General features: G+C 42.9%; 4 protein-coding genes across 10 annotated transcripts in view; 1 reads left to right on the top strand and 3 right to left on the bottom strand.

Annotated features, from left to right (window-relative positions):
• DCAF8 (DDB1 and CUL4 associated factor 8) overlaps nucleotides 1-18323 on the top strand; it is a 49204-nt gene extending 30881 nt beyond the window's left edge. For 6 of the 7 annotated variants that reach the window (XM_020979586.2, XM_020979588.2, XM_020979585.2 and 3 more), the window contains 7 exons: nucleotides 4802-4874; nucleotides 5323-5380; nucleotides 5815-5922; nucleotides 7643-7773; nucleotides 14982-15101; nucleotides 15508-15624; nucleotides 16169-17214. In XM_020979586.2, the coding sequence (XP_020835245.1) occupies nucleotides 4802-4874; nucleotides 5323-5380; nucleotides 5815-5922; nucleotides 7643-7773; nucleotides 14982-15101; nucleotides 15508-15624; nucleotides 16169-16285 (724 nt within the window). In that variant the 3' untranslated portion in view covers nucleotides 16286-17214. Of the gene's footprint in view, nucleotides 1-4801; nucleotides 4875-5322; nucleotides 5381-5814; nucleotides 5923-7642; nucleotides 7774-14981; nucleotides 15102-15507; nucleotides 15625-16168; nucleotides 17215-17396 lie in introns of those variants that run through there. The other variant, XM_078156193.1, reaches the window with a different exon arrangement.
• Nucleotides 18324-18661: 338 nt separating this feature from the next.
• On the bottom strand, nucleotides 18662-30348 carry PEA15 (proliferation and apoptosis adaptor protein 15). Its single transcript, XM_020979594.2, has 4 exons — nucleotides 30265-30348; nucleotides 22115-22305; nucleotides 21101-21256; nucleotides 18662-20782 (listed from the first exon to the last, which is right to left on the bottom strand). The coding sequence occupies exons 2-4, from the start codon at nucleotides 22284-22286 to the stop codon at nucleotides 20718-20720; spliced, it is 393 nt and encodes a 130-aa protein (XP_020835253.1). The 5' UTR covers nucleotides 22287-22305; nucleotides 30265-30348; the 3' UTR covers nucleotides 18662-20717.
• A 6688-nt stretch (nucleotides 30349-37036) lies between these two features.
• CASQ1 (calsequestrin 1) lies at nucleotides 37037-50239 on the bottom strand. Its single transcript, XM_020979584.2, has 12 exons — nucleotides 50064-50239; nucleotides 49494-49772; nucleotides 45213-45297; nucleotides 44110-44210; nucleotides 43823-43934; nucleotides 43203-43276; nucleotides 42872-43002; nucleotides 41529-41574; nucleotides 41015-41069; nucleotides 40564-40664; nucleotides 38126-38200; nucleotides 37037-37659 (listed from the first exon to the last, which is right to left on the bottom strand). Exons 1-12 carry the CDS (start codon nucleotides 50136-50138, stop codon nucleotides 37516-37518), a joined length of 1278 nt encoding a protein of 425 aa, XP_020835243.1. The 5' UTR covers nucleotides 50139-50239; the 3' UTR covers nucleotides 37037-37515.
• A 21697-nt stretch (nucleotides 50240-71936) lies between these two features.
• Nucleotides 71937-140053, bottom strand: LOC110203115 (sodium/potassium-transporting ATPase subunit alpha-2-like). The gene is made up of 23 exons (XM_020979580.2): nucleotides 139898-140053; nucleotides 138688-138763; nucleotides 138440-138499; nucleotides 137724-137927; nucleotides 136992-137105; nucleotides 123048-123182; nucleotides 122121-122238; nucleotides 119823-120091; nucleotides 105027-105225; nucleotides 104697-104806; nucleotides 104353-104487; nucleotides 99265-99454; nucleotides 98890-99062; nucleotides 89239-89375; nucleotides 88557-88707; nucleotides 87803-87971; nucleotides 87060-87214; nucleotides 86796-86919; nucleotides 85129-85274; nucleotides 83889-84019; nucleotides 83572-83673; nucleotides 72416-72507; nucleotides 71937-72094 (listed from the first exon to the last, which is right to left on the bottom strand). Exons 1-23 carry the CDS (start codon nucleotides 139951-139953, stop codon nucleotides 72066-72068), a joined length of 3075 nt encoding a protein of 1024 aa, XP_020835239.1. The 5' UTR covers nucleotides 139954-140053; the 3' UTR covers nucleotides 71937-72065.
• Nucleotides 140054-143194: the final 3141 nt, after the last annotated feature.

The following is a 143194-nucleotide window of genomic DNA, read 5'->3' as shown; positions in this document are numbered from 1 at the left end:
TGCCCATCTATACAAGGAATAACTTCATCAGTTTGAATTCTGTACTACATATCTTCAATAACAGTGGTAAACACCTTTAGTGAGAATAAGACATCTGTCATAATTTGCTTGTTTTTTTTTTACTTTTTAAAATACATTTTTATTTATAGCTTGTTTATGTTGCCCACATTCCCTCCACCTTTATTTCTCCCTTCCCTCCCAAAAGCCATCCCTTATAATAAAGATATTTTTATAAGAAAAAGAGGAAGAGAAAAATTAGCAAAACCAATTTATTGGGGAAAAAATCTGATTTGCTAATACTATCAAAAAAAATTCTCTTAGATCTTTTAAGAAATCTTTTATGATTTTTGACCTATCCTTGAGAAGGACCTTGTTGGAGGGGAGCTTTATGGCAGCATTTTGCTCTTTAGAATAAAATGCTTTTTTATAAACGGTAATAAACAATAAGCTCTGTAAGATATTTTGTTATTTGCATCTTTGAGTTAACATCATATAAATTTGATGTAGTTTGGAGGCTTTTACCAAATTCTTTGTCAGATTCTCTATCTCATCCCTTTGAACAGATACTGGTGGGTAAGTCACAACTGTTTTCATGGTGTTTTGTTTTGTTCTGCAAAAAATTTAAAGCACTATATAAATGCTGACTCTCCTCTTCCTCATTTTTTTTAATTGTCTCTGAACATGTGACAAAACTAACTCCTTTATTTGCTTCTCCTAGGAGAAGTCTATATGCCATCTTTCCATTAAGCTTCAACTTCCTTTTTTCCCTCTGGAAGGATATACTTTATTCAAAATAAACAAGATACCTAAAAGGCAAGTTAGGGGTGGAAGGTAGCATTGTATTTTAAAAAATAAATTCTTTTAAATTAGCAAAAATCTGCTTTCTCTCCTACCTCACCTCAATTGACAAAAACAAAATACCTGTTACAAAATCTCTATTCCCCCTCCCCAAATGTTTCATTTTATATTCTGAGTCCTTTACCTCTCTATCAGAAAGTAAGTAGCATGTTTCATCATGAGACATGTGGAATCATGGTCAGTCGTTACAAAGATCAGTTTCTAATTCAAAGTTGTTTACTTTACAATATTATTGTCACATAAATTATTCTTTTTGGTTCTACTACTTCACTCTGTGCTAGTTCCTATAAGTCTTTCCAGATTTCTCTAACACTACTCCTTTCATCATTTCTTATAACACAATAGTGTTCTATCATGTTTATATGATACAAGTTGTTCAGCCATTAATCAATTGTTGAACAGCTTCTTAATTTCTAATTTTTTGCTAACATAAAAAGAACTATAAATGTTTTTGTACATCCTGAGTTAGAATTTATTTTGCTTAGAACTAATCCCTCTATTAATCTGCCCTTCCTTTTTCCCTGTTGATTGGAATATATTTCTCTGTCCAGCTGTGTATGTATTCTCTCCTTTGGCCAGTTTAATTGAGAATGAGGTTCAAGGGTCAGTAACTTTCTCCTACCTCTTCTTGATTGTATAGATATCCACTTGAGTACTCCATTTATATGAAAGAATTTCCCCTAGCCCTTCCCCTTCCCCAGCATTGTATTCCTTTTTTCTTCCCTTTACAGAGGCAATTAAGTAGTTCAGTGGATTCACGCCTCAGATACTTTGTAGCTGTATGAACCTGAGCAAGTCACTTAACCTCTGTCTTACTCAGTTTCTCATTTGTAAAATGGGGATAATAATAAGCACCTTACCTCCTAGGGTTGTTGTGAAGATCAAATGAAATAATTGTAAATGAAATTTCTAAAGTACTTAGCATAGCACCTGGAACATAGTAGGCACTTAATAAATCCTTCTCTCCCTTTCTCCTAAGATTATCAAGAAATAAAAGAACCACTCCAGGCCTTCTAATTAGACTCCTTCAATGACCCCTGATGATGATAGGCTTTAGAGGGAATATGTCATCACCCCATATTAGAATATAAGCAGTTTATCCTTGCTTAGTCCCTTATGATTATTCATATTTGCCTTTTTATGTTTTTCTTGATTCCCATGTTTATACTTCAGAGCTCCTAAACAAGTTTGCTCTTTTCATTAGCAATGCTTGGAAGTCCTCTATTTTATTAAAGGTCTGTTTTTTTCCTCTATAGGATTGTACTTAGTTTTGCTGAGTAAGTTATTTATTCTTGGTTGTAAGTATATAGCCTTTGTCTTCTGGAATATTGCATTCCAAACTCTTTGTTCCTAATATAGTTGGTGTGGTTGCTACATCTTGTGTGATTTTGACCATGACTCCTTAATACTTGAATTCTTTCTTTCTGGCTGCTTGCAGTATTTTTTTCTTCTACCTGAAAGCTCTGGATTTTGACAATAATGTACCTGGGAGTTTTCATTTTGGAAGTTCTTTCAAGAGGTAACTGGTAGATTTGTTTCTATTTCTTCTGGTACGGGACAGTTTTCTTGGCAAAAAGCTAGGCAATTTTCTTTTTCTTTTTTACGATTTCTTGAAGTAAGATATGTAGGCTCTTTTTTGGTCATGGTTTTTAAGTAGTCTGGTGATTCTTAAATTACCTCTCAACCTGTTTTCCAGGCTAGTTGCTTTTGCTATGAGGTACCTTCCTTTTTTTCTATTTTTTTCAGTCTTTTGATCTTGTTTTAATATTTTTGTTGTCTCATGGGGTCAGTTAGCTTCTATCTATTTGGTCCATTCTCATTTTCAGGGATTTTATTGCTTGAGCAAGTGTGCCAGCCTATTAATTACCTTTCCAGTTCTTCAATACCTCTCATTTTTTTTCTTTTTTTCTTCTAGTACTCTCATTTATAAAAAAAATTTTTGAAACGTTTTTTAAACTCATACTTATCTCTTCTGGGAATTCTAGTTGAATTTGTGCCCAGCTGTGTTTTACATTGCAACTTTGCTTGTCAGTATTTTGGAGTCACTCTTTTCTTCTGGGTTTGTACTTTGAATGTCCCTATCTCCATAATAGTTTCTGCAACCTTCCTTTCGCTTTCTGGTTTCATTTAAAACAAAAATGTCAAGATAAATATGAATCATTTCTGCCAGTAGAATACCTACTTGATCACTAGATAAGTATCTCATATTTAGAGTACCAGTGGCTAAATTAATAATTGTAGTCTAAGAACGGAGTAATTCTTAGCATTTTCTGCCACTTTGCTACCATCTCTGGTGAAACTGAAGTTCTTTTACTTTTTAAAAATACATTTTTATTCATATCTCTTATATATATATATATATTGCCCATATTCCTTCCACCTTTAAGACTGAGAGTTATTGCTTTGTTTCATGAATTTCCATGACTGAAGAATTCATCACCTACTGGCCAGCCTACTGGTAATAAACCTGTATGAATCTAGGTAAGCAGGTACTGTGTCAGTGAGAACATACTTAAAGCCTTCCCAGCACAGGAGAACTTACACTTGCACTCCACTGGTATAACCTTCATTAACCCAGGATCACATCTAGCCCAAAATGAGGTATTGGAGTAGGACTTTGTGGAGGCTGTGACAAGTAAAGGTGAAAAAACAATTCTTAGGCAAGTGGAGGAGGTAGCAATCAATAAGTCTTTGTGTTACTATATTTCTTAGGCTGGTTTAGGAATTATTTGAAATTTTTGGAGAAAGAATAAGGATATTTCTGAGTGGCAAACTGCAGAGAGAGCTGTGTAATAAATGTGAATCTAGCTACAGCTTTGAAAAAGTGTCACAAATATTTATTGAGCATCTGCTATGTGCAGTATATCACAGTACTAAGCATAATAGTGGGATTAAAAGGTGAACAAGACATAAATTCTGCCCTCAAGGACTTTTATTCTAGTTACGGAAAGAATGACAATGGTAGGTAATATACATCAAATGAGTAGCATAGATTAGAAGTACTCTAGGAATTCAGAGAAAAGTAAAGTAACTGTGTATTGGCATAGTTGAGAATGACTTCTTGGAAAAGGTGGAACTAGCTGGGCCTTTGAGGATAACTAGGATCTGGATAGACAGAGAAAAGGAAGAGGCTGTGTGGAAGGACTGCATACACCACAAAGCATAGTAACGATGTATGGGAATATTCTATCTCTGCTTGGGAAAAAAAAAGGTTTTATCGTTGCTCCTTTTTACACACACACACACACACAGTTGCTTCACATTGCCTCCTTTACATCTCCTGTAGATCTCTCACTTGTAACAGTAAGTTTATTCCAACAAAATGACACGTTGGTCAGGTCTGAAAATGTATGCCTCATTCAGGAACATAAGCATTTTCCTTTCAAAAAGCAGTAGACATACTTCACCATTGGTCTGCTGAAGTCATGATTAGTCACTGCATTGATCAGAGGGCTGAAGTCTCTCAGTGTTGTATTCCTTGTTATATTGTTGTGGTCATCATTTAAATTATTCTTCTGGTTCTGCTTGCTTCACTGTATCAATTCTTATAAGTCCCTAAAGTTTCTCTGAATTCTTTCTATTCTTCATGTCTTGTGGTACAGTAATGTTCCATTACATAATTTGTTCAGCTTTTTTCCCCCCCAGTTCTTTGCTAATATAAAAGGTGCAGCTATAAATATTTTTCTTTCTTTGAGACTTTTCCTGTACCTTTGACCTTGCCACCCAAGTAATGGTATCGCTGAATCAAAAGATGTGTACAGTTTAGTGACTTCTTTTCTGACTTAGTTTTTGGTAAGTAATGGCTCAGGTAGGGACCATTCCTTCTGCCTCTTTCGGTGCCTGTTACTCTTCTAATTTACTATTACCATTCCCATTTCCAGGAAATATACAATGCTGTGGCAGCCATGTGTACAAATTGATTTCTCATGTTTTCCTCCCACAGGATTTATGACCAGCGTAAAATTGATGAGAATGAGAATAATGGTGTGCTGAAGAAATTTTGTCCTCATCACCTGGTAAAGTCCATGATGGATTATTGGCTTTAGGCTCACCTGACTCACTTTGACTGTCTAAAGGGGGAATGAGCTGCCTTAGGAGGTGATGGATTCCCTTCCCTGGAGTTCTTCAAACAAAGAATGAATGACTACTTGTTGGGTATAATGTAGAGGAGATTCTTGAAGTTCAGGTTGTACTACCGAGAGTCTATGTCTTTTTGAAGTTTTGCCATGAACAGTCACCTAGATTCTTAGATTAGATTTCATTGTTCTTCTGATTCAGCAGTTCCTTTATTGTGAGCCCTGGAACCCCTTTCAATAAGAGATAGCAGACCACATTTCAGTGGTGCTGCAGTTCTTCTTTGAGGGGTAAATATTTTAGGATAAATTGAAGAGGAAACTTATTTTCCTGAAAAGGTGAAGGAAGTTTGACAAATGGTTGGATGTCAGTGTCTGCTCTTTGTTGCAGGTAAACAGTGAGTCCAAAGCAAACATCACCTGTCTTGTGTACAGCCATGATGGCACAGGTATGTGGGCAGTGACCAGCTCCTAGGCTAGCACGACCCTTCCAGGGAACAGTTGATAATGAGAAGCATGTTCTTTTCAGAGCGTACCACTTTGTCACCACTCTGGGTGGAGCTGATGGGGATTCTAACAATTAACACATCTCGGGAAGATAAAAGGGGAACAATGTCCCCTTGCTCTGAGATGTAAGGGAATCCTGTACCTAGCCAAGCTCAAGGCTTAACTGCCTTCACCTATCACGTTCTTAATGTACATAACTTATCCCTAAGTTATGAGCTGTTATTTTTCTGAGACCCCTGCCTTCTGTGGATAGTATGCCCAAGACACATGGTCAGGTCACTATCTTCAGCGTGGTGCATATAATAGGAAACTGTCTTCCAGTTCATGATTCTGATTTCTTCCTATGCCTTCATCACTATACCCTTGTTTCCGGCAGAGCTCCTTGCCAGTTACAATGATGAAGACATTTATCTCTTCAACTCTTCTCACAGCGATGGTGCCCAGTACATCAAGAGATATAAGGGGCACCGAAATAATGCTACAGGTAAAGACTCTTGACACGTGTTATGCTACTGTTTCTGTGGAGAGTTGGACATCTACAGGACCAGGAGTAGATAGCCACTAGAATTCTCTTCCTGTCAGTGTGGGTAGTGAAGGGCTTTTCCACATGGAGATCTCTTTGGGTCATGGTATTCAGGATAAATGAGGCTCAAGGGGTTTGTTAAGAGAGAGGCTTATACAGTTGTGGAGGAACCTGGGAGAATCTTTTTAACTATTGATACAGAAAAGTCATAGAACAAAATTTGTAACTTGTCCAAATTTTTGTGCCAGGGTTTTGACTCCTTTCATTTTGGCACATGGGAATTATAAGAAACCAACGTGTATGTACTAGTCAGTGATGCATAAAGTAGAAGGAAGTGGGGTGCAATGTTGAACCCCTACTGATTCATGTGAAAGGGGAGAACAGGTGGCTTGTGGTGGGGATAGGGTTATGATCATAGTTGGCATTTATGTAATGCTTTACATAAGTTATCTTATTTGAACCTCCCAACAACCATCTGTGAGATACTACAGATCATATCTTCATTTCACAGATGAGAAAATGGATGTTGAAGATAGTAAGTTGTCCTTGGCCATGCAGCTAATAAAATGCTAGATGTAGGATTTGAATTCAGGTGTTCCTGACTCCTCTAAGTCCAGCACTCTTTCCATCATGGATGTTAGCAGTACCCTGAGTGCCACTGAAAATTAACATTTATTCTGTTGGTTACTATTACACCTGACCTAGAAGTTACATCTGTCCTGAATGTTGTAGGGTTGAGTGTGATATTCTTAGGTCATTCAGCTGTGTTATTTTTCATAGCACCAGCAGAACTTAGCACAGATCTGAGCCTGCCAGAGAGAGGACAGCAAGGACTACCTAAAATATTGGCAGCTGTGGAACTTGATTATAACAGGTCGGATTCCTGACCTCTCCTATTAAATGCAGAGAATACAGTTCTTTTTTTCTGATTTTCAGGATCAGTTGAGATTAAATGTTCCTGGTGTCTGTGAAACAAATGTTCATCAGGCTGGGGAAGCTCATGATAATGAAAATATTGATAAAGCGTTTTTTTGTGATGAGGTTTTTTTGTTTTTCAGTAGGTGAGTTCCTAGGGTGTAGAATAGTAGTACCCATGTAGTTGTCAATAAACCTGGGTAGGCCCATGAGTGGATAGCCAAATAGGCTAATGATGGCTATCCTGCATAAATCATCAAACTGGACAGATTAAGGTTGGTACTGAGGAATTGTAGTGTAGTGGAACACGTAACGTACTTGGACTCAGGAAACTGGAATTCATATTCTAGCTCTGTCACTTAGAAGCTGTGTGACCTTGGGCAAGCCATACTCCCTTTCTAATTTCCGCATTGTTAAGATGAGGGATTTGAATAGTTTGTACAGTTCTTGCCAACTGTAACATTTTTTTATTATGGATTACCAAGTACCTGCCCTAAGAGTAACTATTTGGAAGAATACAAATAAGCTCTGGGGTCTGTGGTAGTTCCCTCTCTTGTGGCCATTTGTGATATGCATGTGCTTGCTTGAGTTCTCTATAAATGAAAAAGATCCATTGGCTCAGAGCTGAGCTAGAACTAGTTAGTGCTAGTGCTGAATGGGGAACATGAGCTGGAATATCTGGGCTTTTTGCTCTGAGCAAAGCAGATGGATACAGGCCTGGTGCCAACCCTCATATGGGAATCTTTCCCCTCACTTCCTATTTCAGTGAAAGGCGTCAATTTCTATGGCCCTAAGAGCGAATTTGTGGTGAGCGGCAGCGACTGTGGGCACATCTTCCTTTGGGAGAAATCATCCTGCCAGATCATCCAGTTCATGGAAGGGGACAAGGGAGGCGTGGTGAGTGTGGTGTGGTGGGTCTGGCTGGCTCCCCAGCCCCCCAACCACTAAGGTGGGTATAGGCAGTACCTAACATCCTTTTTGTGGCAGGGTTGCCTCCCAGGGGTCCATTCAGCTGAAACGGAAGACAGTAAGTAGCCCAAGAGGTGCCGAGATATTGAGGAATATGTGCCAACCTTGCTCTGTTTCTGTGGGGTTTTTTTCTTTTTCTTCTTCCCTCCTACAATTTTCTCTTAGATTTCTGCTCCCTTTAAGGCAAGATCGCTTAGAAGAAAACAGGAACCATGTATAACAAATATCCTCTTACCTTTGTGCAGTAACTCTTCTTAGCACTAGCTTTTCCCAAGAAAAAAGTAATTTGGAGGTGTATACAGTCTTCTTACCACAGCCTACAGCAAAGCCCTTCTGTTTTCAAATAAGGGAGCTATTTTCAAGGAACCTGCTATAATATCCTTGTCCTCTAGTATAGTGTTATTGGATCTATTCTCTGCTACCTCTTTCTTTTTTTACATGAATTCATTTAAATATAATAAAGTTTATGTAGAGTTGGGGCAGAAAAAGTGTGATTCTAGAAACACTGATGGAAGAAATAGTTACCTTGTTGGTTATATCCCTTTCCATACCTTCCTTTGTGTGTGTGTGACCTCAGAAGGAAAAGGGAAAGTACACCATTGTATTTAGTGTTAGAGTACCTGAAGTTGAATCCCAGCCTTACTCACAACTCTGAGTCTGAGTTTCCTATCAATAAAATGAGGGTTTTGGACCAAATGAACTCTTAAGGCCACTTTCAGTTTTAGATTATATTATCTGACTATGAGGGATTTGTAGTATTGGAAAGAAAGTCCACTACTAAGCTCACCCTTAACTACCCAGTACTTTTTAAAAGCTAAAGAGACCCAACTCTAGCTGTAAGGAGTGATGGCAGTCTCGGTATTTTGAAACTTGGGTGGCTGGGGAGAACTGAACTGTATCTTATTTGACTCCTTTGGCCCTTCAGCATGTTTTATCGTTGCTTCTGTCTTGACAGACTCTAAATATCTCCAGGCTTATTTGGAACAATACCTAGAAGTCAGGACCCAATTTTGTGTTCTGGGATTTGTTCTTGTTTATGATAGTGGCTCTACAAGTTTTACTCCAATGCTGCTGCCTCCTTTGGAGGTGATCCTGGGTTCTTGAAGGCAGTGCCAGCAGAACACAAGCTCTGGCAGGTTCTAGAAAGGCTTCTGCATGGGCCCAGTAACAAGCTTTTTTTGTGAACCAGCCTAGTTAAGTGCAGAGCAGCATGGCACCAGTACACTGGCCACTAGGTGGTGTATTCTTTGGCCATGGAAACCTAGGAAACCTCAAAAAAAAATGTCCCTCAGGCCTGTGCAGTACCCTTCAGATTCATTATTGATGGTAACAGAGTTGCAGGAAGGGAAGAAGAACATGCTAAGAATCACAGTTTTTAGACCATCAATAAACATTTATTTGTTGACTAGAGGATTTGGACCTTATCAATATTGACATTTTCACTATAAATAAAACCAAAAGATATAAAGTAGTAATCTCTAAGTGGAAGGCTCACAGGCATTCTTTAAAGGTACAAATAAAGGAGCTGATGGAGTTGGTTTTGTCAGAGGCAACAAGAAATATTTCATGGGATATTTTTTCATCTCTGTATTATCCCATGCTTTTTTTTTTTCATGTTTATGATGAGCATAAGCAAAAAAAGAAAATAATTTATGCAGACATCTGTTGCAGAGGATTAGGAGTTAGTGAAATTCTATGAAAACTTTTATAAACCACATATATTTTTAGTATACTTGGAGCCTGTAATGAAAAGGTGAGTCTGGAGGGGGGAGGGTGTGTGTGACCAAAAAAAAAAATATGTTGGAAATATGGCTCAGGAGCAAAATAACAAAAGAAGAATCAGAAGTTTTTAGATTGCTCTGGTAACCTTATTCTAGCATATCAGAAATATTTTTTTCAAGAAGATGGACAAGAGTCACTGGACATTGGTGAGCACTGAACAACCTTACCAAATTGAAATTAGCTGCTTTAACAGCTAAAGAATGATTGGTTGCTGATTGTTTTCAAAACTGCTTTCTGTGTGGTCAAACCACTGAACTGTTGAAGTAAAGATTATAGTTATTATACCAAATTAGGAGAAAGAACAAATATGAAATGAATTGACATATTATTAAAGAATGATTAATTATTAAAGGATATTATTAAACCTGACTTATTTTAAAAAGCTATTGAGATGAAAAAATGGGAAATGGATAAAAGAACAGGCATTAATGCAGAAGATTACTATTTTCTCTGGAAGCTTAACCTATATAGCAGTAACCACTGCAAGAAGGCTGAAAGAGTCTAGGAACCACCTTAACCAACAAACGCTTGGTCTCTTTGCCAGTCAGAGAAGCATAGCATTCAGATGCAGCATGAGATTAGAATATAAATTTATTTATGAAATCTTACTCCAAAGGACAGTGAAGGGTTATGAGCACTTTCAACTCATGAAAGAACAGGGAATGGTGGAGGGGAAAATGAGTTAAGCTGATGAGACTCAGTTAAGCAAGATCATCACAAGCACGTTTAGAAATGAAACTTGAAGGACAGCAAACAGATTAATGGAAAAGATCTGTTAAGGTTTCTACAACGTCATTTTTTCATCCATGACAATAGGGCCATCAATTTTGGAGTCAGTATCACAGTTCTTGATATGCTTACATGAGGAAGTAGAAACAACACAGAAGAAAACAAAAATAGGAGTTGTCACTAAACTAGACCCATGGAGGAAGTCTGTGAGGGAATCAACACAGTTTTGAGAGTGCTGAGGGATTGATTTTCAAGATATCTGAAATTAGAGGAAGGTACCAAAAAATTAAGGAAAAAAAGTTAGTATTGCCAAAAATGATTAAGAAGTTAACAACTGTGACCTAATCTCATCTCTACCTCATCTCTAAAATATTTAAGAACCACTTAAGCATGTACTAAGGGTATCTTTGATTAAAAAAAAGAGATAGGCACAGATAGTCATTCTCAGAAAATATTTTATGATAGACTATAGCTTTAGTCACACTGTTGATTGAAAGGCACAGTGAATATAAGAACCTACAATTGGTTATTGTTTATTGGTTTAATTTAAAAAGGCACTTGATTTGGTAGAGCAAAATGTATGCTTGAAAGCTCTCTGTTGGTGTATTCCATCCATATGGGAAGATCATAAAATATACCTTGATGTGTGCAACAACATAGGTTATTTCATTCAGTGATCTGATTATTACTTTCATTTGAGGTATAAAATGGAAGACATGCTCCCCACAGATGTTTGCCACGTTATGGAAAATGGCCAGCTCGGAGTACAGATTGACAAAGGCATTCCCTCTAGATGCTTTTGTTTGTAGATAACCTGCCAATTGAATCATGCAATGGACCATTGCAGAGTTTCCAAGTTCAGCCTAACTATTTAGACATGAAAAACTGTGATCAAGAATGCCTGTTGTCCAGATTGTTTGATAGTTGGCGAGACAGCTCATAGAGCTGGTCCATCAGTACACATATTTTGGATAAATGCAGGTGGATAGTGAAACTATGCCCATAATTAAATAGAAGAGAGTGACTGGATTGCATTTGGGATATTGTGCTGCTCTCTCAGTGACCCAAAGCTCCCAAATAGAAAAGCTTGTTTTAAAAACCCATCTTCTTCCAGTGATGCTTTCTGGTGATGAATCATGCTGTACCAGTCTTGAAGGAATCAAAATGTTAGATTAGGGCAATGATGAATGTAACTAGGCTGCAGTTTGCTAGAGACAAATGTTATCATTGAAGAAATATATGAATGGAAGAGGAGATGGGACAGTCATATGAGAATAAGTGATAACTACCAGATAGCCTTTTTTGCTACTTTGGTGCCCACAGTTACACAAGATTTAGAGGAAGACACCTCCATCTCTCTAGGCCATGAATGGACCCCTTGTGGAAGACTTATGGGAAAGCATGGACAAATCACATAGGATGAGAAAGAGTGGATGAATTTGTACTTGTATTGTTGGAAGGAATATGTTAATGAAAACACAAATTCATTGAAGCATTATAGTAATAGCACAGATTTACACAGCTTTATATAAAGTGCTTTTCTCTCACAGCTCTCTGAAACAGGTTAATATAAGTATACTTCATTTCATAGATCAGAGAAGGAAAGTTAGTTCTATGACAGAGCCCGTATTCCTACATGGGTCTTCTGGTTCTAGATCTAATATTCTTTACTTGACACAATGATTCCTTTTTTTTTTGTTTGTTTTGGTTTTTTGTTTTGGCTAGGCATTGGGGTTAAGTGACTTGCCCAGGGTCACACAGCTAATAAGTGTTATGTGTCTGAGGCCGGATTTGAACTCAGGTCCTCCTGAATCCAGGGCTGCTGCTCTATCCACTGCGCCTCCTAGCTGCCCCCGCAGTGATTACTTTGATAAGAGATTGCATAGAATTTTTATTCTTGGCTCTGCTGAACCACTGGGACTACTTTGGGACCCAGTTCCCCTAAGGCCTGAGTACAACCAGAGATGCCGAAGCTGGGAGCTTATTTCATCTGTCTAGTTTTTCCCTTCCCTTAACTTCCTGCAAGAGATAGAGGTGGGGAGCTCAGTATTTGTCCTGCTAGAATGAGCTCTGGTCTGAGGTAAAATTGGTTGCCATCTACAGTAAGTAAAAGCAAATCACTAGCAAAAACAAATCTCAAAGAAGGATGTGTAGTTGGAAGGCAGCAGAAAGACTTGACACTTTTATTTGGAGTGAGGTGGGAAAATTGTTATTCTCCCTTAACCCCAAACTTTCTCCTTGGGATCATTTCCAGAGAAATGAAGTGAGCTGACATTTTCCAGGCTTAGAGCTTTCCTCATCTCTGTTAGCATTCCAAAATGACAAGGCTGAATGACTAGTGATAACAGCTTTAACACAGATAGGCCACTTTCTGATCAGCCAGTATGGAAAGAAACAAATGATCCAAACATCAATTTTGGAGGCACTTTCTTAGGAAAGAGACTCCCCACTATTCCTTAATAGTCCTGGTTTAGTGATTTCAATTCTTAGTGCAGGAGGCAGAGGATCTAAATTAAGGTCTCCAGCTCTGCCCTTAATCCCTCTAAAAGTTAAATGATTCATTTCAGCTTATTTGCCGCCTTTCAGGTGGGTCCCATAATGCCATTAAACATGGGGCTTAATTCTGTATCTGAAATATTAGACCATAGTAGTCTTATCTTAAAATGAAACATAACTGGAAAAGAGAGTTCAGAGGTTATCTAGTCCAGACCTCATTTTACAGTTGAGGGAAACTGAAGCCCAGAGAAGTCCAAAGTCTTAGAATTATTCAGTGCCAAAGCCAGGTCTGATTAGGCCACATGTCTGACCCCAGTCTTTAAATACAATTTTTTGCTACCATTCAGCTCCAAAAAGGCAAGGAGGAATCCATGGATTCTTGGGACCATTTTTTAAACTCACTTTCCACTCAGCCCAGTAACCAAGGCCATAGCTCTTTTCACTTGTACAGAGAATGCTAGTTGGATAAACTGCAGTTTAAGCCATTTGGTAAAGTGATTCTAGATACCCATCACTTCAAAGGAAAGGCAAAAGTGTAGATCACAACAAGTGTGTTCTAGTGACCCTAGATCTAATCCTTCCTCACTTCAAACTTCTTGCTGTCATATGGTCTGTTCTCAGTAGCTTTGGGATCTTTGCTCCCAAGCTTAAGAAAAATCCTGTTGCTATTGTCTCTTTTTAAGCAGAGTTCAGTGTTGTGGTTGTGAAGAGCTTGTCTGAAGGGAAGGGGGCATTTGAACATGACACCAAACCAGCTCCATCTTCTTTTGGTCATATTTCCAGAGAAAATGGAGTGTCCCCTCCCCTCCGTGGGTGTAGGCCTCTTTTTAACCAAAGGAGATATCAGGCATTATCCTAATGCAGCGGTTAGCATTAGTAGGATGGGTTTCTGCTTCATTGCTTAGCCCTGTGTTGCCTGACTCTTCTCTAAGCCTCTATTTTTTTGTAAAATATAGGTTGAAGAGTGAAGACTTAAAAGGAAACTAGTAGGCAGGCCTGTGATTTCCTTGGTTGTCCCTTTGCTTCTTGAGACTTCTGTGGGCAACAGTATGTGTGGTGGGGTTGTTTGTCTGTGGCTGCACCTCAGACTGCTACAACAGCTACAAGTATGGTGGGAGAGGTTGGGGGGGGGGGGTCCACAAAGTGATTTTAGGGCCATACTTTTCCTTCCAAGTTCTTTTCCTGTCCCACACCTCACTCTAAGTTGGAAATGCCTATATCCAAGAGACCAACTCTTTTGGGGAAGGGTGGTGTCTTTTCTCTCCTGCCCAATCATAGGCAAAAGAATAACCCTGGTTACCAGGGCCTGGTATTTTAGTTTTAGACAGCAGAGGGCAGAGGAATCTTCATCCAGAAAGAAATGTGAATGAAACAATTTTTCTTGCTTTGTGCATGTGTGTCCTACTTTGTAGCTGTACTCAAAGAAGTGACCATAACTGGGTTTGTAGGAAGGAACTTCATGGATTTGTTTTGTGTCAGAGTAAGGTCAAGGAGATTAAGTTCTATTGAGGTTAGCAGAGAGGAAGGCCTTTGGGTCTATATATGTAGATCATAGAAGAGGACAATTTGGGATGCCAAAAGGATAATTCTTTGCCAGCCCAATCTCTCCTCTTTGTATCTTCCTTTTCAAGTAAACCACTCTAAATGAATGCTCTCATATCCATTTCCTTTATCTTTTTGTGGGGATGTGGGGACCATTTGGTGAAAACTGCCAAAACAGTTCTAGTTTCTGATGGATTGGAATTCTGAGACTGGATTAGGTCATCTGGACCATGCTTTTGTGGTAGTAATACCAGTAGGGAGAGTAGGTCAGGCAGCTAACCACAGGCTGTATTAGGGTAGAGTCAAATCCCTCAAACATGTTAGGGGAAAACTAGCTAACTTTAGTCTTCAACCTTCGTACCTCAGAGCAGCTTTTGGTGTCCTATTTCACCTTCATGGAGGGGGCAGTTAGCTTAGGCTAGTGGGATAGGGATGGCCTTGCCTCTTTCAGTCCAATTCCTTGACACTGTAAAGCCTTCCAGCTAACGTCATGAGAAAGAGGAGCCCTTGGAGAGCAAGCAGTGGTGTTGAAACCTAGTTTTCTGTTCCTTCACACTCTGAACCAGTGCTTTTTTCCTTCTTCCCAGGTGAACTGTCTAGAGCCCCACCCTCACCTGCCTGTGCTGGCCACTAGTGGTCTAGATCATGATGTCAAGATCTGGGCACCTACTGCTGAGGCTTCCACGGAGCTAACTGGGTTAAAGGATGTGAGTGACCGACAGCAAAAGTGGAGCACTTTTCCCATCCTCTTGTGCCCCCTTCACTGACTCTTCTTTGCAAGAGGGTGTCCTAACGGTTTTCTGCCTTTCTCCTTCCACACATTATTGCCATTGTCTTCCCTAGACCTATGCCCATCCCAGTTTTAAAGGTCTCTCCATAATTGGTAATAGGAGGAAGAATCTTTTGGAAGAAACATTCACTACCAAATCCCTTGCCTGTTTAGTTCTGAACCCAGTGGCTCTTTCCCTAGCCCTGGCCACCCTCTATACAAGTAGCCAGGGGTTTTTCCTCCAGTGGGGATCCCAGTTTTGGGGGATGATACCTCCAGGCTACCAGGTCAGGCCATGGGGCTCTAGGTACTTCCTACTTAGGATTTATTTTCTTGGATTCCAGGTGATTAAGAAGAACAAACGGGAGCGGGATGAGGACAGCCTGCACCACACTGACCTGTTTGACAGCCACATGCTCTGGTTCCTCATGCATCATCTGAGGCAGAGACGACATCACCGGGTAAGTTGGAGTGGGGTAGGGAAGATCTGTTCTATCCCATTGTTCCCCAAGAACATTTTTCTTAATGAACTGGATTCCCCTCATTAGGAGGGTTAGAAAAAGCTACTGACCATTTCCTTCCCAACCCTTACTTCTGTTCTGAAGAAGAAAATGGAAGGTCTGGGTTGGGTTTCTCTTGCCTACCCCAGCACCCTCCTACCTGGCCCCACCCCAAGACAGCCATATGACTGCATTTTTCTTCGAAAGCCCTAATGTATTCAAACAAGAGCCACCACCAAATAGAGCTGGCACCTACGTCCTCTCTCTCCTCTGAGACATGGTAGTATTGTCTCTCTGTGTATAGGTAGGGTGATAGGTTTCAGTAACCTATTCAAATCTGAGGAGCTCCTAGCTTCCTCTCATAGGAATGTTGTTGGGAAGGGGGAAGGTGTTTGGAATCCTTGGATCCTTGTCATGACTCCTGTGGGCCCCAGTGTCCCGTTTTCTGGTTTGAAGGGCCTGCCCTGGGGGTAGTCACTAACACAAGCCCTCACCCCACCAACAGCGCTGGCGGGAGCCTGGGGTCGGGGCCGCAGATGGAGACTCAGATGAGTCCCCCAGCTCCTCAGACACATCGGACGAGGAGGAGGGCCCAGACCGGGTGCAGTGCATGCCATCCTGAGAGCCCTGAACTCCCTCGGGAGGGATGAGGGGTAGGGAAGGGAAGGCAGCTGAGGCCAGCCTGCCAACCTGCTCTGCTTCTCAGGGGGCATGAGGCTGCCCCTCTCCTGACGTACCTGAGGCCCTCACATTCAGCAGCATTGCACTTTGGACTTTTTGCTTTAGAAAAAGAAAGACATCCAAGGGGGAAGGACAGACTGGAGGAGGGAGACAAAACATTAAGATGCACAAGGGTCGGGTTGGGGGTTGAGGCCAAGAATGTGGTTCGGTGGAGAGGTGCACGGGACTCTGTAAAAATGGCCTCTCCCCAAATCTTTTCTTTCTTTTGTTTTTGAGCCTGTTGTGTTAGTGTGGTTTTTTTTGGGGGGGTGGGGGTGGCAGTGTTACTTTTCTTCTCTTCTTCCTTGTTTCTTTAGGGGAGAAGGCCAAAGAATCTTTGGCTGCTCAGCACCATGAAGCCAGAGTGGGAATGGAGGGGCCACTCCCTCTTTGGTTTAGGTTTTTTGATTTTTTTTCTTTTTTTTTTAAAGCCTGGGAAAGTTGCATTTTCTCCTCCTTCTCCCCACCTCCTCCCCCCCCAGTCCCTGCTTGTTCAGGGTAGTTTCACTCCCTGGTAGGACTCCCACCTCTGAGCCCCACCTGTCCCATTCACCTCTTCCCCTCTTTGTCCTCCTTCACATATCACAGTGTTTTGCACTTGATTTTGCCCCTTCCTTCTCCTTTCATCTTCCACCTCACCACCTAAAACAGGGTGGTAAAGAGGTGGGGGAGAGGGATGAGGATGGGGGGAGGGGATGGGATAGGAAGGATGTCAACTTTTCTGTTACTTTTAAGGAAATGTATGTTTGGCGGCGGTGACGTCCCTTTCCCTATCACTGTTAGAGGCCTAATTTTATATCTATAAATATATTAAAAAGCAAATCAAACTTGGATGTCATCAAGTTAAAATTATTGTCAAAGTTTAAATATATGTTCTCTATGAATGCAATAAAGGGAATGGGTGGGAGGGTTTTAAGGAAGGGAGTGGGATTAGTGATGGGGATGACAAGTGGAGTTAGCTTCCCCTTTTTGTCCCCAACACACCTATTTGGGGTTTTCTTTTTGGATCCTAGGAGTCTGGAGGAGGGGAATCCAACTTTAGAGCACAGCTGCCATGAGAAATAGGCAGGGCTTCTCATTACAACTTGGATGGTATCCTTCCCTTAGCCCCTGAAACCTTGCCTCTACTTAGTTTTGGTGGGTTTTTTTGTTTTTTGTTTTTGTTTTTTTTGGTGGGGTGGTTCAGGGAATCTGTTCTCTTTGGCCCAAACGCCAGACACCCATTAGAAGCACGACTTGACTGGGCCCTAGAAAGGTTGTCACTCTTTAAAATCTTGTTTCTTGTTCCCTTAAAAAGACGCACATACCCACCCCCCCCATATAGCCCATACTTCATCCAGCCCTTCCCTCCTTTCACCCCTTCCAGTAGGAGCCAGTGCTCCAAGAGAAAGGTGAGACTTTGAGACTTCATAGATTCCCCTTCCCCCAACCCCCAGTTTGGGGACACCAAGCAGGAAGGCTCAGCCCTATGGAAGAATTGGCCAGTAGCAGAGTAAAATGGCTCAGGGATAGGTCCCCTTGCCTAGGCATTTGGTCAGGATAATAGAGAGTAATCAAAATGGAATTATGCCCTGAAGCCCCTGGCCTTGAGTGTTCTAGTTGCTCTTGCTGTGCTTCCTTCAGTCCCAGCCCTCCACCAAGCCCAGTCAGGGAACATGCTTCCTTGGCCTGGAACTGTAAAACTCCCTCTAGGCCTGCCCAATTGAGGAAGAAGATGAGTTGGATAAAGATGTCCTTGCACTCTTCTCTCTCTAACACTTTACCCAGCAGCTCTCAGGCCAGATGTTAACTAATCTACCCACCTCCATGAAGGATGTGAGGGAAAACTGAGTGGTCTGAGTCCCTTCTGAGTGCTTTTCTAGGGTAAAGTGGGTTGGTTGGGGAATAAAGCACTCTGGAGTTTGTTGTATTTTCTCTCAGTAAAAGCTTTTTTTTTCTGACTTTCTTTGCTGCTGTGTGTGGTATGTGGGATCTTCACTGAGGGCCGTTGCTCTTTCCTGAATTAAGTGCCTGGCTCTCTTTGACCCCTTTTTCTACCCTCAGGAATTTTCACAAGTGGCCTCAGAAGAGGGTTTTTAGACTCACAAAGCCCAAACCTAAGCCTGGCACTTTGTAAGCTTAATGAAGTTTATGGAGGGGACCTGCTCCAACTTTCCCTACAGTTACCCAGACCTCTGTCGTTAATAAAACCACAATTACAAAAGAGGCAGCATTTGATGCAGTGGGGCTTTCATGAGTTTCCGAATTCTGACTTCTCATAGATACTCCAGAACCATGGTTGTATTCAGTACAATCACCTTTATTCCAGGGTTAGAACAAGGCCGTGCACACCACAGACAGAGGGGCACAGGGAAAGGGGGTGACTCTCAACTGCAGTGCAGGATAGTGGGAGGGTAAGTTAGTATTTTTTTTTAAATCTGTCTTAAGAGAAACCAAGGGACAGGGAATTTTGAAACTAAGGTGACCCTGCCTTCGTTCCCTCCCAGCTAAGGGCGGGGGTGGCACCCCTCTTACCCCAACAATTATGTACCCCCTAACATAGGAAGTAAGAGCTCATTTCTCTTCCCAGTCCCACCAATCTCCTGTTTGCTTTGGGGAAAAGGAGCCAGTGTCCCCTTAACTCCTAGGGAAAAGCCAGACAGGACTAAGGGGTCTTAGGAAGGTCCTTAAGGCAAAACCGCGGAGTGTGTAGAGGTGTTTGTTAAGGCAGGTGTCTGCAGCAGTGGCAGGATGGGGGCAGTGGGTATAGAGGTTGGGGTATTTGGGGTAATGGGTAACCTCTAGCCCTCTGGCTTCTTCCCTCTTCCAAATAGCTGGCTTATTCCTCTCACTTACTTTCTACTCTTACTTCCTCCCTAGAAGCAACAGACACAAAAACTTACTCTAAATCAACTCTAGGCTTGAATATGATTTTCTTTTTTTTTTTTTAGAATTTGCCTTTTCTTCTGTTTTGTCTATGTGCAACCCCATCCCCCACCCCACTCCCTTTCCCCAAGCTCTCTGGTCTGATCTAAACAATAAGTTAACACTAGAAACCACAAAAGGGCAAACATGGCAGTGCGGGTTTAATATACATATATGTAGAATATATATGTACACACAGTTAGCACGGTCAGGGTAGAGAGGGGCATCTTGGGGTCCATAGGCTGGGGTCAATACTCCTTAATGGTTTGGCTAGGAAATGGCCATAAACCCAAGGGGCCAGGAAATGGGGCCAAGTGGAGGAGTGATATCAGTGCTCTCCCTCCCAGACTGAGCCAGGTCTCTTGCCTAGGGGTGCAGAATTAGTGCAAAAGAAAATACTGTAGTTTCCCCCTCCCCTTCTCTATTGTCTGGGGGCATTCCAAGTTTGAAGAAATAGGGGCAATTCCCCATTAGCCAATGGTGGGGTTGGATTGGAATTGGGACCCGTAGGTCCAGTCCCTCAGGCTCAGGGCTGGAGTGTTTCTCTTGGGGGACGACTGATTGAGGATAGCCCTCCAGTCTTCCTCAGGCTCAGGGTATTACTGTGAAACAGTCAACAAAGAGGAATGGAGGAGCAAGGGAGGGACCCCTGCCCCCTGCCATCCTCCCTCAGCTTTGGCCTCCCACTTCCTCTGCCTTTCTAGAATGGAAAGCAAACAGGGGCTTCAACTTTAGAGAGCTTCTTATACCCATCTCAAATGGGTTAGAGAAAAGTGAAAAGGGGTTTGTTTATTCATGCCCTTCCATTCTGTTAGAGAATGGAGAGAGGGCATAGAGGGGATCTGCCCTATAGCTCAACTGCAGTGCATGAATCTCGACCTCACTGAGCCTCCCCCAAGTGGGGAGCTCAGGTCCACTCCTGGGCCACATTGGCCTAGAACTACTACTTTACTCTTTCCTTATGTCTTCTCTCTTCTCACCCCTGAATGGGCCCTTCTCAACCCCTCAACATTCTTAGTTTTCCTCATCCCCATCTTTCCTCATTTCATTGGGAAAAATCAACCCCTCTCTGCTCCTAGACTTTTTGTGGGGGGCATAAGGAGGTAAGGGAGTGGAAGTGGGAGATGCAGGGGGAATGTGCTGATTTCTATTTGCATAGAAATAGCCCCCACCTCCCCCTAGAGTGGGGGGACTAAGACCCCATACCCTGCCCCCCCATCCACCCAGGGGGGACTAGGCGAGCTAGACGGACAGACAGACAGCCAGAGCGTGCGCACACACACGCACACACACAATTGGGAGTGGTTAAGACCAGGTTAGTGAATAGGTAGGGTAGGGGGTGGTGGTGTAGTGCTTGCCCCTGCCCCCTCCCCAGGAGGATGGGGGTGGTCCATTGAAGGTCCAACCTTCCTCCTCTTCCTCCTCCTCCTTCAAGCCTTCTTTGGCGGGGGGGCCAGCTTGATGATTTCTTCCTCTGAGGGCTGCCGGATGATGTCTGGGAGAAAGAAGGGGATAAAACCAGGGACAGCTGTGGCTACAGGGCATGGGAAATGAGTTCTTTATGAAGGGAAACAAGACCCTGTTTGGCTGTTTTAGCCTTTTATTCCTCAAAGCCAGGGACCATAACCCAAGCATCTGTAGGCCTAGCCTCCAGTACCCAAGGAATCCTGTGGTGGGAGGGAGTTAAGGATAGAGGAAAGGGCAGAGGATGACTTTGTGCCAGTGAGCAGGAAGGCAAAGGGATGCAAGAGTAAAGGAAGAAGACAGCCAAAGGTTGGCTACTTGTGGGGCTACCTCAGGCAGTGTCTCCTACCTTTGTACTTCTTGGCACTAGGAATGCGGGTCAGTTTGGTGTCCAGCTCATCCTCCTCAGAGATCTTTAGCACACGGGTCCTGTAGTCAACCACCATGGTGAGCAGGTCTGGTCGCCTTGAAATCTCAAAGATGTGCTCTATGTAGGACAGGTTATCTAGAAAGATGAGGGTAAGCAAGTCAGAGCTGGCAGAGCACCTCCCAGAGCCCTCTGGGTGTTAGAGCCAAGGCTGAGCATAGACAGGGAAAGGTGGAAGAGTCTGGAGGTAGCTGTGAGGACAGATGAATCTTAAGAGTGCTTCTAAGGCTGAGGGGAGCCTCTAAAACTCACTGTAATTATGTCATAATAAGAATGGTAGTTCATATAGCAACTAAAGGTCATTACAAAGCCCTTTCCTCACAAACAACCCTGTGAGGTTGAGTGTGACTGTCTTTCCCATCACACAGATAAGGAAGCTGAGGCTCCAAGTGGTTAAGTGACTTGTCCATGGTCACGCAGCTAGCAAAGGCTGGAGCCGCCATTCTAATAAAGTACTGCACCACATTGCTGTAAGGGGGAACAGAGCATCCTTGCCAAAGTGTCTGCAGCATTGTGGATTTAAGGTAGATATTGGGTCAGGGCTTTAGGCCGGTGCTCCCCATACGTACATACAGTCTGATGGTGGACCCACAATACTGCACCAGCAGGTATTCTGCACAGAAATTCCAGTGTGAAACTACTGTATAATATTTGAAGAAAATTTCTCATGTAGGACTGGTCAAAGGACTGGGAGGTTTAGGCAGAAGGGTAAGTAGACAAGCCCACCCCTGAATGAACACTTCTTGGGCAAGTCTGGCAAGCATGAGGAGGCTTTCTCATTCAATCCTTCGAGCCTCTTCCTTTTGTTCCTGCCCCCCCAACCCCAGCAGGCAGCTGGTCAGAAATTGAGCTAAGTGTGGAGGTCTTAAGGATATCCTGAAGTTCCTGGTCTCCATCAAGGAACGTGCACGTGCACGTGGAGAGACACATACATACCTTTGTCCAGCTTATTGTGGGTCTCGAGGAAGTGAAACCAGGCACTCCCAGTAGTGATCTCCTCACTCTTCTCACTTGGGATATCTTCTTTGCAGGCAGACTTAAGCTGTTCCAGGTCCTCATGGGTGATGTTGTCAGTCAGGTCCTGTAGGAGGGTCCCGTACTCTGCCATGGTTGAAGGTTCTAGGGAACTGAACCAGGAAAAAGGAGTGTAGGCCATGATGATCCCATTGCCCTCACTGGTCACTCAAGCTGAGTGAAGCCATAGCTCTTGGTTGCCTTTTGGGAATCAAGGGAAGATGGCCTTTAGCTCCTTCCTTGAGGCCTTTCCCACAACCAAGTTTTCCAGGTACACAAGGGTAGAGAGAGGGGAGGAGAATCAGCAAATGCTTAGGGGAAAAGCAGGCCCAAGTCTTGGCTGTTTGAAGAAAGATGTTTCTGCCCTGGAGGAGGAGCTGTAGGAAGGTAGGAGGCAAGGAGATGAGTTGGGGGAAGGGACCACAAAGACAGACACACCCCTTTCCCTATCCCTCATTCTTCCTTCTTCCCCCCCCATCAGTAACCCTGGCAACAACTCCCCTGACGGAGGAGGCGGTTACCATGACAACCTAGCTTCTGACTTTCTCACCCACTGTCTACTCTCCCCCCCTTCTCCCCCCCACCCCAATCAACTAACTACTGAGGGTGGCTAAAAGGAAGGCTTATGAGGGGGATATTCAGCACAGAAACCCAAGAATCCCAGTTCCTGTCCTCTTCCAAAGGAGCTTGGGCCCTTTCCCCTGCCAGAGTAAGAAAGCCCCTCTTTCCCACTGAGATCTGGCCTATGAGCTCCAGCTGTACCCCCCTCTACATTGAGTCACTTTTGGATGAACGCCTGCCCCCCTGTTATGGCCCCTCTGGGTTCAGTAGTGCATTCAGTCCCATGGGGGAAGGCAGGGAGCCGTGGTCCCTTCATCTCCTCCCTCATCCCCTGCAGGGTCCTTTCTCTCCTCAGACTGGCCCATAGCTCCCACTCACCCTTTTCTCTCCCAGGCTTTGTGGTCCTTTGTACATCCCCCCGCGGCCAGGAATACCAAGCGGCTAGTGCTGGCCCCCTGCCCAGTTCCCAGGCCGGCTGGGTGGTATTGGAGGTGGGGTGGGGAGAGAAACGGTTTCTAGGGTGTTATCAGAATAGAGGTGGAGATAGACTAGGCTTACACCATCCTTTCTGGGTCAGCCTCCCTTCCATCTAGTTTGTCTTGCTGTCTCCCCCTATGTATCAACTCCCTCTACACCTCTGATCTCTTCCTCCAAGCCTCTGTCCAGCCCTGGTCCTGTCATGATTTACAGGATTTGGGATTAGAGGACCTGGGTTTGAATGTCAGCTCTGTTACTTGCTACCTGTGTGACTATGGGTAAGTTACTTCTTTAGCCTTAGTTTCTTCTATAAGTTGAGGGAATTTAATTCAGTGACTTCTCTGGTTCCTTCCAAATCTGTGATCCTGTAATCTGTTGCTTGGATCTTCATATGTGGACCCCACTGTTGTCCTTATCTCCAGTCTTTATCCACTGAAACTCTTTTCCACTTGCCCTTGTCCCACTCTCCTGGGACTGCAAAGTCTCAGGAAGTGGAGAGATGCAAGGACCAGATCTAGTTTAAACTCCCTCTAGATTCCCCATGCTTATTAAGGGAGGAAGAAAGCATCCTTTTTAACACTGACCCTGAGAGGGACTGGGCCTCTAGTAGGATGGAATAAAGTTAAAAGATTAGGGTGAGAACTACTTCCCAACTCCTGCAGGTGTGAATCCCTCTTGAGATTGGCCTAGGATAAGCACTGACTGGTGGGAGGGTGATATACCAGAATCTAGGATATCCAGTGGAGATAATCCCCCTACCAGCCTTCCCTAAATTGGGGCTGTCCACAAAACTATATCATCTTAACATGCCTCAGCACCCTCTCCTACCTCACCAAACCTTCCCCTCTATCCTATCTTATCATACATGAACACACACACACACACACACACACACACACACACACACACACACACTTCCTGGTTCACAGGGAAATTGAGGCAGACACCAGACATCTGTAGCCAGGATGCTGGAGTTCCCATTCCCAGTTGCCTGCTCAGACTAGGAAAAACCAGGTTCCCTCTAGGGCAGGCACTGTAGCATCCATATACAAAGAAGCAGAATTAAGTGCGTCCCACAATAAGCCTGAGCCACACAGGCATACAAACTCGAGCTCTCACACCTAGGTGCAGTCAGACAGAAGGGCCCAGCAGTGGCTACAGGCCCTGGCTGGGCTGAGAACAATGCTCTCTTGCCTGTCAGCACCAGGAACTGTCTCCACCCAGAAATCTAGGTCACAGCCAGCTAGCTCCTGTGCTGCCCAACCCCCTTCCCCTGGGACAGACAGAATGGGTGGGATGGAAGATGATGGGCAGGGCAGTAAGACTTGGGGAGTTGGGGGGCAGGTTTGGGGTGTGGGAACTGAAAGGGATGGGAAAAATCAGAGAAAGGAAAAGGTAGGAAGGTACAGGTCACCAACATGCTGAAAGTATCCTTTGCTCTGTCCCCAGCTCAGCAGGCAAGAGAACCTGTGAAGGAAGGGTATATATGGGCCAGGGGGGAGCCTGTGAGAGAGGGAAGATGGGTGTGTGCTGCGTATATCTGGGTAACCAAGCTAATTTTCATGAGTATGTCCTTGACTGTCTTACTTGACAGTCATACTCTATGTGTGGGTATGTGTCTGTCTGAAGAGAAGTTATGGATTCACGGGTGCAAGTATGAGATGGATCTACAAGGGATTAGTATAATGTGTGACCTAAACCCACAGAGGCACTAGAGGAGGAGAGTACCTGCAGTGTCAAAGGGATGGGCCAGAGAGAGAGAGAGAGAGAGAGAGAGAGAGAGAGAGAGAGAGAGAGTGTGTGTGTGTGTGTGTGCGCACGCGCGCGTGCGCGTGCGCGCATGCCCACGCATTGCAGAACATTCACATCTGTCTGTATGTGTGAGAAAAGGATTGGGCATCAGCTTTGAGACCGAGGTCAGGGAGAGGAAAAGGCTACTGGGATTAAGGCTGAGGTGGATAAGAGATCCTGAAAGGATCAAGGGATCACAGGGAGGAGGGGAGAGTACCTATAGAAGCAGAGAAGAACTCCAGTCTCACTATGGCAACTATAGCTGGGCAGACTGTCCCCCTCCCCCCACTACATTTTACACACAATGACCATAGTCTGCCTGGAGTTGCCCTTTTTGCCTGGGCAAGGGAGAACTGCAGCACAAGGATGGAGGTTAGACTTCTGGAGGACCCAGGAAACAACTGCCAAGGTGTGTCCCTCCCTGGAGGGAGGCTGGGGAGCAGAGAGCATAGAAACAGAATCCTAGCATTGGAAAGAAGGAATAACTTCAGAGGTAACGTGAGTCCAGCCTCCTAATCTGGGGCTCCCAGATGTCCTTGATCCCTGTGGGGGCAGGGTTCCTGTCCGTTTTCTCTTACCATGCTCCCCACCCCCTCACTGTTGGAGGAGCTCCAAACTTCTGGGCAGGGTTGCTCTGTGTTAAAGCTAAATTCTAGGACTTTAGAACATCCAGACCCAGGGAATGGAACTCAGGATGTAATCTGGGTCCTGGGCCTTAAAAGTTCTCTACTCTGCATGATCCTGGCTGTTTGTTACCCACTCCCTCTCAGTTCATGTTACCTCTCCCACCCCCAAGCCAGGACCTTATGAGGTTTTTGGGCAATTCTGCTTCTCTCTACTTTGGGAAGTCATTCTTCCAGAGGGTTGGCTAGTATAGTGCTCCAGCAGCGCCACACTGGGCCCATCTGGTTCTGGGTGGAGGACAGGATACCAAGGCAGGAACCCGGAACTAGAGCAGGAAGTCCCCTTCCCTCTGTGCTCATTCTCCCAATTCCTTACTGTTTCCTTGATCCTTCCTTAGTTCCTTCCTCTTCCCCTCTTCTTTCTCTCTTCTGCTTCCAGGGCTCCCCTAGGGTACATCCCAAACACAAGCTGCCCTTAGTCTGGGCCAGCCCAAGCTGGGGGTTGTGAGAGAGGGAGGGGGATAAATATTGCTTTAGGAAATGCTCATCAGTCACTGATAAATTGGGATGGGAATTGCCCGGCCACTAGGGTGGGAGGGGTAGGTTTATAACTGGGAGCAGAGGTTGAGGCAGGGGCTTCCTAAGGGATAGAGGGAGAAAAAGAGGACTTAGGGATGAATGGGGGTGGGGCACTTTGAGAGGAAGGCACTGAATATTCTTGGGAAGAATAAAAAGATTGAGATGGGGGTGAGAACTAATAGTGATCACTAAAAGCCTATCTTCACATTTTGACATTAAATCAAACTTGGGCAAGTCATTACCTCTCCAAGCCTCAGTTTCTTCCTTTTAAGATTGGGCTATGTGATCGTTAGTGACTTCTAGCTTTAATTCTGTGAGCCTATGACTTTCCCCAAACTGGGGGTGCTTGAATCTGCTTTTTGTCTGCTTCCTGTTTGTGGATTAGGGATGATGATCACATTCAATACTGGAAAGGGAAACAAGTGTCTGTTTTAGAGTGTTGGGAGTAATGGAGAAAACTGAGAAAAGATTCCTGCCCAAATTATTCCTAATTCTTTTTCCTCACCCCAAGCACTGCGGCAGACGCACGTTTAAGGTGCCTTGGAAAAAGGGCCGTGATCCCTAAATATCCCTAGGTCTTCATCTTTGAAAGCTCCTACACTAGGTGACTCCACATCCCCAAACTCTGCTATACACTCCCCTTCTTTCTCCCTCACTGCCTCTTCCTCCCTACTAGCACCTGCCTTCCCCCCAAATTGAGTATCTGGTGCCAAATTCCTCAGTAAGCTCAGGATAATGCAGTGGGAGTCAGAGGATTAGGAGGCCCAACCCCTGCCCTCACATCTGCTTTAGCTGCCCCAGCACCAGGCACTGGTGCCCAGGGAGGGGCTCTTCTGCACATAGGCACAGGCAGGGAAAAAAATGGAACTATGGTTGGGGGAATGGCATATTCAGACTCCCAAGGAATTTAAATCTTCTGGTGCTGGTACTCTGACCTGTCCAGAGAGGGACAGGGGCGATTGGGAAATGGCTACTCAGAATCAAGGGAACAAACTATACTATAAGAAATGGTGAAATATAAGGAATTCAGAGAAGCACAGGAAGACACGAGCCATGTAATAAGCAAAGCCAGGAAAACAAGATAAACAATCATGTAACGCAACAATGTAAAATGGAAAGAACCTGTCAGAGCAATGGAAACTGGAAGCTGTAAAATTATGACCTAAAGTTTGGCCCGAAAGAAAAGAAATGAGAATGTGCCTCCCTCCTCTTTGTGTGGGAAAGCGGCATATGATGCGGCACTTGGTTAGTTTTACTCAACTGATTTTTTCCCTTTTTGTTTGTTGTTTTTAGGGATGGTTTTTAGGATGGTTCCCTGGGAGGGGGAAGGAAAGAGTGGTATTTTGGGAAATGCAGGTGATATAAAAATAAAAGATATTAATAAAACAATTTTTAGGTGTGAGGCGAAGGAGAGGCTGGTGGGGTAGGGTAAACAAGAAAGCCATTTCTTTGTCATGATCTGAAGTAAAAAGTCTTAATGCACAGAGTGCTTTACATCAATATTGAACTATTAGTAGAATGTAAGCTCCTTGAGGGCAGATATTGTTTCTTTCCTCAGTGCCTAGTATAGGGGCTGGCACATAGCAGGCACTTAATAAATCCTTGTTGAATTAAATTGATTATCATTATTTGAACTTCGGGGCCTGGAGATCTACCTTTTCATTGCTTCTGCCTGCTCCCCTAAGATGGAAGAACTCAGTCCTGGAAAGGGACCAGGCTACAGAGTTCCCAGGAGCCTTCATGTCCACTTGTTCCCCTAACTGCCCCATCTCTGCTTCATTTCAGCCTCTCAGTATCTCTCTATTACTCTTTCCCTTCATCTCCATCCTCCATCCATGTCTCTCTCTCCCTGTCTCATCTCCTTCTCTCCCTTTCCCTTGTATTAATCTCTCTCTTTCTCTTCTTGGCTGCCATATTCCTTCCTCCTCCCCACTCAGTTTTTCTTCCTCCTTAGTTTCTCTCCCAGGCACACAGACAGGTTGAGATTGGGGCAACTCCCGTCCCTCTTTTCCATGACTCTATCCTTCCTGGTAGAAGCAACAGGTACTCAGGACTCCTAGAATTTCCTCTTCTTTATCCCTCCCCTGCTTGCTCCATGACTCTGTGCCCACTGTGCTCCAGTGAGAAGGCCTGGGGTACACCTAGTCCCCTTGCCCAAGTTAAGAGGTGGGGTAACTAACTACCCTATCCATGATACAGTGTGTGTGTGTGTGTGTGTGTGTGTGTGTGTGTGTGTGTGTGATCTTGTCCAAGTCAATGGGGATAGTGCTTCTTAAGGTTACCTGTGTGTATGTATGACAGTCTGTTTGAAAACCTGCCTTTATGAGTTTATAGGTGAATGTGTGAGGTTGACTAGCACAGTCCTTTACGCATTTGAGGGTGCTGTGTTTTATAAATGTCTGTGTATCTAAAGTGTCCAATATCTCCCCAATACAAGGTTGGGGTGAAAAGGTTTCCTGTACTGGCCTTCTTCACCATGCTGGGTCCAGGCACAGGCACTAGGAGGGACCAGAGGAGCATGCAGTGGAGGGTACAGCTGGCAATTTCCCCAAGTGTGTTTAACCACAAAGGGAACTAGCAATTAAAGTGATTATGGCTCTGACAGCCCCGGGGGCTTGAGGCACACGAACTGCACAGACACAGAGCCCTTCTTCCTTCAGACATCTGGAGGGAGAAAGAGGCATAAGGTGATGTCAGAATCTTCCTACCTTTATCACTCTTCCATTTGATCTCTCATTCTCTCTCTCTCTCTCAATGTTTTCTCTCTTCCTCTCACATTCCCCTCATTCTTTCTGACTCCCTCTCCATCCCTCACTGACTCATACTCATTCTCTTCCTTCCCCCCCCTTCCTACTCTGACTGCTGAGCTCACTGTAGGGTACATCTACCACTCTGTCAGTTCCTCAGCTCCAGACTGGGACAGACAGGAGACCACCAGGGTATCCACACCTTTGCTTCATAACCAACTGAGATCTCCAACCAACTTACCCTTAGAATTTTGCCCCACCCAGTCCCCGGATGGGTAGGAACCAAGATTTTTCTCCCATCCCCTGCTTAAAGCTTTAAACAAGGAGAACAGAGGCACAGGGTTGGATGAAGCTGTTCAGCAAGTCAGGCAAGGGCTAGGACCAGTGGCCCTTCCACACCCCAGGCAGCTGTCCTGTTAGAATCCAGCCTCCTCTAAACCTCCAATCCAGTAGTTCTACTCGTGGGGGTGGGAGTGAGGAAGAAAAAACGCAGAGCCAGGTTCCTGTGTGTGATTGTGTTTGTGTGTGAGAATCACATCAGCATGTCACCATTACACTGTGTTAACTGACTCCCAAACAGCCCCCTCCCCGATTATACAGGGTGTCTCCCAGTCAGCCAGGCACAGATTGCAGGAAGTTGAAGGTACGACCAGATATACCTCTGCTCCTTCCTTAAACAGAACCCCTTCCCCAGCTCCATCTCACCCCACCCCCAATCACAGACCTTCCCGAGCAAAGGATTCAGGAGCCCTCCAAGCAAGATATCTAGTTTGATCTCTCTCCAATAACAAGGGGCTGGGGTCTACTATCCCTGAACCTCAAAGGAGAGAGAGCCAGCACTTGGAAAAAGAGCCTGGAATGGGATGGGATGATCTGGAGGGGAGGGGGAAAGAGATGGGGGGAGGGGTGCGGCCGAGGCCGTGTCCAGAGTGGAGAGGAAGGAGGGGCGGGGAGTCGGAGCTGGCCTGGGCCGAGGGCTGGGCGGGAAGCGAGCTCCATCCTAATCCCGGCCCCGCTCTGACTCCAGATGCCGAGTCCGGGGGGAAAACGTGCCGCCGAAACCGCCCCTCCCTCCCGATCCAGGACGCGCGCCGGCTCCGGCCGGGGCGCCCCAGGAGCCGCGGCCCCCGCCGGACCTCATCCCGCCTCGTGGCCCCCGAGTCCCCGGCCTCGCCCCCGCCCCCCCACGGCGCGGCCCCAGTCTGGCCGCTGCGCCCCCCAAGCCTGGACAGTCCGCAGACGTGCGCACGCCCCTGCCCCCGGGGACTGGCGTCTCTGCCCGGAGCCCTGGTACCTCTTCGGAGCTGAGCGCGCAGGGGCCGGGCCGGGCCGGGCACTCTGGACTGCCCTGATTCCTGACCAGCCTCGGGAGCCGCCGCCGCCGCCGCCGCCGCCGCCGCCGCCGCCGTCTCTTCCGCTGCTGCCGGAGCCCGAGCCCCAAGCCCAGCGCCGCCTCGCCCCACCCGGCCGGCCCGTGATGTCAGAGCCGGGGAGGGGCGGGGGGCGGGAGCGGCCGCCGCGGGGGCGGGGGCCGGGGCTCTGGCCGGCCGCGAGGAGCTGGGGGAGGGGGGCGTCCGGCGTAGGGGAGGGGACGCCAGCCCCCCTCCCCGAGATCTGGGATCCGAGCCCTTTTCAGCCGCCCCGCCCCCTTCCTCTACTCGGCACTCAGTGCTCTTAGCCCGCTGGTGAGAATGGAAGGAGGGGGTGATGTAAACCGTTCTTCTCGCACCCCTATCTCCAGTCTCCGGAAGCCACAGCGGGAGACTCAGGGTTTTTCTCTCTTGACGGAGATCCTAGAACCTTGGGCTCTCCTCCACTCCCAATCCCTCCAATCCTCCCGTGACAATCGGGAAAATATCTTCCTCCCCGGCGGCCTTAGTTTCCCCGAAGTGCGAGAGGGAAAGGGGTAAGGGGATGGGGCTGGGGCGCCGGGGTAGCTGCTTTCGGACATGACCTATATTGCTTTGTCTCGTGGATTGGGGGAAAGGGAGGGACCCAGTGAGGACCGTTCCTTAATCTTCCAATTTGTCTCCCTCTGTGTCCTGATCCCAGGAGCACGTTTCTGTCCCTTCATTCCTCCTAGAGATCTTTTCGTTTTCCTAAAATGAGGGGTTTGGACTGCAAGAAATGATGGAGGGGATGATTTCAGAAAGATCTGGAAAGACTTAAATAAATGCAAAATGAAGACAACAGAACCAGGACAATAATTTACCCAGTGACAGCAATATTGTAAAGATAATCAACTGTGAAACACTTTGTAACTCTCATCAACATAATGACCCACCACAGTTCCGAAGGACTCATGATGAGAAATGCTATCCACCTCCAGATAGAGAACTGGTGAACTCAGAGTGGCAGATTGAAGCATATTTTTTGTTCTCTTTCTTTTTTTTTCTTCTCTTTTTCCTTCACATGGCTAATGCGGAAATTTGTTTTGCATGACTTCATATTTGTAAGGGGTTTTGTATTTCTTACCTTTTCAATGGGGGGGAGGGGTTGAGAAGAGAGCACTGAAAAGAAAACTGAATGGAAAAAAAAAAGAAGGGTCTGGGGTCTGGGCCAGCAGTATGTAAATATAGGCCAATAGCATGCAAAACAACAGTTAGTTTAGGAGTCACTATTCTGTTGCAGAAAGTATAAAGAACTGGGGGTGGTTCAGGCCCTGCTAGTGTCCAGGGTTAGTGACTCTCACTTCCCCCCAAAACCCTCTGGGGCTTTCCTGGCTACCCCAGACCAGCTAGAGTGAAATGAAAGAGGAATAAGGAAGCAACTGTCCTCCCTTTGACTTTGACAGCCCCTCTTGTTTGGATTTCTTCACCTCACCCCCTACAATATTATGTTTACCTCAAGGGAGAGGGAGGCACTTAGTTGGATGCCATCCGACTCTCCACTGTCCCAGCCTTGTCTCCAATAATCTGGCTCCAGGTAAGAGGCCTGTTAACACTGCCCAAGTAGGAATTCTTTAAGGGGTTCAGACTGAGAGCCAAAGCTGACCTTAAGCGTGGGCAATAAGACCCCTGCGAGAGTACAACACAGCACCACTTTTTTCTGATTTTTAAAAAAATGAATGCACAGGTAATTTAGGCAGCTAGGTGGCGCAGTGGAAAGGGCATTGGGCTTGGAGTCAGGAAGACGTCCTGATTTCAAATGTGACCTCAGACACTTAACTAGCTGTGTGACCCTGGGCAACTCATTTAACCCTGTTTGCCTCAGTTTCCTCATATGCAAAATGAGCTGGAGAAGGAAATGGCAAACCACTCAAGTATCTTTGCCAAGAAAACCCCAAATGGGGTCACGAGGAATCGAATATGACTGAAAACAACTCAATGACTGCAGGGGACAATAACAAAAGCGATTTGCCTGTACTTAGCTGGGACCCCAAACCAGACCCCAGAAAGATGTGTCCATCTTATGCCCCTCCGCAGTCTAGACTTAGGTTTTTGTTCTTCATGTCTTCCTTTGCCAACTTGACTTCCTCATTTGTCACTTCTGTCAGTGCCCCCTTCACTGGGTCATCTTTCGGTCACTGGATCATACTGGACAGCCTGGTTCATTGGATTTGGAGCCAGAGGACTTGAGTTTGAATCCTGACTCTGCTACTTACCTCTGTGACCTTGGCAGTCACTCTATCATTCTGGGACTTGGTTTTCCTCACTTATAAAATAAGGGGGTTAAATTCTAAGGTCCCTTCCACTTCTGCTTATAATCCTTTCTTCTTTCCTTGAATCATAAAACTTTAGCACTAGAAAGGATGTTAGAAATCACCTTCTTTTACATAGAAAGGGGGAAAATGAAGCCCATGAAAGTGACTTGGCCAAGGCAAGTCGGTAGCAGAAAAGGAATGTGAAGTCATGGACTGATTCCTTGTGCAGTGTTCTTGACTCCTAGAAAAGTCCCCTTCAAGTGTGAGTGAGACTCATGACCTCTGAAGCCCCTTTCAGATCTGGGATTCTGTGACATGACTGATGGTTGAATTATGAACCCTTGAAACCTCACTTTTTCTAGAAAGCCCTTCCAGACTGTTTAATAGAGAGCAGAAGACTCCTCACGGGTCTTTGACCCTGCTGCTGATGATAGGAAACCCTTTTATTCTTGTCCTTCCCACACAGTCGCCGCTCTAGTCATGGCCCACGAAGGAGGTAACTGAGGGGTCATTAAATAGGAATGTCGCTAGATTTCTTCACCCTCTCTTTTCTTCTCGTGTTTGCCCCTCTCACTGCCCCCCCCCCCCCGTCTTGGTGGATCTGACTCAGACTCTGCCCACTTTCACTTCCCTTTCCCACTTGTTACAGAATCCAACAGAATCTGTTTTCCACTCCGAACCAACCTAGTCCAGACCTCCCTTGTTTCCCTTCAGTAGAATGTAAGCTTCCTGAGGGCTCAGCCAGTTTCATGTGTATCCTTGCAATCCCAGCACCTAGCTCAGTGCCAGGCCCAGAGTAGCTACTTTGGACAGTAGGTGCTTTGGAATGAATGAATGCATACATGAATGAATAAATGAACTTGACACGATCGAAGTAGTGATTTAGCAGCTGTGTAAAGAATAGGGAGTCTAAAAGCATGCTTCTGCTTGCCTTGGAGAGTCAGTGTGGTGTCGAGTAAATCATATCAACCAGAGCATTGGGAAGTGTGGGTTCCTGTGTCAGTTCTACTAAGCACAGGCGAGGTGATGTTGGGTAAGTGACTTCCTGTCTCTGGGCCTCAGTTCCCTCATCTGGACAATTAGGAGCTTAGAATAAATGGACTCTAAGGTCCCTCCCAGGGCAGCTAGGTGGTACAGTAGATAGAATACTGGGCCTGGAGTCAGAAAGATCTGAGTTCGAATTTGGCCTCTCAGACATTTATTAGCTGTGTGACCCTGGGCAAGTCACTTAACCCTGTTTGCCTCAGTTTCCTCATCTGTAAAATGAGCAGGAGATGGAAATGGCAAACCACTCCAGTATCTCTGCCAAGAAAACCCCAGATGGGGTCACAAAAAGTCAACATGACCGAACGACAACAAAAGTCCTTTCCAGGTCTAACATTTTATTTATTATCCTATGATTATTGCAACAACCTCCTGGTTGATCTTCCTGCTTCCAGACTCTCTTTCTGACGCCAGCTTGACCTCCCCTAAAACATCACTTTTATCCCATCAATTCATTCATTTATTCAGCAAGTAACTAGTAAGTAGCTATGAGGTGCCTGGCAATGTCCTAGACTGGTACCGCACAAAAAACCAAACCAAACCAAAAAAAGAACCAGTTTCAGTCCCTCAAGAACCTTACATTCTACTAGAAGGGAACCTGAGAGTGGATGTGGCATAGTGGAAAGAGCACTGGATTTGGAGTTTGGGTCATTTCCCATTCTTGGGACCTTATTTTCCTCATGTGTGAAATGATGGAATTGTACTGTTGTTGTTATTCAGTCATGTCTGATTCTAGGTTTTCTGGGCAAAGATACTGGAGGAATTTGCCATTTCCTTCTCCAGTGTCCCCATTTTACAGATGGGGAACTGAGGCAAATAAGGGTTAAGTGACTTGTCCAGAGTCACACAGCTCATAAATATCCAAAGCTGGATTTGAACTCAGGTCTTCCTGACTCCAGTGGGTAAAGCACCTAGCTACCCCAGCTCCCTATATAGAGTTGGACCAGATGATCTCCAAGATCCTTTCCAGCTACAAATCCATGATCCTATGTATGCAGAAGAACCATGGCTTGGTACAAGTACAGAAGCATCCAACAGGGGCATACATAAGGATCCCTGTGGGCCACATCTTGACTTAATTTTAAAATGTGATATTATCTATCTTGTATTTTCCTTTATTTTATTAAATATTTCCTCATTATATTTTAATCTGATTTAATCAGGAATGATGTGGGCTGCATGCAGCTCTGAAGGCAGTGTGTTTGACACCTCTGGTATAATGGACAGGTAGCTGTTCAAGTCTCACCTCTGACTCATAGTGGTGGTGTGACCTCTGGGAAGTCACGTGAACTTCTCACTACCAAAGGCAACTAACCCCATAAACTACACAGAAGTTACCAAACCGCACTGGTAAAAATTCCTTTCTTGGAGGTCTATGCACCAAAGAAATCTCAGGTGATGGATTCAGATGTCAGTACAAAACAATCTGGGGGCTGGTAGAGAGCCCTAACACTTTGGGTGTGGGAAGACCTCAAAAGCAGTCTTTGAGAAAGCTAAAGAGTTTAAGATGAAGAAAAAAGAGTTCATCCCTGTGCACAGGGGACAGCCTGGACAAAGGCAGGAAATTATTTACTTTGTATAGACAACATGTAGGCCAGTTTGCCTGCAACATAGAATGCATGAGGGAAAGTAATAGTGTAACTTCCTTCTGGAAAGATAGGTTGGAGCTAGATAATAGAGGGTTTTAAACGCCAAACAGAGTTTTTGTTTTGTCCTAAAAGCAATAGCGAGCCACTGAGGGGAAAGGAATTAATATTTATTAAGGCATCTACGTGCTAGAGGTTGGATGACTAAGGTGGTCATGCACGTGGAAGAAAGAAAGGAAGTGCCTACTTTGTGCCAAGCACTTTACCACTGTGAAGCAGGTGCTATTATTATCCCCATTTCACAACTGAGGAAAATGAGGCAGGTAGTAGGTAAGTGATTTGCTCAGGGTCACACAGCTGGTAAGTATCTGAGGTCATATTTGAATTCAGGTCTTCCCAAGTCAGGGAATATTCCTCCATCCTCTGCGCCATCTTGAACAGAGCAGCAACATGGTCAGACCTATGATTTAGTAATGTCAATTTCATAGCCATGTGGAATGGATTGGAGAGGGGAGAGATTGGATGCAGGGAGACCTATTAGGAGTGGTGCTATAGTCTAGGTGAGAGCTGATGAGGGCCTGGTGAGGAGAAGGGGACTTTTCTGCTTACAAGTTCAAGTCCAGACTCTTTAGGCTAATACTCTAGGCCATCCACAATCTGGAACCCAATCTGCCTTTCCAGCTTGATCTTGAAGGATTCTACTACTAGAATCCTCTGCTCTAATAATCCTGTTCTTCTCTGTCCTCAACTGACATCTGTCCATTTCTACCTTCTGCCTAATTTCATGTTGTTCTTAGCCCCTACGTAGAATGTCTTCCCCCATCAAGTTCCAATACCATTTCTTCCATGAAACCTTCTGGGACTATTTCATGTTCTTTTCCTTCTTACAGATCAAACTATTTAGAGCTAGAAGGACTTTAAGGATCATCCTTTTCATTTTGAGGACACTGAGGCACACAGAAGTGAGATAACTTGCCTAGGGACAAACAGAAAGGAGAACTTGGGCTTTGAACTCAGGACTACTGATAGTCAAGTTGGCTCTCTTTCCAATAAACCACAATGTCTTACTGGCCCTTACCTAGATTAAACCAACTGAGCTAACAGACCACATTTGGCACTCAATTAATTATAAATAGAGAATCTTGCAGTTGGAAGGATTCCTAGGCCATCTAGCTCAACCCACACCTGAATAGTAATTCTCTCTTTCCACCCCTAACATCCCTAGTAAATGATCTTCTAGCTTTTGCTTGAAGAGCTCCAGTGATGGGAAATCCCCACAGGCACTTTGGGATGCCTTTAATTGTTAATATTTTCTTTACGTCAAATTTAAATTTGACTCTTTGCAAATTTCATTCCTAGCTCCTACTTCTGTCCTCTGGGGCCAGGAAGAACAATCCTAATCCTTCTCCTCATGACAGTTTTTCAAATACTTTCTTCTCTAGGATGAACACTCCCAGTACTTTCAAACCACCTTCCTGTTTCATGGATTCAACCTATTGGCTTGTGTTGATTTTCCCCTTTGTGACATGTTGGTACTATGTCTCTTGTATCCCTCTTCCTCATCCCGTCCCTCATCCCTGACCCCAATTTCCTGCCTCCCCAATCCTGTACCTAATACAGTGTTAAGTCCTTACTAATTATTTAAATGGACAGGTAATCAATCAAGGCATAATGATGATTAGGGATCTCAAGGCCAATGTTATCTCTCTAATCATATTTCTTCCCAGTCTCTGGGACAGAATACCTGCCCCATGCCCCTGCCTCTAGCTGTACCACTGGATGAGACATTGACAGACACTGCCCCAGATCCCTTTATTGAGACTTCTCATTTGACCCAAATAAATTAACAGGAAGCGGCTGAGATGTGGCCCCAAACCTAGCACCGCACTCCCCCTCCCGGGGCAGGGAACAGGGCATAGTCAGGGGAAAACAGGATGGTGGGTGAACAAGGAGAGAATTTGAGAGAGTTGGGGGGACACAGGGAGGGGGATCAAAGAGAAGAATGCAAGGAAAGAGCATAGAGAGAAAGACTTTGAAAGATTGAAGCAGGAAGGGGAGAGATGGGGAAGAGGTAGAGGTCAGAAGGGAAGGAAAATGGGAAGGCAGGCAGCCCCTTTCCTCAGTGTAATCCCTGAGGGGAATTAAAGCCTACACACCAAGAGGCCATCCCAGAAGAGCCCCATGGCTAGGGTCCTGCTTGGCACCCCCAGGTGGAGGAGCTCAGTAGGGGAGACCAGAGCAGGAAGGGGCTGAGAAGTGGTCACCGTGACACCTAATCATCATCGTCATCATCGTCATCATCATCGTCATCTTCAGTGTTGATCTCACCCTCCAACACATCTTCCAGCCAGTCCTCCAGCTCATCAGCTGAGGGCAGGTCCTCCTCATCATCCATCTCCATCCAAACGCTATCGGCCTGCCCCAGTGGGATGGTGCAGGGTGATGGAGAGAAGAGAGCAGCGGAAAACTAAGCTCCGTCTCAACTCACCTGTCCTGTCCCTCCACCTTTCTGTCCTGTTCATCTACCATTGGTCCACCCAGCCCTCTCTCCTCCCCATCCACCTGCCAGCCAGTCTGGGCATGTCAATTCTAGTCAATTCGATAAATATTTATTGTTAGGCAGTGGGAATCTAGAAATGAAAAAAAAAAGTGGTACTACCATTGCATGACGTGAGCAGGGCTAACACTAGATGTACACAAATAATTATCATACCAGGAAGAATGTGATGGGGCACTGGGAAATTAGGTATAGGGCTAGGAGAAATTTAGGGAGGGTAAGATGCCTACCTCTGTCCTGGGTTGTGTTAAACCCCCGGAGAGGGGAGGAGCTGGGGAACAGGGGTTTGGGGTAATAGAAGGGGGAGGGAAGGGAGGATACTTACATCTGTCACATTGACAACTCCTATCTGAGGGGCTGACAGGTCGATGTCAAATGTCTTCTCCCAGTATGGGACAAGCTGCAGGGAGAAAATAGGACAGGTAGGACAATCTGACAGAGGGCCAGGAATAGGGAACAGATCATATAGAAGCTAGGTGGTGTACTGAATAGAGCATTCTGGGCCTGGAGTCAGGAAGACTTATCTTTCTGAGTTCAAATCTGGCCTCAGATGCTAACTTGTGACCCTGGGCAAGTCACTTAACCCTGTTTGCCTCAGTTTCCTCATCTGTAAAATGAGCTGGAGAAGGAAATGGCAAACCACTCTAGTATCTTTGCCAAGAAAACCCCAAATGGGGTCACAAAGAGTCAGACATGACTGAGCAACAATATAGAGAAGCAATGTGATTTGGTGGACAGAGCCAGATCTGCTTTCTAGTGCTATGTCTACCCTGAGCTTTGGCCTCAGCTACTTCACCTGGAAAATGAATGGGTTGGCCTAGATGATCCAACTCTGACATCTACAGTCTTATAATTTTGAAACCAGGTGTGAGTGGTAAGGCATAATACAAGTAAAATTTCCAGTACCTCAGTGAAGATGGAAGTGGGGAGAGGGAAATCAGCATCAGAGTGCAGTGATGGCCCTGGGCCCAATAAAAGATGTGAACACACAAAAGATGGACTTGGGGTCAGCCGGGTACCTTGAGACCTGCCAGTCTAGACCCGTTCTCTCATAGTATGCTACTACAAACATGTGTTAGTGTGTCTGCAGGGAAGGAAGGGTAACTGCTTAGGTAGAGTCTCGGGAGCGCAGCCTACTGTGTAAAGCAGGTCACTTCTGCTCCCTTCCTAGCTCCTTCTGCAGGAGGAAATGTTTTGGTGGGGATGGAACTGCCCCCTTATGCAGAGACCCATTTGACTGTCTTGCGGGTGGCACAGGTTCAACTCTGTGTGTGTATGTGTTTGTGTAAAAGAGAGAATGTGTGTATGTTTGTATAAAAGAGAAAGTGTGTGTGACAGAGAGTGTAGATGTGTATGTGTGTTTGTGTAAAAGAGAGTATGTGCGTGTGTTTGTGTAAAAGAAAGTGTGTGTATGTGTGTGAGAGTGAGAGAGTGTATGTGTGTATATTTTGTGAGAGAGAGTGTGTGTGTTTGTGTGTGTGTGTTTGTGTGTGTGTGTGTTTGTGTGTGAAAGAGAGAGGGAGGGAGGCAGACAGAGAGAGACAGAGAGACAGAGAGAGAGAGAGAGAGAGAGACAGAGACAGAGAGAGAGATAGAGAGAGAGAGAGAGAGAGAGAGAGAGAGAGAGAGAGAGAGAGAGAGAGAGAGAGAGAGAGAGATAGTGTCTGTGGGGACTCTTCTCATGAAGAAGGCCTGAGAGCCAGGATGCTGGGAGTTTTCTCTTCAGAAGAGCCTTTTCTTCAGAGAATTTAACCTAGGTACTACCAGCCCAGGGATACTGCTCTCCATCCCCTTTGGCAGTCTCCTCACCCCTTTCATGACCTTTCTTTAAGTACTCTGAAGGCACAGCTCCCAAATTTGGGACTAATATTAATAATGTTAATAATTAATAAATAATAACAATAAATAATTAACAGCAATAGTATTACTAATTATACTTATCTGCTTATTATTACATCTCTATAGTTTTTTTTAAGAGGTAGCTAGGAGGTATAGTGGGTAGAGCGCTGGGCCTGGAGTCAAAAAGATCTGAGTTCCAATCCGGCCTCAGAAACTTACTAGCTGTGTGGGCAAGTCACTTAACCCCTATTTGCCTCAGTTCTCATCTGTAAAATGGGGACACACTGGAGAAGGAAATGGCAAACCTCCAGCATCTTTGCTAAGAAAACCCCATGGACAAAGTCCATGGGGTTATGTAGAGTCAGACACAACTGAACAACAATAATTCTTTCAGGCTTACAAATCAATTTCTGCACATCACCATTGTGAGGCAGGTTAGTACAAATACTATTATTTAACATTTTACAGATGAGCGAATTGAGGGTCAGAGAAGTACGTGATTTTCTCATAGTCCTACTACTAAAAAAAATAAGGGGAGGGAGCAGGGAGGGAAGAGATGCTTCCCCCTTCCTCTTCCTCCCTCTCTTCTGCCCCAAGACTCACATCCAACCTGGACAGAGGAGAGCCCTAGCCTGAGCTGTCCAGAAAGAAGTGCTTGCTTCTGTCGTATTTATATAAGTCCACCCTGTTGTAGTTTCAATTGTTTCCCTTGTCCTGCTCTTCTGAGAGGAGATAGCCACCTTCTCACTCCTCTTCCTTGGGGGAGGGGCCTTTTTCTGTAAAGGGTGAGAGTAGGAGGGAATTTGCTTAAGCTACCCTTCCCCTGCCTGCTTAGCCTTTCTAAGCTACATCAGTCCAGTTCCCCACACTCAGAGGTGCTGGTGTGACTGCACCAGGAGGGGTTGGGGTGGGTTACCCTCTTACCAAGGGGAAGTCATCAGGGTCGATCCAGATAATGCTGAGATCAGGATTTTCTGTGTTGTCCTGGGCCACAGCTTTGAGGGTCTCTAAGAACTCATAGCCATCTAGGGACAAATGGGGAAACCAGGTTGGGGAGGGGTAAGAAATAAATAAGGTAGAAGGGAGGAATAAACATTTTTTTCCCATTCCAGGATACCAGCCCCCTTCTAGATTTCCCATCTGGTTAGGGTTAAAGCACCAGCCCTTAAGTCAGAAGGACCCGAGTTCAAACAGCCTCAGACACATACTAGCTGTGTGATCCTGGAAAAGTCACTTAACCAATTGCCTCCAAAGCAACAAGATTCCCTATCTGCTTCTCACTTGCTATTTCCAAAAGAGGCCTATCTGCTACTTTCTCTCCCAACCTCCAATCACTGCCTACTCACGACCTCTTTACCCTAGCTCCTCTCCTTACCAGGGTCAGCCTCCTCTGCAAAGGCTACGATGTGGATACCATCTAGGTCATCTTCCTGTAGAGTGAGAAAAGCCAGTGAGGAGTTAGGGCAGACTAGGGTTCTAGCTATTTCTCCTGAAGTTGGGATGCCCAGAAGAACCTTTAGGGTTCCCCTGGGATTCTATGCAATTTCTGGAGGATACAGACTCCTGGACTTGGGGGTGGGTCTCTCAACAATTTTCCTGGGCTCCCAAAGCCCCCACCTCTATTCCCTTAGCTCCAAGATAATATCAGCAGGATCCAGAGGTTCCTGGGGTAGAAATGAATAAACTCTGGGTCCCCAGTCTCTCTCTGCCTCTCAGTCACTTCAGCAAGAAGGTTTTTCTGATTTGTAACATAAATCCCTCTTCCTCTGTCCTTGGGGCCATAGAGAACAGCTGGGCAGGATGTTTCTAAGGTCTGAATCTAGTTTCGTCTCCCTCCCACCCATCCACAGCCTGATTTAGGGGCCTGGCCTTGGCTGCAAGGGACTCACCCAAGTCTCGTACATACTTTCAGGTTTCAGCTTCCTTAGGGTTGACCTGGGAACAACGTAGGAAGATTCAGTGAGAAGAGCTGTCCCTGTCTCAGGGGCCACTCTCCAGTGTCTGGGGTCGGCCCCAGGGCACAGACAGTTCATGGCTTAGATCAAGCTCCATCCATCTCGGTAGGAGGCCCAGAACACTGTACAGCCGTGGGGGAGGGAAGCTGGCAGGTTACAGGCAGCTTTACAGGCAAAAGGCCTGAGTTTAAGTACTGGTCCTGCAACTTTGTTCAAGGTCACAGATAGCTCTGAGACTTTGGAACATCCAATCAAACTTTTATTAAGCTCTGACTCTATGCAATCAGTCAGTCAATAAGCACTGATTAAATACCTATTATGTGCCAGGCACTGTGCTAAGCACTGAGGCTATGAAGAAAGGCAAAAGACAATCCCTGATCTCAAGTAGCTCAGTCTAGGTATGTTGTCTTTACAAAGGCAAGCCAAGACAAAAGAAAAACCCCAGCTCCTGGTCTCAGGGTGCTCCAATTCTACTGGTGGCATATAATATGTAAATAGGTAAGTATATATGTATTCATATACATGACAGCTTGAGAATACTAAAAAATATAGGGCTCTGGAAAGACTGTTCCTTGGTAGTAGCAGGTAAGGTCAGCCTTGTAGGAATTGGGAGTTTTTAAGAGGTGAAGGTGAAGGTGAAGATAAAGGGAGAACACGTTCAAACCATGGGGGGAGGGGACACGGAATAGGAGCAATGGGAGATGGAATGTCCCGTGAAGAACAGAACAGTGTGACTGGACTGAAGAGTGTGGGAGAATGACAGGATTGATGATCTCTGAATTCCTTTCCAAGCCCCAACAACTTGGGGTGGGAGGCAAGAGTGAAGTTTGGGAATCTAGACATTATGTGACCAGCATGAAAATCCTCACCATCCTTGTCAACAAGCATTTACTGAATGTCCACTCTGTGTGGAACCCCATGGCCAGTGTTGAAATGCAGGACCTTATGCGAACTGAGTCAATGGCTTAGAAGACAATGGCCGTGGGGAACTAGAGGGCTGTCTTTATGTTTGTCTCCATCCCTGGGTCACCCTGCAGCATTGAGATGAGGGTATGAGGGGCAGTGACCCTCCCCCTCCTCCCCTTCCTCTCTCCCCCCTCCTCCTCCTCCTCTTCTTCCCCTCTCTTCTCTTTCCTCCCCCTTCCCCTCCTCTTTACCCCTCTTCTTCTCCCCTTTCCTTCCCCCCTTTCCTCCCCTTCTCTTTGTCCTTCACCAGCTAGAGACTCCACAAGTCACCTCTCAGGTGAGGACAAGAGCAGCCCCCATAGCAGTCCCACCTCTTGTGCTCTTCTACAAAGCTGACAATCTCCTCCTCGCTGTTAGGCTTGTCTGGGATGGTCACTGGCTCATCCGTGAAGGCCTCATAGAAATCAATCTCATTCAGCTTCAGGGTCAGCTTCTTAGCCACCTTTGGGGAAGGAGGAGGATGAGGGTGGGGACACAGAACAGTGAGGCTCTGAGGAGCCATGAGAACCTCAGCAGATCTGAGGGGAGTGGTTTATTTGGGAAGGTTTCAGTGTGTGACACTGGGGGGAAGATCAGGCTCTAAGAGCAGCAAAGGGCTTAATGAAGGTCAGAGAGAGGTTTGGAGGAAGAAGAAAAGCATACCTTGCTGTCAAAGGTGGCAAAGAAGGGGATGTAGGGATGAAACTCTTCAGCTGCATCCTCATAGGCCTTGTAATCTGGGGTAGGGGAGGCACAGTCAGTTCTATATCTTCATAGAAGGCTGAGTGCCACTCTTCTCCACATCTCACCCCCCCACATCCCCAAATCTTTCTTAACTAAGACAAACTTGGGGAGGTGAAAAATCCAGAGAGATTTATCCTTAGCCTCCCCCCCCCCACTGTGTTCCCCCAACCATTTTATCCTTTAGAGTAAACCTGTCACAGGCTTTTATTTTTTGGGGGGGGGTGGTTAGAGAACTTTGAGGAGCCTTAGTAGAGGGGGAAGGGAGCCCGAGACTTAAAAGAGGGACACTCCTGAACAAACGGATGGATGGCCTGGATAAAACCTCAGACTGAGAAGCAGTCAGAGTAACAACTAGAGAGCTTTCTGTGGTGATAGTTGAAGAATAAAGTGGGTAGGGGGGAGAGGAAGACTCAGGGAACTGGGGCGCATTAAGAAGGGTTGGGAACAGTGAATTTAACTGGAGAGACTATAAGTGATGAGAGAGAGGGATGGGAGCTCTAGGAACAGTAGGGGACTGGGGGGAAGTGGAGGCTACCCACGTTCTGAGTCCTCATTCTTGAAGTAGCCGATAAGTTTGATCTCATCCTCAATGTTCTCAAATGCCTGCAGCTCCCGCTCACCCTCGATTAGCTCTACAGGGTCCTCCAAGACCTGGTGGAGGAGAGGAGAGCTATGTCTGGGGCCAGAAGGGATGGAGAAAGGCAGGGGAAAGGGTGGAGACAAACGTATACTAAGGGTAGTGAGTGGCAGTGGGAGGGTTTGGGGGGAAGGGGGTGACTGAGGAAAGTAAAGAGTGAGACTAGGAGGGGACCGGGGTCTTTCTCACATCAAGCAGAAACTCGACCAGGGTGTCTGCAGATAATTCACCATCGTATTCGATGACCTCGTCCCCCTTAAAGATGTATATACTGTCCTCCTCGGTCAGGCCTGGGAAATAAGGTAGAAGTGAGTGTTGACCTTGAGACCCTCTATCTCAGGTCCTGCCTTCCCACCCCTTAGCTACAACCCCCACCCCACCCCATCATCACAAACATGGCACACCACTCTCCTAACCCAAATCCCAGTTTTGTGGGGTAGGGGCTTGTTAGGACAGAGAATGGTTTCATGGGAAGGTGCAATATCTCTCCTTTCCCCCTCTTCCAGAACAAGAGGCACCTCCCACTCCAACCCTTCTTCTCTTTATCCCTACCTTCCCTACTCCAGACTCAGGTGCCTGGCTCCCAAATGCAGCCACTTCCACTCCGCCCAGTCAGGCCACTATTACAGCTGTCCTGCCACACCTCCCACTGTGTGGCCTAGAGTTTAAAGCTTGCAATGCCCCCTGGTGGCCAAGGCCTAGAAGGTCTTCTGGCTGCATGTCTCCACTAGGAGGTTGGGGCAGGGTGGGGGAGGAGCTGGGACTCTCTTGCTTCCCTTCCCTTTCTCTCATTTTCCACTCCTCTAAGTTCCAGGGACCCTGGACTCAGATCGCTGCTACATAATAACAACCTCAATGGCAACTGATACTGCTGTGGTATGTTACCATTTATAAAAGCAGAAGGAATGCTGCTGCATCCCCCACCCCCATCCCTACACATTTGGGGGTCTGGGCTGAAGGTTACAACTAGGATCTTCAGGCCTTGTAAGACACTGTCCTTGATCACTGCTAATGATCAGAGCCACCGCCTCCACCACCACCTTCAGACCCTTCCAGGAGAACATTTGATGATCTCACTTGTCTCTGACCCCTTAACAATTCCCACCTCCACCAAGAAGCAATTAATTACTTTATAGCCCCACTCCAAACCTTTATGCCACTACCCCCCATTCCTCCCCTACACACACAGTGATTCATCTTTTTTCTCTCCATGGCCCTTACCTCTCCCCCTCTCCATAGGTCTCTCATTTCCCCCTTACCACCTTGCCCCCAGGTCTCTCTTTCCCCCTTACCCAGTTTCTTGGCCACAGCCGCATCTTTCTCTGAGTCCACGAGCCCGAAGCCAACTCCCTTATCTTCCAGGACTTGGGCTGCTAACTGGGGAAGGTATTTGAGTTACAGCCCAGGGTCTCTAGGCTGTGTCCCCCAACCCCCAAGTTTCAAGGAACACTTGGGCTTAGAAATCCAAATGGTGGAAATGGTTCTTAAAATCCACTTTGTAATAGGATCATAGCCCTACAATAGCAAAGGACCTCAGAGGACATTTAGTTCAGTCTCCTTATTTTATAGATGAGGAAGCTGAAGCCCTGGAGTTTAAGTGATTTGCCCAAGGGCACAAAGGTAATAATGGCTGGAGGTGGGATATGAACCCTGGTCCTCTGACTGGAGAGTGCCATTGATGCTTTCTAATGCTTCCTTTTTATAAAGAAGAGCTCTGAGGTCCATAGAGGTGAGGCATTCAGAATGATAGAATTTCAAAGTTGAAAGGGACCTCAGAGAATATCTATTCTGTTTCAAACCTGAACAAAAATCTAATCTACAGATTCCCAACAGATTATCTAGTCTTCTTTTAGGGACTTTTAGTGTAAGTGGTGCAGTGAGGGTAAAGTGCTAGATAGACCTGGAGTCAGGAAGACCTGAGTTCAAGTGTGGCCTTAGATATTTCCATGACTGTGGGCAAGTCACTTAACCTCTGTTTGCTTCAATTTCCTCAATTGTAAAATGAGGATAAGCATAGCACACACCTCGATGGGTTGCAGGGAGGATCAAGTGAGATATTTGTGAAACCCTTTGCAAATCTTAAAGTACCATGTAAATAATAGCTTCTTGTTCTTCTTTACCTCCTAAGTCATCCCATTTCACTCTTTGGACAGTGCTAATAGTTAGCTTCTACTCATTTGTAGCTAAGTAGCACAAGCCTACCCCTCTTCCCCCACCAAAGCCTTTCAAATAACTTCAAAAACTGGCATTAATGTAAAGCTTTCCAAGTATTCTCCTTTGTTGGTTGTGAACAAACCATTCAGGTAAATGCTATTATCCCCCCTTTTGCAGGTTGGAAAACTAAGGCTCAGAGAGGTGGAGACGTGTCCATGGTCCTAATCCATAAACGTAGGAAGGGAGAGTTGAACCCGGGCATGCTCTGATGGTGGCACCCTTTCAGTTATTCCTCATTGTCTCACAACAGCCCTGAGAGGTAAGCACTAGAGGTATTATTATTCCTATTTTACAGATTAGGCTCAGAAAGGTTAAATGATTGCCCAAAGGCACATGGCTAGCAGATGTCAGAGGAGGGATTCAAAGCCAGATCTTCATGTCTAACACTTAGGAAACTTCTCTGAAGACAGCTATTATGTCAACCTTAAGTTAGGGATTTTCCGTGCTAAAACCTCTTCAGTCTCTTCACCATCATGGTTGCCTCCGTCTGGATTGTACTTTAGTTCAAAATGTCCTTTCTAAAACTTGCTTCTCTAGATAGAGCACAATTCTCAAAGACTGCAGGGCTAGTTAATTGGTGGAGAAGCCAGGATCCATAGATTCTTCGAGTAGAAAGAACCTGAGAGGTTACCTAGTCCAACCATTACCCAGGTGTGAACTCCCAGGTCTTAAGTCTCCTGAGGTTCCGGCCGCCCCCACCCCAGTCAGGGATGGGAGACCTTTGCTTTCTCTGCTTCTCTGTTAAATAGGGGTATCACATCCCACAGTTAACTTCTTGGCCTCCTTCCATTGAGCAGTAGTAGTCTGAGGGGTCTGAGAGCAGGGCAGTGAGGGGCTGCCCTCCTTCCTGTAGGGGCTTAACTGTGTCCTTAGGCTGTCAGAAAAGGAGGCTCTCAAGAAAGTCCCCTCCTTCCACCCCGGGGGATTCATCACTGTGAGCTTAGCCTGCTGGAGTGCTACTTTCCTATTGGCTGTTGGGAGGTGGGGATGAGGATAGCGAGGTGGAGCAATGGAATCTTGCAGAATTAGGACAGAGAGAGAGACACCCCCACCAAGGGCTTCTTCACCCCCAGGAGTGAGGGAATAATGTGTCTCCTGACAGCTTCACAGAGTCTCTTTCTGTTTCCTTACATGCTAGAGGCCCTCCCTCCACCCCCACTCCCACCCCCTACATCTGCCATGGCCAAGAATGTTAAATGCTTAGGGCCTGAAAGATTTGAAACTGTGGACTAAGGAGAAATCAGGTTTCAGGGCCAGGCAGAATAGGACTAATGGATTAAATTGCATTTCTAACCCTGGCCCTATCCATTTTACAACCCTGTGAGAGGTAGGGTATCACCCTCGTTTTGCAGTTGATGTCACTGAGGCAGAGAAGTAAGTGATTTGACTATAGTCACAGTAAATGGAGCAGCCATAGCCTAAACTTAGATCTTTTCACTTTAAATCCAGGGATCTCTCCCCTATGCCACATTGTCTCTGGGGAATACAGGGGATTTCAAGAATGCTGAGCCTCTCGGCGCCAGGGACAGCCTTGGCTGTATAACCCAGTGGCTTTCCTTTTCTGGGATTCCTCCTTTCTCTTATTCCCAGCCTCTCCTCACACCCCATGGGTGGGTGAGGGCTAGACAGGAATGAACAGAGATGGAGAAGACAGGGCCTGCAACAGGGAAGGGGGAAGAGAGGGGAGGAGGAGGGTGTTCTGGACTAGGCAGCTCTGGATAAGAGTATTGACTAAGGCTCTCTCAACCCATGTCTTCTTTTCCTCCAACCCAGAGAGAGATACAGTGCCAGAGCCAGGGGCCACCCCTCATGGCCATGGGCTTCCTCCTCTTTACTCTCAACCTCAACTCTCTCACTGAACAAGTGAATACCCTCTCCTCTCAATCTAAACACCAGGATAAGCTTCCCAGTCTGTGAGAGCAGCTACCAACTCCCCTAGCCCTAAATCAGATCGTTCCTAGCCCGATTTCCTTTGCCCTGCTCAGACAGTTCTCCCTGCCCCTCCTCCCCTCCTCAACTCTCTCCTCCAGGCTTACTACCAGACTCATAAGGGACAGGGGATGAGGGACTTGGCAGGTGGGTGGCCCTGGTATTCCGGGCACTTGGGATAAAAATACCAGCCTGTTAATCAGGCAGCAGAGCCCAACCCCTTGCTGGGGAGGAGGGGAGGCAAGAAGAAACTGTGGGGAAGGAAAAGGGGGTCCCTGTTCTTTCTGTCCCTTCCCTTGACTCCCGTTGGGGAGTTTGAAGTGTTAAAGAACTAGGGAGAAGAAATACAATTATCCCGGCTCCCAAGCAAATCATTGACCCTTACAATTCTACCTGACCGTACCTTACCCTTTCCCAATATGGGCTCTTTCTCTTCCTTTTAGAGATTTTCCCCTCAACCTCAGAAGTTTCCCTTCTGACTCCACCCCACTCCCACCACCTCTGTCAGTTTCATCAGGTGTGACCTAAGTCTGAGACACTAATAGGTTGATGAGAAGTGTGTAACCCACTAGGAAGAATGTGAAAATCTAGGCAAAAATCTAGAAACCGGGAAGTCCAGCATGACCCTACAGGGGCTGGTGGGGAGGACCCTGGAGAAAAAGAAGAGAGCATGAAATAAATGACATCAACTGAGATGCCAGGTAGCAGGCAAATATCTTGCACAATTTTGTCTTTCACTGGGCAGCTTAACTCCTGGCTCAGCTGGAGAGTTTAGGAGGGAGAGAGAATGGTTCTGAGGGGTCAATGGGCTTCTGATGGCAGGGTGAATGGTAGGGCAATCCAGACCCCAGAGAGGGTAAGGCTGCTGCTGACCCCACCCTCTTCTCTTAGCTCCACCCCTTCAATAACCCCAGGGCTCTCCAAACTCCAATCACACCTATCACTTCCAACCTGATAAAATTGAGGAATGTTAGAATTAGAGGGAATTTTAGAGATTATCTAGTCCATCCCCTTCATTTTACAAATCAGAAAACTTTCAAGACCTAGAAAGTTGAACTGTTAGGTTCAGATTCACACAGTTAGCAAGTGGAGGAGTTGGGACTTGACCTCATTTCTTCTCTGGTACTCCCAGCCAGAGTTCATAGCAAAGAGGCTCTCCCACTCCCCAAAGTACCTGCTCTGTCCATCCCTTATTTGTAGAGGTGAAATCCCTGCCTCTTGCCTCTATTTCAGCAGACATGGATCCAAAAGCTACCATCCTTGCTTATTGACCATTTTATGCCCAGAGATGCAGAAGAGGGTCCTGGGTGCCAGGGTAGTGACTTTTGGAGAGGAGGATCTCTAAGGGACCCTCAATTTCCCCCTCCCTCCTTCCTTCTCCCCCTCCCTCCTTCCTTTCTCCATCGCTCCTCCCGGCCACCCTCCCTCACCTCCAGGATTAGCTCCTCCATCTCAAATTGTCTCTGGGAAGCCTTGTCATCTTCAGGGGGCTCATGGTAGAGCAGGGCAAGCACCTCATACTTCTTAAGCATATTCTTGTAGTTCTTGGAATTGACGTTGACCACTCGATCCACACCATCATACTCGGGAAAGTCCAGTCCCTCTTCACCCTGTGCCCCAGGCATGGGTGCTCCCAGCAGCAGCACCAGCAGTGGCAACCAAAGACATGGCACAGTCCTCATCCTGCTGCTTCTGAACCCGGCTCCTGTCTGGGGAGAAACTGCAAATGGCTTCTTGGTCCAGATGGGAAATGGATGGGAATGGAGTGGAGAGCCCTGGGCCCTGAGTCAGGGAGCACTACGGGGAGGGGGAGGCCCAGAGCTGTGGGCAGGGGGCACAGTCTGGTCCTGGGGACACTGCTGACAGTGCCTAGAGGAAAATGGGCAGGAGGAGCAGTAGCAAGCTGGGGGCGGGGAAGGAACTGGAGCTGCCCCTGAAATTTGCACCCCCCCCTTCCCCCTCCTCCAGACCCTATCCTGTCTCTGGTCCCCTCCACCAACCTTGTCCGGTCTAAATATGTCTCTGTGGCTGACGGGAGGGGCAGAGCCCTCTCTGTGAGGCCAAGAAGACTCCATGGGGGGCCTGTAACCTCCTGCCCAGACTTCCAGTGCCTCCCCCCACCAATGTCCAGGGCTCCTCAAGCCTGTGATCCCAAGTTGGCCTGAGAGCTCATCGCCATATTAAGAAAGGAAAGGGGAGATATGCCCGGGCTAAAAATAAGACCAGATGAGTCGGAGGTAAATGAAACTGGGAGGGGGGAGGGAGGGACAGGGCAGGGGTAATTAGAGAGGGGAGAATAAGAGTAATTAGAGAGATGGAGCTTGGGAGAGAAGGGCAAAAAGAGCCAACCATTAAGAGAGTAAGGTTAGATTGGCAATATAAGGTAAAAGAGGAATAAGATGAGGTATCGAAGATATAGCATTGGGGGTATAACAGAAACTACACTGAATTTGGAGTCAGAAAAGCTGGCTTGAGATGTCTGGAGTTCAAATTACACAGTCACTTATGAACTGTGTGACTTTGGGCAAATCATTTAATCCACCTGGACCTCAGTTTCCTCATCTGTAAAATGAGGGGATTATAGTAATAGATGATCTCTATGATCACATATAATCTGGGCTTGTCTGGGTTGAGAAATAGACCTAGGGATGGAGTAAAATCTAACACACCTGGCCTTGAGGCAGTGGGGGCCAGAACAACTGTGTTACACCCTTAAATTCTCTAATTAACTCCCTTCTAGGAACATAAGGAGTACCCTTGGTTCTTATGAGGCAATATAGTGTGTTCAAGGAAAAGAAAAACTGATCTGGGGGAAAGAGATCCCCTGAGTCCTACTTTAAAAGCTCTAGGGACATAAATGAGACCAGGAATTGGTCATGAGCTAGGCTTGCGACCATCTAGCTTTGTTTCCTTCTGTCTACACTCAGTACTCCAGTTCATTGACCGAGTTCTCATAGTCTTTTTTTTCTTCTCTAGACAATGGGGTTAAGTGACTTGCCCAGGGTCACACAGCTAGTAAGTGTTATGTGTCTGAGGCCAGATTCGAACACTCAGGTCCTCCTGACTCCAGGGCTGGTGCTCTATTTACTGTGCCACCTAGCTGCCCCTTAGGTCTCATATTCTTTAATGGAATCATCAAATCTCAGCATTAAAGGGACTTTAGAGGTTATCTAGTACACATCGTAGCCCAAAGCATGAAGTGTATCCTTTTTACTACAGCAACATAGAAACGAGAGAATGATTACTTCCTCCAGGGCTGTGAGACCAGAGAGATGTAGAGATGTTTTCCTCCTTCCCCTGCAGTAGTTCCCTTGCCTTCTCTTTTCCCTTTTCCTTCTCTCATGCCTCTGTGTCCCTGTGTTCTCCCCTGAACTTGCAGTTCTGTCTATAAGTACTTGAAAGAACTCCATATGAAAGAGGGATTAGATTGCTCTATTTGCCCTAGAGGGGAGAAAGGAAACCTGGGCAGAAATTGCAGAGGAAAATTTAGGCTTAATATAAGCAAAAACTTTCTTACGATTAGAGCTGTCCCACAGTGGGATGTGTTGCCTTGCTAGGGAGTTAGTTCCTCCTCCTTGGGGTTCTTCAAGCAAAGGCTGGATAACCCCGTCAGGGGTATTGCAGCAGGGGTGTGCTGGAGCCAGCTTGAACCAGCTTGCAAGAACTGATTGTTTAGTTTTCAGTGTAGGCATTTACTCCTCAGAAATCCACTACAAACCAGCTTTATCGTATTGTTGATTGTCTAGACTTAAGCACGTGTTAATAATGCAGATTCAACTGAAAAGTGTGCGTGCATACTGGGTTTGGTTGTGTTTTGTTTTTGTTGTTTTTTTTTTGAGAGCTTTGATGTTAAACATTTTACTAGCTCACCTCTCTCTACAGATATTGCTTGAGCTCAGAAAAAGTGCAATAGAAAGCTTAGGGAATGAAGTCATCACTAGACTGGAGGCTAATAATTATAATTCTAATACCAACAATTGGCATTTATATAGCTTTAAGATTTTAAAGTGCTTTACAAGGTACCATTATCTTATTTGAGCCTCACAACACCCCTGATTATGGAAGAGATCCTTTATTGGTATGGGTCAGACTAGATGATTGATGAGGTCCCTTTCAACCTTAAAATTCTGCCATTCTATGGTGGGAGGAAGGAGTTGAGCAAAGAGGTAAGCAATCCCTTTTTTTTGTTCTGAAGATAGGATCTAGATATATAGGGGGAGGGTGGAGTACCAGGAAGGGACCATTAAACCAAAATTTAGCCCTGTGGAAGCTTAAAGTTTGAAGTTTCTAGGTCTCAAGGTGAGAAGAGTAAGGGAAGCTGGACCAGAGAGAGTAATCAGAGAGCTGGACCTTCTTTGCCTCTTGTTTCACCTCGATCCTGCAGGCCTTCATTTCCAATGGACTCCAGTGGTTACCTGGCCCTGGCAGCCAAAAGACAGGGGGACTTTCCTCCTAGGGTCTCTTGCCAAGTAATACCAAGGGAGGGATAGAGACTGTTTATTTTCCACCCTTTGATCAAAGAAAGGGGCCCTACTTGAGGAAGACACAGGGACAGTGCTAAAAAGTGATGTCTATTAATAATTATAGCTGACATTTATATAGCCCCTACTACGTGCCAGGCATCGTGCTAAGTGCTTTACAAATATTATCCCACTGGATCCTCACAAGTGAAATAGGTGTTATTATTATGCCCATTTTACAAATGTGGAAACCAAAGCAAACAAAGGTTAAGCAACTTGCCCAGGGTCACCCAGCTAGTAAGTGTCTGAGGCCAGATTTGAACTCAGGTCTTCCTGACTCCAGGCTCAGCACACTCTATCCACTGTGACACCTAGCTGTCCCTCTCTACAGACTCTGGTTGGGTTGGGGATGAGCGTACAAGAGCAAAACTGACCAAATGGGGTGTGTCCACAGGAGGGTAGTTTGGGTGGTAAGGGCAATTCAAAAGGGAATTAATTGAAGAAACTGGGAATGTTTAACCTGGAAAACAGAAGGCTTAAGATACGGTAGCCGATATCTTTTTTTTTTTAAACTGGGACTTTCTATCTCATCCAGTCTGGAAGTACAGTAGCCACTGATCGGCCTGATTCCACTCCTGATGGGCATGGACATTTTGACTCCCTCCACTTCAGACCTGGGTATGTTTGCCCCTTCTCAGCCAGCTGGGTGACTCCTCTACTCCTAGGGCTCCTCATATTGGTGCCACACTTAGTTCAGACACCTGTTTGACTCTAGCCCTGTTACAATCAGAATTCCTGAGCTGAGGTGATCCACCAGCCTCAGTCTCCCCCAGGTAAGGATTATATAGGAGGGCTCCCCTGAGCTTGGCCTTTGGTAGCTGGAAAGACTTAAAGGACCTGTGTTCACATCTTGTCTTTGCGGTTTAAGGTGTGACCTTGGACAAGTCATTGAACCTCCTTGATCTTGAGCTTCTTTATTTGAAAAAATGGCCGCCAGGCTGGGAGGGGAGGGTTGGGTTAGGCATCCTCTGAGGTCCTCTCCAGCCCTAGGTCTCTGATTCTATATGCAATCTGTCTTCAAATATTTGAACAGTGATCACATAGAAGAGGGATAGGCTTATTTGGCTGAGCTTCAGATGGGAGGACCAGGCTTTATAGATTGCAGTTGCAGGAAGGCAGATTTCAGTTCAACCTCATGAAAGACTCCTTAAAATTATTAGAGCTGCCCAAAAGCGGAATGAACTGCTCCAGGAGGCAGTTTTTCCTTCTCACTGAAGGCCTTCATATTGAGTCTGGGTAATCGCTTGTCAGACAGGGATACTGTATACTGAATGGTGCACTAGTGGACAGAGCTCTGGGCCAGGAGTCAGGAAGACCTGAGTGCAAATCCAGCCTCAGACACTTTCTGCCTGTGTGACCTTGGTCAAGCCACTTAACCTCTGCCTGCCTCAGCTCCCTCATCTGTAAAATGAACATAATAAGAGCACTTGTCTCAGGGCTGTTGTGAAAATCAAATGAAACGATATATGTAAAGTACTTTATAAACTTTACAGAGCTATATAGGTACTACTATTATTATTATTATTATTATTATTATTCATGGCTTGGTTGAGGATTGGATTAATCTTTTAACTTTTTTTTTTCAGGCAGTTGGGGTTAAATGTAAGTGGGACACTTGGGATTATCAGGAGTACTTACTACAAACTTCTCCCCATCCTAGGTGGGTGCTCCATGAGAGTGAAGAACCTGGCTGGGCAAGCAGAAGGACTAAAGATTAACCGAAGCCTGGAAGCAGTTATGCCTCTGCCAAGCACTAGGTTTGAAGGGATAGACTATGAGTTTGGCTCCTGGTCCTGGCATTTGGGCATGGCTGCATGCTATGGGTCTGTTAGTTCTCATCTTGGCAGAAAAGCTCTTGGTGTCCTACCTATGTGGTAGCAGGGAAGGGTATGTCCTAGATGAGAGAACCTAACAAATGTCATGTCATTCCCTCCCAGTGTCAAGATCTGGAGGCTGTTAGAGACAGAGAATAAGATTCTTGAGGGTAGGGGAACTGGGAGGCAGGATGCTTAGTTCTTCGTCATGGGCCAGGAGAGGATGGAGACTTCCCTCTTCTTCCAGGAAGGGCATAGGAAGACTGAAGTGAGGACGTGAAGAAAATGGTGGGACTAAGCCAATATACCTATGGAGGTCGCCTGGGGAACTAGGCCTCCTTCAGAGGACTCATTTTCTCATTTCTACCTTTGGTGTCACATTGAACTGAAAGTTTCAGCTTGTTCACTAACTTACAGTATTTGTTGTTTGGTGATTCAGTTGTGTTCAATATTCTTGGACCATACTATCCGTGTTTGTTTGTTTGGCAAAGATACTGGAGTGGTTTGCCATTTCCCTCTCCAGTGAATTAAGGCAAACAGAGGTTAAGTGACTTGCCCAGAGTCACACAGCTGGTAAATGTTTGAGATCACATTTGAACTCAGGTCTTCCTGACTCCGGATGCAGTGCTCTGTCTACTGAGCCATCTAGCTTCCAACTCACAGTATTACCTTGGGTAATTCATTTAATAGGATCGTAGATTCATAGATCTAGAGCCAGAAGTGATCATCTAGTCCAATTGCTTTTTGCAAATAAGGAAACTAAGGCGCTGGGACTTGCCCACGGTGTAAGTAGTGAGATTTGAGCTCACGTGTTCTGATTTTAGAGTAGGTGCTTATTCCACTGAATGCTTATTGCATGACTGACTGATTGTGCCTCACTGCCTCCTGAGAGACATTTAGTGTCTCTGGGAGCCCTGGTTTCCTAACCTATGATTTTGGGGGTTGGGCTAAGTGATTCCCAAAGTCCCTTCCAGCTCTCAAACTTTGAGTCTGTGAAACAATGGTGTTAGTCTCACAATGTCCAGGATTTGAAACCTTGGATCCAGGGAAGCTCGAGATTTTCAAGAACCTTTTGTGAGCCCCTGGCCAAGTTTGATGGGACACTCTAACACTGCCAGAGGGGGAGAGAAGGCCAGATGTCATGGAAGAGCTAACTTTGGGGGGGAGGCGGGCGGGCTAGGGAAATAAGTGCTGGAATTACAGGTGCTTGTAGGAGTTGAGCTTCTTCCTCAGGAAGGGAAACATCTTCCCCTGGGGGAGAGAGAAAAGAGTGAGGAAATTACTTCTGGGAAAGTCCCTTATCAGAGCTGCCCCTAGTGGGAGGGGAAATCCCAAACATGGATGTAGGGACATCAGCCATGTCCCAACATGAATTTGACCTTCGTGAATCTTCTGACAGTGTGAACATATAAATCAATAGATGGTGGTTTGGATTGTCCTGGGGCAGGGCTTAGGTGATTTACGATCATAATAACAATATGATTTAGTAACAAAAGAAGAAAAGGCAATCATTAAGAAGTGAAATGCAACTAGGCTCAATGAGCAAAAGGTACAAAGAATCAAATTTTGAATTGATGTTAGGAAAAATTTCCAAAAGATGCAGTGGGCTGCCTCCAGGAATAGTGGGAATCTTCATACAAAAACTGGAAAACCACTTTTTGGGTGTGTTGAAAAGACATTCATGTTTAGGACTAGGGAGCCTCCCTTTCTTCCCCAGGATTCTATAAGTTAAAATTTGCCCTGTGCCTAATGTACCTACTCCATTCCAGAGGTCCCTTCTTCAGCGGCCAGGGCTCTTCTGAATCCTGTGCCCCTTCATACACTTTACTTCCCTCATGCCCCTCATTCCCTCATGCCCACCAATTCAACCTTATCCTGGTCTCCCACCTTTATTCATCTCTCTCTTTATCTGACACTCCATTCCCCTTGCTCAGGCCCCTCTCTTCAGTCCCTTGGACTTGACAGTTCTCGGTCACTGGTATCAAATGACCCTGAGTTGGGACCTCTGTATTTTTAACCCACCAGACACCTGAAGCTCCTGCTATTGAAACCTGAGGAGACCAGCTTAGGCTATATCCCTGGCTCCATGCTTGCGTGCGTGCGCGTGCGTGTGCGCACATACACACACACACACACACACACAGACAAAACCCTGACCTAATCTATTGCTTTCTATGAAGCTATGGCTGTGTCAGCAGCCCCAAGATAAGACCCCTGACTAATGCAGCTCATATCCCTGACCAAATCCTGGAATGGAAATGAGTTTGGAAGAGATTCTCGACATTCCAGTCTCCTAAGATCTATGGGGAGAGGGCCGATGTTGTGGAGAGAGAAGACCAATTATTTCTCATCTTTGCTCCATTCCCCAGTCTGTCCCTCATCTGCTACTCTATTTCTGTTATTTAACTTTTTCTTTTCTAGTCATCTCTTGTTTATTTCCATCCCTTTCTGTCTCTCTCTATTCCAAGATTTACTTAATTATGTTCTGTAGGATCTCAGCTTTATAATATGTGACTTAAGGAATTTTGTGAAAAAACTGTTGATGCTCTTCCCTTCCTGGCATTCATTGTCCCAGGTTCATGGGGGTCTACTGTCAGGTACAGGAGGGTGCAGCCTAGGACAAGAGACATTCTAGCCCAACTCCTCTGAGAAGCCATGCAACCCCTGTCCCCATTCTCAATTCTTCCCACTCCATTCTCCCCAGTTCTGTCCCTCAGCAACGAAAAAGATGTTAGTTACATTTTGAAGAGAGAGATGTAGCCTAGTCTTCTGTGTTGTGGTATACTTTCACAAATGTGGGGGTAGGGCTTAGTATCTTTTTAAAGAATGTTTTGCAGTTTATTTTCTAGTTGGTTTGGATTGCTATTCTCCTGTAATTCCCTTTATAAGGGAATAAAACATTTTTTGAAGAATATTAGCTGGTCCTAGGTACATCTGATCACTGAGAGGGAATGAATTAGCCCCAAAATAATTGCAGTTTTGCAAAAATTGCATTCCCTGATACCCTCTAATACTTCACCATGGGCTTGACTTCACATAGGGCAGGCAAACCAGTGCAGCCAAAGCAGCAAAGCACCTTGAGGGGGACAGGAAGCAGCATGTGCCGTGTAAGTCAAACCATCACTATCACCTTGGCCACTGATGCCCTCAGATCCTGATGGAGACAGGCCAGGATCCTATGCTCAAGTGCCTAGGGAGTAACAATGCCCGACAACCTACCAGACCTGCTTCTAGCCCAGCTCCACAGCCATTATTGAGGGGTACAATCATTCTGGAGAGGGGGCCTACCTTCCTCATCACCACCAGTAATTACTGACCAATTGCCACCAACAGACAGATATAGGTATAGGAACTCCGAGAGTGACAGCACCTCTCAGACCACAAGTCCTGCTTATTTTAAAAAAATAGTTTCATGCATACAACAAAGTGTGGGGTTGTTTTCTTTTCTTTTCCATTCTGCCTCTCTCTCTCTCTCTCTCTCTCTCTCTCTCTCTCTCTCTCTCTCTCTCTCTCTCACCATCCCCCCCTCCCCTGGATTATTAATCCATTCACATGTAATTTATGGTTGTTGGGCTTGGTTTTTTCTCCATTTATTTCTTTTGCATTGTTTTTTATCCCCTTCCTCTTTCAAGGCAGCATTTTGTCCTTGCAATTACTTTTAATTTCACTATTTTGAAGTTAATCTGTTCCCACAGGCTCTTGCCCCTGCCATCACTGCCCCCTTTTACCTGCCCCATCCCGAATTTCTTGAAGTTACTTAAATTGTCAACTTTCTTTTCCTTCCCTTCACCTCTCCCCTTCTGGCCCTTCCCTTTCTCTGCCCAGCTAGGCGTTTGGTTCAAAATCTTCCCTCTACTCTACCACTTAATTTAAAATGACATTCTTTTATGCTATTCTTTTCCAAAAAGTTTTCATTTCCCTTAACCTTCTGTATATTTCCCCTTCTAGTCTATTCTGGATGCTGTTGTTTGTTCTTTGTTTTCGAAGATGTTGGGGTCAGGGTACAGTGTGTTCAGCTGAGGTCGATGAGTTCAATACTAGTTCAGAAGGCTCTACCTCAGGCTGGGCACAAATAACCCGTCAGAACACTTGGGATGGAGATGTCTCTGGATTTGTGGAGCTCACATTTCCTTTGTACTACTGCCGCTCTGCTTTGCTCATAGAGCACAGCGCCTTCTTTGATACTGGCATGCCGTGCTGGGCAGTCCTGTGCCTCACGACTGATACTGAAGTTCTTCAGAGACACCTTGAGAGTGTCCTTGTAGCCCTTCTTCTGACCTCTGTGTGAATGCTTGTTTTGTGCTGGTTCTCTGTAAAATAGTTTTTTAGGTAAACGTGCATTTGGCATTTGGGCTACGTGGCCAGCCTATATGGGTTGCTCTCTCTGCAGTAGAGTTTGAATGCTTGGCAGTTAAGCTTGATGGAGGGAGAAACGTAGGGTCTGATACCTTATCTTTTTTTATTTTTAGGCAATTGGGATTAAGTGACTTGCCCAGGGTCACACATCTAGTAAGTGTTAAGTGTTTGATCTGAGGCCGCATTTGAACTCAGGTCCTCCTGGCTCCAGGGCAGGGCCTTTGATACTATCAACTGTGAGGGCTTGTGGAAGGTCATAGCAAAACGTGGTTGCCTGGAGAAGATCATCAGTGTTGTAGCATGGTTTCATGACAGCATGCTCGCACAGATTGCGGATGAAAGACAACGCTCTTCTGTTTTCCCATTCACCAATGTAGTTGTGGAGGGCTATGTGCTTGTTCCTATGCTTTTCAGCATGATGTTTTCCGAGATGTTGTTCGATGCTTTCGAGATCCTAATCTCCAGCTCACAGAATATGTAACATTTGTTTTTCTTAACTCTTTGTCCCTCATCGGAATGGAGCTTGTGGAATACTGAATTTGACATCTCTCTTCTCTGTAACATTCCTGTGTTATTGCGTTTGCAAATCTTACTACCTTGTTCCGGGCTGGGTTTGATTCAGGCAACTCTGGTGGTTTAGGTTTGATACTGGAGATGAGGCACTTGTAGTTCATTCAATAGTTAATACAGAAAGAGTTAGTCTTAAAGGGAGAAGGATTTTCAACAAGACTAGGTACTGGACACACCTAAAGTTGATTCAGCTGAGTGAAGCTCTTCCATTGTGATCTACCTGCTAAGCATCAGAGAGACAACTTGTTGCTCCTTTGTGGCTATGTTGGACCTAGATAACGAGGAAGTGATGTCAAAAGTTGTTAGCAATAGTTTTAATACCTTTTAAGGAAAAACTAACCAAATTACGCAGGACAGCACGAGGGGATCATATTATTGTTCCTAAAACACACCTGATCCTTTTCTCTGTTGTCCCTCTGTCAGTTCATGAAGGAAACAACATTGAGTAGAAGCAGTGTGTGATGGGAGTCACTCTGTGTTGCAAGTCATGAAGTCCTTTCCTTTATCTTCATCATAATCGCTCACCAATTCTGAAGCTAGATTATTCTACCTGTGTTTCTATATAATTCCTACAGTCCTGGGAGCTGACTGCCCTTGAAGACAGTTCTCCTGGGGTGGGGTCTTGGGAGGTCTGTAGTCTTTGGGAAGTGTAACCCTTTACTGATAGTGCAGATGCCCTCCAGACAAAATCCATTACCAAGTCCCTGTCTTATCACAGATAGGCATCTTCCCCTGCTATGAGAACATTCTTTGTGGTAACCTTTCCTTTTCCCTTCAAGAGTGAAATTTCCCTTTACTTCCCCCATTCTAGTCTCTATCTTTTATTATTTTTGTCCTATTCTCCCACAGGCCTCCCTCTTGAGAAACTAAACAAATTGCTATCTCTTTTCTGTTCACCCATGGGTGGGTGGATCAGCTATCTCTATATTTCCTCTCTCTCTTTTCTTCCCCAGTCTTCATTTAACTTTCCATTCTGTTATCCCTTCGAAAAAAGATAATTGTTTCACTTATAGTAGATGACAGTATTTGGTTCATTGAATATTAATTAAATTCCTCCTCCTTTCCATCTATTCTTTTAAGTTTCTCCTAAATCTGTAGCCTCTTAGGTCATTTTTTGTCCTTTGATAAGTCCTTTCTGATCTTTTTTTTTTTTGGCTTTCCTTCAATTTCTTTTTTTCTTTAAACAATAGCCTATAAACATGCAAGAATTGATTTCATTATTCATTTTTTTCTTGATAATTTGTGTTTGTTTTTCTTGTATTTCTTTTGCTTGAAATGTTTGCTAGTAGAAAATTCTACTTACCTCTGTTTTATTTTGTGGAAATGACTCAAATGCCTTTCTTCTCTTGAAGGTGCAATTTTCCCATTCATGATTAGGCTCAGCTTTCTAGTATGTTTTATTTTGGGTTATAGTTTGAATTCCTCTGTGTTTTGGAATATATTATCCCATTATCCTTGCTGAGTTCTTGTGATAGCAGATGAATCCTGGAATATACAAATTAGTGTTCTTTCATAGCTGAAAGTCTTTTTCCTGACTGCTTGAAAAATTTGTTGTTACAAAAACTTTGAAATTTAACCATGTGTGGCTTGGAATTTTAAAATGAAAATTTTCTCTGGTGGTTATGTATGGGATTCAATCAATTAGTACTTTGGTATATGTATATTTATGCTTTGGATATGTTTCTTTGTATTATTTCCTGCCACCTAGTATTCAACATTTTTTTTTCCAATATAATTATCATGTTGTTCTTGGAGAGCTGTGCTCTTTAATTTATCTCTATGCATTGTATTTTCAAGGTCATTCACTTTGACTTGTATGGAATTCATATGTTCTTTTAAGGTTGTTGTTTTTTGTTTCTTTCTGCCAAATTTTCTTCTACTCTACATTTATGTTTTCCAAATCTGTCATTCTTTCTTCCAGAACCTCTACTTGTTTGGAAAGATTCCTTATTGTGTCTCTAAGTACTGTACCCTGTTATTTGTCTTTTCAAATTCTGTGTTGAGTGCTCTGATTTCTGACCCAATTTTGCTCCTACTATCTTCTCATAAAGTTACACTTATCTTTTGAACCATTCTGGAGTTTCTTGCTGTTGTCCTATGATCTCTGGTGTATTTTTCTCTTGCAGTCAAATGCAGGGTAGTTCATACTCTCCCCTTGAAGAGATAAATTAATGAGTTCATAGAATCATAGATTTGATTAAGGAAGGAACCTTCAAGGTCAACTAGTCCTACTGTCATATTACAAATGATAAAATTGAACTCCAGAGAGATCAAGTGATTAACTCAAGTAGTATGGCTAGTAAGTGGTGAAGCCAAACTTTGAACCCAGGTTCTCTGACCCTGAAGATAGAACCCTGTCTGCTACTCTTTGGTACAATTAGTTTAATCACATGTTGAAAACCAACATGAAACATCATTCTGTTAGATACTCAGTCATTTCTTATTGTAGAGATAATAATTATGAGAGAGTATGGGGGAAACCCCCCACTATTAGCAAATTTCAGTTCTCATATCAATATTTACTGCATAGGATGGTCTAATAATATATGACTATGATTCATGGAACACTACAGTCTACAAAGACTCAAAATAGCAAGAAACCTAAAAAACAATGTAAGGTATCAATAGACTACAGTATTATCTAAATACAAAGAGAAATGTAAAGGACATCATCTAAGTGATGTATGACCAGAAAAAGGTCAGGTAGTGAGAGTGAAGAATACCAAATGGACAGCTTGCATTCTTCACTGATATGTAATAACTTCACTGGTATGTAATAGCAGTGTATGTGATATGATATGTAATATGATACATAATAATAAAATATCTAGAGGAAGGCTCCAGTATATTGGGTGGACCGCTAGTATTTATGAGAGGACATGGACATGATGAGAAGGCATGGATGAGTTGTGATCTTTACAATGAAATAAGTACCCATATTGATTAAGATTACAATTTCATCAAAGTGTTTATGTACATTACTCTAGGAGAGGCCTATTTAACCACATAACAGTTTTATTATACCCAGGAAATCATGCCAAACTAATAATAATTCTTATAACTTGGTGAAGGATCCTACCAATGCTGGGCTGGGCCATGGGAAGCATAAAAAGAATGACTTTGGTCATATAGGTCATGGGATCCTTAGACCATAGGTCTAAGGATCAGAAGGTGAAGAGATAGAAGGAAGACTTTAAGACTTCACCCTCTCATTTTATAGCTGAGGAAACTGAGGCCCAGAGAGTATAAGTGACTGCTCAAGGTCACAGGTATAAGTGGCAGAGCTGAGGTTCAAATCAAGATTGGTCCTTTGACTCCCAATTTAACATTTTCCCCATCGCACTATGTAGGGAAACACTCAGATATGTGAAGAACTTAGGGGAGACGGGAGGAGAAGGATTAAATATGAAGGAAAAAAAGTCTTTAAGCTATTCAGTAACATTTTCTCCTCTTAAGAAGAGTTGCTGTTCTAAGCAGAACCCAAAGACCTAAATTATGACAGTTTAGTCAAGACAAAACCTCACTCTTATAGTGAGGGGTGGGCAAGCTAGTGCACCCTGAGGGAACATTCCCATTGGCTCTTCTTGCTCCATGTAAACCCATGGGTATGATGTACTGGGGCAAAGGAACCCTGGCTGGTCTTAGGCAAGCTATACAACCTTGAGAGTTGTAGTCCTATATATCTGGAGTGGACAAAGACCCACACAACATCACAAACCTATTTAGAGGATCAAATGGGAAAATGTAAATAAAAATTCTTTGTAAATCTTAACTGCTATAGAAATGTCAATGATCATTATTCTTCTCCCTGACGATTGCAGAACTCCCTACAGGGCCATCAATTTAGAGCTGGCAGCCAGATGGCATAGTGGATAGAGTGCTGGGCCTGGAGTCAGGAAGACCTGAGTTCAATTTTAGACTCAGACACTTACTAACTGTGTGATCCTAGGCAAGTCATTTAACCTTTGTTTGCCTCAATTTCCTCAACTGTAAAATGGGGATAACAACACCAACTTCCTCACAGGGTTGTTGTGAAGCTCAAATGAGGTAAAACATATAGTAGGCGCTGCATAAATGCTTAGTTGCTTTCCCTTGCTTCCCTTCCCCTGAAGGAGTCTTTAATGATTACCTGGTCCCATCTCTTCATTTTATGGATGAGGAAACTGAAGCCAAGAGAGCGGAAGTAACTTGCCCAAAGTCACACAATGTAGAAATAGTCTGCTATAAAGAATAATCTCTGAAAAACTTCCTGTTTCCTTCTTTTATTTTCATCAAAGATACTATCACTACATGCATAATCTGTTATTATAAAGGTTAAATATAATATATACACATATATTTCAGTATCTTAACTCTTTACCTATCATCCATCTCTCTCTCTCTCTCTCTCTCTCTCTCTCTCTCTCTCTCTCTCTCTATATATATATATATATATATATATATATATATATATATATGTATCTTTGTGATCCAATGATAATAGGAGGATTCTTGCCAAGCAGGCATATGGGTTAATAGCTGCTAATGTCTTGGTATGATCCATGACTTTTCTTATTCTTTTGTAATCTTCTCCCTTGAGATCCCTTGAAAACAGTGTCCACTTTACAAATTGTCCATTTCTAGTATACGTAATCTTCTGTGTATATTTGGTCAGGCCTAGTTGCATTTTCCAACTTCATCTTTTAAAGTGACATTGCCACTTCCTCATATAGTACTTGGATACCAAGATAGTGCAGTCCAAATGTAGTTGTTCCAATATGGTAGCTGATGAGAAGAGATCACCGTAGAAATTCTGGTAGATGTTTTATCATGTCTATATTCCTCTAGTAGATGCTTCTAGGATGATTTTGCTTACCTCATCCCAACTTCTATAAGACCTGATATCTTTCTCAATTGTTTTTAAATGTCTTGTTTGGTGAGACTATGTGTAATCTTATGTCATCTCATTCTGAAAAATTTTGCAAATGGACTTGAATTCTAAACCTATTCTGTCCTTGGCCACCATCTTTCTGCTGGGTAAACAGGCAAAACATTGCCTTGGAAATATGATTTCTAGGTCCTTTGCCTCCTTGTTGTAGTGACTTTCATATAGGCTAAATTGTCATAAGAAATGGGGATAGTCTGTATCTTTAGTTTTGATCTTTCCCCAATTTTCATAGTTGAAACCTTATTCCAACAGATTATATTGCGGTTGTTACAATTTAACAGAATGCCTTATCTTTATCATCTCTTAATTCAGCCTTGATTTTATTTTTGTTCTAGCTAATCAATAGATGAGTGTTAATTTAGTGCCAATTATGTACTAAGCCTTATGTTAGGCATTGGGAGTATTCAGACAAACAATGTGAAGCAATCTCTGCTCTCAGTGATCTAGCAAGTCAATGATGTGGTTGTACATAGATGACTGTGAGATTGTTGTTTGTTGTTATTGTTGTTTGTACTTCATTCTCCAAGAGGGCCATGACCTTAGGAAGGTGATGCCATGACTTGCAAGTGAATTGGATCTAAGTGAGGGAGGGCTGTGCAAAGTCACCAGCCTCACTCTCACCTCTGGAGCCATTTGGGTCCAGTGGCCAGATATAGATCAGGACAACTGGAGATGGCCCCCTGATTGTGAGATAACTGCAACATTAGTAATCAGTTTTCTCTCTGCTAGGCTAAAGTCATTGTGTGTGTCTGTGTGTGATCATGTTTGCTGCGTGCCATAAATAGCACCTTCCAAGTCTCATTTTAAAGAAAGCATTAATCATATACAGGGTGAGGCTTCTGAATAGTCTCCAAGCAAGGCTTCTTAAAATTCTTGATCCTGAAATATATTTTTTAACATAGTTTTCACTGTTCTCTCCTGTGCTTGAAATGCTGATTTTAGAGAATCTTGTTAAGTATAATTGCACTACTTACCCATCCTCAGCAACATGTAAGCTACAATTATTTTCAGGTGGTCTGTTTGCTTATGCTTTTCTTGAAGACTATGAGGTGAATTCACTAAGTGTTGTGTGGATTGGCATTTCTTCTTGCCTGCTCTTCCAAGGGAGGGCTGGCCCAAGGATTCATAGCCTGGCTCTGCCATTTCTGGTGTGACTTTGAACCTCTCTGGGACTCAATTTCCTCATCTGTAAAATGGACCATATACAGAAAGATTTTTATCTACTCCTCCAAGTTCTTTGTCTGCACGAGGAGAACCTAAAAGTTGACTTCCATTTAGCTGCAACTTCTTTGTGTCTTCTGGCTTCATTTGTAGTGAGAGTGTCAATACAGAGGTGAGTCAGCTTTGAGACTTCTCCTGGGGCAGATCTGCCTGGATTGGAGAGAAAGCAACTCCTCACCTCAACTCTCTATAGCTAACCAGGCCCCTGTGACTTTCTCTCATTCAGCCATCCGCAAGTACCCTAGGGCCTAGTCAAGACAGGCATTTTCTAGAAGAGCCAGGAGAACATTGTACGCAGTAACAGCCACGTTGAGAGATGACTAATATTGATAGACTTAGCCTTTCTCAGCAATGCAAGGATCTAAGATATCTCCAAAGGCCTCATGATGGAAAATGCTATCCACATCCAAAGAAAGAACTATGGAGATTGAATGTAGATCGAAACATACTATTCGCTTTTTTTTCTTCTGTTGTGTTTTGTTTTCTCTTTCTGGTGGTTCCTCCTATTGGTTCTAATTCTTACAACATCGCTAATGTGAAAATTGCTTAATAGGAATGTATGTATGTAGCCTATATCAGATTGCACACCCTCTTTGGGAAGGAGGTCAGACTCAAAAGCTTATGGAAGTGATCGTTGGTAAATCAAAATAAATAAATTTTAAAAAAAAGATAGGCATTTTCTGTATACCTCTATCTACCCAGAATATACTCACCCCTTCCCACTGAGGAAATAATAATTAACTCAACTCTACTATTGCTATGGAGAGCATGACAATCTACCATCCTATGGATCCATTCATAATCTCTGAGAATGATTAGAGCAACCTGAGGTCAGTGAATTTTTTTTTAACTTTGATAACTATATTTCAATATAATTTGTTTCATTTGTGATCTTATGTATTTTATTTTATGCATTTAAAAAAATTATTCTGAGAAGAGGTACATAGGCCTCAACAGACTGCCAAAGGAATCCATTACATAAAGAAGGTTAAGGACCCTTGGCCTAGACCAAAGGTCCTTTCCTGGCCATCACTCTGTGATATGTGTTTTATCCTCCAGTAGAATGTAAAGTGACTTGGGTAGTGACTTTTGTGTTGTGTATCTACAGTTTTTGGTATGTAGTAGCCACTTAATACATTGCTGTAGGAGGTTAAGAAGAAGAAGAATCCTGATCAACTGAGTCTCCCTAGCCCACTTGATGAAATTATAGGATGTAAGGGACAGGTAAGAGAGAAAATGAGGTGTTAAGACTTGGAGTAGTTACATTTTCACCTGGTAAAGGAATGAGAACTTGAGGGAATTGTGACCTATTTAGAAGGTTGTGATGACAGCAACCCTGGGGAGAAGCCCATTCCCAGGAACTGTAAAGAAATATTTATACTTTTGTTGCTCCTTTAGGAGATATGAAGAAGTTCCTCCATCACCCTGATGGGATTATAACTAGCCAATGGTTAGCTGAGGGATCAGCCACATGCCTGGGAGGCCTTTAAAAAGCAAGCTATCTATGTCCACATACTCATTCTAAGGGGTCATCTCTGTAAGTCAAGGGAGAACCATCTTGGAAGTTGAATAGAGCCCACTCTGGAGGAATGTGATGTATAAAAAGTTCAAGAGAAATATATTATGAATAATTAATCATTTTATTAATCACATTAGCACATAATTAATAAAAAAGGTCAGTGACATTCTTGAATGCCAAAGACCCTTCATGGAACCCCCTCAACACTTATATGCTCTTGGAAGAGTGAGTATTCCTGAGGGTAGCAATGGACTCTGATCGGTTAACAAATAATGAGAATGAATATTATAGTGAGAGGTGGACCTATTCTTTTTTTAAATTATTTTTTAAATTTTTAACATATGTTTTTAAAACTTTGGGTTACAAATTTTCTCCCTTCCTCCATCCCCACCCACCCTCATTGAAAAGGCAAGCATCTCGATACAGGTTATAGATGTGTAGTCATGCAAAACACTTCCATAGTGGTCATGTTGTGAAAAACTAAGTTTATTTCCCTTCATCCTATCCTACCCCCCCCCATTTATTCTATTCTCTCTTGACCCTGTCCCTCCTCAGAAGTGTTTGCTTTGATTATCCTCCCCAATCTGCCTCCCTCTATCAACCCCTGCTCTTTGTCCCTTCCCCCTTATTTTCCTGTAAGGTAAGATAGATTTCCATACCCCATTGTGTATGTTATTTCCTCCTTAAACCAAATCCTATGAGAACAAGATTCACTCATTCCATCTCACCTTCCCCATTTCCCCTCCTGTAAAAGCCTTTTCTTGTCTGTTTCATGTGAGATTTTACCCCATTCTACTTCTCCCTTTCTCCTTCTCCCAGTATAATCTCTCTCACCCCTTAATTTTATTTTCCAGATATCACCCCTTCATCTTCAACTCACCCTGTTCCATCTATCTATCTATCTATCTATCTATCTATCTATCTATCTATCTATCTACATATAATTTTTTCCCTCCCACTACCCTAATACTGACAAAGGACTCATGAGTTACAAATATCATCTTTCCATGCAGGAATGTAAACAGTTCAACCTTAATAAGTCTCTTATGATTTCTCTTTCCCGTTTACCTCTTCCATGTTTCACTTGAGTCTTATTTGAAAGTCAAATTTTATATTCAGCTCTGGTCTTTTCCTCAGGAATGCTTGAAAGTCCCCTATTTCATTGAATGACCATTTTTTACCCTGAAGGATTATACTCAGTTTTGCTGGGTAGGTGATTCTTGGTTGTAATCCTATCTCCTTTGCCCTCTGAATATCATACTCCATGCTCGGACCTTAATGTAGAAGCTGCTAAATCTTGTGTTATCCTGATTGTGTTTCCACAATACTTGAATTGTTTCTTTCTGGCTGCTTGCAGTATTTTCTCCTTGACCTGGAAATTCTGGAATTTGGCTACAATATTCCTAGGAGTTTTTCTTTGGGGATTTTTTTCAGGAGGTGATCGGTGGATTCTCTCAATTTCTATTTTGCCCTCTGGTTCTAAAATATCAGGGCAGTTTTCCTTGATAATTTCTTGACAGATGATGTCTAAGCTCTTTTTTTGATCATGGCTTTCCCATAGTCCAATAATTTTTAAGTTCTCTCTCCTGGATCTATTTTCCAGGTCGGTTGTTTTTCCAATGAGATATTTCACATTTTCTTCTATTTTTTTAATCCTTTTGTATTAGTGCTACAATGCCTTGATTTCTTAAATTGTTACTAGCTTCCAATTTCTCCATTCTAATTTTTAAGGAACTATTTTCTTCAGTATGCTTTTGGACCTCTTTTGCCGTTTGAGTTAGGCTATTTTTTAAGGTGTTATTTTCTTCAGTATTTTTTTGGGTCTCCTTTAGCATCACTCTCAGTTTTTCCTCTACTTCTCTTACTTGCTTCTCAAAATCCTTTTTGATCTCTTCCATGGCCTGGGACCAATTCATGTTTTTCTTGGAGGCTTTGGATGTAGGAGCTTTGGATTCGTTGTCTTCTTCTGGTTGTATGTTTTGATCTTCTTTGTCACCAAAGTAAAATAATATAGTCTGACTCTTTTTGCGCTGCTTGCTCATGATCCCGGCCAATTATTTGAGTTATAAACTCTTTGTTAAGGTAGGAGTCTGTTTCCAGTGTAGAGAATGTACTGCCGCAAGCTTCAGGGGTTTTGTGCATCTGTTTTCAGAGATACTTCTAGGGACCTGTAAATTTTCAGTTCTTCCAAGGTGCTATGATCAAGGGTGAGGTATTAACTTCTTTCCTAGCCTGTGCTCCAGTCTATGAGTGACCACAAGCACTCTTTTCTGTCTTAGAACTGTGAGGCCTTTCTCTTACAGCCACTACAAGCTCCACCACGCCAGTGCTCCTCCTTGCCCCAGGACTGCCACCCAGAATTGGGACCCAGATCCAAGCACAGGGAAAGCAAGAGAATCCTGCACCAGCAGAGAGATCTCTGCTGCTGCCCCAGGGCCAAGCTTGGGAACTAGAGCTGAGACCACATCACTTCTCTCTCTTACTGCAGACACAGACTTTTCCCACTAACCTTCTAAGTTGTCTTTGGCATGCACGGGTTGAGAAGTCTGGAAACCACCACAGCTGCCTGCGATTCAGTCCTCTGAGGCCTGCTCCAGGTTCGCTGTGGCCTGTGTGCCCATGCCAAACTGTGCTCCTCTCCCTACCTTGCATGTTAGACCTTTCTGATCAAACATCCAGGTTGTCTTGGGCTGGAAATTTGTTTCACTCTGTCTTTTTGTGGGTTCTGCTGCTTTAGAATTTGTTTAGAGCCATTTTTATAGGTATTTGGAGGGGTTTGGTGGAGAGCTCAAGCAAGTCATTGCTTTTACTCTGCCATCTTGGCTCTGCCCCCTGAGGTGGACCTATTCTAATGAGGGTCTGGGGGATGTGACTTTGATCATGTCATTTATTTCCAAATCACCCCTAGCCCTGGGCAATCTAGACGGAGGATCTATCCCCCTTGTTCAAACCTGAGTGGAAGACAATGGGCAGGAATTCACCTTAGATGAAATTCTTTGTAAGGTTTTCTAGTTGGGTGAGGCAATAACTCTACCTAGTTGATTGTCTAGATGGGGTAAATTTTTGGGAAAGGTTAGGCATCTCTCCAATAATATGTTATTTAGTAATGATTTTTCTCAAGAAGTACACAGCTCTTGGGAGGCAATGTCTCTTTGCCTTTTCCTGTGTGTTTTCTCCAAGAATGCAGAGACAGGGTTGAGAGGATCGCAGTATAGCAATTTGACTAGTAGCATATGCTCCTCCCAGCACAGAGTAGACTCAGAGAGTCTGGCTCTGGAATGAAGCTGAGTTGTGGCCCTGAGCAGGCCCAGGGAGTCAGTAGAGGCACTCTGCTTGAGGTAAGTCCGGTGAGGATATCACAAGAGACACTAAGTTCTTCACTACTATGTGGGATGCTTTTATCTGTGCCTCTCTGCTAATGTTTTTTGTTGTATGTCTGCCCACTCTTCCCATGGAAACTGTGTGTATTTGTAGGAGAGTGTACCCCAGGTACATGGGGAGTTGTTTTTATCTACTGTTCCAAGCCATTTCAGTAAATGCTATTGCTTTGAGCTGTGTCCTTTGGCTGATTATTGATGGTAAAAAGTTCAGTGGGAGCGTGGGAGCTGTGGTTTTAGGAGCGTGGGCCTACAGAGTACCTTGAGCTTGGGGCAGCAGTCCGCTGGAGGAGCCAATCTGTGAGTGAAAGTTAGGGGGGGCAGCAGGAAAGGGTGCTACAAAATTATAAATGAGTAATCTCTTGAAGCAGATAAGCTCACTGGTCACCGGAAAAACATTGAGTATTAGAGTACCGTCTAACATTTATTGTTTTAAATGGCCTAAGAATGGTAATTCTTACCACTCTATGCCTACCTCCTTTGGTTTTTGCCACTTTGCTAATGGTACTACTGAAGTGGAAGGGGGCAATAAAGGCCCAAGGACCATTTTGTATTTTTATCTGTTTCATGGGTTGCTCTGGTCAATCTCCTACTCCTTTAACACTCCTCGTGGTGATGAGCTAAGCGTAGTGGGCCCAGGGGATCCTCTCTGTACTTAGCTAGACTGGCCCTTGGACAGCTGATAAGAGTCTTGCCCGGGACCATACCTGGGAGTCTTGACAGCTTGGTGAAACCTGCCAGAGGCAATGTTTTTCTGGTTAAGCCTTTGAAAATTCTTACCACCTTTATGCCAAAATAAGGGTCTGGAGAAGGACCTTCATTGATTATAGTAGCTTAAATTTTCATGGTTCTTTTGTGTTTGCAAGGCACTTTTATATACCTTATCGAATTTGATCCTCATTAACAGTCCTATGAGATAGATATAGTGAAAATATCATATCTCCATTTACAGATGAAGAAAATGAAGCTGAGAAATCAATTACTTATCCATAGTCAGGCAGCCATTAAGTGCTAGGCCTAGGACTGGAACCCAGGTCTTCCAAATATAGTATTCTTTTCATAGAGTGAAAAAATGCTTTTCTATGAGTTCTGTACTCATACAGTTCTTTCCTGTGCTCTTCTCAGAGTTCACATCAAGCTCTAGGGGCTTGATCCTTGAGATGATGTGATTATATGTATATATAATGTGTATATGTATGTATATGTATATATGTCTATATGTCAGTTTTCCTTTTGGTCCCTGAAAGTTTCTCCTGGATTAGGCATTAGATCTCTCATAAGTGGCTATCCCCAATTACCCACCCCCCACTCCCAACAGAAGACACAGACCTGATATGGTTGCAATATATTAAAACTTTTTATTATCTAGAATGGCTATTCACAGTTATGTCTAACAGGGCAACAGTTTCCTACAATCTCTATCAGTCCAAACTTGGTCAGTTGTACTCCTCTCTCACCCTACCTAAATTATTCTTTTAATATTAATATTTTAATCCCCTTCCCTTCTTACCCTTACCCCTTCTTACCCCTCCCCATATAAGGATATCCTACTTTCCCTCCCCAATCCTAACTATTCCTTGGTTTAACTAGACATTAGCCTCTGCCTAGCCAATACTCATGAGCCAGCAACCCATCCTCCACCTCCTCCACTTCCAAGATGCTCTTTCTGTCCAGCACATGGTGTCTTCTCTGCTGAGCTCAGTAGTATGTCTCCCTCTCCACCCAGCCTATTAAAGAGAGGAAGCCAGGGTTAACTAGGATTAGCAGTGCCTGGTGAAAGTGACTCTTCTGGGCAGCTTGGGTCAACAGGGAATGCCTGGAAAAGTAGGGGTGGGAGAGCAAGATGGAGGCAAGGAATAGGGTTATAGGCCTATAGGGCTGGAGCCACAGGACATTGAAACGTGTGTGTATGTATTGGTGTGAGTATGTGTGTTATGTAGATTGGCATCTGGTAAGAATATGGTAAGTTGAAGGATCTGAAGCAACAAGATTTATAATTAGGGAGCTATGAAATAGTGGAGACAGGTTGGGGCTAGAGGAAGACTTACCACCAGGGTTGTGCCGCAGTATATATCTTCGAATCTCATCATAGATAAAGATAAGTAAAGTGTAGGGGTAGGCACAGAACCACCAGTATAGTCTATGGGAAACAAGAGTGTCAATAATAAGGTGGGAAATGATATGTTGATACCCATATGCCCTGGTTATCATGAGAGTGAGGAAAGCGCAGGGATAGCTGGAGCCTTGATAGAAAAAGAGAAAAACTCAAAATCTCTTCATATCTGAGAACAGTAGCTCAGACCCAGAAAGTATATTCCACATCATGGGGGCTTAGGGGTGCAGTGCCCCTTTGACCTGGAAAATCCATGTAAAATTTTTTGGCCCTCCCTTCATACCAGAGAAGTCTGAATTATTGTGGTATTAAAAGATAAAATGTGTTGATATTTCACAAGACTATATATACATTATGTGCATTTCTGAGTTTCTAAACTTTTTCTGGGTTGTCTGTGGCTTTTGCAAAACTCCTAAGAAATTCCCATTTAATTTCTTATACCAACCCTCAATATGGTGAAACCGCAATGGGGAAAGTTGTGATGTGGAAGTTATTCCACATATGTGTGTGTGTATGTGTGTGTACGTGTGTGCATACAGGAAGAGTTAGTCTGGCTGTTACACTTATTTACATTTGTGTCTTATGGAAACCAACGTCAAGTTAATCACACCATGAATATATAATATGCAGAAAAAGACACAAATACTCCCAGAAGTTTACACACAGAGATGTGTACTTATCGACCTACTGCCACACAAAGGCAACAGGTAGTCATAGACCTTAGACCCATGTAGATGCCTGAAATTAAGCCAAAGAGGGAAAAGGTTAAGAGTCAAAGAGAAATAATTTGCTTTGACTTCAATAGGTACAACCACTATTCAGTTTTTGATAGGACTTGGAGTTATACTGCATTCATATGATATAATATATTCTATATTCTATAATTATAGAATATAGGACATATATTATAATCATGAAAACAGTACCAATGAGGAATAGTAATAATCTATGTGTGTAATTTCCCTAAAACCCTACTCCCAAGCTTCACCATGGCATGCCAGGAAGGTGACCTTGGGACCACAAAGCTGCACCAAGGAAGCGCAGCCTCTGGCCAGTTCTATGTAGGGAAGGTTGCAAGTATGGTCACAGAACCTCAGAACTTGAGAGTTTCAAGTGATTTCAGTGGCCATCAAGCCCAAACCAGGCTTGGGTACCTAAGGCTCTGTTGTAGGTGCTCTTCTCCTCTCTTTCCAATCTTTCTCTCACCTGTTAACCTGTCTAGTTCCTGTGGGTCTCATGATCATCCCAAATCTAGATAACCAGCCTTAGTCTCTTTCCTCAGCTCTTGCTGTACATCTCCAATGGAATATTTCAAACTAGATGTCATGTAAGGAATCTCAAATTTAACATGTCCAGGATTGAAGATACCATCTTTCCTCCCAAGACCTCCTCATTTTCTGACCTTCGTTATATCTGGAGAAGACCTCACCATCCATCTATTTAACCAGGTTGGCAACTTCAGTGCTAGTTTTGTCTATTTCTAAACAACCTCTGTCTAGAAGTTGGCTGACATGAGCCCAAGAGTAACCAGATGTTACTCTAGACTTCTCACTCTCATTCACCCTATGTATGCAGCCATTTGTAAAGTCATCCTGTTTCTACCTTTATAACATTTGTAATATCTGTCCTCTTCTCTGTGTTCACTAGTTCAGGTTTCCATCACCTCTCTCATGGACTATGGCAAAAGCCTCCCTTTGCCCTGACTGTCCCTATGCCTGTATTGTCACCACACCTCCTTCTCTTCAAATCCCTTACTTCAAAACTTTGCTCAGATTCCACCTTCTGCAGGAAGTTTTCCTGATCCATCTCAGATACTACTGTGTTGCCAACCCCCTCCCGCCCTTTACATCACATTTATTTTCTACATATTTTATGTATGTTTATTTACATGTTTTCTCTCCCAATGGAATGTAAGCTCCTTGGAGGCAGAGAATTTTTTTTCATTTTTGTCTTTGCATCCCCAGCTCCTATCACAGTGTCTAACCTATAGTAGGTACTCAATAGATACTTATTGTTTGATTTACTGATTGATAAATGGTCAACCACTCTCTACTTGCAGATTTCCAATGCGAGGAAACCAGTCACTTCTCTAGGTAGCCTGTTCTATTTTTGGACATCTCTTAATTGTTAGTAAGTTTTTCCTGATATTGAATCTAAATTTTCCTTTTTGCAATTTCTACCCTTTGCTCCTGGTTCTGCCCTTTGGATCAAACAGAACATACTTAATTTTTCTTACACATGACAGCTCTTCAAATACTTGACTTTGGCTAGCTTGTTCCTCTTATGCGTTTTCTTCTCCAGGTTATATCTCTTCAGTTCCTGCAACTGACCTGATGGACTCAAGACCCATCACCATCCCAGTTGCCCTGATCAAGGTATTCTCCACATGTCCGTCTTGAAGTGTTAACAAAGTTTAAAACAAAAAAAAGTTTAAAGAAAACTATACTGTCCAGAACTGAACATAATACTCCAGCTGTGGTCTGCCTACAGTAGAATATGGTGGAATCACCACTTCTTTCTTTATAGAAACTATGCTTTTGAATATAACCCAAGATCGCATTGACTCTTTGGGTACCATATCACCCTGCTGACTTACCCATTGGGCTTGAAGTCCACAAAAGCACCCTGATTTTTTTTTTCTGACAAATTGTTATCTGAGCATTTCCCCATCCCACTCCTATCAATCCTGCACTCGTGAAGCTGATTTTTAAACATTGAAATGTAAGACTGCCTTTATCACTATTGAATTTCATCCTACAATTCAGTCAAGATCTTTTTGGATCCTGACAGTTTGGATCCAGCATGTTAGTTAGCTTTCCCAGCTTTGTATCATCTGCAAATTTGATGAGCATGTACCTTTATGCAAATCCTTGATAAACATGTTAACTAGTACAGGGTCACACCTCCTAACAAGATGCTGTCAACCATTTCATGACTATTCTGAGTTCAGCCATTCACCCAGTTCTAAACCCACCTAAATGTGTGATTGTGCAGTCCATATCTCTCCATTTTCTCTTTGAGAATAACATGACACACTTTGTCAAAAGCTTCACTAAAACCTAGGTAAATTATATCTACAGTATTCCCCTTAGCTACCAGTTTAGTATGTGTCAAAAAAGGAAATAAGGTTAGTCTGGCATGACCTATTTTTGATGAAGCCATGCTGGCTTTTTGTAATATTTCCCCACTTAGATTTCACCAACTGGCTCTTTAATGGTCTATTCTAGAATTTTTCCAGGAATAGAAGTCAGCTCTCTAGCCTATAGTTTGAAGACTCTGTTCTATTCCTTTTTTTTTTTTTGAAAATTGAGACATTTGCCCTTCTCTAATCTGGTGACACCTCTCCTATTTTCCACAATCTTTCAAATATTACTGACAGTAGCTTAACAATCATATCTGCCAGTTCATTCGGTATCTAAGGATCTATAGCTCATCCGGGTCAGGTGAGTCGAATTCATCAAGGGCAACCAGGTACTTTCTTACTAACCTCTTGCTTGTATTGGCTACTTAACTCTCTCTTAGTTATTTTGATTTTGTTGTTTCTAGAGCAAAGGTCATTCTAGACAGAGAAAATAGGAAAATTAGAAATGAACAGCACTTCCTTCCCTGTTATTTGTCATCACTATCCCATTCACCCCAAGCAATAGTCCTATCCCTTATTTGCTCTTTTTTTCCTCTCAATATAGTAAAAAACCAAAAATCCAGCCTCTGTTGTCCTTAGCCTCTGTCACTAACCTCAGTTCACTCTCAGCTTTAACTCTCTCAATACGATTTTTACAGCTCTTAGTCACATTCATCCTGTCTGTAGTCCTTGCTTCCATCTTTAAGAAAATTCTTTTCAAAATCTTAAGTTGGTTGGTAAGTTCCCTGTGCATTTACATCTTCAGACAGCTGCTGCTCCCTCCACCCCTACCCCTTATTGGAAATGTTTCCCCTTATGTCTTCAGAATTTAATTCCTGAGCATTTTCTATTTCTTCTGGATTGACTTCACCAGCAGACTTTCAGTCTGTGGGATTCTACTTACCTTTCTTCTAGATCTTTGAAATCTGCTTTCCTCAAATCTAGGGGACATGGTAGACTAAGGCCAGGTGCCTTCTCCTCTCTCAAACTCTAGAAGTAGTCACTTCCCCCAAAGTTCTAATCTTTCCTCCCCAGAAATCAGTTTTTCCCTATTAGTGAGAATCAGTTCCAGAATAAAACACTCCCTTGTTGATTTCTTCACCTTTCGAAGGATGAAATTATCATTAAGGGAAGTTGAGAAGTTGTTAGCTGTTCTGTTAGAGGGAGTTCCAGCAGATGTCTGGTTAATCTGAAGTCTGCCATCGATATTACATAATGCCTCTGTGCCAGTCTTGTGATGTTTCCAAAACTGTTCCTTTCTGAAGTATATGCCAATGACAAAATCATTTCTATTTCTTTCTCCACTGATCTTTACTCAAATGCTCTGCATTATGCTTCTCCTTTCTGGTTCCTAGATTTCCTCATACGAGTATAACTTTTGAATATATACTACTTTTTTTTAACCTATTCTGTTTCTTTAGAATAAGGTATGTTCAGGGCAGCTAGGTGGCACAGTGGATAGAGCATTGGCCCTGGAGTCAGGAGGACCTGAGTTCAAATCCTGCATCAGACACATGATACTTACTAGCTGTGTGACCCTAGGAAAGTCACTTAACCCTGATTGCCTCACTAAAAAAAAAAAAAAGAATAAGGTATGTTCATCCTGAGTCATACTGTGGCTATGATGCTCCATCCCACCAACATCTCAGTGATATCAATAATATCAAACTTGGCTCTTCCCATTAGGACCTCTAGTTCCTCTCACTTTGGATATGTGAGGCCATTTCATTGTCTGTGATCTTATGGGTATCTCAACTGCTTTTCTTCTTTTATTGTAGTAGTGATAATCTAAAGAATTTAGTTTCTTAGTTAGACAAAATCAGTCATCTCTCACTTTCATCCTTTTAAGTTAAACTTCTTTTGATTAGATCTGTAAGACACCCTGCAAACAATTTTTTTAGTTCCTGGCATTTTCTGTTTCTCACCAGGAATCTATCACCTCTAGATATTAAGTTGTGCTCTGCAGTCTAAATTCCATTCTCAGACTATTTTCTTAGTAAAGAACTATTTACTTTCCAAATAAGTTTTTCTCTTCTGCACCCTTTGCTTTCCCTTGTGGTCTCAGTGATAGACAGTGTCTGTTTTCTAAGGCTCAAGCCTGGTTCTGTATGGAAGACCTTATCACTGGTAGGCTGGTTAGTAGGTGGTGGATTAATTGGGCATGGCCACCCATGAAACAAAGAAAAATACAAAATGGCCTTTAGTCTTCTTTTTTTCACTCTGATGATCACAGAGTGGCAGAAACAACAGATGGTGTTGTTGACACTGAAAAATGGGAAATTGGTAAAAGGATATCAAAAGACTATTACTGTTTTTTAAGTAAGGTTAACTCAAATAAATCTTTTGCCACAATGAGATCGAAAGATCTTAGAAACCAACTTAGTCAGTAAACATTTATCTTGTTGCCAAGAAGAGAAATAGGATGGCCAAGAACTAGTTCAGAATACATGAAATTTATGGAGAAGGACAGTAGAAGATTATGATCAGTATTGCTTCATTTAATATTGAGCAGGATTAGAAGGAAAAACAAATTTACAGAAAACTTGGAAGAGATCCAAATAAGCCTTATCCTCCTGAACATATTTACGGATCGAAGTCAAATAAAGACATCAAACAGATGAAAAACAGGAAAGATATGTCAAGATTACTGAAAAAAAATATTCAACATCAATGACAAAGAAGTCCCCACAGTTGGAGTCTAGTATCAGAGTTTCCAATATGCAGCATAAGAGGGTAAAAATATTGCTAAAGAAAATAAAGGTGGATACTAAACACTTATCAGAGAAATCTGATTTCAAAGAGGCCCATGCTGAAGGTGACACAGTTTTGAGGGAAATGAGATCTCAATTATTGTTATTTTCTTTTTTTCAGAGGCAATCAGAATTAAGTGACTTGCCCAGAGTTACACAGCTAGTAAATGTCTGAAGCTGGATTTGAACGCATGTCCTCCTGACTCCAGGACTATATATAACACCAATTCTATCCACCTATCACCTAGCTGCCTCGAGGTCTCAATTCTTAAGCTGTCTGAGAGAAGGAGAGATTCCAAATGTTTGGGAATGACAAATATTTCAGCGACTACAGCCTCATATGCTTAATGTCTGATTTTTATAAAACGTTTGTGAGAATACTCTACGCACATATTGAGGGTATCTTTGTATCCTTGATGAAGGTATGAGAAAGTGACAGGAAGTTTGTACAAATGAGATTCTAGCAGTGGGGGGGGGTGGAGAGGGAATCAAATGGCAGAATAGCAGGAAGCAGAGCAGTAAGCTCCCTCCCCAAACTCCTCCAAATAGATCCAGAAAATGCACCAGACCAAACACGGGTGGAGAAATCAAAGAAAAAAGCCACAGTGAGTCACTTTTCCAGCCTGGCTGCCATAAGGAAACAGAGAAATCTGTTGACTCTGAGGAAATGTCTATCTAGGAGTGGCCAAATGGAGCATTCCAGCATTGGGAGAGGCTTTGTGCTAGGACAAAAGGACATCCCAGACCCATTCTGGGGCATAGTAGGGTGTGGGAACAGGTGGCAACTGGCAGCTTTGTTGTTCGTCCTGGGCTGTAGATTCGGGACTGACTATGGAAGGAGACCTACACCCAGGGGTGGCATTCTGGACTGAGAGGAATATATCCAAAAGCAAATCGCAGCAGTGTGATTCTGATCCCCAGACGCAGAGCAGGGTTTCTGTTCCAACCTCTAGCCCAGGGGTTAGCAACCCATTCTTCTCTTGTGGACTGTACAAAAACAGGTAGGATTTGGACTGGTTTTGGCTCATGGGCTATACTTTTTTGAGTCCTTTCTTAGCCCGGTATGAAGCCTGCAAGAATAAGCAGGGCACAAATTCCAGACTAAAGGTGAGTCTTTGGTTCCATGCCCTCAGAACTAGCAGAGCTTGCTAACTGGCTGAGCCCAGAAGGAGTCTGCTGTTGCTCAGGTCCAGACTCAAAGCAGAGACTCATGGAACTCAGACCAAGAAGGCAACAATCAGACTTGGTCTTAGATTAGACCCCTTTGGGAACACTGAAAACTTTCAAGTCCCTACCCTGAGCTGATTCCGGAATAACACGACATTCAAACCCACAAGAAAGCAACAATAGGGGCTGGCCCAGATTTTTTTTCCCCAAAGTGTGAAGAGTTAGGTCCTAGCATCAAGTCCAAAGTAGAAGCAGGCTGGAAGGAGGAGCAAACAAAGAAAGAATTCCACCGTAAAACCCTATTATGGTGACAGGGATGATTAAGACATAATAAGAGAGTGATTCCAAAACATCTGCAAGCAGAGCCTCGAAAAAAAATACACCTTGGGCACAAATTCAATTAGAATTCCTGGAAGACATGAAGCAACAGTTTTTAAAAAAAAAAGAATTAAAAATATTTTTGTCAATGAAATGAGAGTTCTAGAAGAAAAAATTGGCAAAGAAATGAGAGCTGTGGAAGAAAGAATTGTAAAGGAAATTAACAGCTTGGTGTGAGAGGTACAAACCTTGCCCAAGCAACAGACTTCATGAAAATTAGAATGGACCAAATAGAAGTCAACAACTGCATGGCTCAACAAGAAATATTAAAATAAAGTCAAAAGACTGAAGAAAAAGAGAAGAAAACGTAAGGTATCTCATAGCACAAAGAACTGAACTGGAAAATAGATCAGGAGAAAAAGTTTAAGAGTGAAATCACTGGGCTACCTGAGTATCATGACCAAAAAAGAGTCAAAACCTTATATTTCAAGAAATCTCTCTCTCTCTCTTCTCTCTCTTCTCTCTCTCTCTCTCTCTCTCTCTCTCTCTTTAAGGCAATTGGGGTTAAGTGACTTGCTGAGGGTCACACAGCTAGTAAGTGTCAAGTGTTTGGTTTGAGATGGGATTTGAACTCAGGTCCTCCTGACTTTAGGGCCAGTGCTCTATCCACTGCGCAACCCAGCTGCCCCATATTTCAAGAAATCTTAAAAGAAAATGGCCCAGATCTCTTAGAATCAGAGGGCAAAATGGAAATAGAAAGATTCACTAGTCGCCGCCTGAAAAGAGAGCTCAAAATGAAAACTTCAAGAAACGTTATAGCCAAAATTCAGAGCTTCTAGGTCAAAGAAAAAATACTGTAAGCAGTTAGAAGAAGGAACTCAAGTGTTGAGGAACCACTGTTAAGAGCATACTGATTTAGTGGCCACCACTCTCAGAAAATGAAGAGCTTGGAATATTATATTCTAGAAGACAAAGGATACAGGTTTACAGACAAGAATAACCCAGAAAAACTGGCAATAATCCTACAACAGGGATAATGGGACTTTAGTAAAGGACTTCGAAGTATTTATTTCGACTAGTGCTATGTAGAAACTTCCAAGTACAAATACAGGAGCTAAGAGAAACATAAAAAGGTCAACACAAATGATGATAAAGGACTAACAAGGGTAACTGCTTGCATTCTAATATGGGAAAGTGACACATGTGTCCCCTTTGAACCATATCACTATTACGAGTCATGGAGGAAGTCTAATTATACAAGGCCAGGTAGTGATTCTGTTATATTCTGCTGTTATTAAGGGAAGAATGGAAAGAGAGGGGAAGAATGGAAAAAGATAGGCTCCACTGGAGGTGGGGAGAAGGGAAAGGAAGACTAGGGGAAATTTTCTCATATAATCAGGGTTTGTAAGTCGACATCTATACAGATAAGTAGGATGGGGTAGGGAAAGAGGGAACCCCATTCTTATCTCAACAGGTCAAAGTAGGAAAGAACACACACACACACACAGAGTTGGATACAGAAATACATTTCACTCAACAGGGAGACAGGAGGGAAAGAGAGAAGGGGGAATTAAAGGAAGCGTAGATTAAGCGGGGGGTTGGTACTAAGCAAAACAAACTCTAACAATATACAGAAATATTGATAATTCATTCAGAGGTGGCAAAGAATGGGAATCTGAGGGGATGCCCATAAATAGGGAATAGCTAGCCAAACAAGTTATGGTGTATAAATATAATGACATATTATTGTGCTATAAGAGATGATCAAGGGGATAGTTTCAGAGAAACCTGGGAAGATTTGTATGAAGTGATACAGAGTGAAGGAAACAGAACCAGGAGAACAATTTATACAATGATGACAACATGGTAAAGACAAACAACTTTGAAAGAATTGAAAGCTCTGATCTTTGTAATGATCAATCAAGATTCCAGAGACTGATGGTGAAACATGCTACCTATCTCCTGAGAGAGGAGAAGGACTCACAGTATACAATGAAACATGTATTTTTTTTTTGACATAGCTAATGCAGGAATTCATTTTGCTTAACTATATATGTTTGTAACAGGGGCTTTCTTTTTCTTTCATTCTCAGTTGGAGGTAGAGGATGGGTTGGGTTAGGAAGAGAGAAGGTAATTTTTGTTGACTGAAAAAAGATAGAAAGCTTTTAAAAATGATATCCTACAGCAGGCCACATCATTATACTCACACAATTCACTGAAAGTTAACAGAGAGCGGAGTGTGGTAATGCATGCCTATAATCTTTGCCACCAGGAAGACTAAGGCTGGTGGATTGCTTGAGCTTGAGAGCTCTGTGCTGCAATATGCTAAGCCAGGATCACAAAGGGGGCCGCTAGATTGAGCAGTGGATAAAATGCCGGGCCTGGAGTTAGGAAGACTCGTCTTCTTGAGTTCAAATCTGGCCTCAGACACTTACTAGCTATGTGACCTTGGGCAAGTCATTTAACTTCTGTCTACCTCAGTTTCATCATCTGTAAAATGAGCTGGAGAAGGAAATGGCAAACCACTCCAAGGGGTCATGCCCAAATGGGGTCATGGAGAGTCAGACACAACTGAACAACAGCAGGTTCCAGGCATTGCGCTAAGTGCTGAGGATAAGAAAAGGCAAAAGACAGTCCCTGCCCTCAAGGAGCTTACATGCAAACAAACATACAAAGCAAGCTTTATGCAGGGCAAATAGGAAATGATTGAAAGAGGGAGAGCACTAGAATTCAGAGGGGTTGGAGAAAACTTCCTGTAGAAGGTGGGATTCCTTCCTTGTTTGTTTCTGTGCTAACCAAGCTAGACTTAGGCTAAAAGAAGCAACATGGAATAGTGGAAAGGAGGCTAGACTTGGAGAGATGAACGTTTAAACCCTACCTCTGACCCTCGGGCCATGGGCCAGTCACCTGACGTTTCTGAGTCTGAGTTGCCTCATCTGTAAAATAGGTAGGGCTGATACTATTTGTAGTATCTATCTTATAGGATTTGTTTTGGGGATCAAATGAGATAATCTATGTAATGTACTTTGCAAATCTTGAGGCACTCTGTAGCATGAGCAGAGCTTGCGTTTGAACATAGGTTCTCTGACTCCAGATCCAGCATTCTTGCCAAGTAGGTCTGTGTCCTTGGTGTGCTGGCACCTGACCACACTGGTCACAGCCTCTGTGTTCCTGGGTCAGCCCCACTCAGAGGCCAGATGTGAGCTTCCTCTTGACCGCTGATGCCCTGACCTCTGGACTATCCTGACTGATGACTATAGGCTATATATGTGAACACATATTTTTTGGGTACATGTTCTCCCATGCCAAAACTGCCTTATATTGACTTTGTATATACTTATATGTATACATTTATATATATATAATATACACATTTAAATACATTTAAATATATACATATATATTTGTATATACGTGTTGTTTCCCAGATAGAACCTGATGTCCTACTTGAAGGCAAAGATTGTTTTATGGTTATGTTTTTTTTTTATCCCCATTGCTTAGAATAGTACCTGTCATACAGTAGGGATAGAGACAGGGATTGAATCTGTGATTTCACTGGTCTAGAGAACTCCCAGGGAAGGAATGCCTTTCTATCAATGCAGGTTGGTACCACCTCTGCAACTTAAGAGTGAAAGGATGTGTCAGAGAACAGAAACTTAAACTTGTCTTCCTGGCTTAGAGTAGGGTCCATGGGTGCTCCAAAAGTTTCCCTTCCACCCTGCCCTCAATACTCACCTGAGTGGGTACATGTGAAGGGCAATATCCATGCCTGGGCAGTAGGACAGAAAGGCTGCCAGTAATGTCTCTTCAAATAGCCCAAAGATCAAGACCTTGTTCCTAGGAAGGAAAGGTGCAGAGCTGTGATGTAGGAATGGAAAGAAGAGTGGGCAAGAGGGACAGGAGGTATGAGAGGGGGAATTCAGAGTTAGGCTGTCCAGGTGGACTAGGCCGCGAACATCCTGAGAGGTGCCCCTTCTGTGTGTGGCTTAGAGGCCAGCTCTCTTGACAGAGGGCTGCAGAGGCTTGGAATGCTTGTGTAGTGGGAAGCTCACTTCATGCCCTGGTGGATGATAGAGTTTCGACGGGTCTTGCAAATGATGAGGTCAGCCCACTGAACCTCTACAATGCTGATGAAGAAGGCTGTGTGGCACGTGAACTCTACCATCTTCCGCTGTTCATAGGTCTGGGAAGAGGGCACAGCAAAGGTCAAGATCAGGAGGGATAGTGAAGTCCTAGGGGAAAGTCTAGGTAGAGGAGGGGACAGGTCTGAGAAAAGGATGGAATCAGAGAGAAGTGTTGGGTTAGAGAGGAGGGGGAAAGGAGTGAGTTGGTCTCACTTAAACAAATACCTCTAGGATGCTTCAAAGGTGAGCAGCTTTATGCCCAGCTACACAAGGATTACAGAAGTATGGTACAGAATTCCTAATTCTAGTTTTAGGACTTTATAGGGCATCTCTAATTATCTGAAGTGGGGGGAGGTGGTTTGCTAAGAAATTCCTTAAATAAAATTAACTCTTTTCCCTTTAATTTGTAAAATAAATATATGTCATGTAGCTCTTTGAAGAGGAAGAAGAGAATTCAGATTAATAAAGGAGGATATCCCTGGCACAGAGCGTCAAAGCAAAGTGCCCAGATATGCAAATATGTACAAACATTAAAGTGTGTGTGTGTGTGTGTGTGTGTGTGTGTGTGTGTGTGTGTGTGTGTGTACATATCTCCCATACACACAGAATGGGGTGGTGTTCTAATTCTACTGAGTTTCAGTTGATGGGGGGCTCCTATGGAGAGGGATCCTTTAGATTCTGAGAAATTCAGGGTTGGGGATGAGCAGGTTGGGATCCTGAGAGGCTGGACATATTGTTGTGGAATTGTTATCTTATGGTGTCTGATGCCGGGAGAAGAAGCAGATGGATTTCAAAGGAAGGAAGCACAAGGAGATGAGAGGCTTCTAGTGCTGGTTCCTGGAGTCTTGGCTGGAAGCTACAAGGGGAAGAGCCAGTAGAGATAACCTCCAGTGACAAAGGGGAGAGAGATGGGGGCTCCCAGACCCAAGGGAACAGACAGCCCCAACAGAACTAGAGCAGAGAACAAGCAGCTGGCATTGGTGTAGAGGGGTTCATTGGAAATAATGGAAGAACATTATAGAAATGTACTCGGGGTTGAGGTCAGTTGGATGGAAGGCAATGGAGGCAAGAAGTGATTCCTACCGATCTCAATGCCTTTATTCTCCCACTCCTTCCCATCATTAGGATTCTTTTCAGTCCTCTCCATCATTGTTCCCAGTTCACTCACCCACTGCTGTCCATAACAATCTTCCAGGTCATTCACAGAAAAATCATCCCAATAAATCCTGATGCCCAGCAGCTTTGAGGGCCAGAAACCATTCTCTGCTAGGATCACAAAGTAAGTGAAGAAGCCAGCTATGGCCTGCATCATCCCTGTGGACAATTAGAGGAAAAGGAGGAGGGGCTTGGTCAGAGAAGGCAGGAAGACAAAGTCTAGACAGAGGACACTAGGAAAAAGCACAGAGATCAGGGACCCCGGTGCCAGCTGCTTTGGTGTTTACTCCAGGGAAATGTGGAAGATTCAGAAGCTTCTTCAATTCTTGCAGGATACATTATTCCCTCAATTGGAATGATTCTTCAATCTGTGTTCCATCCCTAACTTCTAGCTAGATTTTAGCCTCCGTTTCTCCCTATCTTCCCACGTTTAGTCAGTGACCCAAGTCCCACTGAACCTTTCTGCACAGTGTCCTTGCCTTTCCATTAACTCAAACTTGACTTAATTATTAAGGTAGCTTCCTGTAGGTATCCCGTTTTCAGTCTCTCCACCCCTCCTACAATCCATCATGCACATTATCCCAAGACTATTCTTCCTAAAATGCTGCTATTGTCCAGTTGTAAAACAGGACCGCTTCCCATTTCCTATTGGGTGAAGTTGGAACTCCTTCACCGGGCATTAAAGACCTCCCATGATCTGTTTCTCATCTCAGTCCAACCTTCTCTCCTATTGATCCCCCCTACACCAACCCTTGTGTTCCTACAAGAACTAATTGTGTATGCTTTGTTGCCTTGGTCCTCTGCACCTGGCACACAGTGAGTGCTTAATAAGTGCTTGCTGCCGGAACCCAGCCCCACTCCCTGGATTGTCTCTTTCCTCTCCTCTCCACTTGTCTGGGTCCTATCCCACCTTCCAGGTACAGTCCAAGTTCTTCCTCCTCTCTTCTCAACCAACTGTCCTGGGTGGTTGGTTTCTTCCTTGCACTTTCTTTCTCTTTTTCTCTTTTCTTTTTTGGTGATGCAATTGCGGCTAAGTGACTTACCCAGGGTCACACAAGCTAATGAGTATTATGTGTCTGAGGCTGGATTTGAACTCAGGCCCTCCTGACTCCAGGGCTGGTGCTCTATCCACTGCGCCCACCTAGCTGCCCCCTTCCTTGCACTTTCAAGATATTTATTGTTTGTACCACTTGTGGCACCTCTACCACATACTGACTCATGTCGTTGTTTACCTTGTTGGTGTACAGAGCTCATATCTCCAACTAGATTATAAATCTTTCATGAGCAGGGGCCATGGCTCAGAATCCTCTCTACCACCAGTGCTTAGTGACCCACTTAATTCTATTTATTGAAAAGGAAAATGACAACCCCACCCCAGAAATCCACACTTGGAAAGCTCAGAACAACTGGCTAGAGAGCTGGGCCTGGAGTCAGGAAGATCTGAATTTGAATCTGGCCTCAGACACTTAACTAGCTGTAAGATCCTGGGCAAGTCACTTAGCTTCTGTTCTCCTTAGTTTCCTTATCTATAAAATGGGGGTAGTTAATGGCACCTACTTCCCAGGGCTGTTGTGAGGATCAAATGAGATAATATTTGCTGCTTATTCCCTTTCCATCCTCCCTTCCCTTTGGCTCTTCCCCATGCACCACCTGCCCCCATTTTGTCTCCCGGAGCCACACCAATTTGTCCATAGGCCATGCTGATGAGTCGTTGATTCACCAGCTTGTCTTTCTTGGGGTCCCGAGGCACACGCTTCATTATGTCACTCTCTGCCGTCTCATAGGCCAAGGAGATTGCAGGGATCTAGGGGAAGAGGCGACACAAGGCTCAGAAGGAAACTCAAATTGCCTAAGCTTTGCCCCTTTCCCTCTCTACAGATGTTCCCTATACCCCATCCCTTCCAACTGAAGGTGCCCTTCCCTTGGTTCCAGCTGGATCCTCACCATATCAGTACCCAGGTCAATGCAGAGAATGGTGATAGTGCCCAGAGGCAGGGGTATATTGAAGATGATGAAGAGCAGGAAGGGGCTTATCTCAGGAATATTGCTGGTCAGGGTATAGGCGATGGACTTCTTCAGATTGTCAAAGATGAGTCGCCCTGTGGGGATGTACCTGAGGTATCAGGAAGATTATAGAGGAGGAGGCTGGGCAGGAAGAAGAAGAGGTGTTGGGGAAAAAGCCATGGAAACTGCTAGGTGGAATTCTCGAGTTCTCATCCAATGCCCATCAAGGTTTTCCAGGAAATGGGGGTATTCCCTTTGGTTCATATAGATAAATCTTGGGGCTCAGGATCCATCAGATCTTGGTGTGGTGATCCTTCAGAAATCCATTACTTAAATGATGGGCTGGTTTTGGAGTTTCTTGGTCTTTTGTGGAGTGCCGTAAGTCTGTGGACCAGTCCCATATTAACTTGAATTCAGTCATGAAAGGGCCATAACATTAGCTCCAGGAGACCAATCTGGTCCTTCATGCTATTGGGAGGAGAATCCGAGATGGAGTGCCAGATGGATCTAAGTTGCCATATTAGCCTCAGTATAAATCTACCAGACTGGGGGTGGAGGTTGACTGTGGAGACTGCTAGAAGGGAATGAAGAAGTGGGGTGACAGAGATAACTTTGGACATCTCAGCCCTACTGAAGTGAAAAAGTTAAGACACAGGCCCAACAACCCTGTTTCTATCCCTCACCTTCTTCTACACCAGTGACAATGGAGGCAAAATTGTCATCCAGAAGGATCATGTCAGCTGCTTGCTTGGAAACATCGGAGCCAGCGATCCCCATGGCAATGCCAATGTCAGCCTTTTTCAGTGCAGGGGAATCATTGACCCCGTCACCGGTCACCGCCACAATGGCACCCTGGATGGAAGTCAGAGGAATAAACAGAGGCTGTGAGCTAATCCAATGCCTTAGACCTGGACTAGTCTACAGAGACCATGATGATTACAAGGCTCCCTTTGTCCTGTTGTAGGGTAGGAATTGGTCTTTATCTCCCTTGCTGGACTGGAATCTCCCACAACCCAGCCCTTTCTCAAACTGAGCCCATTTCAGGGTCCTCTGGTCTAGTTCACTCTTGTTCTTGGCCTCGAACTTAGTTGGAACCGTATTAGCTTTAATGGACATAAGAGCGAGAGAGCTAGTGCTGCATCAACTCCTCTGTCTACCCACTTCAAATCTAGAATGACAGAACCCTAGGACTGGAAAGGACCCGAGAGATTATCCCATACCACCCCCCTCATTTTATAGGTGAGACCCAGAGAGGTATAATGATTTACCCACAGTCACACAGCTAGTTAGCAGCATAACTAGAATCAGAACCTAGGCCACGTAATGTCCCAGTACAGTGATTCCATGACCTTAAAAGTGACGTTATGACCAGAGATAATGTATTCTGGTCTGCTCCCATTTGTCTCCAAAAGGCCCCCTTGCTTTTTTTCCCTGCACCTGTCTCTGACATCCTTCCACAATGATGAGCTTTTGCTGAGGCGAAGTTCGGGCAAAGACGATCTCAGAGTGTTCTTTGAGGATAGTGTCTAGCTCCTCTTGTGACATGTCCTTTAGCTGTGAGCCATGAACCACACAGGCTTTTGCGTTTCTGGGGGGAAAAGGATCTCCTAAGGGGAGTTCTGGGGGTTGGAGTTATGGGAGTTCCCAAGCAGGATTTTCCTAGGAGACTAACAGTTCTTTGCTTCTGTCCAACCAACCTCCTGAATGTCCCTAAACATACTATCCTCATGTATAATCATGGGATTGTAGAATCGAGAACTGGAAGACACTTTTTGAAGTCATCCCCCTTATTTTACAGTCTGTAAGTCTTCACACTTGGTTTTATAGTCCTTAGGTCTTCACACTCCCTTTCCTCACTTTCCCCATCCAGGAACCTCATAGTTTCCTATCACACTAATGACCTTTCCTAATCCAGTTTCTTACTATTCTATCCCTCTTCCTCTTCTCCTTCAATTCTTCCCCAATATGGAGGCATTTCCCTATTGTATGGTGTTTCCAAACAAGTATAAAATTGGTAAATCTTATCCATTAGGTGCCTCCCAGGAGATTAGGGCAGTGGGAACTTCTGGGATAGAGTAAAAGGATGAAGGACATGAACTGAGGAATCTGGGGGCCTCACCCGGCCTCCACCTGGTTGACAGGGATGCGTAGCCGGGCAGCAATATCCTCCACAGTCTCGCTGTTCTCAGAGATTATTCCGACACCTTTGGCGATGGCTTTGGCAGTGATAGGGTGATCCCCAGTTACCATGATCACCTGGGAGGTGGAGGCCCATTGTCAGAGCTGCCCCTCTTCAAGGCATACAGGACCCTGTCTTTTTTGAGCAGGGGTTAGAGGCTCATCTCCAGTCAAGGTACAAAATAACGGGATTGGATGACAACCTTGGCTAACACCTATGGGAATGGGCAGTGTTATAAAAAGACAAGAACCAGGATAGTCTAAGGGCATAATTTTTCTAGGACAAGAACATATCTTCTAATCAGGTCCATACAGATGAGATTGTGTCTACTAATGGACAGTTCTGATTGGGTTCACTACATAGTTAAATCTAGTTCAGGCCTGAGTGCATGAAAGTTGAGTGCTAGTCCTGAGGCCTGACCATTTCTGCTGCCAAGGCTGCTGAGATTGTCAGGTCAATCTCAGACCTTTTAAGAGCTTAGGAAACTCTCCAGTGGGCTCATGCCTCAAGTTCAGTCCATGGGGCTGCCTGGTTTTAGCCTACAGTGACTCAGATTAAATTTATTCTCCAAAGTCCTATGAAAATGGTGTCAGGAAGGTTAAAACTCAGTAATAATAAGAATGATTCATTTCATATTGTATGACAAAGTTTACAAAGTACTTTCCTCATTGTAACACTTCTATTTTCTCCATTTTACAGATAAAACCGAGGCTTAAGAGAGGTTATATGCTTTGCTTATTGTCACAAAGCTAGTAAGTCGGGGCAGCTAGGTGGTGACAATTCCTAGCTGTGTGACCCTGGGCAAGTCACTTAACCTCGATTGCTTCACCAAAACAAAACAAAACAAAAAACCAAACAAAGCCAATAAGTCTTGGAGATGGAATTCAGGTTCAGTGCCCATTCAATTCTACGAGGGTTTGTAACCTACTTCACTTTGATAATTCAGTGTATTCAGGATCTCGTAATTGTGAGTGCAGATTGCAAGCTAGCCATGCCTCCTCATCCTAACAAATTCTGGTCTATATCCTTCCATAAATTCTACATAAAGAATTTGCTAAATGTTGACGATAGTAAGCATCAAATACAAAAAAAGGAGCTTTTAAAAAGTTGGTGGGCAAATACATGAGACCCAGAGCCATTCCTCGGTAGAAAAGCAAAGAATATGAATAAATTCTTTTCAAAAGAACTGCAAACTACTAAGAACCACAGAAAAGATTTCTCCAAACCACTAAATAATGAGAAGAATGAAAATCAAAGCAACTCTGAGGTTTTACTCAGCAAATTGGCAAAGATGACAAAAGATGGAAATAATGAAAGGTCGACTCACTAAGACACTTGGTCAAGCCATGAACTGATTCAACCATTCCATAAAGCCATTTGGAATTATGCTATAAAAGTGACTTAAATGTCTTTACTATCTGGCTCAGATATCCATTGCTAAGCATATATCTCAGGGAGACTGAACATAAAGTCAGTGGTACTTTCTGTGGTAGCAAAGAACTGAAAACGAAGTAGATATTCAATGATTAGGGAATCATTGAACAAACTATATTATGCAAAGGTAATGAAATAGAAGTGCACCCTAAGAAATCATTAATATGAATAATAAAAGAGAAGATTGGGAAGACTCATATGAACTTATAGAGTGTAAGGAAAACAGCATTCATAATGACTGCAATCATGTAAATAGAACAATGACAGCAACAAAAACCCTGAATGGTATGTAATTATAATGAGCAAAGTTGACCTAGAAGAAGAGATGTGAAAATGCGTCTTCCTTCCAGAGGGAGGAACAATAGGTGTGGAACACAGCATATACTATCCGATTCAGTTAATGTATTGGTTGGTTTTTCTGAACTTTTTCTTCTTTCTCTCTTATTAATTCTTTGTTATAAGGGAAAGTTTGTTCTTTAGGGGAGTGGAGAGGGATCTATATAAAAACGAAGATTAAGTGAATAAGAATATCAGTAAAAATGTTTAAAGTTGTGTTAGGTACAAAAGTTTCATGAAACAAGGAAAGGACCCATTGCTTGGGAGAAATTAGAAGATGATGGAGAAAAATAAAAATTATTCAATCTTGCTTGCTTCTGTTTTGTCTGTTAAGACTGACCGGGACATCAGAAGAATATTCAGCAGAGAACTCAACCCCCAAATAGCTAGAAAAGGTGGGAGGCAAGGTGGAAGGCTAGGTGGCATGGTGGATAGAGTGCTGGCCCTAGAGTCAGGACGACCTGAAGTCAAATCTGGCCTCAGACACTTATTAGCTGTGTGACCCTGGGCAAGTCACTTTACCCTATTTGCCTCAGTTTACTCATCTATAAAATAAGCTAGAGAAGGAAATGGCAAACCACTCCAGTGTCTTTGCCAAGAAAACCCCAAACGAGGTCAAGAAGAGTTGGACACAGCTGAAAAACAACTAAACAAGAAGAAAACAGTAATATTTCATATAACTTAGTGACTGCCTTTAGTAAATCCAAGTCACCTAGTTCAGAACTACAAACTAAGGTACTGAAAGATCTACTGAATGGGATTACTAAGCTACTTTCAGTGATCTTCAGAAAATTTGGACAAACCAGGATAGATTACAGACCTGCAGAAAGGCCAATGCTCTGATTTTCAAAAATGTAGCAAAACTCAACAAACATTTGCTAAGTGCTTACTCTGTATGAGGCTCTATGTTGGGTTCTGGGGGTACAAAATAAAAAACAAAACAGCCCTTCCCCTTGAGGAGCTTCCATTCTACTGAGGGTAGAACATGTCACTTAAGTCCTGGTCATCAGTTTCCTCATTTGTAAAATGAAGCAAGTGGATTAGATAGCCCCTGAGGTTTCTTCCAGCTATAGCATCTCTCAAGGCACAATGCTCAGCTACTTTCTCTTTTCTCTACATGCTGTCTCATCAGCTCCAGTAGGTTCAATGATCAACTTTGCGCAGGTGATTCTCAGATCTACATATCCACCCCCAAGTCTCTCTTCTGAGCTACAGTCATGCATCACCATTTACCTCATGGTGATTGAACCGGGTGTTGCACAGGTATCTCAGACTCAGCAAGTCCAGCCGCACTCATTACCTTTGCTCCCAAACTCTCCACACTTCCAAGCTTACTATTAAGGGTACTATTATCCTTCCAGTCACCTAAGCTTGCAACCTCAGTATCATTATTGACTCCTCATTCTCACTCACCCTACATATCTAATCTATGGCTAAATCTTGTGGTTTCTTCCATCTCAGCATCTCCCCTTCTCCCCAGTTATGCAGCCACAGCGATAGCTCAGCCTTCATCATCACTTGTCTGGACGACTGCTGTAATAACCTCTTACCTCCCCTCTAATTCATCCTAGGGAAGCTAGGTGGTGCAGTAGATAGAGTGCCAGGCCTGGAATCAGGAAGACCTGAATTCAAATTTAGTCTCAGACACTTACTAGCTGTGCAATCTGGGGCAAGCTAGTTAACCTCTGTCTACCTCAGTTTCCTCATCTGTAAAATGAGCTGAAGAAGGAAATGGCAAACTACTCTAGTATCTTCACCAAGAAAATGCCAAATAGAGTCATGGAGAGTCAGACACAACTGAAATGACTTAACAACAAAAACAACAAGAGAGACACTGTGTTAGTATTGTGCTTGGCATGGTTAGGATTGCTGAAAGGGATAGAGAGCTGGCCTCCAAACCAGGAAGATGTGTCTGGTAACTGCAGTAGTTGAATCCCAGGAAGAAACCCTCCCGAGGACATGCTTGACCCAGCTCAGCATGAATTGACCTGGCAGCTGAGTCACCATGTCCTACAAGAAGGAGTGACTTGCCCATTGACTTTGCCATGTCCAGGAGTGAATTTGTAGGGGGGGGGCAGAAATACTTTGTGGCAAACATTTTAAATTTAAGTCCCCTCTTCCCAGGGACAGAGTGAGTATGTAGAAAGAAGGGAGAGTATATCTCTAGTTTGGAAGAAATATTTTTGTCCTTGCCATATCTCCTCAGTAAATATCCTTGTAAAGCTAGGCAACATTTAATTGTTAATTGATGTTGGGGAGATATCAACTGGTAAATTGATATAGAAGTGAGATCAGCTGGTAAAATTGATATTGGGGGGCAATATTAACTAGTGAATAATATTGGGAATAGGGGATGATGACTGGATAGGGGATGATGACCATTAGTACTAGAAAGACATCCCCAACCTTTTAGGTTTACCCTTAGAACCCTGAAGGGAGAGAAAGAGTAGCTAAACTCTGAGGACTCAACTTACCTGTATGAGTGGGGATCGGGAGAATGTGTCTTAGAATGTGCTACAGAAGGAACTGGGGATATTTGGAATGGAGGAGACTTAGGCAGGAAAGTATGACCATCTGTAAATAACTGAAGGTGATCATACTTGTGGAAACATCTAAGTCTCATTCCCATTAGGTTTCAGAGATTAAGAAATTGTAATTTTTTTGATTTTTTCATTTAAAATCCTGGGTTGAAATTGAATAAAAGAGGTAATCAGTTTCCCCTGGAATAGAAGAAAATATAGTATCCTCATCTAAAGTCTTTTTGGCTTCATTCTTATCAGAGGCTTAATCAGTTTCTAAATGGAAAAGCCTGAGTATCAAGAAGGACTCCTCCAGACAACTGATTAAAAGTAAGAGGAAGAATGGCTTTGATTAACAAAATTAAGAGAAACATCTCTTGAATTCATAATTGACCAGGAAAAAAGGAGAATACTTAGAACAGAGGTTCTTAACCTGGAGTCATTGAACTTTAAAAAAAAACATTTTGAAGCTGTGTTTCAATATAATTGGTTTCCTTTGTAATCCTATGTGTTTTATGCTTTTAAAAAACATTATTCTGAGAAGCCTAAAGACTTCACCAGTCTGCCAAAAGGATATATGACACCAAAAATATTAAGACCTCCTGACCTTTGATGAAGTAGAGAGAGATAGAATGATTTTAGGGAAATGGTTCTCCTGAGTACATCCAAAAGTTAAGGCCTGGTGATTCAGTACTATTGTCTAGACTTTATCCTTCTGTTTGATTTTGATTATAGGACAATGTCCTTGTTTTTGAATGCCATAAAAATGCCATAAAAAATGACTGGGGCAGAGAGATTTTCAAAGACAGCAGAGATCTTTGTCCCTTTGAATTTTTTCTCTGTCTAAGCAGAGATGCTTAGAATAATTTAATTAATAAGTTTGTTTCTGGCAGAGTTGTGCTCCAAATGCAGAGAACAAAGTGTTCTTCCACGTGTGGAGTGAATTCGAATTGTGATGCTTCAGAGGGAGGAATTAGGAGCAATGAATGGAAGTTATTGGGAACTAGATTTCAGCTCACCATCAATAAAAAGTTTCCTAAAGTTACAGTTCTTTGAAAATGGAATCGACAGCCTCAGGGGGCTGTAGTTTCACATTACTGGCTGTCTTAGGCAGAGGCTGGATAGGTATAGGATTCATGCTTTGGAAAAAGGTGGACTAGATGACCAGTGAACTACCTTCTAATCCTTTAAGTCTTGGATTACTCAGGGTGTGTTCTGAAGGAAAGATTCTAATGAGAAGAGTCTAGGGAAAAAGAAAGTGTCAAGGAACCAATAACCCTAATGATGGGTGATGGTCTGAAAAGAGGCAGGTGCAGTGAGAGAGGGTTTGGAAGCTGATGAGATGTGGGAGTTTTAAGCAAAAAGTATTGAAGATGAAGGTGTTTTCTGGACGGGGTAAATTGGAGAACCAAGGTAGAAAAAATGGGGGAAGGGGAAGGTTCTTTTGAAGAAATTAGTTGAGTTTGAAAGATTGACAGAACATCCAAATATGCCCAATTGACAGTTCAAAACAAAGGACTGAAGGTTAACTCTAGAGAGCTCGCAGTTGGCAATATTTACTTGGCAGGCCTGCTGCTTGCATGAAAGTAATCACTGATGACATGGGAGTGACTGCTATGCCTAAGGGAGAGGATATTAAGAGGGCAGATAAAAAGGCTTTGGGAAATGCCTATGTTTAAGAAATGCCAGGAGAATGAGGAGAGATAGTGGATACAGAGAAGTAGGGGACAAAGAGTCAGGAGGAGAATCATGAATGCAGCATAAGTAAGTTGAATATAACTGGAGGAAGTCACTCAGTTGAGCTGGCTAGAAACACTACAAACTTACATTATCTATTATGTACAACCCAGGACTTTGCTTCTTGCCTCACTGAGAAGATTGAGGCTATTTGCCATGTGTTCTAACTTTCCCCCTTTTCTTTACCTCAAAATCTTTTGACATCATCTCCCATGCCTCATTTCCTCCATTTTCTAATAATCAAGTGGTCCTTTTCCATGCCAAGGCTAACCGCTGTTTATATGCCTTTGGTCCAATCCCCTCACATCTTTTCCAGCAGATTGACCCCTCAATTATCCTCCCCATAATCTTCAATTTCTCTTTCTGTTGGTTCCTTCTTAGACTCCACCACCACTCAAATCATTGTCCTATGTTTCTTCTCCCTTTCTTAGTTAAAGTCCTAGAAAAAGCCATCCATACTCATCGTCTTTATTTCTCCTCTCATTCACTCCTTTGCAGTCTGACTCTGACCTCATCACTCACTGTTCCCTCTAAAGTTACCAGTGATCTTTTAAATGTCAAATCTAATGGCTTTTTTCCCTATCTTTAGCCTTCTTGACTCCTCTACAGCATTTCACACCGCTGACCACCTTCTCTTTCTGGGTTTTCGCTGGCTTACTCTCTTGATTCTCCCACTTGCAAACTTCCATCTCCTTTGCTGGTTCATGATTGATTTCACTTTTTTCTACCTGTGGGCATCTTTTAAAGCTAGGTCCTTGCCTTCTTCTCCTCTTAACTCTCTCTCTCTCTCTCTCTCTCTCTCTCTCTCTCTCTCTCTCTCTCTCTCTCTCTCTCTCCTCTCCCTTGGTGACCCAGTTCTCATGGGTTTAATTATCTTCTCTAGACAGAAAACTTACAGAGCCATGTATCTGGTCTCCACAGGCTCTCTCTTGAGCACCACTACCACAATGACAACTGTCTATTGGGCATTTTCAAAATGGATGTCTCAGAGCCACATAAAACACAACATGTCCAAAGCGGAACTCATTCTTTTCCCCCCAACCTATCCCTTTTTGAAAATTCCTTATACTTGTTGAGGGAATCACTTTCAAGTCATCCAGGTTCATGATCTCATTGTCATTCTTGTCTCTTCACCTTATCCTACATTTCCAATTAGTTACCAAATCTTGCCCTTTCTACCTCCAGAGCACCTCTCAATTCCATCCCCTTCTTTCTACTCATACAACCACCTTGTTAGTTCAGACTCTCATCATTTCTGACCTAGACTATAACAGAGGCCTCCTAATTGGAACCTCTCCCCACTCTAATCTGTCCTCCACACAGATATCAAAGTGATTTTCCTTCTGATCAAACCTGACCATATGCTACTCCTCTAGGATAAAAGGTAAACTCCTCCCTTTGACTTTTAAAGACCTTCCCAACTTGACCCTAGTCTACCTTTCTGGTCTCATTATACATTATGACCCTTTACACACTCTATGATTTAGTAGGGATGGGGAACCTGTGGCCCCCTAGGTCCTCAAGTGCAGCCCTTTAACTGAATCCAAACTTCGTTGAACAGATCCCATTAATAAAGATTTGTTCTGTAAGATTTGGATTCAGTCAAAAGGCTGCACCTGAGGACCTCGAAGGCCACATGTGGCCTCAAGGCCACAGATTCCCCACTGGATTCTAGCCAAATTGACATCTCTGATCCTTACAGACAACACTCTTACCATCCCTTTGCTCTGGTTTTCTCTCTTACTTGGAATGTTCTCCCTCCTGCGCACCACTGCCTCACAGAATCCCATACTTCCCTCAGGACCCAGTTCAAGCACCGCCTTACATAAGAAAAGAAATATTTCTCAATTCCCACAACTGTTAGTGGCTCCTCTCCAATTATCTTTTATTTAACTCTTTCAAATTTTCTCTGTGTTTGCTTTGCATATCTCTGCTGATGGAATGGAAGTTAATTGAGAGGAAGGACTGTTTTATTTTTTGTCTTTGCATCCCTAGTTCCCAGAACAAAGAAGGTGCTTAATATAGTAAATGCTTGTTGGATGATTTGTTTTCTGGCCTTCATTTTCAGAGTACTAATGACATCACAATGTTGGGATCAGGGTATGGTGTGTTTAGCTGTAGCTGATCAGTCCACGTAGTCCAGATGCCAAGTACACACTTACCTAAAAGACTATTTTACAGAGAACTCACACAAGACAAGCACTCACACGGAGGTCCGAAGAAGCAGTGCAAGGACACTCTCAAGGTCTCTCTGAAGAACTTTAGTATTGATTGTAAGACATGGAAGAAGCTGACATAGAGGACCACCCAGCATGGCATGCCAGCATCAAAGAAGGTGCTGTATTTCATGAGCAAAGCAGAATTGCAAGAGCACAAAGGAAACATGAACTGTGCAAATCCCCAGATATCGCTATCCCAAATGTTTTTTTTTTTCTTTCAGCCAAAGACAAGGTTTACTAGAACATCAGTTATATTGGGCAGACTCTTAAGGACTCTGAACGTTAGTGACCTATTGGCTAGATTGTAAGAATCTGAGCCCCAAATGTTTTAATAGACAATTATTTGTGCCTGACCAGTGGTTGAGCCTTCTGAACTTGTGTTGGTTGGTTGATTTATAGATTGATTGGAGAGGATGTCAGTGGAAGAAGGGTATTAAGAAGGAGAAAATGGTCAGTTGTGTCTAATGCTATAGAGAGGTCAATAAAAATCTACTGACATTTTATGTAACTTTAAGGTTGACAATCAGCTAGGTGGTACAGTGGATAGAGCACTGGGCCTGGAGTTGGGAAGAGAAGTTCAAATTTGGCCTCAGACACTCACTAATTCTGTGACCCTGGCAAGTCATTCAATCCTGTTTGCCTCAGTTTCCTTATCTGTCAAATGAACTAGAGAAGGAAATGGGAAACTACTTCAGGATCTTAGCCAAAAAAAAAAAACCCAAAATGGGGGTCAAAAAGAGTCAGACATGACTGAAATGACAGAAAACCCCAAATGGGATCATAAGGAAGACAGGGTATGATTAAGATGTCATGGAGATGACACTTCCCATCCCCAGAAGTCTTTAAGCAGGGGTAGGATAACTACTTTTTGAGGCTGCTATAACCTGGATTCATGATTTGTTTGGGGGTTGGTTTGGACAACCTTTAAAGAGCCTTCCAACTCTGCAATTCTATGATTTTCCTGATTCTATTATTCTCCTACCAGAGTTACCAAGGATTATAGGTGATGATGGGTTGGGCTAGAGACACTGTTCATGGATACCAGACATCCAAGTGTCTTGGTATTTTTTTTTTTATGTTTTGGTGTGTTTTTGGTATGTTGGTATGTTTTATATTTTCACTATGATGAGTATGTCCTGTCTCTCACTACTACCCTGAGAGGGAGTGTTTTGAGGATGGGGTGTTATCTCAGTCTCTCCAGGTCTTTGTCCAAGAACAGAGTAGGGTCTTAACTACAGGAAGCTTGCTTGCCTGATAAGGGCATGCCTATAGAGGAACAAATCTCTGGGAAAATCCCTAGGGCAGGTGGTGATGGCAGCAAGGAAGCTCAAAGCTGGGTATCCTACCTTGATGCCTGCACTGCGGCACTTGCCTACAGCATCAGGTACAGCAGCCCGGGGAGGGTCAATCATGGATATGAGCCCCACAAAGCAGAGTTCTGTTATAGGGAAGTTGATATTGTCTGAATCAAAATGAAAGTCCCCAGTGTATGGTGCAGGAAGGTTCAAATAGCAGAATCCTGGAGGAGAAAAAAAGAAGGAGCAAAGGTAATTCAGATACCCCTTCTTCTACATCCCCATACTTTAGCATCCTATAACCTTTTCCAATCCCCTATGCTCAGCACTCTTCCTTAGCTTTCAGGGTCTTCCCCCCTATCCTCAGGACCCCACTCCTCCAGATCTTTTCCCTTTTTCTAGTTTTCTTTCCCCAGCTTCCCTCACCCAGCACACGCTCCCCTAGCCCTCCCAGTTCCAGGTAGGCATCATGGAAGGCATTTTGAGACTCCTCGTCCAATGGATAATTTTTTCCATTTATTAGGATAGTGGAGCAACGCTCTAGGATCCGTTCTGGAGCCCCTTTCATCACCAGCAAATATTTCCTGGAGCTCTCATCCCGAATGTGGACCGATACCTAGGGAGAGAGGAGAAACAGTGTCGAGGAAGTAAGCCATGGGGATGAGGAAAAGTGATGCCCTCGTCTCTTCTTTTTCTTTCAGATGGGGTTCCTACTCCATCCTCCCAAATTCTATTCAAGGCTTGGCCAATACTCATAGCCTTGACAACAGAAAGAGACCTTAAAGGTCAGTGATAGATAGATGAGGAAACTGAAGGTCAGGGAAGAATAATGGTTTGACCATGGTCCCCTGAATTCTGGCATTCAAATACAGGTCCTTTGACTCCGAATATGCACTTTTCATACCACATTGCGAAGTAGGTGCTCATCTCTTGAGTTCAATTCATATCAATGTGACTATGGTTTTGTTTTTTTATCTACTTTGTATACAGTAATTTGTTAATTGAGCTTACTCGGGTTGGGAGCAGGAAAGAAGAGATAGGCAGCAAAGGCATGTGGGAAAAAATGCTGGGCCTGTAGCCAAGAGATCTGGGTTTGCCTTCTGGCTTTGGTGCATAATGCTCTGTGACCCTGGGCCAGACTCCGAGTCTCAATTTTCCTATTTGTAAAATAGGGATATAGGATAGAGTTGGGTGGCATGGTGGATAGAGTGCCCAGCCTGGAGTCAGGAAGATGTCTTCCTGAGTCCAAATTTGGCCTCAGATACTCACTAGTTGTGTGAACCTGGGCAAGTCACTTAACCCTGCTTGCCTCAGTTTCCTCATCTGTAAAGTGATCTGGAGAAGGAAATGGCCAAGTACTCCAGTATCTTTGGCAAGAAAACCCCAAATAGGGTCACAAAGAATTGGGACATGACCAGAAAAAACAACTGAACAACAACAAAAATAGGATAAATTCCTGCGCTATCCACTTTACACGGTGAAGAGAAAAGTGCTTTATAATCGTAATAACTCTATAGAAATGTAAGCTATTATTATTCAAAGATAAGTAAAGCAGAGTCTGGCCAGCTAGGTGACTCAGTGGATAGAACACTGGGCCTTCCACTGAAAACTGCCCATTCATATCCTTTGACCATTTATTTATTAGGGAGTGACATTTATTCTTATAAATTTGAATCGGTTCCTTACATGTCTTGGAGATGAGTCCTTTAACTGATATATGCTGAAGAGGTTTTTTCCCCCTCATTCATCTGTTTTCTTCCTAATTTTAAGCATGTTGTTTTGTTGGGGCAAAACATTTTAATTTTATGTAATCAAAATTGTCAATTTTATCATGAATTCTTCCTCTTCATAGTTGTGGAAGGTAATTTCTTCCTTGTTCTTTTAAATTGTTTATCATGTTTATCACGTTTAAAATGTTTATCATGTGTTATTTTATGTCTAAATCATGAATCCATTTGGAATTTATCTTGGCATATGGTATGAGACGTCAATTTATGCCTAACTTCTGTCAAGATGGTTACAGGTCTTCCTAGTAGTTTTTGTAACATAGTGAGACCTTACACCAGGAGTTACGGTCTAGGAGTTTGTTAAACTCTATGTAACTATGTTCATTTGCTTCTGTATAGTTGTTTAGTCATTTTTCCAGTTTTGACTTTTCATGACTCTATTTGGGATTTTCTTGGCAAAGATATTGGCTGGCCATTTCCTTCTCCTTTCCTTTTCCAGCACATTTTACAGACGAGGAAACTGAGGCAAACAGCGTTAAGTCACTTGCCCAGGGCCACACAGCTAGTAAGTATCTGAGGCTACATTTGAACTCAGGAAGAGGAGTCTTCCTGATTCTAGCCCGGAGCTCTAGCCACTGTGCCCCCTAGGTGCCCTTTCTGCATAGTATTTGACACCTACTCTGTTCCAGTAATTGATTTCACTATTTTATAGCCAGTATCAAATTATTTTCATCATTGAAGCTTTGTAGTATAATTTGAGATCCAGGCCCCCTTTCTTTCTTTTTTTTTCTTTTCTTTTTTTTCTTTTTTTTTCCTTTCTTTCTATTAAAAATTATTTCCTTTGAGATTCTTGACCTTTTGCTATTCCAGATTAATTTCTTTCTATTTTTTCTAGCTATCAAAGTAATCCTTTAGTAGTTTGATTGCTATAGCACTGAATAAATTGATTTGGACAGCATTGTTTTTATGTTGACATGTCTTACCCAGGAGCAACTGATATTTTCCCATTTATTTAGGCCTGTCTTTTTTTCTCCAGAGAGTATTTTTAATTGCATTCTTATAGTTCTTGCATGTCATGATAGATAGACCCCAAAACATTTTATACATTCTGTTGTTGGTTTGAATGTAATTTCTTTTTCTTTCTCTTCTTCCTGAATCTGTTGGTAATATACTAAAATGCTGATGATTTAAGTGGATTTATTTTATATCCTGGAATTTTTCAAGGTTATTCATTGTTCCAATTAATTTTTAATTTACTCTTTTTTTGGTTCTATGGGTAAACCATCATATCATCTTTAAAAAGTAGTAATTTTGTTTCCTCTTTTCCTATGTTTATTCCCTTTCTTTTTCTTGTCTTATTATATAGCTAGCATTTCTCACATTAAATAATAATGGTGATAATGGATATCCTTGCTTAACTCCTGATCTTATTGAAAAAGGTCCTAAGCCTTTCTCTGTTATATAAGTTGTTGACTCTTAGTTTTAGGTAGATAATTACTATATTAAAGAAGGTCCATTTATTTCCATGCTTTCTAGCATTTGTTTGATTTACAAAAAATGGATGTTGGATTTTGTAAAAAGCCCTTTTATTATTTATTGATAAAATCACGTGGTTTTTAATGATTTTTGTTATGAATATGATTTATTATGCTTGTGGTATTCCTTTTCTTGAACCAACTCTTTATTTTAGTATAAATCCAACCACAGTAGATACATTTTTTTTTTTTGTGAAGCAATTGGAGTTAAGTGACTTGCCCAGAGTCACACAGCTAGTGAGTGTTATGTGTCTGAGGCTGGATTTGAAATCAGGTCCTCCTGACTCCAGGGCTGGTACTCTATCGACTGCACCACCTTGCTGCCCCTGATAAGCTTTTTAATATGTTGTTGTAGTCGCTTTGCTAATATTTTATTTAGTGTTTTGTATCAATGTTCCTTAGGGATATTGGTCTATAGTTTTCTTTATCTTCCCTATTTCGGTGTTTTAAATATCAAGACCACATTTGTAAAACAATAATAGTAATAGCCAGCACTAATATGCACTAAGAGGTTTTCAAAATTATCTTATTTGATCTTACCAATCACTTTGTGAAGTAGATGCCATCATTATTCCCATTTTACAGATGTAACTGAGGCTCGGTAGTTCAGTGACTTGCCCAGGATCACAGAGCTAGTAAATACTTGAGGCAAGATTTGAACACAGGTTTTCTTGACTCCAAGTCCAGAATTCTGTATCTACCTATATCTATCACCAGCTTGTCTTATATCAAGGGTATAGAAGGATCCTTTCTTTTCTTATTTTTTTAAACAATGGGAGTAGTATTGGAATTTTTTTTGCATGTTTGAGGATTCACTTATGAATCCATATGGTCCTGGGTTGTTTTTGTTTGCTTGTTTTGTTTTAATTCCTTTGGTAGTTCAGGTATGGCTTACTTACTTTCTTTTTCTGACGTTGGATTATTTAAATGATCGAGTTCTCTTAATTTGTATATTTTATATTTTTTAAAATGTTAATTCATTTAATTGGACAATTTCCTTTATTTCATCTTAAATTACTGTGAATTCTCCTTTCTCATTTTTGGTACAATTTGGCTTTCTTCTGTTTAAAAAAAATCATACTGGCTAACTGGTTATCTATTTTATCATTATTTAAAATCGTGTATTTATTTATTTAGTTAGTTAAGTTTTTAAACTTTCAATTTTGTTATTTCTTCTTTGATTTTCAGACTTCCTACTTTGATGTTTAGTTGACTTAAAAATTTATTGTTCTAGTTTTTTTTTAATAAAAATCTACATGTCCACCTATAACCTATATCAAATTACTTCCCTTCTCAGTGGGGAGAGGGAGGGAGGGAAGGAGAGAGAGAATTTGAAACTCAAAAATTTTAAAAGACAAATGTTAAAAATTGTTTTTACAGGTAATTGGGGAAAAAATAAAATAATTAAATTTAGAGTGAAAAAAGGTAATCCATAAAAAACCAAACTACACATTCAACTCAATGACCTGTTAAAATATAATTACTTCATCATTGTATAATTCTTTTCAATTGGTCAAATGCCAGTCTTTTGATTTTGTTTTAATATTTTCTTATTGTTTCATGCTTTCTGTTTGGTCTGCTCTTATTTTCAGAGTGTTGAATTCTTACGTATGGTTTACTGCCATTTGCTCTAAGCTATTAATTCTCCTTGTCATTCATTCCTCCCTACTTGTAGTTTCCTTTAACATTACATTTCTTATTCATTTCTTCCAGGTACTCGCAGTCCTTGTGTCTAGGATATCCTTGTCTCTGAGGTTGTACTTGGACTCGTGGAATTCTTCACTATCAAGTATGTTAGTTATATGGAGCTATGATTCAAACCCAAGTTCTCTGACTCCATATGCAAAGCTCTTCCCACTGCACCATGCTGCTGCTTTTTTATGTTTAGTGCAATTCCCAGAATTCAGAACATTAGAGTTTTCAAGTCAACAGACATGTATTAAACATGTACTATATGCAGAGGACTGTGAAAAATGAGATATATAGATAAAACTGAAACAGTCCTTGCCATCAAGAAGATTACATTCTATCAAACTCCCAGCCATTTTCATCACTTCTCATTCTCTGTTTTTGAGAGAAGATAACAATGAAGTTAACAACCTTGTCATTCCTTGACCTAATACTGCTTTATAAGTATTACCTGATAATCAATTATATCACTAGAGCCTAATCCTTGTCTCTCAAGTTTTGTCTGTGTGTCCTCCCCTTCCCTTGATCTTATTCTACTTGCATAGTTTTCCTTGGCTCCATACCTGGTACTTGTTGGTAGAGTTGAAGGGGATCTCTGCCACCTTGGTGTGCTTTTCCCTCATCTCACTCACTGAGCCGTAAGATTGTTCAATGAACTTGAGGAGAGCTGATTCAGAAGCATCACCTGTTGTCATTCTCTGCCAGGAAGGGGCTGGAGTCACCCCGAGGAGCAGAGGTTTGGGGCACCGGGATCCCTGAGTGTCACTGGGAGGTATAGGGCCTACCCATGGAAACAAGGCGATGGATGAATTGGGGAGGGGACACACATGCTGGAAAACAAGGGAAGTAACTGAAGGCTGGGAGGATAGGGCTTTGGAGAAACCTTCTCTCACTGTGGACCTGATACCTTAGCGATGGGGACTTTCTCTTGATCTGGTCCAAATTCAGCTCGGTTACAGAGACCAGCAATTAGAGCCAGGGCAGGCCAGGATTTGGAGTTCTTGTCAAAATTGTTCCCTGATAAAAAGAGGAATTTGTGAGTATATGCTGCAAGGGGATGCATTTGAGAAATACTTTCATCCCCTGTTTCTCATTTAAATGCTTCTCAGGGGTGTCATCCTTCTTCTTAAGCCCCAGTTTTTAGGTATCTTTTCTTTTCCCGATCCTACCGTTCCCTCCCTTTCAAAACACTCCACTCCTCCTTCCTTCCCCTTTCCCCCAAAATGCTCCCAGTCACCAGACTGGTCCTCAGAGGTGTCAGCCTCAAATATATTCTTGTCAAACCACATGTGGGCCACAGTCATCCGGTTCTGGGTGAGGGTGCCTGTCTTGTCTGAACAGATGGTGGAGGTAGAGCCCAGGGTCTCAACAGCCTCAAGGTTCTTGACTAGACAGTTCTTCCGGGCCATTCGCTTGGCTGTCAAGGTTAGACATACCTAGGGTGAGGGTGGGGAGGAGAAGGAAAGGAAAAGGAGCTCAACCTAGTATTTGTTGCTAAATTGCCACCTCAGTCCCCTATGCTTTTAAACCCCAACCTTCAGAGCCTTATGCAATAGTAATAGCTAACATTTACATAGCACCTACTACGTGCCAGGCACTGGGCTAAGTAAGCATTTTACAAATATTATCTCATTTCATCCTACAACAATCCTGTGAGGTAGGTGCTATTACTATCATCCCCATTTCACAGATGAGGAAACGGAAGCAAATAGAGGCTAAGTTACTTGCCTAGGGTCACACAGCTAGAAAGTGTCTGAGGTTAGATCTGAATATAGATCTTCCTAGGTCTTGGCCTATCACTCTATCCACCGTATCATCTGGCTGCCTAAAGCATCAGGAATGTGAGGTTTTCAGTGGGTGGCTTTCACACAGTTCAAGTATGAAAATTCAAGGCTCAAGAGTTCAGAGAAATGAGCCATATCTAGTTGTGGTGTGTGAAGACATATTGGAGGCCATAGAATTGAGGCAGAGAGGAAGTAGGAGCTTGGGACACAAAGAATAATATAGTCATCAATTAGGAACATTGAAACTATAGGATTTAGAGCTAGACAGGATCTTAGAGAACATTTAGTGCTTGCCTATACATTTTACAGATGAGGAGACTGAGTCCCAGAGAGGTTAAGTGCTTTGCCTAAAGTCACACAGGTAGTCAATAACAGAGTGTGGAGTTGCACCTAGGTCTTATGACTCCAAGTCCAGAGGTCTTGACGGTCCATGTTTAAGTACAGAATGCCTACACTTTTGAATGCTATAGTAGTTTCTGGAAGGAAACACCAAAGAAAATAGGAGGAATATAGTCTCTGCCTTTCAGGATCTTAAAATTAGAAGGAGTATTACCAGAGTAATACACACACACACACACACACACACACACACACACACACACACACATACACACACACACACATATACACATAAATCCATACACATACAACACACAAACAGAAGAAATATACCAAAGAAAATATAAATAATTTGATTAACAACAACAATAAAAAAAAAACCCTGCCTTTATTGAAGCATTGTAAAGAAATGCCCTTTCCTTTGCTGAGGTGGGAATTAAATTACTGTGGGGGTGGTACTTTTAACCTGTGAATATTTCCCTGGGGAAAGAAATATGAGCTATACTGAAATCAATCTGGGTAGAACTTTGTGCATGTAGCAGATTGATGCCCTGCTCCCAACCACTGGCTTGGGAAGTGGGAAGTTAGTAGCAGGGGTTGAGAGGGGTCAGGAGCCCATCAGCTTGGCACGATGAGAGAGTTTTGGGAGGTGGGTCTAGGCATGTCTGGGGAAGGTACGTCTGGAGTTTTCTCCTGAGATGAGTGTGGTGGCGGGTCAGTTGGTGACCAAGCCAGATGTTGGTTGAGATGGGAGAAAGGTCAATTTATCCTGACCGTTGCTGGCCAGATCAGGGATACCTCTCCCATGAAGTCCTCATTGTTGTTGTTGCTCAGTCATTGCAGTCATGCCCAGCTCTTCACAACCACACTCGGGGTTTTCTTGGCAAAACTACTGGAGTAGGCTGCCATTTCCTTCTCTAGCTCATTTTACAGATGAGGAAACAGAGGCAAACAGGGTTAAGTATCTTGCCCAGTGTTGCACAGCTGGTAAGTGTCGGAGGCTGGATTTGAACTCAGGTTTTCTGGACTCCAGGCTCAGCACTCTGTCCACTATGCCATCTAACCGCTCTGAAGTCCAACGTCAATCATAGTTGAAAGAGTTCTGGATTTGAAGTCAGAGGACCTAAGTTTAAGTTCTTGGCTCTGCCACTTATTAACTATGTGACCTCGAGCAAGCAGCACAACTTTTCTGGCCTTAGGTCCTTTCTCTGCAAAACGAGAAGGCTTAACTAGATGGCCTCTAAGTTCCCTTCCAGCTCGAAACCTATGATTATGGATTCCTGGAGGGTATACTAACAAAGTATATAAACCCTGGTGAGTCCTACCAACCTGGAAAGGCTGCACGTACAGGTCTAAGAGCCAATCTAACTTAGTTTGGAGAGACTTATCACCAGAAAACTGACTACTAGATGATGAATCTTTTTACTCAGAGTAGTTCATAAAACCACCTATTAAGATATGGAGATATTTGTTATCTCTGTTGGTAGAAGGAACACCTACATCAATGAAATAATACATCATTTACAGTATTCATGTAAGGTATAGCTTCCTATTTGAAGCTCAATAATTCTTTGCTCAGTATGTACTTTTTTAAAAAAAAAGTTTAGCTTATTTCTTTTAAGTAATAGTAAAATACTTTTTCAAAAATTTTTTAAATATATGGATTTGATGATGCACTAAGGGGAAAAGAAGGTAGTGTTGGGGCCAGGATAAGCCAAGAGAGGACAAGCCAAGCAGGAGAGAAACTGTTTAAGCTATACTTCCAAAGCTTTAGCGTGATGGTGAACAAAGATCCAGCAAGATCTGTACAAGAAGAAGAGGAAGTGGTCCAAAAACTCAAATGGGATTAGAATCCAAATGGTTGTTTTTCTGCTTGGAGTCCTGAAGCTTTGCGTGGCAGAAATAGCACTGGTGTAGTAGGCCAGGAGTTGCTTAAGGCTAGGGCCCTGTTAAACAATAAACATGGAGAAGATAGCATAGCAGGTTGTGCGAGGGAGGCAGCAAGGGGTAGGGGGTAGAGGGCTCTACTTGAAATGAGAAGGGCCTGGGTTAAAATCCTGCCTTAGATATTTATTAGCTGTGTGACTCTGGGAAAATCACTCAACTACTCTATGATTCAGATTCCTCAACTGTAAAGTGAGAAAGTTGGACCAATAACCTCTAGGGTCCCTTCCAGCTCTAAATCTGTGATCCTATGATGCCAGGAGGCAGTGAGGAACTTCCCCTGGGAAGATGACCTAAGGTGCAGATTCAAGTCTTCTGGTAGGCAGACAGAGAGATAAGTATATAAAGGCTAATTATAAGTCAGTTAATAAGTATTTATGAAGCACTTACTATGTGCAGGCCCCTGCACTGAGTACTGGGGATATAAAAAGGAGGCAAAAGATAGTCTTTGCCAGGCAGACTTCAGAAAAACCTGGAAAGACTTGTGTGAACTGATGCTGAGTGAAGCGAGCAGAACCAGAACATTGTGCACAGTAACAGCAACATTGTGCGATGGCCAGCTTTGATAGACTTAGCTCTTCTCAGTAATGCAATCATCTAAGACAATTCCAAAAGACTCATGATGGAAAATGCTATCCACATCCAGAGAAAGAACTATGGAGTCTGAATGCAGGTTGAAGCATACTATTCGCTCTTTTTTTCCCCTTCTGTTTTGTTTCATTTCTCCTTTCTTGTGGTTTTTCCCTTTGGTCCTAATTCTTTTTTACAACATGACTAATGTGGAAATATGTTTAATATGATTGTACATGTATGGCCTTTATCAGATTGCAAGCTATCTTGGGGAGGGAGGAGAGGAAGGAGGGGGAGAAAATTTAAAACTCAAATATTATAAAAGTGAATGTTGCAAACTAAAAATAAATAAATAATTATCTAAAAAAAGGATAGTCTCTGTCATCAAGGAGCTCACAACAAATATATACAAAGCAAGCTGCATGCAAAATAAATAGGAAATAATTAACAGAGGGAAGGCCCTGGAATTAAGAGGGGTTGGGAAAGGTTTCCTATAGTAGGCGAAAATTTAATTGGGACTTGAATGAAGCCAGGGAAATCAGGAGGCAGAAATGAGGGAAGAAAACATTCCAGGCATGGGAGACAGCCAGAGAAATACCTGAAGCCTAGAGAGGGTGTGCCTTGTTCATGGAACAGTAATAGAGACCTGTGTCACTGGATCAAAGAGTATGTGTTGGAGAGTAATATATAAGAAGACTGGAAAGGTAGGGGGGTTATGTTAAGTTATGAAAGGCCTTGCATGCCAAACACAAGATTTTGTATTTGATCCTGGGGATGATAGGGAGCACTGGAGTTTATTAAGTGTGTGGGTGTGGGTGACTTGGTCAGACCTGTGCTTTGGGAAAACCCCTTTGGTGGCTGAATGGAAAATAGATTGAAGTGGGGAGAGACTTGAGGCAGGCAGGCCCACAGTAAGGCTATTGCAATGGTCCAGGCATAAGATGATAAGGGACTGTACCAGAGTGGTGGCAGCATCAGAGGAGAGGAGGAGCTATATCCAAGAGATGTTGAAATCAATAAGCCTTGGCAGCAGATTGGTTATGGGGGTGGGAGAGTGAGAAATATTGAGGAGTCAAGGATAACACCTAGGGTATAAGTCTGAGGGACTGGGAGGATGGTGTCTTTGAGAGTTATAGAGAAGTCTGAAAGGCGGAGCCTATGAGGGGGATAATGAGTTCAATTTTGTACATAGTTAGTTTAAGATGTTGGCAGAACACCAATTCCACATGTCTAATAGACAGTTGAAGATGTGAGACTGGAGGGTAGCAGAGAGGTTAGGGCAAGATAGGTAGATATCAGAATGGTCATCATAATTAAATCCATGGAAGCTGATGAGATCACCAAGTGAAGCAGTGTAAAGGAGAAGAGGGCCCAGGACTGAAAGCTGTGGGACACCTATGGTTAGAGGGCATGATCTAGATGAGGATCTAGCAAAGAAGACTGAGAAGAAGAGGTCATATATGTGGGAGAACTAAGGGAGAGTGATGTCCCAAAATCCTAGAGAGAAGAGATTATCAGGAGGAGATGGTGATCAGCAGTATCAAAGGCTGCAGAGGGGTCTAGGAGAATGAGGATTGAGAAAAAGCCATTGGATTTTGCAATTGAGAGAACAGTGGAAACTTTAAAGATAATAGTTTTGGTGGAATGATGAAGTCAGATTTTAAGGAGTTAAGAAGAGAGTGAAAGGAGAGCAAGTTGAGTCACCTACTGTAGATGGCTTTTTTGAAGAGTTTAGCCACAAAGGACAGAAGAGATGGTGGTTAGGATGATATACTGGGGATAGAAGGATCAAATGAAAGTTTTTTGAGGATGGGGGATACATGGGAATGTTTGTAGGCAGTAGGGAAGGGGTCAGTAGACAGGGAGAGATTAAAATAAGTGATAGAATGGGAATGATAGTGGAAGAAATCTGTTGGAGGAGATGGGAGTATTCGGCAATATGATAAGGGGTTTATGAATGCAAAAGAGGGCAGTCTAGAGTTGAATTGGTTTACTAAGGAGTCAAGATGGAGAGAAGAGGATAGAGTGGCTAGTGCAGGAGAGATGGCCTGGGAGAGAAGTGAAAGGTCAAGGTATTGGAGGTCATGACGTGGACAAAGAGTAGGGTTTGGTATGGGAAATCAGAGGGAGAGGTGGAAAACCAATAGATTATAGATGGATAAGGATTTTGGAATTCTTGAACGTGGAGGTGGCATATTTATGGGTGATGGTAAGACCTAGGATATGACCATCTTGATGTGTGGCTGAGGTAAGATGGAGGGGTAGGTCATGAGAAGTGAGTAGATTGAGGAACTGACTGGTTAGAGTGTTTAAGAGAGAATCAATTATGTATGTTGAACTCACCTACTATATGGGTAGCAGTTGGGGAAGAGAAAAAAATCACGAGTCATGTATCAAAAGGAAGAAGGGGAATGACCTGGAGGTCTACAGACAATAGCTACCAGGATTTTAATTGAGTGGTAGAGATGAATAACATGAACAACAACAGAGAGGTTATTAAATGATGGAGATAGGAAGAGAACCTGGAAGTGGCAGTGGGGAGCAAGGAATATTCCAACTTCCCCACCTTGTCCAGTGAGCTAAGAGAATGAATAAAGGTGCAGCTAGTACTGGCAAAGGTGTCCAGGGAGGCTGTATTTTCAAGGTGAAGGGAAGGTTCCAATAATAACTGGAAGATGGCAGAAATGGGGGAGGAAAAGTTTAAGGATGAAGGGAAATTTGTTGCCTATGGACCGGCATTTCAGAATGCACAATGGAAGAAGAGGTTAGTGTTTAATTGGAACTTTGGGGTAGGAAGATTGAGAGGAAACGGATTAAGAAATAAAATGGTGGGGGTGGGGTGGGGAATAAGGTTTGGATGATGACCTAGAGGAGTTCAGAATCACTGTGATGGGTAGGGTATGACCAGGTTTGAGAATATTCATCAGTGAGTCGAAGACGCCACTCCTCTTCTCAAAGGAGGCTGGAGATTGGCCTGGAGACAAATGTGATGTGAGACAGAAGGCACACAATTAGATGCTCAGATGAGAAGCAGGTTTTCCCTGCTCCATGCTCCCCCATAACCACCTCACCTGGAGATTAGGAAGGAGATAGCACAGCAGGAGATAGTAATCAAACCTACACAGCATGAGAAGGAAGTTTATTTCCTCACAGACTTTCCTCTTCTTCTTCCCTTAAGGGACAAGATGGAAGGCCTGAGGTCAGAGGAAAGGTTGCTTCTTTTTGCACTAGAGATTCTCCATAACGTGGTTGGGAGATCATGCTGGCAGCAGGAGTCTGGCACAAATGGAAGTCACTGGCATGGCCCCTTGCTGTCATCCCTCAGGGACACATTCAAGAGAGATGGAGGCCTGTGGTTGGGGAAGGTCTGCTTCCTGTTCTCTCCCAAGGCTGGAGATCAAGCTGTACACCAAGAAGTTGTAGCCAGCATAGGGGAAGTCATTTGGGGGCAGACCTGAAGTCTCTTGGCCCAGCCTCTAGCTGCCTTCCCTGGAGGAGGGAAGTGTGGTATGTAAGAATTAGAGGGTGTGGGGTCAAAGGAAGATCAATGTCGCAGCAGGAAGTCACATTGGGCAGCCGGAAGTCAGCCATTTGGCCCCTTGCCGCATTCTCTCAGGGCACGCATGGCAAGAGAGCAAAAGTGCCCAGTGGTCATCTTCTCAGGCCTTTTGGAACTCAGCACTGTTTGAACAACCCCCACCCAAGGTCTAGGAAGGCTAAGCTGCTTTCACCATTCGTTCTTGGGCTTCTGCTTGAGAAATAAGTCTTTTGTATCTCAATAAAGAAACCATTTGCTTGAATATCTAGACTCCACATATTTCAGATTTGATCCTCATCTGAAATAACTTGATTATCAGGCAAGAGTGGGTGCATTGGCCTTGTGGTTCAGGGAGGGTGGTAATCAGGAGGACGATCCACTAGATTGTGAACTCCTCGACGGCAGAGATTGTACTTTGCCTCCTTTTGTATTCCCAGAGCATGTACAGTGCCTGGCACATCGTAGGCACTTAATAAATACTTATTGACTGACTGACTGATTAAAGACTTCCCTGAATTCCAGGATGGTCCAGTAACAGGCATCTGGCATTTTGTTGCTCATGAATTATGGACTCTTTGGGACAAACCCAGTGGGAATGGAAAGGATATTCCATGGCACCTGGGGACATAGACTGATGGATCCATAATGAGAGGGACTAGGAGAGATGGCTCACTGTAAGGGGGACCACTTCACAGCTAATTCCTTGTAGTAACAGAGAATAAAGAGAAGGATTTGGCCAATCCCAGCTCCCCATTAGAGAGTCAGTCATTAGAGACAAGACTGGGGAAGCACCAGAATTGTAGGATCATAGGATCATATTGTTTACTATTTGTCCTTCATTTTCAAAGAGGACCAAAGACATCAGGAGGGTGATGTATTTAGAGCTGGAAGGGACCTTAGAGCCCATTGAATCCAATCATCTCATTTTAAGATGAAGAAACTGAGGCACAAGAGAAATTAACTGACTTGCTCAGGATCATACAGCAAGTGTGTGAGGAAAGATTTGAACTTGCTTTCTTGACTTCAAGTCCAGTGTGCTAGGCTTGAGTTGAAGTAGAAAGCTAGCATGTGGTGGGTGGATGATTGGATTACTGAAGTGGGGCGCTGAAATGCTTCTCCATAGACCCTGTGGATAGAAGAGACACCTGGTTGTCACAAGCTTGGCAGACTGAATCCAGATGAAGCTATAGCTAATTACCTAGACTACCCCCAAAGTGAGTCCTGACTCTTTCCCGTTGGGTGGAGGGGTAAGTGAAATTTGAATCATTTCAGAAAGGAGACCCTCTGCAGAGAGTAGGACAAAAGAAATATCTTCAAGCAAAATTGTATTTCATATGGGAAGACAAACTTCAACTTGGGAAACTTCAAAAACTAAATTAAAACAGAAAAGCTGGTTTGCTAATGAAAGGTCTTATAAAGAAATATTTAGATAAGCTAAAATGCTGTGAAAATGAGATTTTAAAATATTGAAGAAATTGCAAAAGAATTTAAACATAGACTAAGAAATAACAAGAAAAGCTTGTTGGAAACTGAATTGCATAAATATAGCTGATTGTCTCTTGCTGGACAGATGTCCAGCTTGGTTGGGCTTGGCTTTGGCAGCACCTACTGTGGAAACAGTCCTTCTCAGGAGCACCATATAAAGTCCCACTGAATCTTAGGGTTGGCTTTCTCCACAGATGTTTAGGGAAAATCCAGTTTTGCTTCAGCCTGGCTCAGCAAAGGGTATTGAGAGGAGTCATAGCCCCAGATTTTGCTTGGGGGAATAGTGGTATTATTACATCACTAAAGTAGGGAGGAATTCAAGTGGGAAACAAATGGAGGAAGAATGGTACAGTTGCTACATATCCCCAGACATTGAGTTAAGTGTTAAGACAGAAGGGAGTCCCATATCTAGTATGTGAAAAGGGAGACCTAGGAATTATGTCACCAAAGTCACTAGATGGTTCATACCCTGTGATCCAGCAGTGCTGCTACTACTACTAGGTTTATGCCTCAAGAAGATCACAGAAAGAGGGAAGGAATCTGTCTGCATAAAAATAGTTACACCAGCACTTTTCATTGTAGCAGAGAACTGGAAACAAAAAGGGTGTTCATTAGGTGGATCAACTTATGGTATATGAATGACAAAAGAAATGGATTCAGAAAAATCCTGGGAAGACTTGTATGAACAGATGCAAAGTGAAATAAGCAGAATCAGGAAAACAATTTAAACAATTACTATGCCATTGTAAAACAAAACCAAAAAAAAAGTTTTAAGAGACTTAAGAACTTTCACCTATGCAGGGAACAACTTTAACTCCAGAAGACTAATGATGAATCATGCTTCTGAGCTCTTGACAATGAAGTGATGGACAAGAGGTGTACAATGAGATGTCCATTTTCTTATATGGTCACTGTGTGGATTTGTTTTGCTTGGCCATGTTTATTTGTTTTAAGAGAGGGGAATTTGTTGCTAATGCTAATGTTTAGGTGAGGTGAGTTATGGGGGAGAGCGGAGTAGTAATAGTGACCACCTTTCCCCCTTCCTCCCCCCAAAAAAAGAAAATATAGGAAAGAGCCTTAATGGAACAATTATAAAATACAGATATGAAAGAAAAGAAGAAAATTCAGAAACAGACACAGACCATCAGGACAATATTGGAATTACCACAACTAATTTGTTTTATGCTTAAAAAAGCACAAGCTGTACATAACTGTATATACAGTATTGTACTATATCATGGTGTTGTATATAGTTATACTTTTCTGCTTTTTTGTATATGGAAATGATCGTATCTATTGACATAGATTAAGTTCACAATAATCATTTAAAAGACAGAGGCTCGTATACCTTAACTAGGTGATAACACTTCTCTATAATCAGTCAACTATAAGCTTCAGACTAAGTGCAAAAAAGTTCTCGATCAATTCGAATGTCTTTGAAATCCATTGGTTAAACCAGAGTGACACTGAACAGGAAGTGTATCCAGATTAGTTGAGAAAACTTGGTTACACCCTGTGGATCATTAAAATATGAAGCTAGTTTAGAATTAAGGATTTGAATGTCTACCGCAAAGAAGAGAGAAAGTCAAGCCCCCAAGAAGGGGGAAGGACAGAGAAAAATTCAGGATTTGGCCTTGAACTTGTTTACTTCCCCTTCCCCATTTTGGCTGGAAGAGGACTTTGTAGACTTCAATAGGTCCAGAGGATTTGGACTTTTTCATTAGTGTCCTAGCAGTGTCTGAAGAACAGTACCAGCCTGATGCTAAGTCTGCATCATGAGTCAAGAAGAAATTAGACATGAAGGAAGAAAGGCAGATTCGAAGTTCTACAAGAAAGCCAGAAGAAAAGTTACATCATACCTAAGGGGAACTTCATGAGCACCCTACAAAGGCAAGAAAAGGACTTCCAGAAACTGGGAGCTATGCTATTCTTTTGTCACAGGTGCTCTGAGCTTGAATCCACTTTCCCCTGAACTCTGTATGTACTCACAGGAAAGTGTCATAGACTTTTGGGGAGATATTCTTACCTACTATTTTTACTATACTTCTATCTCTTTCTAAAAGCTAATTGTCTGCCTGACTAATTGATATCAACTAATAAAACATGGGAGAAAGCAAACTAGTGCAGGCTCTTGAACTATAGCATTAGAAAACCACTCCTACCCACTCAACACTACCCCTAGAACTGTGAGGGGAGAAGTAGCCACCTTTTGGGGATGTGACTTGCTACCCAGTGGCCATGAGGGTTGGGAGAGTAGCCCCAGTGTCTATATATAAAAAATAAATACTAAGTGAATTTTGAGGCAATGAAGGTCATCAGGAAAGACTTCCCATAGAAGGTGATGTCTGAGCTGAGTTTCAAAGGTAGCTAAAGATTCAGAGAGATGGAAATGAGGAAAGAATGCATTCCATTCATTGGGGACAGTCAATGCAAAGGATCATAGAATCACTGATCTAGAGGTGGAAGAAACCTCAGAGGTAATTTAGTCCAAACCCCTCATTTCACCGATGAGAAAACCAAAGGCCATAGAGGTTAGTCTCCTTGCCCAAGGTCATACAGAAGTAACAAACAGCAGGGCCAGACTGAATTCAGGTCCCATCACTCCAAATTCAATGCTCCAAGTTCGTCATGCTTTCTATTATACTAGATTGACTCTGACAAAGGAGATGGAATGCCATGTGTAAGTAATAGTAAGAAAACCAGTTTGGCTAAACATAAAGGCCATGACAGGGAGTAATGTATAATAAAGACTGGAAAAATGGGTTGTGGCCAGACAATACAGGGTTTTAAATCCCAAGCAAAGGAATTTATATTTGATCCTAGAAGTAATAAGGAGACACTGGACTTTATCCTTTAGAATATAAGCTTCTCTATTAGGTTGTAAGCTCCTTGAGGGCAGGGACTGGCTTTTACTTTTTCTTCTTATCAGTGATGTGAAGTGGCTGGCACAGTAAGTACTTAATTAAGTGGTTGTTGGTTAATTGGCCATTAAGTAAAGGAATGATGACGTCAGATCTTCACTTCTGGAAAATCCCTTTGGCAGCTATGTGGAGACTGGATTAGAGAAGAAAGAGAATTGAGGCAGGGAGGTCATTTAGAAAACTATTACAACAATCCATGTTCAGAATGCTGAGAGCCTAAATTAAGAGTAGTGGCTGAGTAAGTGGTGAAAAGGGGACAGATGTTAGAGATAATTTAGAGAAAGGATACATAAGACTTGGTGACTCATTGGATATATAGGGTAAAAGAAAGTGAGGCATCAAGAATGATACTGAAGTTGAGACCAGTGGTGTGGAAGGATGGTAATGCTATTGAGAAAAATAAGGAAGTTTATAAGATGGGTGGGTTTTGAGGGAAAAGAAAATAAATTCTGTCTTCAATAATATGTTGAGTTTGAGATGTCTATGGGACATCCAGTTTGAAATGTTTAATAGACAGTTGATGGTGTGGAAATGAAGCTCAGAAGAGTGACTAGGGCTGCATATGAGTCATCTGTGAAGACATGAGCATTAAACCCATGGAAGCTGATTAGGCTACCAAGTGAGAGAGTGTGGAGGCCCAGGAGGGAGTCTTGGGGAACTCCCACTCTTAAGGGCTGAGACGAAGGTGATGGTCCAGCAAAGAAAAGAGACTTCGAAGTAGTGATTAAACAAGAAAAAAAATTAGAGAGAACAAGGTTACCAAAGGCGAGGGAGGAAAGTGTCCAGGAGATATGGGTTGTTGACAAGTGTCAAAAGCTGAAGAGAGGTCAAAAAGGTAAAGAATGAAAAGTGATAGATTTGGCAATTAAGAGATCACTGGTAACTTTAGAGAGCAGTTTCAGGTGAGTGTGAATGGAAGCCTGATTGTGAAAAGCTGAAAAAGAATGAAAGGAGAGGAAATCAAAGAAGTAAGTATAGGCAGCTTTTTCTAGGAGTTGGAATATATGAAATATTAATCACTTGGTATAGAATATAGCATGAAGGGTCAGTGGGGTTAAGTGAAGTTTTTTTTTTCCAAGGTGGTGGAGAGCTGTGAGTATTTATAGACAGCATGGCAGGAACCAGAAGATAGCCTGAAGATCAGAGAGACAGGGGATGATTGTGAGAGTAATATGCTGGAGAAGACAGGAGAGGATGGAATCAAAAGTACATGTAGAGGAGTTGACATTGGTGAGAAGGAGTAAAGGAAGAGAGAATGGGAAATATCAAGAGTTTTGAGATGTAAGAAATTTGCTGTAAATAATCTTTGTTTTCTCATGAAAGTATGAGTCAAAGCCCTCATCTAAGAGGGTGTGAAGGGATAGGGTGGGAGTCCTGTGAAGAGCAGGGAAGATTTAGAACAGTTCTTGTGAGAAGCACAATAGAAAATCAATTAGGGATAAGTAAAAGGATTGCCTTATTGTAATGAGGGGCCTGATAAGACAAGATAACATAAATTTGCAGGGAACTTGGTCACCTCACTTGTATAACTTCTTCCAGCTTCATCCAGCAGCATGAGACTATGAGTGGAGAATGCATATGGTGGGAGTAATTCAAGATTGGAATTTGGCAAGAAGGAATAGCAAAAGGACAACAGGGAAAGGGATTTGATGACAGTGTATAGTTGAACTGGTTAACTGTAGGGTCAAGATTGGGAAGCAAGGAGAGCAAAGTCAGATCAGGAATGATGGTTGGGAAAGTACTGAGGAATGGAGGGGTTGGAGGTTATGGTGAAGATGCAGAATAGGTTAGGGGAATAAGGCATCAGGAGAGATGGAATGATAGGAAATTATGTTCAGATAATGGAATTTCACCCTTCCTGCCAATTCCCAATTTCTGTTGAGTGTAATTGCCATCCTTCTGGTTACTGTGGTTTGCAAACTTTGCATCATCCTGAATGACTTATTTTATGCACACACACACACACATACACACACACACACACATACTCATATTATATATACATATACATACATACATATATAATTAATTGGCATGTGTGGTCTATTCACCAGCAGTAACATCCCTTGTATTTGTCCCCTTCTCTCTACTCATATGGCTGCCACTCAATTCAGTCTCTTACCTGGATTATGGCAATAAGCTCCTAATTGGTCTCCCTGCCTCAAGTCTCTCCTCACTCCAATCCATCCTCCACACAGCTGCTGTATTTACATTCTTAAAGCACAATTCTGATCACATCACTACCCTGATCAAGAAGCTTCAGTCATTCTCCATTGTCTCTAGGATAAGCTACAAACTACTGTGTTAAGCTCTTCAGCCCTTCATTATGTGGCTCATCAGATTTCATATATACTCACACATACTACATTCCAGTTAAACCAGGCCACTTGGCCTTTCCCCACTAATGACATTCTGTCCCCACCTGCTTACCCACTTGCCACCCCACCTTGGTACAAGCTGCCTCCTATGTCTGGAATGCTCTCCCTTTTCATCTCTGACTCTTGGAGTCCCTAGCTCCTTTGGAGGCTTAGTTCAAGTGCTAACTGCTATAAGAGGCCTCTTCTTATTCCTCCGGTTATTAATAACTGGGAGAATAATATACATGTATTTCATAGTTACTTATCATTTTATACATGTTATTTCCTACCGTAGAATGTAAATTCCTAAAGGACAGGGACTTTCATTTTTGTCTTCAGGTGCTTAATGAATGCTTATTGAATTGAGTGAAATGAAATAGAATCTTGATGACAATCACAGAAATAATTCCTTTCCTGGGTAGGAAGTTAGACCACATGATCTTTCTATGGTCCCTTTCTAAGTTTCCTAAGCTCTAAAATTCAATTATTCTAGGCCATTATTTGACTAATGAGGAAACTGAGGCCCAGAAGGTTTAATAGATTTATCCAGTATAATACAATTAGCCTCAGATCTGATATTAGAACCTAGTTCTTCTGCTTTGTAGTCTAATCTTTCTTCTACACCATACTATATCCCATGGAGGAAAAACACATTGGGAAACAGAAAGGTCATAGCAGAGCAGGGGGTGGACGGAATGGGACTCAGCATAATTTTGAAAGCTAAATAATTTCTGGCAACTATTTATACCTAGCCAGGATCTTAGAAATCATATAGTTTAACTTCTTCATTTTACAGATCAGGAAACTGAGGCCCAGAGAAGAGAAGTGATTTATCCATGGTCCCATAGTTAAGTACATGGTAGAAGAGTCAAACTGAGGTCCTTTGACTTTAAACGCAGTGCTCTTTTCGCTATACTCTGCAGCCTGCTTTCTGACCTCTAATACCTAGACTACTATGCAGAGGCATATGAAAACAGATATTAGTTGATACGGTACTGTGTGACATGTAGCAGAGGTATAATATAAGGGCCACAACTCTGTCTTTACCCTTCTCTAAGGCAACCTTGTCCCCAACTTTTGCTTTTGCCTACTCACAGTGACAGTGGCCAGTAGCCCCTCAGGTACATTGGCCACGATGATGCCGATGAGGAAGACGACAGCCTGCAGCCAGCCATAACCCAGGAAGAGGGAGAGAAAGAAGAAGGAGATGCCCAGAAATACAGCCACCCCTGTGATCAGGTGGATAAAGTGCTCGATCTCAATGGCAATGGGTGTCTTGCCAGCTTCCAAGACGGAGGTCAATGAGGCAATGCGGCCCATCACTGTGTGGTCTCCAGTGGCAATCACAATGCCCTGGGCCATTCCTGCAGATAAAGTGGGAAGGATGATTACTGAAAGTGCTCTTTTCTTACTGTGGGGAGGGCTTTGGACCTGTTCAGAGGAAATGAATAATACCCAAAATGGAACATGGATAATATCCAAAACTGAACCAGAGACTCAAGCCCCTTTGAGGATCTTTCTCATTCAGAAAGGCAGTATGGTGTAATGTTTTAAAGTTACCTTACTCGGAATCAGGAAAACCTGGGTTAAATTCTTCCTTAGAAATTTACTTAGCTACGTGACATAAGCAAATTAATTACTCTTGGAACCTCCTTTTCCTTATCATTAAGTTGTGGATAGTAATATTTACCTCACAGGGTGGTTGTGAGGTTAAAATAAGGGAATCTATGTAAAGAATTTTGCAAACTTTAAAGCACTATACAAATATAAGTCATGCATTCTCATTCATAAATCACCCCTGACCCCCCCAACACCATGCCTCCAGCCTTTGGACTGTTCCATATTCAGGTCTGACAGATGGGGCCTCCTCTATTCCAAAAGTCTTGATGGAACATTTCACAGTCTCTTGAGACAAATGTTTTGTTACCTAATTACTCTCCCTGTTCAGTTTTTCATTGTGCCAAGCTATAAATCCATTTACTCCTGTTTTTTGCTCAGTTGCTGAATATTTTTCAAAACCTCTAGAAATGGAACGAACCATGTAGTTCTCTTTCTGGTGGTAGTATAAGGCCAAACACCTTTCTTATCTTTGCTCTAGAACCCTATCCCAATCCTGTCATAGCCAGTTGGAGCCTTTTGCATTCTGGTGGGCAGCACAAACCATAGAATCCATGTTTTTGCCCTTAGTGTCCTTCTTTCTCCTTCACCAGCATTTATACAAACATTTACACGATGACACCAAATAATCAGTAGTAAGTGAGCTTCAAATCAAATCACTTGTAAGATCAGAGGGAAGAAGGATCATTGAGGGGAAGATTCCACATAATCATCTGAACTCAGGGATCAGGAACTCTCCTGAACTCTCACTGCATTAATTGTTATAATAATAACATTTTTATAATGCTTTAAGGTTTTCAAATGCTTTCCTCACAACAACTCTGTGAGATGGGTAGTACAAATATTATTGTCCCTATTTTATGGATGAGGAAAACTGTAGTGAAATGACTTGCATAGAGTCACACTAATAAATGGTAAAGCTGGGGTTTGAATCCAGGCTTTTGCGTCTCTGAGGCCCATATTCTTTATACTACCCTGTAATCTCCTTCTCACACTTTTCGTTTTCTCCACGGCGGATATTTGCTCTGGCGTCCAAAATCAAAACGGAGGTCAGAGTGGGCACCCACAGACTCAAAGAATCTCAGAGTTGGACAGGACCTCAGAGGCCATATGATCTATGACTAACACCTGAATAGGAACCTCATTTTAATATCATCTAGACTCTCTTAAAAAAACCTTTAGTGAAATATAGGTCTCTTATTCTACCTCCAAAGGCATCTGTTCTGATTTTGTATAACTCTGATTTTTTTGGAAGTTTTCTTCATATAATAAACCTAAATCTAGCGTCCCCACATTGCTCCTAGTTTTGTTCTCTAGAGCCAAAAAAAATGAACAAGTCTTCCATGTGACAGATCTTAAGGCAGTTGCCATGTGTAGCCTAAGTCCTCTTCAGGCTAAACATCCCCAGGTTCTTCCTCTGATTTTTGTATGATACTGTTTTTATTCCCCTCACTATCCTTGCTGCACTCTTCTGGATGAATTGTAGTTTGTCCAAAGTCCTTTGCTTAGCAGGTACCTCAAATCCCTCCCCTTTCCCCCTTTACTACCCAGTATCCTAGTGTACCTCACAAGTAGAGAGATCTCCTTTCTGGGTCAAGGATCTGGGGAGGTGTTGAAACTATTTGCTAAAAAGGGCGAATGGAATGGAATCCAGACCATTGCCCTCTTGTCTGCCTTTTCTGCTTTGCTAATTAGTTGACAGATGAGAATTTCATTAACACCTAATAGTGAGTCTTAATCCCAGTTGGGTTAAGTGAGCTGTCATACAAACTTCACCTTCCACACAGTTGGTGGAGTAGAAGCAGATGTTACTAGTTTCCAGGGGATTGGGGTGACTAAAATCGGGACTACGGGTTTGTGGTTCTGACTCTCCAGTCAGGGATGAATTATCCACCTGAGACGGAAAAGAAAAAGAGGTCATCAGCATGTGAGGCACATAGGTCACATGTGGAGACAGATACATGAAACAATAAGTAATTACCAAACATCCAGGACACAGAGAAAAAGAAAAGTCTCTGACCTTTGAGGAACTTACATTTTATTAGAAGAGGTACTACATACATGCATAAATATATGCAGAACATATATATATATATATATATATATATATATATATATGTAGGTATGTGTATACATATATACATACCTACATATATATATACATACATATATATATATATATATGTATGTATATATATATATATGTATGTATACACAAAGAAGTTTTGCAAGGGAGAGTTCTAGGAACTAAATACACCCAGAGGCCCATATACCTGCCAGCATGAGCAGGGTACACATACATACATAGTCACAGAATGATAGAATTTGAGAGTTGGAAGGGATGGCAGTGACTATCCAGAAGTCCAACTCATACACAAAAAGAATCTCTACTTGACATAGCCAAACAGATGATGTAGAGTGCTTAAAGATTACCGAAAAGGTCACAAGTTACAGACATTGAGACATCCCACCATCAGGCATGGACATGGAGAGACATACACTACCACCCCCTATCCACAGGACCCTCCTTTCTAGTGATCTTCTTGGGTTTGGGGGACAAGAACACAGTTCTCTTTTCTGGGTCTATAACAATACCATAGTTCTAGTCTCTCTAGTTTTGCCTCTTCCTCACCCTGCGAAGATTCTTAACTCTGTCCTTATGGAGGGCACCTCAACTAGTCCCTCTTGGGCCTGCAGACTCACCTTACATCCATGGGCAGAGATGACCCGGAAATCAGCAGGGATTCGGTCTCCACCCTTCACCTCCACCAAGTCTCCTCGAACCACATTCTGTGAGTCGATCTGCATCTTCTCCCCTTCCCGAATCACTAAGGCTTGCTGTGGAGAGATAATTGGAGGGTACTGTTAAGGTTTCCTTCTCCTGTCATTGGGTTTCCTCTTTAGCTGAACTTCACCTGTATGGGACTAGACTATGGAAACTTTCATCCTGTTATCTGAGCCAGAACATTTTCACCTATGTGGGTTTACACTAGTGAAAGCTGTGCTGCCCACCAACATGCTAAATGTCGCTTTGGGGCTGCTTGATTCCACAAACTTTTTCATTAAATATCTCGTTCAACTTAGACTTCCCCTGCCTTTGGTGGCCATGTCTCCCCAGGTAATTTCTTCATTTCTTACTCTGTGAATCCCTAGAATCTAGGCATACTGAATTAGGTACAATCTCCTTTCTGCTGCTATCTCATCTCCCTCAATGTATAGCCTTGTTTCTAAATACTTTGATCCCTATCACCATTTTCAGATCTCTCTTCTGTTATCACACATAACAACCAATCTGGGCATAAAGATTCAAGGTGGAGAAGGTCATATGCCCGATACCAAAGGCCAATCAGGACTCACTTCAGCATCTGAGCAGACAACTGCATAATTTGGTAAAACTCTAATACTGTTTGGATGAGCAAAGCTAAGGCTAGAGCAAAAGACCTCTGACCAGTTGACTATTAGTGCCCTCTGCCTTGGGTGGCTGGTCCAGCTGCTGCTGAATAACTTCACCAATCTCTTCCCTAGACTGTGCCTCCATAAGGGTGCTGAGCTGACTCTGGCTTTGAAAGGGAAGCTGGGACTTGAGGACTTGAAGGAATTTGTTATGGAAGTCTGTGGAGAGGTCTCTGTTTAGGGGGTTAAACCCTTTTAAGCATTGGATGACCTAAATGACTTTGTTTTCAACTCTCTGATTCTGGGTTTGACCCCCTAAATAGAGACCTCCCCACAGAAAGGGAGTTGCTAAAACTTGGACAGGGATGTGACACGGTCAGATGTGAGTAAGCCTGCTTACATCTGACCATGTCACATCCCTGTTCAAGAAGCTTTAGCAGCTCTCTTTTGCTTCTAAGATAAAATGTGGACTTCTTGACATTCAAAGCCCTTCACAATCTGGTTCCAACTGATCTCTATAGACTGATTTCACAAACTGTTTCATAACCCCCTCACATATTCTACATCTCAGACAAACTGGCTTATTGGCTGCTCTCCACATACAACATAATTTGTCCTCTCTCTACCTTTACATAGTTTGTGCCCTATACTTGGAATGCTCTCTCTCTCTCTTCACCCTCGACCTCTTGGATTCTCTAGCTCCCTTTAAGATTTAACTCAAATGCCATATTCTATAATAGGAGGCCTTTCCAATCACCCAGGTGTCCTCTCTTCACACACTCCCCACCCCAAATTACTTTGATTTTACTGTGTATGTATCTTATCCATATCTGTACTATTTCCCTTGTAGAATGCATAATCCTTTGGGGATGGGAGGCAGAAATATTTCATTTTTGCCTTTGTATCCCCACTTCTAGCACAGAGCCTGGTGTGGAGCGGCACTTGATAAATGCTTGTTGAATGATAATGCTGTTTGTAGAATGCTTTAAGACTTGCAAAGCACTGTATATATATATTATTATCTCATTTGAGGCCTATGACAACAAAAATAATAATTATTATATTGTCATTTTACCGTTGTTACCTCTCACCTATGCCAACACAATAACTTCTTTTTTTAGTTTTATTTATTTTATTTTTAATTTATGGAATAAAACAAGCATTTCCATAACATGGTATAATAAAAAAAAGTTGATTGCACATGAAACTACAAATCTATTGTATACAACTTGCTGTTCCTTTTAAATGCATAATAAAGTTATCATATAAATTTCTTTCTTTCCCTTTTTCTCCACTCCCTGCCCCACCCCTACCCTAGAGACAGCTACCATTAGACACAAATATGTATATGTGTGTATATGTATGTAAAATCATTCTATACATACTTCTATTTATCAGTTCTTTCTCTGGATGCAGATAGCATCTTCCTTCATAGGTCCTTTGTAGTTAATTTGGGTATTTATAATAGTCAAAATGACTTACTTTCTCAAAGTTGTTCTCACAACAATATTGCTGTTACTCTATACAATGTTCTCTTGGTCCTTCTCATTTTGCTCTTCATTATTCCATGCAAGTCTACCCGTGTTTTTCTAAGATCACTGAGCTCATCATTTCTTATAGCACACTAGTATTCTGTTACAATCATATGCTATAACTTGTTCAGCCATTCCCCAATTGACGGATATCCCCGCAATTTCCAGTTCATTGCCACCACAAAGAGAGCTGGTATAAATATTTTAGAACATATAGGTTCTTGTCCTTTTCCCTGAATCATCTTTGGAAATAACCTAGTACTGGTATTGTTGGGTCAAAAGGTATAGGCAGTTTAATAAGTCTTTGGGCATAATTCCAGATTGCTCTCCAAAATGGTTGGATCAGTTTACAATTCCACCAACAATGAATTAGTGTCCCAATTTTTCCACAGCCTCTCCAATATTTGTCGCCTTCCCCTTCAATCATTTTAGCCAATCTGATTGTTGTAAAATGATATCTCAAGGTTGTTTTAATTTGCATTTTTCTAATCAATAATGATTTAGACCATTTTTTCTTTTGACTATAACTTATTTTGATTACTTCATTGGAAAACTTCCTGTTCCTATCCTTTGACCATTTATCAACTGGGGAATGACTTGTATTATTACAGATTTGACAAAGTTCTTTATATATTTTAGATATGAGACCTTTATCTGATAAACTGTCTATAAAATTTTCCCCCAGTTTTCTGCTTTCCTTTTGATCTTGGCTACATTTGTTTTATTTGTACAAAATCTTTTTAATTTAATATAAACAAAATTATTCATTTTATACCTCACAATGCTCTGCATCTCTCATTTATTCATATATTGTTCACTTACCCATGAAATCTGATAAGCAATGTGTTTCATGCTCTTCAAATTTTCTTGTAATACCTCTATATCTAGGTCATGTATCCATTTTGATCATATCTTGGTAAATGGTATAAGATATTGGTCTATGTCCTATTTATGCCTTGCTGCTTTCTAGTTTTCCCAACAGTTTTTAACCAAATAATGAATTCTTACCCCAAAATCTTAAGTCTTTACATTTGTCAAATACAAGGTTACTATATTTACTTGCTGCTGAAAATTGTATATCTCCTGTCTTCCACTGATCTTTCTATCTCTTAGCCAGTAATAGAAAGCTTTAATAATTACTGCTTTATAATATGTTTTAAGATCTGGAACTGCTAAACCTCTTTCCTTTACGTTTTAAAAATTATTTCCTTTAATATTTTTAACTTTTTGTTCTTCTAAATGAAATACCTTGGACAAATGAAAATCTGGCTCTGCTTCAAAACCTCCTGAGATAAAAAACTTATCACATCCTTAGAGTCCTTTCCATTTTAAACAGCTCCAATTGTCAGGATATTTTTCTTTATGTTGAATCAAAATCTGCCTCTCATTGGTCCTAGCATGCATTCTGACACTAAGAAGAACAAGTCTAATCTGTCTTCCACATTTGACACATCCACATCCACAGTCTCTCTGGCCACCTCCTTCACAGCTTCCTCACCAGCCACTTTGCCATCCACATCAGAGGCCATGCTCTGGAGGAACTTCTGCTCTGGAGCCCTGATCTCCTGGTTGGTGATTCCATCTCCCAGAATACTCTTTCAAGAAAGCCTCAGCCAGACTTCATTTTCTCCCCTTTGGTCACCTCTTCCACAACTTCCTCATTAACCACCTCATTGCCCTTTCCTCCCTGTTTCCTTTCCCCACCTTCTCCTCCATCTAGTTCAACCCATACATAAACAAGAATACTCTCTACAACACAGCATAATGGTGACCAGTGTCAAGTTTTTGCTAGAAAAGCTCCAATGAAAGGTAATTGAATGTTTTCCCAGATAGCCCAGGACTTTTCCCTTTTATTTATTTATTCTTTGTTGTTGTTATTCAGTTGTGTCTGACTCTTTGTGACCCATTTGGGGTTTTCTTGGCGAAGATACTGGAGTGGTTTGCCATTTCCTCTCCAGCTCATTTTACAGATGAGGAAACTGAGGCAAATAGGGTTAAGTTACTTGCCCAGTGTTACACAGCTAATAAGCATTTGAGGCCAGATTTGAACCCGGGAAGATGAGTCTTCCTGACTCCAAGCCCAACACTCTATCCACTTTGCACCTAGCTGCCCCAAATGACAGTAATATTGATATTTTGTTGTTTAGTTGATTAGTCATGCCCAACTCTTTGTGACCCCATTTGGGGTTTTCTTGGCAGAGATACTGGAGTGGTTCACCATTTCCTTCTCCAGCTTACAGATGAGGAAACTGAGGTAAACAGAATTAAGTGATTTGCCCAGGGTCACACAGCTAGCAAGTGTCTGGGGCCAGATTTGAACTCAGGAAGATGTTTTCCTGATTCCAGGCCTGGTGCTCTATCCGCTGTACCACCTAGCTCACCCTTTTCTCTTACATCAAGATTAAATCTTTGCAACTTCCACCCTTTGCTCCTAGTTGTGTGCTCCAGAGGCAGGAAGGACAAGTCTAATCTCTCTACAACTTGATAGTCCTTCAAATACTTCAAGACTTTCTCCCCTAAGTCTTCTTCAGTGTAAATATCCCTAGTTCCTTCAAATGCTCTTTGTGAATATTCATGAGACCCTTCACTATCCTGGTCACACTCCTTTGGCTACTCTTTTGTTTGTCAACAACACATCCCATATTGTATGCATACAGAGCATATGACAATTCTTTTGGAGCCTAAGATCTCATTAGCTTTTTAAACTGTAACTTCTCATTTCTGTCTCGTAAAGAGTTTGTAGCCCACTGAATCTCATGTGTATCTTTCACATGATCTGCCTTTGAAATTACCCCACCCCCCTCCACCCCAAATTCTGTACTTGTGTGGTTGAGTTTTGGAACCCAAGTTTAGGACATTACATTTTTGCCTATTATATTTTACTTTGTTAGCATCAGTTTACCCACTCCAGCCTGTCAAGATCTTTTTGAATTCTTTCATCTGATAATTCATTACCTCTTTTAGCTTTCTGTCATCTACAAATTTGATAGCTAATTGTACCTTCATCCAATTCATTGTAAAAAATGTTAACTAGAACATTTCAGGATCAGAGCGTTGGGGCTCTCCTTTGGAGACTCCACTCTCCAGGTTACACCAGTCCATTAGTCATTGCTCTTTGAACCCTGTTATTAAACCAGATCAAAACCTACCTAATCCACCTGTCTTGTTAGTAATGACAGATAGGTTTTTGTCCATTGCATTGTATTCTTCTTTTTTTACTAGTCTAATAAATCTGTCTAAAAAAGTCAGTTCATCATGGCATCTTACAAGTTGCAAGGGACTTTAGAAGTCAGCTTGTCTAATTTCCTGACCAGTGCAAGAATGTTATATATTTGTTGTTATGTCATTTTTTGGTCTTGTCCAACTCACTGTGACCCCATTTGGGATTTTCTTGGCAGAGATACTGGACTAATTTGCCATTTCCTTCTCTAGCTCATTTTACAGATGAGGAACTGAGGCAAACAGGATTAAGTGACTTACCCAGGTCACACGGTACCATGTTTCACTACATAATCGTCGCAGATTTTATGCCAATTTTTTGGCAAAAAAGTAGGATGCAGCTATCATGAGAAGCTTTAAAAAATTGTGCCGCTATTTCTTGTCTTTTAGTTTCTGCCAGTCTCACACTAACTTTTCACTCACTGAAAACCGTCTTTCCGCAGCTCTGTTTCCATGCTGTTCAGTGAACATGATCACTTTCAGCTTGAAGCCCACAGAATAGTTTTTATATTTACCCATAATCAGGAAGAAATGCTTCACACATTAATGTATCAAACGGTACAGTTTAGCTAGTGCGGGAAGAAACAAGTCTTACCATATCACGTGACTTATTCATGGCAGCTTCGCCTGCCTGCCTGCTCTCCTTGTGCCCACACCTCTTCATTGGGTTGAGTGACAATACCATTAGTACTACAGTGTTCTAAACAAACCCCACAAGCTGGCTTTTGGAAAAGTACTGACAGTGCGGGTGTGCTGAGAATTCTAGGCTGGTGGTTCATAAAGCAGAAATATAAATGCAAATCCACATGCTATTGGTGAATATGTTGCTGCTCTGTTTACTTTTTAGGCAGCATGATGAAGAGAATTACACCATGTGATGATTATGCAATGAAAGGTTATAAATCAATTTTTGGATTTAAAAAAACCCCCACAGAGGGTGATGATTATGTGGCGAAAAGAGCTGAGTCCAGATTTGAATTAATGAAGATGAGTCTTCCTGACTCTAGCCCAGCACTCTATCCACTATGTCACTTTGCTGCCCCCAAATTATATATAGCTTCTATAACAGTCATCTAGCCTCTAATTGAACACTTTCAGTAATAAAGCAGTGTAGACTTGTTCTTAAAGAACTCACGCTTATTATCTATAATCACCTTTTCTCTTTCAAGAGCTCATAAAACATCTCTTTAATAATCCTGTCCTAGAATTTTACCAGGAATCAACATCAAGCTTATAGTTCACCCCCTTTTTGAAATGTGGGATACTTGTTTTTTCAATCCCTTACCACTCTTCCATTTACCTGAATTCCTCAATGATCCATGATAGAATGTAGAAATCACACTGCAGCTAAGAAGTAGCAAGTGAAGAGGAAGTACCTGAAGTTTGATGAGTGGGAAGAAGAGAAAATAGGGTTTTAGTAGTATGGCAGGGGTGATCAAGGGAATTCCAGAATTGCTGGACTGTGGCATCATCACCACATGGAACATGTGCTCTGGTCCCTTGCCAAAGGATGTGTGTGTCACTGAGAGGACAAGGCAACCCAGATTGAACCCCATGACCGGGGTTGAAGATGATTAGTGATTAAGTCAAAAAGCAGCCACCCACTCTGTGGTATCTAAGAAGAGTGAAGACAAGCAGTTCTGTTTCTTTGGGGCCCTTCTCTTTCTGGAACTCTTCTAGTGCTTTTTCTCTCCCCTGGACTTCTGCAATGATGAGGATTTTTCTCCTTTCCTGACTCACAAAGGCATCAGTGATTATACATTGTTGTTGTTTGTCCTTCATTCTCGAAGAGGACCAATGACATCAGGAGGATAATGTCTTGACTTGCAAGTGAATTGAATTTAAGTGAGGCAGAGCTGTGCAAAATCATCAGCCTCACTCTCTTCTCCAGAGTCATCTGGATCCAGCGGCCAGACATAGGTCAAGAAGACTGGAGATGGTCCCGAATGCAATGGGAGACCTTTTAAGCTAAGATCCCAAATCTCAGTTTATCTGAGGCAATGCCCATTCAGTAATTAAAGGCTAGATAAGAATCTAGGCAAAAGATGGCCTAATTTGCCTTCATAAAAGAATAAATCTGGGAGGGGAAGACTCTCAGAGTTTCTGATGGCAATGGGAACACATGATTGCCTAGGCAGACCTGATATAGGAGTTCCAATTCCTGGTTGCCTCTCTGTTTCTTTCCATGGGCATAGGTCAGCAACCATGCATCCTGAGAAAAGGACATTTCTATCCTTCCCTCATGAATTTGAAAGTTCCTTAGTCTGATGCTGGCTGTCCAGGAGAGGAGAAGATGACTGTTTCCTGGATAATCTTGTATAGCACTTGAAGGAGTCAAGAAAACCATGTCCTGGCTAGCAGGAGATCTAAACCCTGTGAGTTGCTTGATTAATGCAGGCTTGAGGTGAAAATGAGTTATCAGTTCCATTGTCCCACAAAGTTGTCTTTACTTTCTATAAGGGGTATAATGGGTATAATGGGCCATTTGAGATGATTTATGTTTCCTGCGTCCATCAATGTCCGTGACTCTTTTGTATCTTAAACAATTTATGTAATAGAGGAAATGACCAGCTGTGTCCTCTACCTTATTTTCCCGTGTTATACTGAGCCTCTTTTCTAATAAGGACCCTGTTACCCACATAATGGGAAACTCTAGACATGAGGTATACCCCAGCTTGTTTACTTTCCAAGAGAGGGGGCAGAGAAAGAGAGGGTGGGATCCAGAAGGAATCTGGATCTATGTAAGCCCACAACAGAGACCCTTGTGATAGTGGGTAGGGGGCTCGTAGGTCTTGAAGCACAGTAGAAATTTGCTAATTATGAATCAAATGAGCAAGCTGGCATCACATTACAGAGAAAGGTGTAAAACTTGCTATAAATAAAGCCTCATACTGGAGTCCCATTTGTGGTGAATAGATGAAGCAGACAAGCAGTTTGTGACTTTTCACCACGAGACTTAGCCATAACAGCTATCAGCAAGAATGGCAGAGGCCCAAGCTCATAATTCCAAAAATTAGGTGCTAGTGTTTTTTCTTCCATTTTCATTAAGGTGCCTCAGGAACAGAAATGGGAAGAGGTGGTAAAATGACTCCACTGTTATAAAGTACTAGCTCAGGCTATTGTGATAAACAGCAACACTTCGGGCAGGGTGGGGGTGGGGATGTGGGTGGGGAGGGAAATTTTAAAAGGTATGACAGTGTGTATTATTCTCTCCCACCTTCCTGGGTTTCTGGAGATTAGAGGAAGCAGCTCATAACTGCCAATAAAGTTGCTGCAGTATTCAATTGGATGTGAAACTCCTCAGAAGAGCCTTAGAGGTAGAAAACCACACCGAAAGATGATGACTTTGTAGCTTTAATGTGTGGGTCCTTGGTCCATAGGGAAAAATCCGAGGGGATATTGGGGACTTCCATTAATTGTTTGGATCCCAGAATTCTTCTGGGAAGCGTCAGTTATCTCTACAGGAGTGTGTGTGTGTGTGTGTGTGTGTGTGTGTGTGTGTGTGAGGGTGTGGTATTACCACTTGCTGGGAAAGACTTTCTATTTTCCACATTTGTCACTTTGACATAGGGGTGTGGGGATTTTGAATCCCTTCTTCTCTACAAAGGTCCTGAACTACCTGTAGCACAAGAGCTTGGTTATCAGTGCTAGAAACAGTGCAGAAGGCACTCAGCTGCTTGAAGGTTTAATGTTACATCCTCTAAAATCCTGACTTCATCCAATAAATGCACTCTATATTATGAGTGTTTTCCTTTGGGTCTCACACACATAGGTGGGAGAGAGATAAGAATCTCAGTGGGATGGGAACTGCAAAATACGCTACTGCTTTTTCACTTTAAATCTTAGATTGTGTAAAAGAGGAGTACAAACAGGCATTTCGAGGTTGGCAGTGCATAGGCAGTGCATATGCAGAAATCCAGGTAAACAGTCTAATTTTGTACATGCCTGAAAGAGGTCTGTGTCAAGTAGCCTGACCTCAGGGCGCCACCTGGTGGCATATTGGGTCCCCAGAGGGTGCCTGCTACCTGTGGTTTTGAGAACAGCGATTTTTGCATTTTTGTTTTATTTTTAACCTTTCTTTATAGCCTCAGTGCTTAGCACAATGTCTGGCACACAGTAGACTTTTTAATAAATGCTTGCTGACTTGACTTGACTCTAAACTAATAGTCCGGGATGACTAGACTATAGAGTGAGCAGAGGGAAGTAACATAAAAGACTTGAGAAGATAGGAAGGGGCCAGGTGCTGAGGTGTTTTAAATGCCAAACAGAGTAATTTATATTTAATAATCTTAGAAGCAATAAGAAGCCACTGAAGTTTACTGAGTAGAGGGTTGGTCTGATTTAGGAAAATAACTTTCAAAGTTTTGTGAAGAATGGATGGAATGGGGAGAGACTAGAGGTAAGGAAAAAATTAGTTGGCTGTTGGAATAGTTCAGGCAAGAAGTGATGAGGGCCTGAACTAGAGCAGTGGCTATATGAGTGGAGAGAAGAGGATGTATATGAGAGATGTAGAGATAGGAATGACAAGACTTGGCATCTGGTTGGATATGTGTGACAAGGAGGAATGAGGGATTGAGGACGGCACCGTTAGTGATTGAAAGGATGGTGGTACCCTCAACAGTAATGGGGAAGTTCAAAACAAGGGTGGGTTTTAGGGGAACAAATGAGTTCCTGTTGTGATATGTTGAGTTTGAGATGCCCAAGAGACATCGATTTGGAAACATATAATAGGAAGTTGGTAACGGTGACTAAAGCTCAAGAGAAAGACTATCATTTGCATGGAGAAAATAATTAGTCTGTAAGGGTCATCAAGAGAGAAAACAGAGAGAAAAGTAGGCTCAATTCCACCACAGTTAGTGAGCATGACAGGGATGAAGATCTAGCAAAGGAAAATGAGAATGATATAGGTAGGAAGAGAACCAAGAGAAGAGAATCATGAAAACTCAGAGAGTAGCCCAGAGGAGAGTGCCAGATGCTACAAGGATGTCAAGAAGGACAAGGACTGAGAAAAGGCCATTCAATTCGGAATTTAAGAGATTATTGGTAACTTTGGGAAAAGCAGGTTCAGTTGAAGGAAGAAGTTGGAAACCAGATTGCAGAGTTCAGAAAATAGTAAGAGGAAAGGAAAAAAAGGCATTGAGTATAGAGAGCCTTTTCAGGATGTTTAGTTGAGAAGAGGAGGAGAGATACAAGATAATCACTAGTGGGAATGGTAGAACAAAAATAGTAAATGGAGAGTCGAAATGAAACATAAGTGAGAAAATGGTACATATAGCTGTCTTCAATGACTGAAGTGCCAGGCTCAGATGAATTACATCTCAGAGTACAAGAAAGGGAGGGGCAAATGTAATGTCTGAGCTATTGTCAGTGACTTCTGAGGAACTGTGGAAAAAGAGAGGTGCTACAGGATTGAAGAGAGGCGAAAATCCCAATTTTCAAAAGAAAAAAGGAAGAGGGTAGAACTTTCAGATTATATGCTAGTTAGCTTAATTTGGTTTCCTAGCAAAATTCTAGAATGTATTATTGAAGGGATGCTTTGTGGGCATATATAAAAGGAAGTGATGGTCACTAAAAGCTTGTATGGATTCATTGGGAATAGACCATGCCAAGAAGAGCTTTATTTAGTTTTAGGTAAGGTTATAAGACTAGTAGCTCTAGGAAGTGCCATGGATTTCAGCAAGGCATTAGTTTCTTTTGCTAACATCAGGGAAAAGATGAAGAGATGTGGACTCAATAATTCAATTTGTAAACAATTGAACAAAAAGATTATAAAAGTCATAATTAATTAATCCATGCCAAACTTAAAAGTGTGTCTCTAATACAGCATTTCAAGGTTTTGAACTGGGTCTTGTTCTGTTTAAGATTTTAATCAATGACTTAGATGAAGGAGAAGATAGAATACAGATAACCTTTATAAATGACATAAATTTGGATATAGGATAGCTAATATGTTGTGTAGGCCCCAAAATTATTTCAACTTGGAAATATTCCATTTAAAATAATTACAGAAGTATAAAATACTTGGTAGTCTACCTGCCAAGACACTATAGTTAGAGTCAGAAGCAATATGAACACAACTATGAAACATTCTTTGTACAAATAAGGACAAATCTAAATAATTGGAGACATATTAATTGCTTGTGACTGAACCTATATAATAAAAAATGAAAATACTACCTAAATTAATTTACTTTTTGGTGCCATGCCAATCAAGCTACCAAAGGATTACTTTATAAACCTAGAAGAAAAAAAAGAATAACAAAATTCATCTGGAGGAACAAAATGTCAAGAATATTGGAAGAATCAATGAAAAAAAGTTAGAAGAGGCCTACCAGTACAAGATCTCAAATTATATTACAAAATAATCATCAAATATACTATGTAAGTATATATAAAAATACAAACGTGCTACATAAAGTACAAACATACTACAGTAATCATCAAAACAATTTGGTACTGGGTAAGAAATAAAGAGGCATCTGGGTGGTGCAGTGGACAGAATGCCAGACATGGAGTCAGGAAAACTCATCTCCCTGAGTTCAAATCAGACTTTAGACACTAGCTGTGTGACCCTGGGCAAGCCACTTAACCTTCTTTGCCTCACTTGCCTCATCTGTAAAATGACCTAGAGAAGGAAATGTCAAACCACTCCGGTATCTTTGCCATGAAAGCCCCAAATGGGGTCACAAAGAGTCAGACATGATGAAAAACGACTGAACAAGAAATAAGGAGTTTCATTAGACCTAAGTTCAAATTCGATCTCACTTGCTGTGGGACCCCAGGCAAGTCACTTAACCTCTGTTTGCCCTATGCACTGGAGAAGGACATGACAGGAGGACATGGACTTGGAGAAGGACATTGCAGTATCTTTGCCAAGAAAACCCCGTAGGCCAGTAACAGTATTGATGTGCTATGCTCCCGGGGATCATAAAGAGTTGGACACGACTGAATGGCTAAGTAACAACCAGAAGTTCAATATGACTTAATATGACAGAGCAGCCCAAAAAATATCTGCGGTGATCTCAGGCTGCATTGATAGATGCATAATATCTAGAAAGGTAATAATCCCATGCTACTCTATCCTTGTCAGACCACATGTGGATTATTGGGCTTAGTTCTGGGCATCATATGTTAGGAAGGCCATTTTACAGATGAATAAAAGAAGCCAAGAGAAGTTAGGTGACTTGACCAAGGTCACACAGCTAGTGAGGGGCCACCATTGGGATTCAACTCCAGGTCTTTCAACTCTAAAATCTAGGATTCCTTCCACGCTACATTTCTTTCTCTAGTTGACTTCTGAGGTCCTTTCAGTTCTGTGATACTCTGTGGTTCAGCAGATGCAAATACATAATTTCTCCCTCTCCATTTTAAACATATATGGTCCTCTTAAGCAGTTATAAGCTTTTTGTGTATAATTGAACCCTTTAAAGTTCAGTCCCCAGACAAATTCTTCCTATACTTTGTAAAATGTATCCCATTCCTAGCTAAGAGCTTATTTGTTGTCATTGCTCCAGCTTTTTAACACATCGCTCTGTTCATACCACTACTCTGCTCAAAACAAAACAAAATAAAACATTTAAGGGTTCCTCATTGTCTACCAAAATAAATATAAACACCTTATCCTTGCATTCAAAGATCATTATAATTCAGCTCCAATTTCTCTTGCCAACCTTTTGCCGCCTTCTTCTCTTTATAATCTGTGCTATTTAACATTTCTTCATCTCTAGTCTTTCTACCTTTGCTCATACAATCCTCCATGTCTAGAATGGATTCTCATTGTTCCAACCCTACTCATTTCTGTTTTTTGAAATCATTCAAAGTTCAATTCAGGTACAACCCCCTCCATGAAGCCTTCTCTAATGCCCTAGCTGAAAGGAATTGCTCCCTCCTCAAATTTCTCAGAGCATTACATGTGGATCTCTCCTTTTCGTGATCACACTCTTCTGCGTATTAGAGTTGTTTACATATCTTGTGTCTATATTAGATTGTATGCTCCATGAAGGCACATGGCTTCTTTCATCTTTGCATGCCCAGTATTTAGTATAGTGACTTACACAAACAGGTACTAAATGTTTATTGGATCCTTCCTCTTTCCTTCAATACCTCGAAGGTCTCCTAGCTTATTCCACTAAGAATGGATTAGTCAGGCTGTGTCTCATCCCAGAGTTAAATGAAACATCTTGTTCTCTAATTTGTAGAACCTTATCCTGGAGCGGAGAACGGAGAAGTGTCTCCCCTTTGAAGTCTAGGGTCAAGGGAAGAAGGGCTCTAGCCTCATTTTCCAGAAACTCTTACTTTTTGTCAGATCTATGTCTAAGTATTCTTAAATCCGTAATAGGACTACCTTGCTAAACATCCCCCATCTGCCACTCCAAGGCCCCAGCCCCAACTCTGACTTAAGTCAGTAAGACCTGGCCTACCAGGGACCTAGTCTGTGGCCAAGTCCACAACAGACCCTCCAAATGTTAGGTTACACTTTGTTCCCCCTATCAAGAAGCCCTACCTGTGGCACCATGTTCTTGAATGACTCCATAATCTTTGAGCTCTTGGCCTCCTGGTAATAGGAGAAACAGCCAGTGATAATGACCACGCCTGCCAGCACCAAGCCCAGAAACAGCTGGAGAGTAGGAGAAAGCAGGTCAGGCCAGCCTTGTCAATCTTCCTGTCCTTAGGAAGGCAACTAACACTGACTAGCAATGGGCCTGACATGAAATCCCAGTTTCCCCAGGGCATCATGTTGAGGAAATAACAGACAAGGGACCTGAAGACCAGAAGTAAAGGGGGAATGGGAACAGGGGAATGAGAGAAGTCAGACTTAGCTAAAGTAATAGTATATCCTGGGAAAAAGCCTAGGGTTGGGCAGGGACTTGGAGGGGGGAGGGAGGAAGCAGAGGACAGAGAAGGGCAAACTCTTTCTAGGCTTTTGGGGGTAAAAGGGTGTTTCCTCAGGATCCTAAAGTGTGGGTGGGAACAGGCTGGGAAGTACTGGGGTGATCAAGTGAGTTGGTGAATAAAGGGCAATAACTTCTCATTGAACTGAGTCATAGGGTTCTTTGGGTAGCAAAGGGGAATGGAGGTACAAGTTAGGGAAACTGAGGCCATGGGGGATGGGCTCATTCAGAGGGTGCCTAGGGGTTCAGGGGCTTGAACCAGGTAGCTGGACTAGAAAGACCTAGGGGCTAGGCTATGGAAGCTGAGTGGGAGGATCCAGTAGGTATCAGGTATTCAAGCTTACATTGTCTTTCTCAGCTTTCTTAAATAAGACGCATTGAATGCTGAAGGCCACAAAACAGAGTAAGGAACCAATCCACAGCAGGATGGAGAAGCCCCCAAAAAGTTGACGACAGAACTTGATCCACTCAGGAGTGGTGGGGGGTGGGGTGAGTGTGTTGGGCCCATCCCGGAGCAGGATCTCCTTTGCCTGTTTGTTGCTGAGACCCTGGGTGGAGGGGGTGATGGTGGGGTAGATAAGGAGCCCATGAAAAAAGCCAAGAAACTGCTGGCGAGAAGGAAAGCATCACAGGGTAGTAAAAAGAATAATGGATTCAGGCAAAAGACCTAGTTCTTAGCTCTGCCTATGTTTACTTGTCACTTAAAATTCCCAATCTTTTAAAAACGTGGATAATAATATCTGTTTTGCTTACCTTGTGGGATTGTTGAAGCTCTGAAAGAACTGATGTAAAAGTGCTTTGTGAATTGTGAAACACTATAAAAATATAGGGTATTGTTACCATGATTACAACTCTATCTAACAAGGGCTCCCAATCCTCCAAAAATCCAGACACAAGGGCAGGGGGAAGGGAGGACAGAGATTCAAGCACACCAGAATGAGAGAGAGAGAGAAAGAGAAAGAGAGAGTATGTGTGTAGGGGTGACAGTGAGTGGGTGAAGTATAGTCCAGAAATGGGGGGGTGTATTCTTCTTCCCACCCTGAGGAGCCCCTTAACTCACCTTATTCAAGTCAACCCCATACTTTAGGCTTAACTCTTCCAGACTCAGCATGTGGTCATCCTGAAGGTGCAGCAGAGAGAGGAAGTAAGGCCAGAGGTCAAATTGCTTTTTCAGAGGGGGCTAATAAAGGTCCCAAGGAGAACAGTGGATTGTATTATGTTAGGTCAGTCTTGAGGAGGATGTTAAAGGGTCATTGGGATGGTTCTGTCTCAGGGAAATTCGCCATTTCATGTTCTGGAGGGTCTTACCATGACCGCTTCCGTCTTGAGTTCTTCCATATTTTTCTTTTCTTTCTTCTTATTTTTCTGCTGCTTCTTAGTTTTTCTATTATGAATTTGGGTAGAGAATTTGGAAGGATATTGCCCATGTGGAATCACTATTTCTTGACTCTTTCTCCCAAACACCATGGTTACCCAAGGTCCCAGGGGGCATAGCTTAGAGCAAGGGTGAGTAAAAAAAAAAGAGAGAGAGAGAGAGAGAGAGAAAGAGATGAGAATAGGAGTGAAGTAATGGGGAAGTGAAGTCATTAAGGGATAAAGAAAACAAGGGAGGGGAGGTGATTAGGAAGTGAGGGTTCTGAATGAAACATTAGAGACTTGACAAAGGTGAGTAAAGTGAAGTGACCAGGGAGTGAGAGACTGAGGGTAACTGGGCAGACTAGGGACTGAGGGGGGTAAATTGATGGAAGAATTCAGGGAGTAAGAGGATCGGAGACCGAGGGGTTGAGGGAATCAGGGAATGAGAGGGTAAGGACAAAGTGGGGTGATAGGATCAGGGATGGATTGAAGTGAGATCAGCAGTTGATGGATGAGGTCTTAACCTCATGAGGGTCTGAGACTGAGGTAGGTGAAGTAGTCAGGCATTGTGGGATAAAGGGATCAGAGACTGAGTGCGGGAGGCGGGGAGGGATCAGTGATTGAGAGGGCGAGGTGGTTAGGAACTGAGGGAGTAAGGGTGGTTGGTGTTGGAGGATCAAGGTCTGAGGGGGCGGTCGGGAAGTCATCAGGAACTCTGTGAGGGGTGATGGGATTAGGGACTAGGGTTTTAGGGGATCAATGACTAAGAGGGTGAGGGGATCAATGATGGGTATTGAGGGGGTCAGGGAGTGCAGAGATTAGGGGATCAAGGATGAGAGTTGGGGATTAGGGAATGAAGGGGGTGAGGAGATTGAGAATGGGGGTTGAAGTGATCAGGGATTGAGGGGGGTCAAGGAGTGAGGGATTGAGGAGATCAGCAACTGGGGGGTGAGGGAAGCAGCAGCTGAGTGGTTAGGGAAATGATGTATAATGAGAGAGGAGTGACCGGCTCAAAGAACTGAGCTAAAAGGGGTCATCATTTGAGAGGGAGAAGGGATCTGAGACCAGGGGAGAGCGGGGACCTATAGTAGGGCAAGGGCCTGAGGGAAATAAGGAGTTCAGGAGACAAAGGAGGGTAGGAGGGTCAGGGGCAGGCAGAGACCTGCTGCTTCCATTTTCGATTTGAATATTGTGGTCAGAACCATCTTCCTTAGCCATGCTGAGAAGTTAACTGCTCCCAGCTTCTCTACCACTGAGAGTGCCGCAGTCCGTTGCCGTGGTGATGAACCTGCTTGGCTCAGTCCACTCCAGGCTTCCCCAGTGCTCCCTGCCCCTCCCCCCAATTCTGAGAGTGTGAACTCTGTGGGCTGATGCCAATGCGTAATCCCCCTGCCTGTGGGGTGGGGGGTTTGGGTGTGTTCTGGGAGCCTCTCTGGAGGAGGTGGGGATCTCTGGCATCCTTTTGTCTTAGGGAAACCCAGAGACAGAGAGACCAGCGAGAGTGGGGGAGTGAAGGAATGAAAGAGATTCCTGTGTGTGAGGAAGAAGAGGCTGAAATTATGAGACTGGGGCTGCTGGTCACCTTTCTAGACCTCACTTTCCTCATCTGTAACATGACGAGGGGCTGGTCCTAGCTGACCCCTAAGTCCCTGCCGGCTCTAAAAGCTATCATCCTGTGGTTTGGGGGATAAGCACTACAGCCATGATTTTATTGATGAAGGGGGAGGGAGAGGGTCCCCCTGGGGAACTCCATCCTGTCTACTAATTTAAGTCAACACCTTCTCTGCAATTTGTAGTCTTAGAGTTACCTTAGACAACACTGATAGGTTGACTTGATCAGGGTCATAGAGCCAGTTTGTGTCAGAGGCTGGCCCTGAACCTAAGTCTTCCTGCCTTGGAGGCCTATCTCTACCCACTACTGTCACTCAGTCTCATGATCTCTCAAATCCTATGCTCCCCCAGTCCCTTGGTTCCTCTTGTGATGACAATAGGTACTGGTTTTAGGGGCTGGAAGACAGCGTAGTGTAGTGGAAAGACTATATGACTTGGAGCGAGGCTCTAGGTTAGAATCCCAGCTTTGTCTCTTAATACCAGTTGGCTCTTTGGAGATATTTCTACCCTCTACATCATTAGACCTCTGTTTCCTTTCTCTATAGTCAAGAGTCAGGTTAGATCAGACTCAAATAGAAATGGGGGTCACTAAGCCATACCTAAGGATCCCTAAGGGCCATATATTAACGAGTTTTAAAATGTAACCTATTTGATTGTATTTTTATTTATTTTGCTAAATATTTCCCAATTACAAATATTTATCTGGTCCTGTCTACACTCCAGATTGTTGTGGGTCCAGCCCATAGGAGAAGTGTTTGACATCTCTGGGCTAGGTGATCTTGACAGCAAGGAGTTAGATAGCTCATATGGTGTATAGAGCACTGCGTTTGGAGGCAGGAAGACCTGGGTTTAAGTTCAGCCTCAGACCTTGCGCACAAAAACCTCTGTTTGCTTCAGTTTCCTCATCTGTATGGGGAGAATACCTCCCTTTCCCACAGGGGTGAGTTTCAAATGAGATAATATTTGTAAAGCTCTTGGCACTGGGTAGGTGCTATATAAGCACTAGCTATTATAATTAAGAGGGGCAGCTAGGTGGTGCAGTGGGTAGAGCCTGGCCCTGGAGTCAGAAGGACCTGAGTTCAAATCTATCCTCAGACATTTACTAGTTGTGTGACCTTGGGCAAGTCATTTAACCCTGTTGGCTTTAGTTTCCTCATTTGTAAAATGAGCTGGAGAAGGAAATGGCAACCACTTCAGTGTCTCTGCCAAGAAAACTCCAAATGGGGTCATGGAGAGTTGGACACGACTGGACTACAAAATTATTTATTAAGTCCTTTCCAGTTCTAAATTTATGCCCCATGACTAAATTATGAGGTTATGAGACTAGAACCCTGAAGTACTGGAGAAAGAACTCAGATCTGGCTCAAGTCCGTTTCCTTACCTATAAAATTGATGGATTGGATTAGGTGAACTTCTAAGGTCCCTTCCAGCTCTAAAACGATCATCCTCTAATTCTGTTATTGCCTGACCACATGGGTGAATAAGTCTGATTGAAATGAATGTCAGGTGATAGGTCTGAGCTGTGTAACTTCTAGGATCATAGATTTGGAGATTAAAAGGACCTTAAGGGTCAAGCCCAAGGGTCTTGTTCCTTCCAGTCCAAGCTTCTCATTTTACAGATGAGAAAACTAAAGCTCATGGAGGCTGAGTGACGTGCCTGAGATTCGGAGATGAACCCACTGCACTACACTGCCTTTCATCATCTGGTCCACCTGACCTCATCTTCTGGGACTTACCTGAGTTTCACCCAGGTAATAGATAGATCCAAGTTTTGAATCCAATTTTTCTTATTTAGATGTAATGTTCTTGCAACTATGTTCGAGTTAGCTCGGTAAAAAGCCATCATTACCGCTACTGTAAAAAAAGAAAAGAAGAGGAGCAAAATTCTCTCAAAATGTGTATCCAGATGACGGGGGGTCAGTACATCATCTTCATTTTACTTCTTTCATATTTCAAGCTATTTCATAGGCGTGGGCCCTTCTTCCATCAACAAAAACAGCAAGTCCTTCATGCTTTAGTTAAAAATCTTCTTGAGTTGCCATGACCACAAAAATTCATCACCTAGGAGCCAACCTTCTGGCGATAAGCCTCTCTGAACTTAGCTTGGTCCTAATAAAGCAGTTGATGTAGAACACATTGCTGAACCTGTACTTGAAGCTCTTCTATTTTTTTTTTTCTGTTCAGTTATTTCAGTAGTGTCCGACTCTTTGTGACCCCACTTGAGGTTTTCTTGGCAAAGATGCTGGAGTAGTTTGCCATTCTCCAGCTCATTTTTGTTGTTGTTCAGTTGTTTCAGTCATGTCTGCCTTGTGGCTCCATTTTGGAATTTTCTTGGCAAAGATTCTGAAGTGCTTTGCTATTTCCTTCTCCGGCTCATTTTATAGATGAGGAAACTGAGGCAAACAGGGTTAAGTGATTTGCCCAAGGTCACACAGCTAGTGTCTGAGGCCAGATTTGAACTCAGGAAGGCTCATGGAATAAAAAGAGTCTTCTGAGTCCAGGCCTGGCTCTCTGCACCACCTACCCACCCTAAAACGGTGACTCCATTGTCATTGTCCCCTGCTGCCTCCACCACTCCAATGGTCCCAAGTGATTCCTTCTTCCTGTGCACTCTTGGCTCTTTTCCTCTTTATTGATGGAGGGGGATGTACCTTCACACTTTATTCCTAATTATTATTTGATTGTGAATATTTTGAAGATAAAAGCCTTGTCTTCTTCATCTTTGTATAGTGTATAATAAGTGCTCAAAAATTGTTTTTTTAATTGAATATAAGAAAAACAGCACATACGCTTAGAGGTGAGACTGGAGGAAATGTATAATTTCACTAGAATGTATTCTATCTAAGGT

The sequence above is a fragment of the Phascolarctos cinereus genome, unplaced genomic scaffold, assembly GCF_003287225.1.
Source record: "Phascolarctos cinereus isolate Bilbo 61053 unplaced genomic scaffold, phaCin_HiC Scaffold_5;HRSCAF=322, whole genome shotgun sequence".
Taxonomy (NCBI): domain Eukaryota; kingdom Metazoa; phylum Chordata; class Mammalia; order Diprotodontia; family Phascolarctidae; genus Phascolarctos; species Phascolarctos cinereus.
This window is presented reverse-complemented; position numbering and strand designations above follow the sequence as displayed.

What these genes read in the sequence shown, in the direction of transcription:
- PEA15 (XM_020979594.2), bottom strand. Translation starts at nt 22,286, where the DNA reads ATGGCAGAGTACGGGACCCTCCTACAGGACCTGACTGACAACATCACC. An exon ending in CCACAATAAGCTGGACAAAG is followed by an intron (nt 21,257 to 22,114) that starts GTATGTATGTGT and finishes TCATCTTTCTAG; the next exon opens with ATAACCTGTCCTACATAGAG. An exon ending in TAGTGCCAAGAAGTACAAAG is followed by an intron (nt 20,783 to 21,100) that starts GTAGGAGACACT and finishes TCTTTCTCCCAG; the next exon opens with ACATCATCCGGCAGCCCTCA.
- CASQ1 (XM_020979584.2), bottom strand. Translation starts at nt 50,138, where the DNA reads ATGGAGTCTTCTTGGCCTCACAGAGAGGGCTCTGCCCCTCCCGTCAGC. An exon ending in ACATATTTAGACCGGACAAG is followed by an intron (nt 49,773 to 50,063) that starts GTTGGTGGAGGG and finishes GTTTCTCCCCAG; the next exon opens with ACAGGAGCCGGGTTCAGAAG. An exon ending in GAGTTGTCAATGTGACAGAT is followed by an intron (nt 37,660 to 38,125) that starts GTAAGTATCCTC and finishes CCACTGGGGCAG; the next exon opens with GCCGATAGCGTTTGGATGGA.
- LOC110203115 (XM_020979580.2), bottom strand. Translation starts at nt 139,953, where the DNA reads ATGGCTAAGGAAGATGGTTCTGACCACAATATTCAAATCGAAAATGGA. An exon ending in TCTCTGCCCATGGATGTAAG is followed by an intron (nt 122,239 to 123,047) that starts GTGAGTCTGCAG and finishes TTTCCGTCTCAG; the next exon opens with GTGGATAATTCATCCCTGAC. An exon ending in CATGGCCTATGGACAAATTG is followed by an intron (nt 85,275 to 86,795) that starts GTGTGGCTCCGG and finishes AATTGTCCACAG; the next exon opens with GGATGATGCAGGCCATAGCT.